General features: G+C 40.4%; 5 protein-coding genes and 2 long non-coding RNA genes across 10 annotated transcripts; 3 read left to right on the forward strand and 4 right to left on the reverse strand.

Annotated features, from left to right (window-relative positions):
* Positions 1 to 9,818: 9,818 nt before the first annotated feature.
* Positions 9,819 to 13,483, reverse strand: LOC101482047 (microfibril associated protein 3). 2 transcript variants are annotated; one of them, XM_076889428.1, is made up of 3 exons: positions 13,394 to 13,483; positions 12,119 to 12,286; positions 9,819 to 10,761 (listed from the first exon to the last, which is right to left on the reverse strand). In XM_076889428.1, exons 2-3 carry the CDS (start codon positions 12,249 to 12,251, stop codon positions 10,034 to 10,036), a joined length of 861 nt encoding a protein of 286 aa, XP_076745543.1. In that variant the 5' UTR covers positions 12,252 to 12,286; positions 13,394 to 13,483; the 3' UTR covers positions 9,819 to 10,033. The 2 variants fall into 2 exon arrangements, with proteins under 2 accessions (XP_076745543.1, XP_024659624.2); XM_024803856.2 differs by having other exon boundaries at positions 12,119 to 12,404.
* A 611-nt stretch (positions 13,484 to 14,094) lies between these two features.
* fam114a2 (family with sequence similarity 114 member A2) lies at positions 14,095 to 22,531 on the forward strand. Of its 2 annotated transcripts, none has more exons than XM_004556822.3 (14): positions 14,095 to 14,363; positions 15,879 to 16,121; positions 16,619 to 16,718; positions 16,889 to 16,990; positions 17,524 to 17,639; positions 17,763 to 17,897; positions 18,073 to 18,237; positions 18,361 to 18,484; positions 18,567 to 18,652; positions 18,897 to 18,992; positions 19,127 to 19,251; positions 19,351 to 19,423; positions 19,873 to 19,926; positions 20,848 to 22,531. In XM_004556822.3, exons 2-14 carry the CDS (start codon positions 15,903 to 15,905, stop codon positions 20,947 to 20,949), a joined length of 1,497 nt encoding a protein of 498 aa, XP_004556879.3. In that variant the 5' UTR covers positions 14,095 to 14,363; positions 15,879 to 15,902; the 3' UTR covers positions 20,950 to 22,531. The 2 variants fall into 2 exon arrangements, with proteins under 2 accessions (XP_004556879.3, XP_004556880.3); XM_004556823.3 differs by having other exon boundaries at positions 17,539 to 17,639.
* A 570-nt stretch (positions 22,532 to 23,101) lies between these two features.
* Positions 23,102 to 31,607, forward strand: cnot8 (CCR4-NOT transcription complex, subunit 8). Of its 2 annotated transcripts, none has more exons than XM_004556826.5 (7): positions 23,102 to 23,214; positions 28,054 to 28,279; positions 28,679 to 28,872; positions 29,460 to 29,621; positions 30,229 to 30,373; positions 30,521 to 30,631; positions 31,000 to 31,607. In XM_004556826.5, the coding sequence occupies exons 2-7, from the start codon at positions 28,163 to 28,165 to the stop codon at positions 31,126 to 31,128; spliced, it is 858 nt and encodes a 285-aa protein (XP_004556883.1). In that variant the 5' UTR covers positions 23,102 to 23,214; positions 28,054 to 28,162; the 3' UTR covers positions 31,129 to 31,607. The 2 variants fall into 2 exon arrangements, with proteins under 2 accessions (XP_004556883.1, XP_004556884.1); XM_004556827.4 differs by having other exon boundaries at positions 23,108 to 23,193.
* Positions 31,608 to 32,051: 444 nt separating this feature from the next.
* On the reverse strand, positions 32,052 to 50,859 carry gemin5 (gem (nuclear organelle) associated protein 5). Its single transcript, XM_012920701.5, has 28 exons — positions 50,568 to 50,859; positions 48,907 to 49,061; positions 48,048 to 48,229; positions 47,442 to 47,593; positions 47,154 to 47,246; positions 46,688 to 46,820; positions 45,783 to 45,948; positions 45,127 to 45,339; positions 44,612 to 44,697; positions 43,294 to 43,376; positions 42,199 to 42,335; positions 40,930 to 41,003; positions 39,979 to 40,160; positions 39,669 to 39,808; positions 39,340 to 39,511; positions 39,045 to 39,263; positions 38,904 to 38,960; positions 38,704 to 38,829; positions 38,424 to 38,519; positions 38,141 to 38,278; positions 36,470 to 36,617; positions 36,239 to 36,358; positions 35,922 to 36,132; positions 35,592 to 35,846; positions 35,218 to 35,380; positions 34,025 to 34,529; positions 33,696 to 33,783; positions 32,052 to 33,141 (listed from the first exon to the last, which is right to left on the reverse strand). Exons 1-28 carry the CDS (start codon positions 50,707 to 50,709, stop codon positions 32,977 to 32,979), a joined length of 4,401 nt encoding a protein of 1,466 aa, XP_012776155.3. The 5' UTR covers positions 50,710 to 50,859; the 3' UTR covers positions 32,052 to 32,976.
* A 146-nt stretch (positions 50,860 to 51,005) lies between these two features.
* On the forward strand, positions 51,006 to 57,072 carry mrpl22 (mitochondrial ribosomal protein L22). The gene is made up of 7 exons (XM_004556828.2): positions 51,006 to 51,115; positions 51,218 to 51,260; positions 55,112 to 55,244; positions 55,325 to 55,390; positions 55,856 to 55,933; positions 56,149 to 56,218; positions 56,766 to 57,072. The coding sequence occupies exons 1-7, from the start codon at positions 51,091 to 51,093 to the stop codon at positions 56,972 to 56,974; spliced, it is 624 nt and encodes a 207-aa protein (XP_004556885.1). The 5' UTR covers positions 51,006 to 51,090; the 3' UTR covers positions 56,975 to 57,072.
* Positions 57,073 to 61,935: 4,863 nt separating this feature from the next.
* LOC101484259 (uncharacterized) lies at positions 61,936 to 63,114 on the reverse strand. The gene is made up of 3 exons (XR_191338.5): positions 62,753 to 63,114; positions 62,550 to 62,590; positions 61,936 to 62,430 (listed from the first exon to the last, which is right to left on the reverse strand). It is a non-coding gene; the product is annotated as an uncharacterized LOC101484259 (long non-coding RNA).
* Positions 63,115 to 72,116: 9,002 nt separating this feature from the next.
* Positions 72,117 to 74,680, reverse strand: LOC106676641 (uncharacterized). Its single transcript, XR_001342379.4, has 3 exons — positions 74,464 to 74,680; positions 73,285 to 73,377; positions 72,117 to 73,149 (listed from the first exon to the last, which is right to left on the reverse strand). It is a non-coding gene; the product is annotated as an uncharacterized LOC106676641 (long non-coding RNA).
* Positions 74,681 to 144,179: the final 69,499 nt, after the last annotated feature.

Consider the following 144,179-nt stretch of genomic DNA (forward strand, 5'->3'; position numbering starts at 1 on the left):
CATGAAACACGTGATGCGATTACGATCATGTGACTTATTTGGCCAGGAAACCAACAGACTAGACTATTTGCCTAGTCTGTATGTTTAGGATATTTTTAGGATATTTTTTAATCACAGTTTATCTAAATCAAAGCAAACTAAAACACAAAATCAGCCCCTTAAATCTCAAAGCTATTGTTTATTTTAAACTGTAATATGCTGCAGTACTGTGGAGCACTGAAACTACAAGAAAAATACAATTTATTTAAAAAATAAATAAAATAAAGGGAGAAATGAATTAATTCAAATCAGTTTGCCTTTGTCTTTATCCACATTAATTTCACCCTGACACACTGTGAATGACAGACTGCATAGAATAGAAATGCATAAAGAAAAGTTTAGTGAAAGATCATAGTGGGGAAATGCAAAGTTTAAAAAGAATACAGGGAGAAAGTAACTAAAGAGAATAAAAGAGAAAGAGTAACTATAATATATAATGTAACTAAAATAAAGGCAAATGAAATCAAAGCATAAATGCATTTGTTTTTTTCATTGTTTTGGTCAGTTTAAATTGTGTAATAATATATGATAGACTTCTCTACATTACAGAAAGGAAACAAAACACATTACTGTTCAAAAACTTTACTGACTTTACTTCTCCATCACTCCCTTAGAGCCTACTGAAATCATGAAACATCACACCGTATATTGTAATAGTAATGTGTGATGTCTTTGAAGACTGAGCACAGGCTGTATAATTGACTTGCCATTTATTATGACCTAAATATGACAGAACGATATTGCCATGCAGCTCATATGGAGCCCATGTTGGCAAGCCCTGAATGAACACTCTGCAGCCTGAGACTGCCTCTGAAGGCTTGGTTTAGGCTGATTTATGCTAATATAACCCAAGCTAAAACCCTCCATTTGAACAGTGGCTTGAATAGTAACTTGCAGTCATTACAGTAATGTTATCCAGTAGATTCCAGAGTCTTATTTCACAGAGGAGCATATCCCACCTGTCTGACAAAAAGATGGTCAATAAATATTTCATAAGTTTCATTATTGCATATTTATAGAGTGTGTGGCACTCAGTAAATCTGCCTGAGTCTGTGCCGAGGAACGATCTTTAGCCCATCAGCCACATAGTCGAGACGTGCGGAGCGAGGAAGGCCGAGTCATCTAATTTACCTGCCCTGCCAAGTGAAGCCCAGAGAGTCGTCACTGCAGGCCTGATAACTACAAGGCCAGAATGTTGTTAGCTGAGCTAGTGTGGTGTGAAGTTTGTATGTGAGAGCACAATATGTGCAAAAGCAACAACAAAAGCTGCAACACAAAACCGACTGTCTAAATTCCAAATTACACGCCAGAGGTTGTTTGCTAAATGAAACTAAAATAAAAATCTATCCATTAACATCACAGCTGTCACTTGAAGGACAATAGTTCGTCTCAGTCGGCTACACATGTCAGTTATCAGTACAAAGTTATTCAAAACTAGAATTTACTACTAAAGAATTTTAAAAAGCTATGTAATGTCTGTGTGAAAATGTCAAAATGTCTTGTGAAATTCAGTTTATGTGTCAGACACCGTTCACACATATATATATTTGTGTGTGTGATGATAAAAGCATGAAAAACAACATAGAAGCCCATTTGGTGGGTGATTTTCCAGGAAATGAAGGACTGGTATGTGACAGACTAAACCTAATCCAGGTCTTTTTTGTTTTGGGTCAAGAGTACTCAAAAAGAAAAAAATACATAACAAACATGTGTTCTCCAACAGTGACAGCTCACTGATGGCTAACTCTACAACCACTGTACTACAATAAAATGTATTTGTGCTGAAACAACGTCTTTGCATTTCTAAACAATCTGGAATTTTATTGGGATTTTTTTCATTCAAAAAAGAAAAATAATGTCGACGTGAATGGAAGCAAAGATCGAATAAGTATGAAATATGAATACACTTAAAACTGCAACTTTGTGGACGTGAAGCCTGTTGATTTTTGCCTGCTGGATGAATGCAAAAATAGCCACATGACGCATAAAGTATCGCCGTTGGCTGCTTTTAGGCTTTAAATTGTAGGCTTGAACAGACGTTACAAAAATTACTAAAATTACCTTTGCTGATTTGAAGAATGATAATGGAAAGGAACGGGCCTCTGTGGTGATTTCTCTACACCAGAGCTGTGATTTAATGCTCTTAAGTATTGACTTGGTAAAACTCACATAATGCAAGAAATTATAGCCTGCAAGCAGCCATGTTTGCTACTTTTGGGAATCAAATTGCTCTCGGTGCAAAAGGAGCGGAAAAAAACAAGCAAATTTCTTGGCTTTTGTTCTGTTTAGTTTTTTTCATTGCTCTTTTTCAAGTTACAGTATGTGTCATTATTAATACCTAAAAAGCACAAGTGAGGTCAGAATATATGTTTGGTTTTCTTTTTGCATCATTTCCTTATGCACCAACCATTTGATAAAGTTTTGTACTTCAAACAGAGAAAATGGATACAATGTTTAGCAAGTGTACTTATATACAACCCCTCATTACGAAAGTGGGTGATTGTATTTGTTTCTTTCATTCTTTTTGCAAGTTTCTAGAAAATGCTTTGGAAATTATAGCTCAAATAAAGGTGCGCTACTTTCTATCCATTCCTTGGGACATTTAGTTTTGGATCAAGGAAGGAAAAATATCAGAGAAATGACCTCTCGGACAAGCCCAGAAGTTTCTACTGTGACAGTCTTAAGGCGCAGTGTGTGTAGCCCAGACTGACCTACAACTCCCTAAAAGTTTCATGCGCACACAATCACTCCCACTGACTTCTCTCAGCGTGACCTTCATTTGGCCAACGTCATCACTCGCCACTTTCATGTTTTCCCTCGAGATGTTTTCACTTTCTGCAGATTGTATCTGTCAAAGAATACAAGGAGACATTGGAAGACGTGACCCCAATACCTTCACCCCAGTCCCCATTGAGCTGCTATGATGTTGCTTCTGCCATTATTTCCCATTAGCCCTTGACAGCTGTGTGGTTTGTTGCAGTGAGACCCTGCAGAGATTCGGGTCAGATATCAGTTCCCCTTCACTTTGTTACCACGTTTGCTTGGCTCCATTGCCAGGCTTCGACACGCTGGCTTTTTTTTTATTATTATTATCTGAAAATAAGGATGTCTAACCTGCATTTGGGATGCTTTGTGTAAATGCAAAAACAGAAATACAGTTTAAAAGTAGCCTAAGTATAAAAGCTTCCTTTATGCAGCCCTTTGTTAAAATAAATAAATAAAAAAGCAGGACTGACAGAAAGCACAAGAAATAGCTTTCTCCATGGTGCAAAACAGTCTGAGTGTGGAGTGATGCACACTTCTCACCCTCATTGGTCATGCAAGGTGCCACCAAAGCAATGGTAGGAGGTAAATGGACTGGAATTGGAATAGTGTTTCAATAATAATCTTATGGCATGTTTGGTTATTTGGAAACTCACCAAATAACCAAACTTAAATGTCTTTCTCCCTATAACATCATCATGCAGCTAACATTGGTATTGGAAATGATGATGTTATAGGGAGAAAGACATTTAAGTTTAGCTGACAGTGTTGTTTGTTTGTTTGATTGATTGATTTAGGCATTGACATGATATGTTGGGGTCTTATTTAATTTTGTTGCCATTCATGTCTGTTGAATGATCTTGAATCACTGTGGTCAGAAATTCAATAAAATGCAAATGTTCATAAATTGTTAGCAACCTTTGTTGTTCAAAATTTACACAGTAAAACTTTATACATGTAGTTGCACCCGTTCAAATATCTAATCAGCCAATCCGACTGGCAGGGGTTTGTTGGATTTAGTCATTTAGAAAAGGTCAGGATGACCTGCTGAAGTTCAAGCCGAGCATCAGAAAGGGGGACAAAGGTGATTTTAGTGACTTTTAACATGTTGTGTTTTTTTAGCAGTAGGCTATTCTGGGTATTATAAACTGCTGGTCTACTGGGAATTTCCCACACATCTCTAGGGTTTACAAAGGATGGGACAAAAAAGAAAAAGAAAAACATCCAATGAGCAGCTGTTCCCTGGGAGAAAAGGCTTTGTTGATGCCAGAGGTCAGCAGAGAATAGCCAGACTTCTTCGAGCTGATAGGAATTCAACTGTAACTGAAAAAAACACTCAATACAACCAAGGTATGCACAAGAGCATCTCTAAACACACAACAGGTCAAGGCTTGAAGCAGATGGGCATCAGAATACTACACATGCTGCCACTCCAGACAGCTAAAATTGGGAAATAGAAGACTAGAAAAACGTTGCCTAGGACTTGGTGTAAACAACATGAAAACATGGATCCATCCTGCCTTGTGTCAATAGTTGGTGGGGGTGTGATCATGTAGGGGATGCTTCTTGGCACACTTTGGACTCCTTTAGTACCAACTGGGCATCGTTCAAACACCACAGCCTGCTCTAGTTCTCTTAATGAGAACAGCATTAAGAGATCTCAAAGCTGGTTTCTTCAACATGGCAAGGAGTTCACTTTTGGGATGTGATAGAACAAGTGAGTTAAATCATAGATGTGCAGCCAGTAAATCTACAACTGTGTGATACTGTCATGCCAATACACACCAAAAACTGTGAGGAATGTTTCCAGCACCTTATTGAATCTCTGCCGCATGAATTAATTACAAATACCGTGGTAGCATCACCTTAGTAACAATAGAGAAGCCACATTTATTTCCACAAATGTGCAGTATTTACCAAATGTGCAAACTGGAGAGAGACTCCTACAGTGTTCCTGGCTTACATTTCTCTGTCTTTCCAGCCCAGCATCCTGCTGTGTTCATTATCCATCCATTCATTGGAAAAACTGTTTCTGTCTTACATTCAGAACACTCTGAAGCCACATCTTTGCTACACAAGGATCACTTTTTCATATGTTTACCTCATCATTTAAAACTTTGACTATGTTTATTAGAACCACCCAACAGTGTGCCACTATACTGCAGATAATCTACAAAGATCATCTGCTCATGTTTAATAAAACTTTAAAAAGAAATCTCTGGATTTTGCTTTACGCTCTCATTTTCAGGTCAATGAGGTCACATTTTTTATAATAATATACAGATATATAATAGATCATTTATACCAGCTACTATAAATTAGCACCACATGGCCAAAAACGATGCTATAGACCACACAAATGTGGTTAATATTTTGCTTTTAAAGGTCTGTTCTACTCCATCTAATCTGCTGAAAAACACAAATGCAAAAGCACACGGTGACATTTTAGAGAACAGAGCTTTTAAACACGGCGATATCCTCACAGCATGAAGCATTACAAATATTTTTTTTATCCATGTTGGTAACAATTAACTTGACTGGGATCCACAGAACCCTTACCTCACCAGCCATTAATATTAACGGGTGTAATGCAGGTAGTGAAGCTTTGATTGAGGCAGATCTGGAATGGCAGATATCCTTAACATGCTGTTATAAAAGTACAGCAGAGCAAAAAAGTTTTATGTATCCTTTGTCCTTCAGTGTACAATCAGCTCAAATCTGAGAGGATGCAAGATGAAGGGAAAGCACACATACACAGAGCAAATAGTAGAGATAATCATGCCTGCTGCATCTAATGAACAGATATAACAAGCACTTCTCTCATTGTGTCATCTAATTTATCAGCTATTGTCCTGCGCTCCTTTTTTCTGTCAAGCTCCTTCAGGCTGATTGCAAATAAAATAGAATTAGCAATCATTTTCTTCTAACCCGATTTAATGAGCAATTTAATTTCAAGAGACCCAGATTTACTGCATGCACCGGCTTCATTCGTTTAAGTATGTATACATAATCAAACACACATGCTCAAGTATGTGGAGGAATTTTTTTTTCTTTTGTATTTCCCTCACACACACGCGCACACGCAGAAAGTGCCATCCTTTTTGGTCCAATCGATTCATTTAGTTTACCTCAATGACACCGGAGCCTGCTGGAAATATCCTGTCCTTAAAATCTTCCTTCCCCCCTCCTTAAACGTCTGCTTTGGCCCGACATGATGAATGATCGCTCGGGCCAATCAATTCTATTTAGATAAGCTCGCCTCCAGATAGGACAGGAAAAGGAAGAAGGATGGATTTTTTTGAGTTATTCAACACGGAGGCCCAAGGTTATTGTTATTTGGGATGTCCGCCAAACTGATATTTCACGGGTAGGGCGGACTTGGTAACTGTACGAGCTTGAGGAGTCTCACAAAGATGATCGAGGTGCAGAAAAATGGCGTTTGCTTTTCTGTGATAACCGGACGGCGGATCTAAAAGAATAGACTTGGTGTTGTCTTTGTCTTAACAATCTTTAATTTTCACAACTGTCCACTCTGATGTTGGCTTTCCAAAACCTTTAACCACTTTTCCAAAGTTACTGCAAAAAGTTAGGTTTTCCTGCAAATTGTTTTCCTGAGCCATTCATCGGTAGATATGCTTCATCATCATCATCATCATTTTACTATTGAAAACACAAACCTATGGTTCAAATGCAACCTTTGGACAGATGGCCTCACATTTCCTTCAATCAGGTTTTTTGATATGAGACAGAACTCATAGCTGAATCAGTGACTGCAAGCTGCCCAGTCCCTCAGGCAGCATTTCCCCTGTCATGCTTCATGGCCGGTGTGAGGTTCATTTCCCGAAAAGCTGTCTTTGGTAGGTGCCAAATATGCCTGCTGTTATTGTGGTCAAACAACTGTCACGAAACTGGCCAACCTTAGTTTTCTTTAAATGTTCTTTCTGGAATTCTAAAGCTTTTTCCTGGACCTGCAGCTCATGCAGGTCAAATGTATGTCAGATCTCTTTGTACCTGAAGAATCTGCAGATCCTCTGATGGCTTTTTTGTTTTCAGGCCACTCTCTGAATTCAGTGGCCTGTCTGTCCTAGAAAAGTTGTCATTACCAGACCCATTCTAATTATGTGTTTGTGAGGATTTGATTAACGTAGGGGTGTCATTGTGTTTTTATGTGACCTGAGAACACCCACACCTTTATCTTTATACACATTTGTTCTTAAAAGAATAAAAAGTTTATTCAAATAATTTGCAAAAGTACTTTATATGGCAAAAAAACATATTTCTTTACTTCCCCTTTACCCACATATATGTTAGTCTTTTATATAAGCTGTGATAATTGCTTTAAAACTGTACTTGACTGTGCACCTCCACAAAATATAGAGTTCAATGCAAAAGTTTTGAGCCATCCATTATTTCTTTATATGTTGCTAGGAACATGAAACATGGAAATACAGCATATGAAGCAAAAACAGAGTTTGTGTAGTTCTAGTGAGCTTGAAAGTCAGTACTCTGTAACAATACTCCCACATCGCCTCAGTAATGTTGAGGTGTGGGCTCTGGAGAGGCCAGTCCACGGCTGATAGCACTTCCATTCTGGCATTATTTTACTGCATTGGGAGTGTGTTCGGGATCATTGTGATGCTGAAAAATGAAGCTGTTGCCAATCAGATGCTTTCCAGATGGTTCATAAAAAAGTTATGGTACTTTTTCTGTATTCAAAATTATTACAATTTTGAAAGATCCCAAGACCACTGGCTGAAATCCAGCTGATGACAGGGCCTCCACCATGTTTTACAGATCCATTCATCTGTCCATGATGTATCTGGGTGGATTTCAAAAACGAGCATGGATAAATGTTCATACGTCTTCCCTTGTTAACCTGCACACCTCTGTACAGTCTCATTTATTTCAAAGTCTGAGGATATTCCAGTTATCCTAAAGATTTTAAAATAGTGAGATTAAAGTAGGCATCACTGCCTGGGGAACATTTGAATTCAAGGCCTTAAGTCAAGCTAACACACCAGATCAGCTCCATTTAAATAAAAATGGATAACAATCCAGCCTTATTAATTTACATGTGTCTGGATGATTTTACCAGATCTTCCAGCTTCACCCAGATGTAAAGACTTTCACCTAAAGTTCCTGCAAGATGACAGCGTCTGCAACAAGAACAACAGCTTTCTAAACTGGATCCGGTGTTTAATCCAAGCAAGACACTGACATATGGGCCTCAAATCAACACTTTGCCCATGAGATGTGACAGTTCAGCTACCAGCACTAAATCTCTCTCTGCTGGTATCAAGTCTTCATTGACATCTGTTAGCAAGCACAAGCTTCCTTCAGGAGTGTTACAGCTTGTGAAAGTAGCAGGGTTGGAGATGCTTAACCCAACAGCTCCACTGTGTGGCTCATTTGGAGCATTGCCTGTAAATAACTACCAGACATTTACACATTTTAATTGTGAATTACAGGCTTTTGCTTTCCCTTTATGAACTGCAGTAGAATTATGTGCAAACACAATTCAGGTTCTGCCACTGACTCAGTGCTGATTCATACTATATAATACAGGCTTTTATTTCCTTTTTTTTTTAACATGCGCAGTAAAGAAGCCTGCAAAGCTGTAAATATTTTCACAGATACCATGGAAACAAATACCAATACTGGTGTTGGAGGCACACTGCCAAACACATTTCTGTGCTGTTAATAAAGTTTTAATGAAAACAATGAATTGTGCCAGGAGTCATTATTTACCTTTTGTACTTCATTAATCTGTCAACATGTCACACTCCTTAAATCAGTATGGGTGCCACTATGACTCACTATTTACTCACACGACACAGACGTGTGTTACAGACATGTAAGAAGCTCTATGTGAAGGGTTTTCAACATTTTCTTAACAGCTGATTTAGTTTCAGGGTGTGAAATCTCAGAACTATAAAACAGATTCTATGGAAAAGGCTAAAATACTGAAAACATCCTTAAGTTAAATTGTTTTTCAAATGGAAAAAATATATACATATTTCTACATACACGGGCTATGTATGTCAGTGAACATCTTGTACCAGACATATCAGTGCTTCCCTTCTATACTTGATTAATCTGAAGTTTCACAATGAAATAAATGACTCTGCAGATGCTGAATGTCACTATGCCACAGAAAGTTATAATAAATATAAACTGACTTCATAATAAAAATGTTTTTGCTGGCATAGAGAGATCGGGAAATGATTTATATATATGACCATTAAACAATCAGGAATTTTTCATCACAGCCACGATGATTGCATCCTAGATTTGCAGCTTATTCTAAAAAAAAAAAAAAAAAAAAAAATTTAAAGAATCACATTTATGCTACTTTCCCTTTAATGCTTCATATTACTTATTCAATTTTGAAAAAAACCCAACCTGCAATTAGCCGCTATCCTTACTCACAAATGACTACACAAACACATATGTGACACAGGAATAAGTCTTGGGATGATTATTTCTCCGGCTTTTACATCTGCCTTCGAGTTTCAAGTGAGTGACAGGAAGCGCTGACATGAAAACAATCGACACGGCGATACGAGAACATTTCATTGCAGCATTTTGCTCTGTGGAAGCTCACTGACTGTCAAAGCGAACGCAAGTGAAGAGTAGCAAATGATATCTGAAAGAGGATAATGAGCGCTTGCTGCTTCATCGGCTGTGTGCAGAAAAACTCAAAGAAGGCAAAGTTAAAGGTGAGCCAACACGCAGGGTTGAAAAAAAAAAAAATAGGAATACAATATATTCAAGAGGGTAAAGGAGGAAAAAAAATTACTATTCTCTGCTGTATCAAACTGAGGCAAAATGAGACCGAGGAACTGTTAGGGAACAGCTTTTGATTCTTGAGAACAAAGCTGGACCTTTTGCACTTTCCTCATCATCACTAATTAAACAAACGTTAGTGTGTGTTTGTGTGTGTTGCATTATGTGCAAAAAGGGAGATTACTGCAAGCATAACGTAGGAATAGATGTGCAAAATGAAGGAAATTCAGTTTTAAGCAGGAAGGAAAACAATATTTTAATGTCCACAGATGAATTCATAACTTATCATAAACAAGATGTTTCAATACAAGACTTGGTGACACAATTAAATAAGAAAGGGAGGAGATAAGAATGTTATCTAATAATCAGCTGCACAATTTAACAATTTCTTGATCACTAATTTGCAATCAGAAATTAGTTTTTGATGGGATTCACATTACTTATATCACACAGATGTTCGTGTGCCTGGTGGGAGCACATGAGCGGGTCCTCTATCCTCACTGACGGTCTTCTCAGAAGTTGTATGGACAGACACTTTGACGTAGTCACCACCTCCATCATTCCTTTGCCCTTTGCTTGAAAGCAGTGCCTGCTCCTCTGCATCCTTGTCGGGGTTGGGGGGGGCAGTAATCTGTCTGTTCCCTCTCGCCACAGTCGACTCTATGTGTTCTGACGCAGGGTTCCCGGTCTCCCCCGTCTCCTCTACCACCGCCCGGCAGTTTAGGATGAGTGGCGGCAAAGGCACGCTGCGGGCCAGCTCCTCGATGTGACGGGCAAACTCCATAGTTTTGAACTGCGTGACCTTGGCGAGCTCCACCGTCTTGGCTGAAGTGACAATGGGGATGCTCTTGGCAACCTCGAATGCCTTCTGCAGCTTCTCTGTGCCCTCTGTCCGGAAGAACTCATTGATGACCCTCTCCATCTCCTTGAGGTGGCTGCTGACCATGCACAGGCGGGCCACGTTGAGGATCATGGTGATGGTGAAGGCCACCAGGCACACAACGACGAAATGCAGCCCCAAGCCACTGTCAGAGTAGGCAACGCGAAGAGTCACCGTGTAGTTTTGGGTGCCGCCGCTGGCGCTCGAGGCAACGCAGGTGTAGCTGCCGCGGTCCTCAAACAAGACCTCGGTGATGTTCAGGATGCCTTCCTCTTGAATCTTCCACCTTCCACCTGCGGCAATAACGCACAACATATTTTTACTTTTACCACAAAGTTTCTCATTAAAACGTTCAAATCTCCTTCATCTCCTTAATCAGCAGCATTACCTAAGGCAATTTGTCAAAGACAAGAAATAGAAGGCAGTCATTCTTTTTCTCCAAACTCTAATCAGTACACATCTCTGTCACCTGCTGACAAATAGTTCAGCAAGTCAACCAGAATGACAATTTCTGGATTTCTTTAGTATTTGAAAATTAAAATACCTACAGAGACCTTTTGGTGACATGGTAACAAGTGTACAAATACAGAAGGTGGTTTTATTCAATGCCAGTGTCCTGGGTCTACAATTATTTAAATACAACATCGTGTAACACATTATAGCACATCGGGATGTTATGTTAAAATTCATGGAAGTCCAATTATTAAAATGGCAGCATGAGTTAGGTTTGCAAAGTTACATCTGAACAGACTCAAAGACTTCGGGAACAATGTCCTTTAGACAGACAAGGCCAACGTGGATGTGTTTGGCAATAATACCCAGCATCATGTTTGTGCTGATAAGCTGTATTTGATTTTTGTTAAACACCTCACACTAACTGTTTGCTAAAGGCCAACTGTTTGACAGCTAAAACTAGGCCAAAACTGGCTCATGCAACAGGACAATGATCCTAAGCACAGCAGCAAATCCACAAGTTGCACAGGCCCAGCCAAAGTCCGGACCTCAACCGGACTAAACTGCTATGAACGGACCTTCAATTTATTTCTGTTAAAGGTGGTTCAGCAAACTACTGAATCATGAGATGTACTTAATTCATCACACACTGCTTCTGCAGTTTGTGTTAGATAAATAATGATGCAGTATGTCACATAGTGTAGGCCAGCAGGGGGTTTTCTACGGAAGAGGATTAGGGCCACTAAGTGGGTATGTCTTTTTTTTTTTCTTCTTTTCCTGAATTCTGAGAAAAAAGTCAGAATTCTGACTTTAATCTCAGATTTTTTTTCCAGTGGCCCTAATCCTCTTCCGTAGTTTTCAGTGTCTGAACACACAAAATTTTATATATGAAATGAAGCATACTTCCTTTTTCCACATACTGTTTGTGACTAAAGTATTATTCATGGTAAAAACAGTAACAATGATTGACTAAGTGATTGATATGCTGGTTGAAAGGCAGTGCTTATGTGTCTTACTTTACATAAAACCTTTTTGTCACTTTCAGAATTAAATGCCACTGAAATATCAGCACGAGCACTAACTCTGAAAGTATGTTTTTCAGTTCATTTGATTGCTTTCAGATAAAAAAAAAAGCCATGCAGGACGAAAAGAACTCGAAGCTGATCAAAATCTCGCTGCTTCATTTCCTCGTCCTACCTGCGTCGTCACCCTGCAGGGGTCCTTTAGAGTTGTACCAGCTGATGTTATCATGGGTCCCGGTCACGTTACACGTAATCAGCATGCTCGACCCCTCCTTCACCACGATGGGTGGGATGCTAGCCCGCTGCATTGAGGTCACCACCTCTGACCCATTGTGAGCTCCACCTGCTTTCCAGCAATTGAGCAGTAAGAATGTGGCGAGCCAGTGAGAGAGGTGAGGATTATGAGGCAAAAACATGTTGAAAAGAGCCACAGGTTCAGCTCACATTGGGACGAGACAAACCTGCAAAACAGGAAAAGTCAACGGTCAAATCTGATGTAGCGTCATATGACAACAGGCCCTTAGCTCTTTAGTGTCTTTATAATATGTACGTCTGCATTTCACAAATTTGAATGTTTAGTATATTAGTATTTTATGCAGTAATCATCAGGACATAAAACCTTTACAGGACAATTTTAATTAAAAGGAAATCACTTGAGTTTAAATGTTGTGTTTAAGCTCTTCTTCCAGTGAGGTTTTTTTTTTTTTTTGCTTGTTTGTTTGTTTTTTAATCTTTTTTTTTTCAGAGCACTTTGTTGAATTCTTGATCTCATTTTTCTCCATGTCCCAACATTTAAGTTACAAAATCATCACCCTTTTATTTGAATAACATTACAATTTTGCTCTGAAGTCACTTTTAGCTCATTTTTTTAATCTATCTTTTCTGAACCCTGTGTAAGTGTACTGAAAAGAAATCTCGGTTATAACATTAAGTATACGGCGAACGGGACAGGCGTGAGGCACATTTACAGTGATGCTTAATGAGTGCGCTAAACTAACAATTCAGAATAAATTATCGGAAAAGTGGGCAATTCCTTAATTCGTTTACAGACTGAAAGTATCAGTAAAAGGTACTGTGGTGCTATAATACACCGAGTTTTAAACAGAAATATAACATAGGTCAGACACAGCTTGATTAAATAACAAACTGGTTCTTGTTACCGCACTAGCGTCCCAGGCACGATAATGGTTTTCGAACTAAAACCATTCAAATTCCCACCTGTTGCCCACAGAAACCAAGGCAGCCAAATCCACCATCAGCAAGTGGCAAAAAACATCAGATATGTATAGGATTCAGTACCACGTACGAAAGTGACCCAGTTCGGATGTCGGATTTGTGCTGTTCACACCGTCATACCATGATCGGATATGGGTCGCATAGGGTCAAAAAAGTCGGATTTGATGCGCTTTCGCCTGCAGTGTGAAGTTTTACAATTATTTTAGTAATTTACCTTGAGTGTGCCAGCCAAGGAAGCACAATCCATCCGATCCATTCACTTCCTAGTACAGGTATGAGTGAATGGGCGTGGTTTTCTGTCAACTCTTCCATGCAGGTAGGTGAGATCACGTCACTGTCGCCTATTTATTTATTTTACATTTTTACACGATTTATAAGAAATAATCTAAGTCAAACAGTTTATGTACTGAACGTTTTGTTATTTATTCAATGATTCATTAGCAGTTTTTATCTTTAATCGTGTTTCTCTATTTTTTTTCAATAAGTAATAACAAGGGATATAATAGTCATTTGTATTTGTATATTGTTGTTAGAATTAAACATTATTATTATTATTATTATTATTATTATTATTATTATTATTATTATTATTATTATTATTATTATTATTAAAGTAGCAATACATTAACTAAGCGCATTTTATTTTGACGTTTCCGGAAGTCTTGTTTTCTTTTTTTAATCCAGGACGACAGACCCCCCTAATGGGACTGATTCATTTCAAAATAATATTGCAAAAACTGAACCCTAAACTACTAACCTAACTTTTCGGTTCGAGTTTGTACTTTTTGTAAATTAAACTTTGAGCACATTTGTTTTTTTCTCTTCTATAAAGATTAATACGTTTGACGTTACAGTCAATTTGTGAGCATCAATGTGCTACATACTTTTATTTTGAAGAGAATAACAGGAATTCGTGTTTTTCATTGTGACTAACAGCTAGACTTTGAAAACAAAATATGACGTGGCTAATCCGGGTGGAAAAACCACAGCACGAAAATCTGAGCCATTAAAGTGTTTGTCAGAAAACTAGAAGTTGCTAAAGGTGTAGATACTAAAGTGCAAACCGAAACAATAAAAGGCGGATCTTATTTTTAATTTGGAAGCGGAAACTACTACAACTATTAGCTGATTGAGCTAACGTCACCTGCTAACATTACGACTTTGACAGCTGAGCAGGAGAAAAGGTGAGTTAATAGCAAGGAACTTAAGTTAGCTTGTTTTTTCTCATTAAATTATTAGTTTATTATAGTTGAACCAGCAGTCGATGCTAGAAAAACAGCTGACGCTCGTGTAAAGGATACTTGCAAGACACGAACTCGATGTTCTCCTAAACTGTTAGCAAGCGTTTTGAAAGGGAGAACTTAACAGTAAATCCAGTAAACATCCAGTACGTATTGATCCCAGCGCTAAACTATTACCACGGACTACAAGAAAACGTGACACACACATTTTTATGGATTATCTTTATACTTGTACAAACTCCTACTTTTTCTTCTGTGTGATGATTGTTTTCTTTGTCACTTTGGACTTTCTATGTACTTATATATGATTCAGCATCACTACCTCCAGCTCCCATGGATAGCTAAAAGCAATGCAAAGTCGGATTAATGCATTAATCTCATATTGTAAGAATAATTAGATTTGTCCTGACAGCTCCACGATTTAACGCTTGGAGATGTGAAAAGCTTCTGCTTCAAACCCATAAGAAAATACATCTCCTCAGAGTTGGTTAAAGCCTTGGTTAAAGGCCAAGCTAAAGAAACATTTAGTGCACCTCGTTTTTATGAGTAGAACAGCTTATGAACAGAGCAGTATGTAGTGTTTCTTCCTCTTGTGAAGCCCCGGTCAAAATATTTCTGTTTTTATGAAAAGACGCAGAGATTCCCTCACAAGTTTGATTTACTGGAGTCACTGTTTCAAGACTAAGTCTTTTGAAATTAGTGATTATCTCCCTGACATTAGAATGTATCACCCCCCCCCCCCCCCCCCCCCCCTTAAAACAGTTAATTTCATATAAAAGGTCTCTTTTTTTTCTACCTTTCTTTTCTTTTTTCATTTCTTTTGTACGTACATTTTGATAAAATCCTGATTTTGAAGCTGTGATTTTGTTGAAATGTTTCGATTGCAGATCTTATCCAAGTTTAAGTGTCGTTGGGTTTTTTGTTTGTTTTTTTTTTCTTTTTAACTGTAAAAACTTATAAAGTTATAAATGTACTTATAAAGTTATGAAGGTTTAAAAATTCTGAAAAAGTAACACAAATTGAAATCCTAGCCCATGTACATCAAGGGACTTTTAATTTGAAAATATTCATAATATGAAGGTAAAATTTTCAGTACTTTTTTAATGTGTGTTAGTGTGGAAAAAAAAAAAAGGAACCCGGACTCCTCTGGGAGGTGAACTGAATTTACTCATGATTGAAACTGAATACTACTACTGCTATCACTACTACTACTATTAATAATGATGATAATAATAATAATAATAATAATAATAATTAAACAAAAAAATTAAACTCACAAGTGAAGTTGACTGACTCAGTTGAAAGGTCGACTGACACGTGATGAGGTGAGAAGTGCACAAGAGAGTTAACTACAAACCAGTACCTGGCATTTCCGCTACTATCCAAAGCAACAAGCAAATCATTTTGTTTATTGCCAGAGTTTATGCAGTGCCTTTTTTTCCTCCTCTTTCTTTCCAGGTATGCACTGAGACATTTGGTAACATGTCAGACAGTGAAGCTTCTTGTGCAGCAGCCAAGGGTGCAGAGGCAGCGCCGGAAAAGCAGAATGTCTCTCCCGCTCGAACCCCTGACAGCTCCTCTCCATCCACACCTGACATCTCCACTGATGTAGCTCCGACGAGAAAAGCCAGGAGGAGGCCAGAAACCCAGCCTGCGGCCAAAGTTCAGGAGACTCCAAAAGAGGATGAGCAGCCAGCAGAGGTAGTAGAAATTGAAGTACTGCTCATACTCGAAGAACTAAAGATGATTGCAAAAAGAGAAGAGCTGAAGCCATAATTTCCATCATGACTTCTTTTTCATCCTGCAACATATCATGTCACATAAACATCTTCAAAAGAAGCTTGTGTGTTTGGTCGTTGACACTGTAAAGCTATCTCACAGGGAAGTGTGATACCTGATGAGCGTGGGTGCAATAACACTTTCACATGAGATTCTTAATGACCCTGCTGATGTGCGATGTCATCTAATTATCTATTGGATGATTTAACAACCTAATGGGCTTAGACTAAATGGTCTGATGTGTTGGATAGTTATTCTTGTGTGAAATGTGAGTTTTAAACAAGCTGCGTTTGTCATAATCTTTAATGGTTTTCTGTGAAACCACTAAAAGGCACTTGTTGAAGTCATCTTTCTGTTTTACTCATTCACAACATCTGTTTTGTGTCTTTTCTTCTTTCTCCTTCTGTCCTCATTCTCAGACATCCAATCAGTCGACCGTGTCTCAGGGTGGCTGGGGTTACTGGGGCAGCTGGGGCAAATCCATCTTATCCACAGCAACAGCTACTGTGACCACTGTGGGTGAGTATCCAACACATCACTCAGTCTTTACAAGTACACAGTTGGCTCCTCTGAAAAATAGTACAACACCAAGTCATTTGTTGTTTAAACGTAGTCTTGCTTTGGCCTTTTTCATTCTGTTACTGTTAAAGCTTCTCTGCTATATGTACTGATGTCTTCTGTCTGTTTAGGCCAAGGTATCACTCAGGTGATCGAGAAGGCTGAGACATCACTGGGAATCCCCAGTCCAACCGAACTGTCAGCTCAGGTGGAGGAAGAAGAGAAACAGAAGGGTAAGGCCGCATTATTGTGAATATGAAAAATGTTTGTTAGAACCTGGAGGATCAATAAAGCCAGGCTCTCCAGTCAAGATGATCAAGATGTATCAAAACACTTTAATGGGCACATTTGATTTGACTTTTCATCTGCTGCTAATGAACCAATCAGATGTTGATCACTTCAGTCAGAGAGGACTGGCTGATGGAGATCTGCCAAGAATTCAAAATTAATATAAAAGCAAAATGCAACACCGGTACTTCAGATAAGACGGGAGCTGGCAGAGTGTGGCAGAAAATTGTTGATCCTGTAGATTGCTAAGTGGATATATTTGCTTTAGTACTCCGTTTCTGATGTTACAGCAGCAAATTAATAGAGTTTTACTTTCATTTTGATTTAAACATCTTTAGGCTACTGAGTTCCTTCAAGTCCCATAGCTTTGTGAAGGAAAGATTTGTCCAAATGAAAATGAAATTAATTGAATTGACCCATTTAAATTATTATTTTTTTCTCTCGTGTAATCCTTGGACATTGATTTTTATGTCGTTAGTGTCTTCTCCTGTAGATGGCACCAGCATGGAGCCCGACAAAGCAGTAGATGAATCGTCAGCAGTGGGAAGTGCGATGGGAATGTTGTCGTCACTCAGTAGCGTCGTCCAGAGCACGGTAAGCTGATGCTTAAAACTAGAGAGCACTTGTGTGTTGGTGCGACTGTTCTCACTTGACAAAAGTTAGGAATTTATTTTAGCTCATATTTTAAAGAAAAGTTTAAACTGGGCTTCCTCACAGGGTAAGACCGTGATAACAGGAGGTCTAGATGCTCTTGAGTTCATTGGGAAGAAGACGATGGACGTGATAGCAGAAGGTGATCCTGGCTTTAAAAAGACCAAAGGACTGATGAGACGGAACGCCACTCTCTCTCAGGTAGGTAGTAAATACAAAACCAAGCTAAAATCCTAAAATCTCACTCAAACTTAATGGACAAGAGGGAACATATATATATGAAGACTTTAAAGCTTAGTGGATGACATAGATTTCTGGAGCCGTGTCCCTTATCATGTGTCACACTCTCTCAACTCTGTCACTCTTTGTTTCTCAGGTGCTGAGGGAGGCGAAGGAGCGAGAGGAGCTGCAGTCAGCAGACAAAGACTCGGCAAATTCAGACAAGAAGGTGGTTGCTCACTACGGGATGCTGTTTGATGAATTTCAGGGTCTGTCACACCTTGAAGCTCTGGAGATTCTATCTCGAGAGAGTGAGTCAAAGGTACAATGAAAGTCTCTGCCAAAATATCACTTCTGCTGTAGCTAAAAACATACAAAGACACTGTTTCTATGCTTTACATTTCTGGGGAATCTAGTAAAGTATTTTCTCTTGTGTGTGCTGTAGGTGAAGTCGGTGCTCTTGACTCTATCAGGAGACGAGCTGGTTGAGCTCAGAGATGAGCTCGACCAAATCAAAAGCTCCTTCTCCCTGGTGGAGTTCGATGATGAGGAAGTTGATGAGAGTAAAGGTAATGTCTTTTAAATCAGCTATAAAAGTTTCACAGCTGCAAGAAGAACCTGAAATAAATGATGGTGCATTTCTAATTGCAGATGAAGACGGATTAGAGTTTGAGAGGGAGTTAAAGGAGGCCATGGAGGGCCTCAGTGTTTCTGCAACTGCAGACAAACTGAGCAAGGTACAGCTCAAACAATTCACTGTGCAGAATCATATTCCTGCCAGTTTCTGACTCATTATTCGAAATGTTACAAGGACCTTAACTTGTCTCCCTTGTCGTTAATTTGATGGGAAAAGTAACAGAAATATGTCAGATACACTCATAGCTTTTAAATCTATTAGACTGGTCTCTTTCTGATTTACAGTAACTGCTAATTCTCAACTCGCCAATTTCCTGTTAAAGTATGATTGCTAACATCCAACAGGCCTGTAAGAGCTCCGCCAGCCTGATTAGTGAGCTGACCAAACAGCATGTGGAAACAGATGTAAATGAGGAGGATGTGAAGAAGCATAGTGTGGAGGTATGTCTTACTGACATCATCAACATATATATATTTTTTCAGTGTCCAACATTGCAAGTATTGGATGTTTGAGGGTAATACTTGACTGCAGGATTTGACCAAGTAGCAATGGTGTGTGTGTTGAATCTTGTCAGGAGGTTCATGCTGCAGCTATCAGGAGTCTGGCCGAGCTGACGGCCAGATCCATCGAGCTTTTCCACAAACTGGCTGAGATGATCCTTTTCTCCAATGGCAGTGCAGAGGCCAGCGTCCTGTCACAGTAAGACAGCATGAGCGGGGGACTCAGGGGTGGGGATATTTCACTTTTTCTGTGCACTTTAATTAACTGTATACCTTTTGTCATGCTGTCTGTTCTCAGGTTAACTGTTGTCCTGTGTAAAGAAATCTCACTGCTGTCCAAGAAGTTTACTTCCTGCCTGACAGCAGCAGGGGTAAGTTTCAAGATCCTATCCATCTGTTTTAACGTCAGGGCGTCACTGATACCTGATGCTTGTAAAGCATTTGTCCCACCACACTTAGATTTTCATATTTACTATGTAAATTTAAAGTCTTAAAAGTAACAGATGTTTTATTTTCCACTGATGTCATTTATTGTTAATCTGACCTCCACGTGTTTATTATTTCTTCATATTATCACACTGTTGATAAGGAATCATAGTAAGCAGTTCAGCTGATGTCTCACAGTTATTATATTATAAATATCATTTTAGAAGGAGATCTGCATTAGCCACAAACTTCATCATTTTGTTTCCATCCACATTTTTCTGTTTTTATGTCAAACCCTAATTTATGCTTCTCTTTGCAGTGTTTTCTCTTCCAAACCACTAATTCTTTGTTCCACAGAGAGATCATTTTAATTTAATTTTTTTCTGTTTTACAGTCAAACCAGAAGGGAGAAGTCCTCAACCCCCTGATAACAGGAGTATTTTTAGAGGTTTGTCATATTACTGCAGCCAACATATGTTCATTAATGAATTGTCCAAAATGTTTTTGTTTTTCGAATACATACAACACCCCAGGGGTTCTGGCACTGTCTACTTTATAGAGATCCTCATCTTTTGGGATTCTTCGCAGTTCAGTATGTCAGTTAAAGGTCCGTTCGTGTAAAACAAGAAGCGTTCTCGTCTTTCCTTTTAAATTTGATTTGGTGTCCCACAGGGGTCAATTCTCGAACCTTCTTCATTTAGTCTGTATTTCCTTAGTTGTGTTGTCTGTAAAATTCCTGATGACTTACTTTAGATGTCAGATTTTTCCAGCCAGTAGGGTTCTGGAGAAACCTCAATATAATCATTTCCTGTAATTTAAAACTAAGAAGTCGTATCAGCTCATTGCTTCAGCAGAAGAACAGAACAGAATCAGTTATCTGACTGTCGTTGTTACTTAATTGCAAGAAAAGTATATCAAAAATATTTACTATAGCTAAAATAAACAAAACAATTTATTTATCTGCTGCTCAGAGCACTTTAACTTTTGGTTGTCTTGACAAGGACTGTGCTACAATGATATTAGAGTAAATTAAGACTTTTGTCAAAGAAATATTATTTCAGCTCATGACTGAAACATGACTAGATGTCAGGAGAAGATTTACAGCTATTCAACACGAAAGCTACGTTCTAATAGTCAGAGAAAACTGTGCTGAGACTTGATTTTATGGTGTTTTATACAAAGTGTGACCAAAAGCTGATTTAAAATTGGTTGGCTAGTTCCTCCACACCACTTCATCCTGCTTCATCAGGATCTCTGCTTGTAGAAGTTTGAGTTTTAAAACCCCATATAGATTAACAGACATTAGTATGGACATTTGGAGATTGATATTTCATACTAACGTGTTCTTTGTTTTTTAAATCCCACACAGGCATCCAACAGTGCATCTTACATCCAGGATGCCTTCCAGCTCCTTATGCCAATACTGGAGATATCTCACATCGAGAGGAGAGTTCAGCTTACGCAGCAGTGACCCGCTAACCTGACCTCTGCACTCCACTACAGCCACTAAGCTGGGGCTCAGAGTCTCAGCAGAGAACTGACATATCTTTAAAATGTTTAAGTTGTCTGGTTTTTCAGCTCAAGACAAAATCTACTTTGAGATTAGGAGAGAAAATGTTTTCTTGTCAAACAGTGTTACCTTTCTGCGCATTGCTGGTTTATTTGGACTGTATGTTATATGAAGTCATTGGTGTACAGAAGAAGAAGAACAGTGTGGATTTATAATGAACGCAGAACAATTTTTACTTTCATTGCACAAAATACACTACCTTTTCTTGGGTGTTATTCATTCACTTAGTTCAGGCATCTCATACAGGATACCAACCAGTGATAACTTGTTTCCAAAAGAACATCTTAACAAAATAAATGGTAAGATGTAGACATGAGGCTTCACTCTTACTGCAAAGCAAATCATTGCTGGTCCTGGAGCAGCTGGACGCTAAGTGTGTTTGCTAAAATCTTCAAGACACAATAATTTTAGTTTTTGGCAACTTGTCCTTAAATCAGGGGCAGACTGAATGTGATAAGCCTACAGTTCTGTTGCTTTTTGGCTAACTGAAGGATGATATTTGGAGTTTTCTTTCCCTTTGTTTTAAACCCACATCCTTCTAGGTTTACATCCAATATCAATTTTAAATTTTGCACCATCGCATGTCAGCACTCGTTCTAGCCAACGTCTCTTTTTCTCTATAGACAGCCTCAGATTTAAAGAAGACTTTGAGCCAACATTTCTTTTACGACTGCACCACTTTTACTAGATTTGATAGAAAAGTCGTGGAGCATTTAAAAAAAAAAAAAGACCAACAAGCTGGTCACATAGCTTCAATAGTTTACATTAATGCCCTTGCATTCTGTAAGAGCATTTTAAATAAACCTTTAAGAAATCGTCTAAATGTTTAAGCGATGCTGAGTTGAGATTCAGAGTTGCAGTTTGTTTAGGAGAAATAGAATAATAAATCTTGAAAGGGACGTATTATTTTCATTTCCTGCTCTATACTTTTGGTCTCTTTTTAAGCAGCTTTGTTCACAAATTCAAAATGAACCTCATTTTTCTTATACTGTACAGTTTATCATTTAACTTAAAACTCCCGTTGAACCAACTTTATATTGATTGGTTACCTCTTGTACAAAAATGTACAAGCTCAAATGTTGACAATCAAAAAAGTTTGAACATCCTGTCCTGCCACAGCTTATAATTTACTCCATGTCTGCTTTGTCCTTACTGTCCATCCCCAAAGCCTGTAGGTACCATGTAGAAAACCATTGTTTCATCAATTTTTCCATCAATGAAATAAAAAAGCAGTGCACAGCAAAATAAAACTCATTAGTGAGGTATACAAACATGATGATTGTAAGTGTCAGTGTTATAAGCCTGCTTTCCCCTTTTGTCATCTATCCAACATGAAAACTTCTGTCTGCCAAGAAGATAGAGGACTGCTAACAGCTGAGTGTTGTGGGCATGTAAATTTATGGTTTCGGAGTAATATGGAGCAATATACTGTACGCTATGGCATATTACTGAGATGAGATTCAAATAAATGTGCTTCCTTCAAGCTTTTTGTGTTTAAATTGCAGGGTTACATGTTGTCAGTGGTTTTTGACTTTTTGTGTGCGCACATACTTTCTTTGGCTTCTCGTGACTAAATTAATCTCGTGACAGAATCCTTGGTCTGATGAGAAACCAGACATGTTTTTTGTTAATCCTTTATAGAAATTATCATTTCAATTTTTCAGTCTGGCTAATTGACTGTTTTCACTGTGGTTGTGTCTTTGGTAGAAAATAGTTCTTATGGTGGAGGGATTATCCAGATCAATGTAAAAGCACCTCTTTCACAGTTTACAACATTACAATTAGATTACCAGTGAAATTTATTAATGTATATGTTATAAGAAGTAGATATATGAATATCTGAGTTAAAGCACAACAAAAAAATTTAAAGGTAATCCTGAAGTGTCTGAAGTGAAACCATCTAGACGTTAGGGAATTCAAAGTAAAAATATATTTGAAAGCAAAAAATAAATAAAGATGAAAATATCCAAAAATGGAAACAAATGTACCCCAGCATGTCATCTTATCACTTTATATTCTCCGGTTCGATGGGTGGCGCAGTGCCCATTTGAAGGTTCTCACCTAATAAACGCAAAGAGGAAGAAGCAGCAACAGCAGAAAGAAAGCGAAGAAGAAGATAGGGGTGCTATCACCTAGCTTGGAAGGGTACGTTGAAGAAATTTTCAGGTAAATTATTTTCTTTATTCTTCCACAGCAGCGCTGTGGTGTAGTTGAAGTGCGTTCAACTATAGTGAGACTATGAGATGTAGAAAAGCAGAGCTGCTTTTATGTAATCTCCGTTTCCGTGATGGTAGCTTTCCCGACAACGCGAGGCTTAGCTCGTAAACGTTAGCCATTCGTGCTAAACGCCGTGCTAGCTTCAATATTTTTTTTTTGCAGTGTCGTCAGTTTTATTAAAAAAAAATTAAGCTGCACGTTATTAAAAGCTCTCAAACTTTTAGCAACAATTTCCCCCAAAAAAGACCCTTGTGCTTTTTTCATTTTAGCATTTAGCATTTGGGTTAGCTAGTCTAGTATCGTAAACAAAAGCCAATGTGAGTTCTTCATGATGTCATGGTAACACAAAGGCGCTTTATACCTGTCACTGTAACAGCAGGCATCACTATAATGGGACACCTTTCAGTAACAGGTTAAAGTCCTTCAAGAACAAAGTGTCGCCGCTCGGTGGTCAGCACAGGGTACTTATATGGGTAGTTATTTTGGAGCATTGTCTAAGTTCATGAGCTCGATACTTCTAAAAACTGGATGTGTAGAATAACCCACACTTAAAACGGGTAGAAGGCTGAAAGAGCCTTCAATTAAAATACCTTTGATTTGTTCTTAGTGCTGCGTGTTTAAACGGCACATCCTCGGTTGTTTTTTCGTGTTTCACACCCATATGACTATAGTACTGATTACTGTTTTTAGTGGTTATATTAATTTTTTTTACGTTACGTTGTATACCGTAGTCTTTGTAGTAAAGTTCAGGATTTTATTTACGTACTTATCTATATATGTATGTATTTATTCTCTTTATGTCCACCAGTGAGATTTTGACCAGGAATTTGCTACAAACAAACAAACAAACAAAAAAAACCCACTGATTTTAAACATTTTTTTTTTAAAGTGGGTTTAATTTACTAACGTTTTACATATTTCAAAACGAAGTTTGTGATGACATATGACAAGCTGAAGCACCGTTTTATAGTATTTATTTCACTATTTAAATTGTAAGAGGAAGTATAACTGCTGAACAGTTTTTTACTAAAGTAAAGTAACCATATTTTTTCAGGAGTTGCACAATGTTTTTAGAGATCCACTTGCAACTTGAAAAATAGAGGAATAGGTGCCCCTCTGTCACCATGCAACCGTATCACTAATTTCCATCCACTGTTTGCTCTTCCTGTCATATGGATTGTTACTACGGAGAGCTCAAGCTGTGCTTGATGAAGAAGTCATTTGTTTACTTTTGGGTCACACATTTCCAGCTGCTAGTTTCTCTCATGTACCTTCATATCCTGGTTGTATACAACAGCGTATGTGCACTAAACGCATGGGATCATCCTGTGCTTGATGTCACAATGTTTTTATCACACAAAAATTTGTACTGGCTTCATCGGATATGGTATAACCATCGTACCCATTTTATCTCTTTTGTGTGGATTAATTTATCTAATATAAGCAATCTAACTACCGTATTTCCCGGACTACAAAGCGCACCTGAATATTAGCCGCACAAGCTAAAATCAGGGGAAAATCCTGTTTTGTACATACATTAGCCGCACCTGACTAAAGGCCGCAGGTGTTTCAATGTTGTCTTATCATATGTAAGAGAATATGCACAAAGGGAATTGTCAGGAAAGAGATGGCTGTTTGGAGACACCCCTTTTATTAATATTTTGAAAAACAAGTTATGAGTACATATTTGTATAACCTTTTAGGTATATGTACAAGTAGCAGTAATTACAAGTAGGAAACATGTACTGTGCTTCATAAATGAGTAACAAATGTAGTACATAACAATAACCTACAGCACACCAGAAAAATAGATTCAGACTACCTTTTAGGCTCAGGTGCAGTGACACGGCTTTAACAAGAAGAAAAGTCAGTCATTCACCACCATCTTCCTGCCCACTAAAACCACCAAAGTCCTCTTCTCCAGTGTTGGATATGAACAGGCTCAGGGTGGCTTCGTCATCTAGGGCTGAACGATTATGGAAAATAATCTAATTGCGATTTTTTGCCCCAATATTGCGATTGCGATGCGATATGCGATTATTTTTTAAGGTCTTTGTCTTCTGTATTATTAAACAAAGACAAGCAATACATCATATAGTATGGCCAATACTATATTACATTAATTTTAAACTGTTCTTTCCTGGAAGACAGACCTCTGTTATGATGACATGAGGTGATGCATGAATTGATGACTGACATTTTTATTTAACTTCTTCAATCACAACAGTATATTTGAACATACACAATAGTTTATTTTTAGCTTACAAACATCTGAGCATAAAGTGCTGACAAGGAACCCTGGTGTAAACATTAAAATGAAAGTCAGTACAATGTGCAGATTGCAGAAATATATATAAAAAAAATCAGTGGCTTTACCACACTCAGTTTTTCGACATCTGTGAACTACTAGACAGTCATTCAATTAAAAAATAATATTAAATAAATAAAACTAATAAATAAAAAATACACACATCTTACTGATCTCTGCAGTCAGTAACATTACACATAAAGTGCAAACATAATAGCAATTGTATAAACACACACACAAACACGCCTTTAAAATTTAAAGGCGTGAAATTGGACGGTCTAGTTCTGATTAGCGTCACCGCTGTCTCGGTGGAGTTTAATAAACTCGGCCGTCTGCTTCTTGCTATCTAAAATATAACCAGACACTGGCGTAAATTCTCGACTGTCTCATACTTCTGTTTAATAAGTTTTCTGTTTGACGTTTAGTCAGCTGTGTGAAAACCAAGGAGGAACCCACCCGGGGGATTAATAAAGTTTTATTTTATCTAATCTAATAACTTTAATCTCAGCCAAACCGATTTACTCACGAACAAACAAAACACTGAAAAAAGCCCAACAATAACATTTTTAGGTTGTCTAAGTGACTTATATATTACGTTTAACCCGAGCAGCGAAACTCCGCGGTGATCTGAAAATGATGTGCCGGGAGTTGTGCCGTTCTCGGCCGCATCAGTAACCCTCGAGCTCCCGGCTAGCTGTCGAGCTGGTGGGTAGCAGACGCCTCTGAAAACGTCGAAGCACTTTTGCAAATATGGGATATCTTGATAAACCGAGCAGATATTTGATGTTTACACAACTACTTTCTCGCCTGAAAATATGTTAAAAGTTTATTTTGTGACCCAGAAAGATTAGTATGAGTAATTTTAAAACTTAGTAGCGGCCGCCATTGCTGGAAACTGGAGTTTGGCTGGGCCGCGCTATGAATTCTGGGATATGGTAGTAATTTGGACAGCCTTCGGCACGTCGCTGTGACGTAATCGGTCTACAAATGCGGCCTCAGGAGGATGCAGCCCATGAATTTGGACATGTCCAGAGTATAATCGCAGCCTTTGCGGTTAGAAAATTGCACTTGATCATGTCGCGATATTATCGCAAATGCGATATATCGTTCAGCCCTATCGTCATCCACTCTCAGCTTCTTTCCTTCGTTGTCACTTTCAAAACCAAAGAAATCCTCGTTGTCAGTGTCAGAGTCGAACACCCTCAGAAGGGCCGTGGCGGTGTCCTCCTCTCCATCATGCAGCAGTCCAGCCCTTCGAAATCCGTTGGTGATCATTGATGTTTTCACACTTTTCCACGCTGTCAGAATCCACCGGTGGAGTTGAGCATAACTTGCTTTTCGCAAGTTTATCGCGCTACTTGTACGGCACTGTTGTCTGGCGGATGGACACGTGACCAACACACCACTCTTGAACCCCGATACTGTGTGTCTGATCACATGCCCTTCCGCCAGGCAACGTAGTGCCGTACAACAGCGGAACAAACAAAACAAATCGTCTTACGATATGACAAAAATCGTGGATAATCCATAGAAAAGCCGCACCTGACTAAAAGCCGCAGGGTTCAAAGCTTGTGCAAAAAGTAGCGGCTTATAGCCCGACAATTACGGTAAGTGGTCGGAGGTAGTTATCAACCCGACAAGTTTACCCAGGGTTTCTCTATCTAGTTAAAAGCATGTTTACATAAAAAAGCTGGTGGAGGCAGCATATAACCAATCATACTGATGAATAAGCAAGAGAACAACTAATTTTCCAGTGGAGGTCATAACTATACTATTAGAAAATGTGAACACCGTAAAAACTTACTACAAGCTGAAAGCGACAGTTTCATTGTTTCACTTCTGGTTTTTATAGGTAAATGATAATTATGAAAACAGAGTTCACACGTAGACTTAAACCTATGTGCAAATTTGTAATTTGCAATAAAGTTGTGTCAAAATTTTGCATAGCTGTCAAGGAAAAATCAAGAGAACCCAAATTTCTCATCACGGAAACACAAAAACTTGACTCTTCATGCACTGAGGTCTGGTGGATCTTTAAACCTTTTTTTTCTGTTTGTTTATTTTGGTTTTCCCAAAGATTTTTTCCAGAGAATTGATTGAATTGGTTGAACTGTCAGTAGGTGTGGATTTCATATCTCAAACATACCCTGTTGAACAAATTTGGCCGTGAGTTCTTTAGCACTGGACTAGCCTCATAACACTGGAAAGAGTTAACCCTGAAGTTGTGTTAATAAGACCCAATCCTGCTTTATAAGACCGACCTCAAGTGTCTGACTGTCTGGCAACCCTACGATCATGAACTGATGTACAAATTGATGAATAAAATTTACCAGAATACAGATAATTAAGTGACTTGACTGCAAACCTCTCTATTAATGTGAAAATGAAAAGTATTCCCATATGTGTGTGTTCTTTTCTCGTGTTACAAGCATTAATTGGCCTTCTCTTCTGATACCAGTTTTCTTTTCATCTTCCCCCAGAGTTGTGTTTTTTTTCTTTTTTCTTTTTTTTTTCCTTTTTCGGTGTACTGCCGCCCGCCGCCTCGGTAACGAGTGCTTTTGTTGGGCTTTTTTCACCTGACCTGCCAACATGCCAGCCGCACTTACAGATTCCAGTCAGATAATCTGTGAGGTCTGGGCGAGCAATGTTGAGGACGAAATGAGGAAGATTCGGCAGATTATTCAAAGCTACAATTACATTGCAATGGTGAGTCTCTGGCGTGATGGCCTAATTTCTTTGTCCAATGTTTTTACACAGTTGAATTTGAGGTGAATTTTGTGATATAGTCTTTTTTTAATTTAGTAGCTGTGGTTTTACAAATGACATTTGTCTCTAGATACCTGCCCTATTGGTATCTTTTTTTCCTGCTCCCATTTATTTATTTTTAAAATCTCTGTTTATTGATGTTTTCTGTGGGGGGGGGGCAGTTGATCTCAAATATTATTTTCATATTTAATCGTAAAATTTACCTAAATGTCCTTAAAAGACTCATGGCTACTCATTTCCTTAGCTTTCACTGCTCTCAGGCTCTTATTTCAGTGAGTAATGACAGATTTCTGAGTGAAGAAAAACTGTAAACAAACACTTGTTGATATTGTTCACCAGGACACAGAGTTCCCCGGAGTTGTTGTCAGACCGATTGGAGAGTTTCGGAGCACAGTGGATTACCAGTACCAGCTGCTGAGGTGCAATGTCGACCTCCTGAAGATCATCCAGCTTGGGCTCACGTTCATGAATGAGGAAGGAGATTATCCCCCTGGCACAACAACGTGGCAGTTTAACTTCAAGTTTAACCTTACGTGAGTGGACTCTCTTTAAATCCTCGTTCTTTTCATTGTGTTGCAACTATCTGAACGTTTTAGTGTACTGACTGTGACTGAATGTAGAGAAGAAGGGCTGACTTAATCACCTGTTGCATTATAACTTCATCTCCACCATATGTCTACATGTCTTTGGAACTAAGTTGAAATCATGTTAGAGCAATTGTAAATTGATTGTTGCACTCATAGACTGTATGTAAAAGATGGACACAGCTGGCTTTTACAGCACCTTCTGGTTAAAGTCCTGTAGTTAAGGGTCAAACTGCACACTGACAGTTTCAGACATACCCTGCTTTGCTGCCCTCTTTGACAATACAAAATGAGCATTATGTCATATTTGGTAAGTTTTGAAATAGTAACTGACAATTTGCTCTGTGACTTCCTGATGAGATCAAAAGAGCCAAAGGGTTGTTTTTTTCCCCGTAGATGTCTATACAACCGCAGGTCTTTTTGCAGCTGCGGGATTCGCCACCTGCTGGCTGTTTAAAAAGGCACATTTCAAAGCGTGAAGCTTTTTTAAACAGTGTGAATTTACTAAATGTGTTTTTCTCCGGTTCTCCTTCCAGAGAAGACATGTACTCGCAAGACTCCATAGACCTGCTTCAGAACTCTGGCCTCCAGTTTAAAAAACACGAAGAGGAGGGAATCGACACGCTCTACTTTGCTGAGCTCCTCATGACGTCCGGCCTGGTGCTGTGTGAAAACGTCAAGTGGCTCTCCTTCCACAGGTCAGTCGTGTGTTTGCACCCTACACCACCTTTTAGTTGTATACAATAAAAAAATGATTTTAACAATAAATAAATGGTGTAACGTTGCTCTCTGCAGACCTTTCTAAAACCATGAATGAAGCTCAGCATGTGTAGTGTTAAAGCAAACTGAACCGTTTTCTTAGAGGTATTTCTGTGATATTTCTGCATCTGTGAGGTGTTCAACGAGTTTCTGAATCTCTGTTTCTTTTAGCGTTGTTTCTATCCCAGGAACTTTAACCAAAGAGTAGGAGGTTTGAAGGAAATGGATTCCATGGCCACCGGGATCTAAATTAAACTCTGAGAAATAATTTTAGTGTCCCAAAGAAGCAATAAGCTGAAAGAAGGGAACATTTGACTTCCTTTAAAGCTCCTGGGACTAAAAGTTGTGGATACTGGTGGAAATGAAAAGGCTGAACCTGATCAGTTTAGACATCTGTTACATTCTCCAAGACACAGTCCACCTAATTTCTCAATTTCATTTCGGGAAATAATTTTAAATAAGTCTCGTTCCTGCAGAGAAGACTGTAAGTAATTCTTTAGACATCATCAGTGTAACCCAGCTGTCCTCTTGTCCTTTGGTCCTCAGTGGGTATGACTTTGGCTACTTGGTGAAGCTCCTGACGGATGCACGCCTTCCCGAGGAGGAGCACGACTTCTTTCAGATCCTCAACTTGTTTTTCCCAGCGATCTATGACGTCAAGTACTTGATGAAAAGCTGCAAGAACCTGAAGGTAAACCTGGATAATTGAGTCACTACATCTGAGTTGGTGCTTCGGCTAGACTTGAAGCTGTTAATGGCTTCGCTTTTAAATAGAAGACATCTGTCAGATCAGATCAGGATGAGTTTTGACAGATATCTGACCGTGGTGTGTTTGCAGGGAGGGCTACAGGAAGTGGCAGACCAACTGGAGCTGAAGAGGATTGGACGGCAACATCAGGCTGGGTCCGACTCACTGCTTACAGGCATGGCGTTCTTCAGGATGAAGGAGGTACGCTCTCACAGATACCGGTTTGATCTCTGGTAGAACTCACGATGGCATCTGCAGCATTATTAAATGCTCATGTTTGCTCTTTATCCGAACTTTGAGTTACTTTGGAGATCTGAGTCAAAAGATCAGATATTACAGTAGTTTAACGTAATTTACCACTTTAAATATTTAATGTTATTCACTAAACTCAAACTGGACTTATTTAGCATGTTTGTGAATCCAAACGTCCTTTCTTTGAAAATAAATATGAATTTAAACTAATGGAAATCAGATACAAATTAAGCAAGTTTTGATCAAACAACATTCCTGTTTGCACACCTGAGACAGTGTTTGAGTCATGTCAGTGAAACTTTATATTTTGTCTGCAGCTTTTCTTCGAAGACAACATCGACGACGCAAAGTATTGTGGGAGATTGTACGGCCTGGGCTCGGGCTCCACCCAACCCCAGAACGCCATCTCCAGCTCGGGCCAGGAGGAGACCAACAACAAGCACTGACTGAGCGCTCGACCCTCCAAGTGGAACATGCACTTGTTTTAAAACCCAACCAGCAGACCCCCCACCACATGCTCTCAGACGTCCCTCGGCAAGACTTTACTAAATGCATATTTGTTTGAGCGTCGCCCTGCCAAGTGACAGTGGCTCCTTCACCGCTTTCTTTTTAGTCACTTTTATGAGTATATGGCCATATATTCATAAGACTTTTTTAAAAAAGCTTTTTTTGTTTTCTTCTCTCTCACAGCATCAGTGACATCTTTCTTTACAGCATGGGACCAGCTGCTCGATCTTACTGTGATTTTTAGACCAAACATTGACACGAAAGGTCGGGTCTTTTTCATCAGCCGGACTCTTCTCTTGTTGCAGGGATTTTTTTTTCTTTCCTTCTTTCTTTTTAAGTTAATGCTGGAAGGGCCTGTAAATTAAAATGTATAATTTTGATGCAAATAAATGTTTTAGCTCTTTTCCACTTTGAGAAACTTTTAACAGTGGGAGTTGGAGTGTATAATTGTGCTTGGGTACTCACATGCTTCACTGGCCAAACTGCTGTCCTTCTGTACATTCACCCTCAGATCAAACTGTCCACGGTCACTTGTGCAGGTGTTGTGGTCACTTTTCTTTTTTTACATTCTTCATTGTTTTAAACAGTTGTACATTAAATTGTTTTGTATTTTCAATGCAAGCAAAAAGCATTTGCTCTTTTCTTAAGTAGATTTACAGAAACACAGTGTGTGTCTGTGTGTAGAAGGGTTAATGATATATAGATGCACTCCATCACAGTTTGTGCTCATAGAGAAAATTCTGATAATTTTGGAGAGAGAAGATGAGCATTTTGCACAAATGTACAGCTTTCTGAAAACAGGAAAATCATCTCCTCCTAAATTTTGCTTCAACTCCTAAACCATTTGGTGCTACAGAGAAAATTCTGATGGTTTTTGAAAGGTGAGCTTTAATTTTACAGGCAAAATTAAGAAATACGTCCAAGCAGCCTGTACGATACAACAAAGACTTCTGTGATGTTCTTTTGAAGATGTTCATTGAAAACGAAATTTGACATGTCAGTGTGTATATCAAAGGTGTGCTAAGACGACCATTAGTATGAGTTTTTCCAAGGGAAGCTGTGTAGTGAGAGACCACCTTCACTACCTTCTGATGCACACACAGTTCTAAAAGCTTTTCATGATCATTTTAAATCAGTTTCTTTTTTTAAGACTTCAGTCTCTAGAAGCGGCAGATATTTTATGCATCGGTTTTTACAGTTAGGACTAAATATGTAGAAACACCAGTGAAAACAGTGTTTGGTTATTTTTGCTCCAAAATAAGGCTTTAAAAACTTTCCACACAGTCACCTCTGCCATCATCTCTTTTGGTGAATTCTCCACTGGGTTTAAACTCAGGGCTCTTGTTCAGTCCGGCTGGACATTTATGTTCTTATGCTTTCAAAGGTAATAGATATTACTCCATCCAGCCCAGTTCTTATCAATATACAGTAGATCCATCAATCTGTGATTGTAACTATTATAGAAATAATTTGACCTTGTCCGGCTTCAGAATTGGTGAGACTCCTTCAGGCACTTTTAAATGTGGAATCAAGCTGACTCAGGACTTTTTATTAAGTTTGTTTTTATTGTAGAAAAAAACTGCAGAAATGCTGCTTTGAGTGTATCAGAAAACTCAAAGAAACATATCAGAGTGTGTAAAGTCTGCAGTTTGGAACCACGTGCTTTTTGAGGTGTCTGACTGAACACATCTGAGCATGCTTTGTGTGGATGCAGGTAAACAGTCAGTGTAGCAGCGGAGACATGAAGTCAGACCATCAGGCGGGTCCCCAAACTGCCAGCAAATGAATCAGATGAGGAATCGCTGCGAGGCTTTCAGGACAGAGGGACTTGTCCCATATTTACGAAGCAGATCTTTAGCTTCTTGTAGGAGCGAGTCCGAGAAAGACATTGAAGATTTGCTGAGATGCAGAAGAACCAGACAGCATTCCACAACATCTGGGTGAGGGTACACCTGAAAGACAAAAACATTCATTCTGTAGCCCTGGGGATCAGTGTTTCATCCTAATAATATATTAAATTGCAAATATAATAATACATCTAAAAACTGAAGAGCATCTTACATCACAATAAAGAGTTCCTGTGACATGTGAAGAGAAATCTGCAACATAGTGAACTATTTGTGCAACTTAAACTCTTCATACTAAGCACTTCTTGCTGTTAAGATGTCAAACTGTCTGGTTGTGCTAATCAGAAATGGAAAAAAAACAAGGAGCATGATGGGATAGCCAGCAGGTACCCTGAGGGTAGAGCTGTGAGCAGAGAAACAGGTCAAAACTGACACATGAAACTGCTCCCCTCTCTCTCTGTGATCTCTCTCTGTAGGTGGGAGATCATAGAGGGAGCACAAAGGTCCTTGGTATATCTTACTACTTGACTGTCATGTTGAAATGACAAATACTGCACGCACAGAATCAACATTAACATCCTCTCTGAAAGGTTTACTTCCACGACTGCCTTCAGGATACTTTGGGAGAGACGACTCTCTCTTGTAAGCTTTGGTTGTACCTTGAGTGTGTTTGGCAGCTCAGCCAGCTCTTTCTGATGCTTGGACATCTTCGAGGATAATGACAGCAGAGTCTCCGGGTCCTCAGAACTGGGGAGAAGAAACAGCCGCCTGATTCAGCAATCAAAGTTAATCACAAAGAAAAAAAGACCACGAGATGGCTGAGACTGATGGGAATGAGGTTAGTTTTAGACATGGCCCTGCCAGATTTCAAAGAAAAAGTGATGCGCAGTAAAACTAGTTTTATAATCATGGCTATAGTGCTATGATCATGGGTCTGATAATCACATATAAACAATAAAAACATAAGAAGCTGGCACAAAGCTCTCACCCCTGCTCAGCCTCAGCAGAGTCCTGACTGTCTGAGGATTCCCTGGTGGTGGAAATCACTGCAGGGCTGTCATCCCGTTTCTCCCCAGAGTCGAGCTGCCCTCCCTGGGTCTGGCTGTGCTGCTGCACCATGGCGGCGAGCTGCTGCTGGATCTGTCTCACAGCTCTCTGGGTGGCCTGGCAGGCAGCGTGAGGCTCACACAGAAGGAGTGATGGATCTAAGCCCAGTTTATGAAAACTCCCACTCACAGGACGGTGGGTCTCTGCCGACTCCAACAGCCCTCCGTTTGACACCTCATCCTTCATTTCATCTTCAGGAGACGAGTCAGCCAACGACAGGGAGAGGCCGTTCTGGATCTCCTGGCTGCCTCCCGAGGTCCTCCACCAGCATTCATACAGGCGGTGGTAAAGGACAAAAGCCTGAAGACTGCTGGCAGCAGCTTTGGCTGCTTCTTCCGTGTGATGAAGCACTTTGGGATGTTTCCGAAAACTAACACTGACATCGCCTGACCAACAGAGAGAAAAGCAATTTTCAGGAAATGTATTCATTATTAATGCAGATTAACCTGTTTATTCCTTTTATTTATTTATTTACTTAAAAGCAGAAAAGAGTACAACATACAAACTGCTCACAGGGGCTCGTCTGATTGTTTCTCTGTATTCTTTCAGGGTCTTTTAACATTACAATATTTAAGTGCCCTGAGGTGACTGCTACGATTTAGTGCTATATAAATAAAATTGAACTGGGTGGCTTTGCAGTATCTGCAACAGCTACAGAGCAATGCAAAAGGCTACCACTGCTACATGCCCAGAAAGGCCGCTGAGCTCAGTGTGGTCACCCTGTTCACATATATACAGAGGCTCCTCCCTCTGCTACCACCAAAAATACAGTCTACTCCTGTGAGAGACACTGCAAGGTAAAGCTGCTAATGCCTGTCAAACACAGTTATTTTACATTGTCCTAACATTTAAATTCATGCATAAAAGTCTCATGAATCTAAGCTCAGATGTTACAACACTTATCACCACAAGGTGTCGCCAAAACGACTGCGACAGAACTTAAGAAATGCTCATCTTCTGGCTAAAATGTCAGTTTGCCCTTATTCTGTCTCAGTAGTGCAGCCACCACATTTAGGATTGATATGATGTACCCTGATGGACAGATGACTTCACTGTTCTGTTAATAGGACGTACCATCTGGGAACAGCAGCCTGCAGAGCTCTGCAGAGACACAGAAGTGTCCGGCCTCTCTCGGCCAAGCCACTGCGTGCCACAGCTCTGTCACCAGCTGATCATCATCAGCCAGTAACCAGCTGAGCACAGCACAGGTCAGGTGGAGGGATGAATGCAGCAGGACCTGCAGATGGAAAGGCACATGGACAAGATTTTAGTCTAAATTCATTAAAAGACTTCCTTTAGTTTTCTTTCAGTTCTCTGCTTCAAATATGCTTCTACGTCATATTTAAGCTGTTTTTTATATCTTCTGTTGTGCATGCTTCAGTTCTTCTATACATAATACATTTGTTTCCAGCCGTATCATCAATTATGTACCTAGTTTGTGTCTGTACCTGTCTGAGAGGACTGTTAGCAGTGGGCATTGGGCTCTCTGCAGACTTGAGCTCCTGCAGAAGAGCCCCGACGCTCTGATGTGAAACAGCAAACTGCTCCTCCCACACATCTCTCACTCGATCCATGATGCTAATGTGACGCTCACCCGGTGACGCCCACGGGTGACGGGAGGCGCAGGATGCTGCAGGACTAACTTCAGAGTCTCCCAGCATCTCAGAGAGCAGCTCAGCCACACAGAGATGCAGCCTGTGGACCTGCAGAGGGTTGGAACAGGTTTCACAGACTTTCAGTTCATCTTCTAAACCCAAATTCACACTCCGACTACTAACCAGGAGGCTGTCTTGCAAACTCAGAACCTCCTGTGCTCCGACCCAGTCTCTAGCGGCTGCCAGATCTTTGGCACATCTCAGCGACAGAGACTGAGCCAGAGAGGAGTCTCCTGAGATTCTTGCTAGACTGGCCGCGGTCCTCAGTGACAAGACGTCATTCTTCCTGGCGATGACCTTGGCGGCGTCAAAGCTGGCATCGGCAGCGAGGTAGCTGGGAGATGATGTCAAACCAATGAGAGAGGACCCATTTAACAATGTTTGCAAAGCAATTTAAATAATCATTAAGAGCAACTTTAAACTTTCTAAACACTTCTCACCACTTAGCTGCTGCAGAAAAATGCCCATCTTTCTCCAGCACTGCAGCCCAACACGTGTACAGCTCCTTCAGGAGAGGTTCGTCTGCTGGCAGCCGGGCTTTAACCAGCGCTATGGCCTCCCTGATAATAACAAATGAACAAAACATATCACCAGAATGTGTAGCAAACAAACCTGGAACAGAACTTTTTTATTTAGAGGAACAAAACAAAGCAACAGTAAATAAAGCAAACCTGTAAAGCTTGTGGGAGCGCAGCAAGTCGACTGCCTCGTAGAGTTTGTTGATGGACAGCAGGTGGGACGCCGCTTTCAGGTACTGCTCCTGCAGACACAGCTGCTTGACGAAGGCCTCCACTGTCCGGCTCCACACCACGAACCCAGCTGGAGGAGCAAATAAAACACTTCCCATTACACCAAAAGCAGAGAAAGTGGATCAAGAGCTGAGTAAAGAAACCGAGCCGTTTATATTTTTAGCAAATATCGACCCCATTTGTTGACATGGCCATAAGATGACATTTACCCTGTCAGCAGCTGATATTTATCCCTTGGCTTACATACATTTTGCACTGACTAAATGTTCAAAAACGAACCCTTCAGCTGATCCAGAAAGCTGCAGCGAGTGCGTTAACAGGGACAACAAAGAGAAAGCATATTTCCCCCCACACTGGCTTCTCTTCCTCCCTCTGGAAGTCACAATCAAATTTATGTCAAATCAAATGCTTCTCCTCACATACAAAATCTTATAATCAAACCGTGTCATATGTAAAAGACCTCATAGTACCGTACGATCCTAACAGAACACTTCGCTCTCAGACTACGGGTTTACTTGTGGTTCCCAGAGTATTTAAAAGTAGAATGGGAGGCAGAGCCTTCAGCTTTCAGGCCCCTCGTCTGTGAAACCAGCTCCCAGCTGGGATTCAGGAGACAGACACCATCTCTACTTTTAAAATTAGGCTTAAAAACTTTCCTTTTTAATATAGTATACAGTTAGGGCTGGATCAGGTGACCCAGAATTCTCATTTAGTTATGCTGCAATAGGGTCTAGGCTGCTGGGGGCACTGTTTATTCTGCACTCACCCTTTTCACTCACTCTGTGTTTATACCCCGCTCTGCTTTTAATCTTTAGTTATTATTATATTTCTCTCCCGCTAAAAGGGAGTTTTTCCTTCCTATTGCCACCAAGTTCTTGCTCATAAAGAGTTATTGGATTGTTGGGTTTGCCCTGTATTACTGTATTATACTACATCGCCTTGAGGTGACTATTGTTGTGAACTGGCGCTATATAAATAAAACAGACTTGAAATGAATTTTTTTCTTAGTTTCTTCAGAAAAATAAAAACAAAAGAAAAATAAGACTGAAATAAATATTAGCATCAGTTGTATAACTGAGACTACATACGAGTCACTGAGCCTTCAGTAGGAAGGAGGAACCAGGGAACAACTACCAGAGTCAAGAAAGCAAACAAACGATGGTGGGAATGAAGAATGAAGACTTTCCTCAGAGTCTAAAATAAGAAAATTACTCCCCCCCCCCCAAATAAATAAATAAATAAATAAATAAAACACAGCACAGAGAGGGCCCAGCTGCAGGTGGCATGAAGAGGACACTCTCCATTTTTAACATTTTTCTTTTAGTGGGCTTCTGTTGATCAAAGTCACTGACACTGTGGAAGTGGTCACAGTTGAAAAGAATAGAGAAGGTTCAAAAATATATAAATGAACAAACATAAAATAATAAAATATGTTAGTCCTTTTGTTACGACGTTATGGGTCCCAGATATAGTATAAACACTTTGATGATACACCTGAGGACCAATACATTTTTTTCTCTGCCTACATCTGTGCCAGTGTCACACACTCTGCAAAGGCTCAGTCTCAGGTTAAGTCAATATTCTTGCATTTACCCATGGGAGCGATGGAGAGCAGGTGGTCGTTCAGCTCTCCTTTCTCTGTGGCGAGCTGCAGCGCCCCCTCCAGGTCGCCACTCCACAGCCGCAGGTACACTACGGAGTCGAAGTGACCCGCCTCCACGTGGCCCTCCTCTGAAGGGCAACATCAACGTCACAACGGATGAGTCATCCAACACATCATGTAAAAGAACTCCTCTCCATTTAAAGCTTGTTCCGAGAGCTGAACACGCATTCACCACTTTAACTTTAAAGACTCAGACGAAAAACTAAAGCGTACCTTCTGCATCAAACATGCGGTACAGAGCCTGTCTGTCAGCAAACAGGCCCAGATGGATATGATCTCCCTGGCCTGGGACACAGCCTGTGGGAGGTGCTGGAATATAAATGCACACGCTCATTGAACAGTCCAGATGATATTTGCTTATCAGCTTCATTTTGCTTTCATGCAAGCAGAAAAAAAAAGGTTAAAAGGGTTACATTTTTAAATAAAACGTTATTAAAAGTATAGTCTTTACAGTAATCACTGTCTAAAACGATAAACTGCATGGTGGTCTTACTGTTGTCGTGTCTGACAGAAGCCAGAGTGATGCAGTCCTGCAGCAGCTCGTCTTTGGGCCGGTGGTCCATGGATGTACTGAGAGGCAACATGGAGCGAGGCTTTTTCTTCTTCAGCCCAGTTAAGTCTTAAGATAGACACACGCACGGTTACATACAGAAATGTGCCAAACACCCGTTTCAAAAGGACATCTGTGCATACCTGGCTTGTCTTTACTCTTTACAGCAGCCGAGGATTTTCTCTGCATCTCAAATGTGGCTGAAAGACAGAAAATATTTGGAGCTTCAACGCAAAAGTAGCAGAAAATCTTGAAATGGCAACTGCTGTTTTCTGAACTGCTACCTGGTGAAGGTGCTGGGCTGCTTGTTGAGCTGGCTTCATCTTCATCATCTTCACCTGACACCCCTTGTCCCGTCACTGCCCTCTCTCCGATTGTCACCGGCGCTCCATTGACCTCTGGCTGTGCAGCTCCCTCAGCCCCCGATGGCCCAGCCTTCTTGTTCTTCTTCTTCTGCTTCGTATTGGCCTTCATCTTCTCTTTCAGGTCGACCATCTTTTTCCCTGAAAGCATATGCGTGTCACGGCCTGCTGGTCAGACAGAAAGGCCGTTTTGTGCTGGTTACGGTTCTGGCGTTACCTTTAGGCGGCTTTGTGAACTCTTGTTTGGAGACGCTCCACTCCTGCAAGGTGAAGTCCTTCCCTCCAGTCCAGATCACATCTGGATCCACAGGGGACCAGTCCACACACAGCAGATAACCAACGTGTCCTCTGTAGTTAGAGACAGCTGCTTCCTCCAGAACATCCCACACCTAAAGAACAAGAATATTCAACAATAAAACCCAAAGATGTGTCGACATGCTGAGAGCAACATAAAAACACGTCTACCAACTGAAAAGCCAACGTGTTGAGGTAGAGATTCTTATGCATCTACCACCATCATTTACAGGTTTACACCCATCCACTGACCTGCGCTGTGCCATCATATGAGACAGTGACGAGCCGAGCGTTGTGATGCGGACTCCAGGCCATGCTGGTGATTTTAGCCGTATGGCCACACAACCTCCGATAGGGCTCCGTCAGCACCACGGGGCTTTCTGGAGGATTTTCTGCACAACAAACAAAACACTGATGTAAATACAACCACAGCCATCAAAGCCTTAAATATGTCATTTACCTTTTTACTCGCTCTTTACTGACAGTTTAGATTCTTCCAAATTGACATAATGAGGATTGCAGTACAGTTCGGTTGACATACTACATGTTAAAGAGGACTCACCTATAACAGAGCAGAGATCGTGCACGTAAACGATGGCGTTGCTGGAGCCCGAGGCCAGGAGGCAGTGCAGCTCAAGTGCAGAGCTGTGGTCGTGATGCCACCGTAACGTGTTAATGATCTTGTGGTGCTGCTGGATGCTGCACAGCAACTTCAGACTGGGAGCCTGATATACGTCGATACACCTGCAGCACAGAGCAGCTGGTCAGCTGGTCGCAAAAAGCACAAAAACACTTCAAGCAGAAATGAAAAGCAACTGTAGTCCCGAGACGACAAGCAAACAAAGAAGGGAGTACGGGATGCAACGTATGAGATTACAGAAGAAATATCTGACTTTGTTCACCAACCAGCTACCAGCTGTGCTTTTCATCTATTGGCAGGTTGTGTACAGTGGGTTTACCAGCTGTTGATATGCTTTTTTAGACATCAGCTACTTCAACGTAGCCAAGATATCTGCAAAAAATTACATTTTTACAGCTGAATATTGACCATTATTAGTTACATTACAGCTATTGAAAAAATGCTAAAGTGCATCTCCTGACTTTTTTATGACCTCATCCTTTGGACTTTTTAATGACCTGTGAGAACTTTGCAGAGTTGTGCAATAACTCTGTAGGTTCATGAATCCAGTTGCTTGTGAAGACGTATGATGAGCCACAAAGTGAAACAAACAAGCTGCAAGCCATTTTCTATTGCATCTAATAAATCAAATGTGGTTTGCTTTGAACCTGGCTGGTTCAGGAAGTGTAGACATCTACATGTGTCAGTGTGGCACCCAATCATAATCCCTGAGAGCGACCTAGATAAGAGGGGGCAACAGTTCAAACAGAACAAAATTCATTATTCTGTAGCCTCGAGTCCAGACACTGTCAGCAGACAGTTGGACCCTCAGAGGACTCCCGCCGGCTGCTGATGGTGTGTTACAAAATGGGTCACGCCAGACCGTTCACTCACCCATCCTCGTTGCCGATGGCAACAACTTTCCCATCTGGCTTCCAGCTGAGGTCGGTGTGTGGAGACAGCTTGTGCTGTTGGGAAGCAAATTTTACCTTTGTAACTTATTCAAATCTCCTTTATTTACATTCAGCAGCAGACATGAAACAAACTGTTGCAGGCACGAAGGACCTGCAGAGTGAACTTGTGCTGTCAGCTTTCTTAGTGTGTCAGGTTTTATTTTGCCTGACATGTTGTTGGTTCACTGAGGGCTTAATGAAATCTCTGCACAGATAAAAGTCCTGCTAACAGACTACAAAGCAACAAAAACACGTCTCTATACATGTGACTGCTTTACTGTCCATCTTACCAACTGCACACAAAGCTCTCTTTGCTTGGTGCTGGAAGTGAGATGATGGTGAGGAGGGTGTCAGGCTGGGTTATTTGTGCCTTTATCTGCAATGTAGCCTATAACAGAGTCCTGTTTGATAACTGATCTTATTTCAGTACAAAGTTAGGTTGTTGGGAATTACATCAGGAATCAGTGACCACCAAAGTGATTAGCAATAGATTGCTGAAGATTTGCTTTATTATATTTTAATCTCAGCAGCACTTATTCACCATCCTCTCGAAACATGAAAAAAAAAAAAGAAAAAAAAAAGAAAGAGGGAAATTCTAGTTTTAAATCATCCTGATTTATCATCCTGATTTAAAACTAGAGGTTAAATTAACGGCGCTTTTGCAGAAAGGCTAGTTTTTGTTTCACAGGGCGTCCACGTTTGTCAGTGAAGGATTTCATCGTATTGGGAGCACACGACAAAGAGTGGAGGAGAGAGAGGTGAGCAATGTTGTGCATATAAAAACAGATTAAACAAGTTTGTAGAACCAGGAATGTGCTACGATCCTGCAATTAGCTCTAAGTGTGTCCAGTGTTAACCAGTGTTACAAGCTAGCATTATCTCAGGGAGGTGGCGAATGAGATGAGCCCTCATGTGCATAATATTTCCAGAATATTTTAATTTAATTAATAAAATATTGGTATTTGTCATCCCTGGATCCATACAATATCACCACATAATCCTATATCAATTTTTTTACCCCACCCCTTACAAATATGATCCGTTCATGTGCGTGACAGTGGTTTCCACCACTGCATTATGGGTAACTACGTGTTAAAGAAAGAATCGTTAGGATCAAAAAGGATCAGTGAGTAATACTTCTGAGTTATTTATCTGAGGATAAAGGGACTGCATAATTACATCATCATCATCACATCAAAGCCCCTCCCACCTTGATGTCGTTAGTATCTCTGATGAGCTTGTCGATGTCCGACGCCTCTCCGTTCAGCTTGTATGGATCGTGCTGGAGTATGACGCCCTCGCCGGCACAGCTGTACAGACTAAAGGAAGGTTTTCCTCCTGCTGTCCCTGAACGCCACACAGAACATAAAACTCAGTGTCTTCATGACGGAGGTCTACTGTGGACAAACTGTGGGTTTCAAGTGTTTTTTGATAGCGTTTACCGCTACATAACAGTGTGTTAAAGCCAATTACTTAAAGACATTTTACTGCATTACAGTAAATACTTTTAGTTTTTAACTAGAACTTAAATGATTAGTTAATTGGACACCTCATTAATTCGAGCAAATCGTAAATTTGTAATGGCATCTTTAACTTGAAATGACTTCACGACTGCAATCTTCACACAGGAGAGCTGAACTTAAACATTTTAAGGACCACAAGTCTCAAAGATATAAATGAATTAAAGACTTGGTTACTATAACTACCCATTCAATATATACACAGGCATTATTATAGGTAATATAGATAAGATAGACTAATCTGTGAACACCAGGTATGTAGAAGCCTTAATGTAAAGAGCAAAGGAAGCATGGCGGCTGACAGCCCTGAGAAGCAGCTGGTCCTGATCTACTCTGCACACCTATTGTAAGTCATCCTGACAATTTGAACCAATCACAAGTCCACGAATGGAGCTGAACTGGTGCCAATGCTGTGGGTAAACTAATTAGCAGCTACTTTTGTTTGTTTAGGAGCCATCAGCAGAATTTTTGGCAGTGCAACAATTACATTTATGGCTTTGAAGCCCAGTGACTGATACGCTAATCAAAATGTCATCTGCCGACAGCTGGTAAAATTAACTTCCTACGTCTTGATTTCCCCACATGCGGCTCAAGAGGAAGGAGGTGAGGAGTAAGTGTTTTCTCAGCTCACTCAATTACAGGGTCGATTACGAAAAGGCGTGCAGAGATGGTCGGGCTTTTTCGCTGACTCTCTGCTTATTTGGTGTCCCACTGCCAGGCTTTTTGCTGGGTCAGAGCGTTCAGAGCAAACAACAGCAGTTGCTAAGAGTTCATTAAGAACTTACCAAATGACATTGGGGGGACCGGGGGCCCCCAGGCCAACGTGTACACCGTTTTTCTGTGATAGGAGCTCGATATCTGAGGAGGCCTGGGAGGAGATGAAGCAGAACAAACGCTCGGTTAGGGATGTGTGATGTGTATAGCTGCAGGAAAACAGGCCTCAAGGGAGTATAAGAAGAAACCACAAGACTCGCACCAGAAAACAAGCAAAAGATGGACTTTGAAAAGTTTTCTGAAAGTCACAAAGTCAAACTCCAACTGAAATCACAACAGTTCTGACGTTTTGCATAAAAATAAATAAATAAGAAAGCAATTTTCTTACAAATTATTTAAAGTTCTGTTTGTTTCTTCAAGTTGATTTATTCTGCATTTCCTTTTTTTTCTGTCAAATGCTGGTATAATACTGGTGGATGAAAGTTAGCAACACCACAGATTCAAATAATGAGATCACCACAAACCTCTTTCACATTCATTTTTACAGGTGCTTTTTTCTAAGCATAGCATTCATGCACTTGCTCTTGGAGAGATGCATCACAGGAAACGTTTGGAGTTCGGCTTTTTGCCCGCAGACACTCTGAGATGCAGGTCGGAGGAGCCAGACCGACCTTCGGATCAGCAGACAACCTGCTGTACCTCCTGAACTACAGCTGCCACATTTTAAATAGGTGTTTTACTTATGCTTTGGGTCTTTTGGTTGATGGGATTTCACTGTATGGTCATTTCAGACACTGGTAAAGCCCTGTAATCCACTAAATGATGCCCCAAAGATTGGTACCAGTGCCAAAATCAAAACACTTCTGAAATTACTTCTTAGGAGTATAAGCTCTTTAATATGTGCAAATTTGATTAACAATTAGGCAAGTCTGATGCAGTTTGTAGATCACAGTATCAGTTTTATTTTGTTTTGCTTTCAAAGGAAAGGCTTGAAGTTTGTTTTGGGAATCTCGGAAAAGGGAAGGGGAGGTGGTGTTCCATACAAGCCCTCAGTTCCGGTTGTGGAAGCCAGACGAGGGGCAGCCAATTAAAAGAAAGTGAGATACATAATGATGTTTTGAAAAGGGAATCAAGCAAAGATCATATTTTACAAATGAACATAAATGATCCTCTGTGGAAAAACACAGCATGGATCACCAAAGTTTAACACATACGCTTCTTCATAAACAATGAAAGTGTTTTGAATACCACCGACACACACTGATATATGCTTCTGTACGTGCTGTCACCGATCGTCTATCAAGGCAACAGCATGAAACAAGCACAAGCAATAAACACGATAAGCATGGGGCGGGGTCAGACAGCTAATCTTAGAGAAATGAACCTTACTTGTTGGAGAAGACGTCATAGATACCAACTTTCCCATCATCTGTTCCAAAAGACAAAGATCCCTCTTTTGTCGGATGCCACGCCAGCTACAACAAATGAAACCCTTTTTTTATGCACTTCATCTTTTGTGTCAGCGAACAGCAACAAGCTTGTAATAATTTAGCCACTATCATGATGGAAGCTTGAAGAACAAAATAAAATTTAAAGGCTGCTTAAAGCCGATAACATAAGTCTGACTTTAATGTCCTCTCAAAGTCTCATCAGCAGCTCCGCTGGATCATTTTTTAAAGCAGACACTCGGACAGCCGACAAATTGTTTTTTCATCCGAGAAGTTGTTTCTTTACTGATCTGAGATCTCATCCTTTAACGTCTTTCAGAAAACTTCCTCACACACACAGACTTTAAAGTGAAGTAAACCATTTATATTCTTCCTGGGTATAAACTGATCATGTCTCTTATTGTCCCTAATAGTTAACCATAAATCAGCTGTGCTTTGCAAAAAGAAACTCCTTACCGCTGTGACTTTGGACTTGATCCCCTGCCAGAAGGACCTGACGTCGTACTTGTTCTGAGTGGTCAGCGTGTTCCACACCCGGATCATGTTGTCACCGACACCGAGCGCCAGACATCCAGTACCCACGGGGGAGAAGGTCAGGGCGTAGACGAAACCGCCCAGGGTGGGCAGAGTCCAGCAGCACTCCAGAGAGGCCAGGTCCCAGCACTTAACCTGGAAGAATGAACCAGCTTTCAATGAACTTCCCTCTTTAAAGGCAGTTTAATAATAAATGACAGAAATCCTTATTTGCTTTCATGCAAAATTCCCACTTTAAAAAACAGGCCAGATGAACGCTGGAACACAGCAGTGCACTCATGGCTAAAAAAGCTTCTTCGAGTGAATCTTAACTAGTGCTGGGAGATTAATCAGACCGTGGTGTCAGACGGTTGTTGCCTTTGGCTTTCGTTCTCCCTCTGGCCACCAAGGAGGTCTCCTGATTCGCGTGAGCCCACTGCCAATTGGGTTTTGTTGCTCGATTACTTTCCACAGAGGAGGATACGGGCTGGCAGCAACAGCTGTCCTCGCAAGAGCTTTACAGTTAAAAAACACCCACTGGCCTGTACTGAATTCCATACTGGCACAGGCCATGTACTGTAAGTTCAAAGGTCACTCACCTCTCTGTCCATGGAGGTGCTGATGAGCAGCTCTCTGCCATCCTGCAGGTGAACCGAACTCATGTTAAAGACGATCCTGCTGTGGTTCTGACCCTCTGAGGATGTGCCGAACAGGGTCCACCTCTGCTTCCCTGTCTTGGTTAAATCCCACATGACCAACTCACCACTGGGGAGACACCAAATTAAGCCTATCAACTCAATTATCAGCCAAGCTCTTGGATACAGCTAATGAAGAAGCCCAAAAAAAGGAAACTAAATCCAGCATTGACAAAGCACTTTACCGTTTTACATTTTAATGGGTCTGTTTTATGTTCTATTTTGCTTTGTTCCTGACATTTTGCCAAGAGACTTTCGACAAACACACCTCCAGACAATATCCTGAAAATTAGAGGCCAAATAAAAAGGTCTAAAAAGCAATTACAAGTGATTTTGCTCCCATTTGTTACAATCCTGAAATAACAATCTTCAATTTCTGCTGCTTGCAGCTACATCACAGTTTTGATTGATTGATTGATTGATTGATTGGTAATTTATTTCAACATGTGAACAATATACAAGTACATTTAGAAAAGAAATAAGAGAGAAAAAAAATACTATACAAATTACATACAAAAAAACATTCTGATTAATTTACATGTTGAAAGGGAGTGGGAAGAAGTATACACTTATTTAATCCCACCCCTTCATTGACACAGAGGGAAAAATGTCAGTTTTAAAGTCTGTGTTTTTTATACTGAAGGAAAAAATATTAAAGCAGGCAAGTTATGTAAATGTTAAAGTGATGAGGAAAAATTCAAAACGGGCCACAGTTTTACAATCACTTCTTGTCGTGATCATTTTGTTACTCAGTCAACAACCAAAAAAATCTTCTTTAAACCGTTTGACTGATTGCACACACACTGTACCTGAAGCAACTGGACACGAGCTGCGTCGGCCGTCCCTTCGGCCAATGAACGCTGAGCCAGAGACGCTCTTTCACCCCGGGGTCGACTGCGGTGCCTCTCCTCTTCAGGTAGGGCAGCTTCAGAGTCATGACACCTGCAAGGTGAAGGTGAAGATGCTAAAAGGATTACGTCTTACACCAGGTATGATCTAATCACCTGCGGTAAACCTTTGTCATATCATGGAGTTATCCAAAAAAAAAAAAAAAAAAAAAGCTTTTTTATGCTGCGTGTGGGGAGGGAAATAAAATCTAACACGAGCTTCAGAGGTGATCAGAATTTGTATACACTGTGCTTTTTTTCCTAAACTCTAACCCTCGTGTTTAAGTGAAATTTTAAACACTCATAGTGAATGAAACATTTTCTTCTTCAAGGCTGATTTCTGCAGCATCAATTAAAAAATAAATCTTAAAAATGAACATAAATCCACCTTTTCCCTTGGCTGTACTCCAGAGCCTTACAGTCTGGTCTTTGCTCCCAGATGCGAGATAGCAGCCACCTCCTCCAGACACTCCATTGGTTGCTATTACATGAGAGGAAAAAAAAAAGTCTCATATACTTGTGTTGAATTGGCTTCTTCATGCACAACGAACATATTTTAAAAAGAAAAATAAAGAGGATAATTTAAATACTGCCCAAATCACAACAGCGGTTGCCTCAGGGTGCTTTATATTGTAAGCTAAAGACCCGACAATAATACAAAGAAACACAACGTTACCTTCACCGTCTTCAGGTCTGGTGTAGAGGGCATCTTCATGGGCCAAAGGTGACCACGCCAGCGCATGGATCTCATCGTCGTGTCCACGGAGACGGTGAATCACCTCGCCTTTCTTACTCACATCAATCAGCACGATCATCCCATCTTTGTACCTACAGCAGCATTGTCACAGTTACCGACATCATGTTCACTGAATTTAAATTTTGATTCATTTACAATCAAGACTTCAAATGATCATGAAAACATGTTTATTGAGATTTTTGTCTGTTACCTACAGCTTTGTGAAAGACTTTAAAAGAACTGTAATCTAGATGCTCGACTGATCAAAAATGTTTCTTCAGACATTTTTTTCCTCAAACAAACCTGAGCTCAGAAAGTTGCCCTTCACACGAGTAAAATTTAAAGCGAGTTCTCTCTTTTATGGATAAAAACTACTTTGAAACACTTAGTAGTAGACCCACTTCACTCACTTTATAATGTTAATGTAACCTTTGACAGTCAGTTTGGTAAAATGCAGAAAAACTACCCTCGTTCATGCAAAGCGCTTTAATGTTCATGATCCAGCAGACTAATCTGTCCAGCGGTCGTCTTTCTTGGTATCCTTACCCAACAGCCACATAGTTCCAGGTATGAGGAGAGCAGGTGAGGCAGAAGATGGTTCTGGGCTCAGGGAAGAAGCTGGTCGTGTCACCCGTGTGGTACCAGTGACAGACCACCACGCCTTTCTCATCCCCGGACACCACCAGGTTTTTATCCACAGGGGACCAGTGCAGCGCTGATACGGAGCTCTGTGAACAAAAAGAGACCCGAGTGAGTGCGTGTCACAAGTTCTTCTTAGTCAGGTGTGTGCTGACGGGCAGTGAGCTGCTTCCAAAGACATTTATAGCAAATACTAAACACCAGATACTATTATCTAAATGTAAAACCCTTTGTTAACATTTTGGCATGATGAATCAATATACTAACGTTTTTTTATGCGTTTCATGATTTGTCAAATAAATATCCTTTCTGGGTTTAAACATCTTCCCAATGATATTTAACCAACATGTCATTACATGCAGTTTATTATTCAGATGAATCCACAGACAAAATACTGCTTTAAGGCATCTGCTCAAGCAAAGAATGGAAAATAAATATGCAATGCCCTCAGTAACCTTGACGACTGTTTTAAAAATGCCCTCGAGAGAGAATCACAGAGCTGCTGCAGACGATGTTTTTGCTGCGCATCCCACTGAGTCCTGTCGAGCTCTGATGCTTAACTTTCTTTCTCCAGACCTGGTCAGGGGTCCAGTCTCATCAAGGAGATTGGACCATTTCATATAAATGTGAAAAAAACAACGTGAGACGGCACAACACACATACAAGCTGCTTCCAAGTTGGTGTAGAGCACACAACATCCTGTAGGGGGCGCAAGCACGACACAAAACCTCTTTCTGTGTTAGTGGACACAGGACAGGACACTCACCTGATGAGCTGTGTGCTCCCTAATAAGAGTCTTGCTGCTGGAGTCCCAGAAACGGACACTGCCATCGCTGGAGGAGCTGACACAGATGTGACTCTGCCCTGCATGCTGACAAAACGAGAAGCCGGACACCAAGTCCTTATGGCCCACGAGCTCACCTGAAAAAACACACAGAAAAGGACACTGATTTCACTGCGACTGGAGGATTAATCTGTTTAATTTCAATTATGATTTTAGCTTCCAACAGTTATAAACCCAAGACAAACTGGAGAAAATATACTAATAATTATTACTTTTTTGCTTTCAGCTTCTAACTTAATCTATAATAGTAAATCATGAGGTTTTACTAGATACAAACTTTACATTAGAAATGTATAAAATAGAGTACAGCTACTAAAGCTCTGAACTTGATGCCCTCTGTGCCCCCTTTAGACTCACCCCTGCATGCTAAAAGTATCACTGCTAGAAAGAGAGCACAGACTTGTGCTGGATTTAAAGTGCCAATCTAAATAAACAGTCCATCTGCATACACGTGCCTTTATTTTTGGCTTCTTCTTAATTTAGTTGTGCAGGCACTTTCGTAAATCAGTGGTGAGTGGGAGAAGTGGAAAAGATTGATTTTCTTCACATTTAAGTGATCCAAATAGATGATTTGATGAAGGACTTTTACTGGTATTTCAATAAGAAAATAAAATATACAATAGGTCTATTTTAGTGAGGGCTTTGTGGTGAAAAACAGCCAGTATTCTGAGCCTGCCTGACCACCCTGTGTCCTTCATCATCCTGCACACCCTCATTTAACAACAACAAAAGGTGAGGCAACAATGAGACAAACTCAAAACAGGAGTGGTTGTACAAGTGGAGGCCAATTACATTTTTCCCGCTTCATCTTTTTTGACTGTTTTGGGTTTTTTTTTTTTTTTTACTAGCATTGCATTTGGCTGGGGTCAGTGTCAGTAGAAAACAGTGGACCCTATAGAACCTGGGCAAGTACTCCAACTTCTCCAGGATGGCACATCACTAATTTTCACTGCCAGGAGGTTTGTAGTGTCTCCCAGCACAGTCTCAAGAACGTGGAGGAGATTATAGGACACACAAAGATACTGTAGGAGAGCTGGACACAATGCTCGGCCTCTTGTGGTAAGAGTATACAGGCAGTTCCTGGAGAATGAAGAAACCACACTGACTGGCCCGCACCTAAATCCAATAAAACACATTTTTGCCATTGTGTTTTCTTCAACCTGACGCCACCTGGGTGTACAGACTAGCACCAGGACAAGCTCCTGGTACAGATCACAGAAAAGATCCCAAAGGATATCCATCGTCTCATTAGGAGCATGCCCTGACATTCTCAGAAATTAATACAAGCACATGAGGGCCATACAAACTACCACAATCGATTAGCCTGTCACTGCATTTTTTCACACTGACTTTTGTGGTGTTTTTGGTAAGTTCATCATTTTTATTTCCATCGAATGTTGTAAAATCCTTTCATTGGTCACTGCAGCCCATCAAAGCCCGAGATCCTCTAATCTCTCCGATTTGGTCAGGCAGATACGTTGTACCTGAGTTTAACGCGGTGTTTCTGGCTGCGGGGACTAAAACATGAATGCCACGATCAAGTCTGTGCTATGTGTGGTGTCCAGCGGTGACTGCTCACTCACCTGCCACTCTGCACGAAGATACAGACACATCTATCAAGTAGATGATGTTTTTGGCCCCGACGCCCAGCAAACCGCTGCTGCTGACATCACTGCAGCGCGAGCAGTACCAGTTGGGAGAGGCGGGAAGCGATCGTTCCCGCATGACGCCCTGGATACTTTAAAAATATTTTTTTTTCTTTAATAAAGTCCTAGAAACCTAATCCAAACTTCTCACATGTTACCTGCACTATCGTAGCTACAACACTTATGACCGTACACACAGCGTGGTGTCGTAAATCCTACCGGTGCTTACGACGGAAGTCTAGCTGGGACAATCTAAAATCCAAGGTTGTCGAGTTAAAAGCAATAATTTCCAAAATTTATTTTGAACAAAAACAAAAGCTATTTATTAATTTCCCTTTTAACACGACATTTAAATGACGATAAATAACTAAAGTAAAGGAATTACATGCGTTGTGAAAACGCAATAGACTAATATTGACACTGCCATAAAGCGAAGGCATGAATGTCGTAAAAAACCAACATGGCGGCTGCAATGACAGGACGTGGTGAGAGAAATGCAGATATATTAGCCAATAGTTGACCGTTTCGTTGTATTTATAATAAACCTCGTCTACAGTTTAAGTAAAGTGATGTCTTCTCGTTTTCAGGTGTCTCTTTTATTAGGAGTATACCTTCGGTGTTACTCTCACGGTAAGTGCATCAATACGAGTGGCAGGTTAGCTGTACCGCTAACGCTCTCTGCAGAAGGACAAATCCAGCTCAGATTGGCTTTTTATGTTACCCAGTCCTGCATCATTAGAGTGGGAATTCCGGGTATCAATTGAAGACAGTGTAGGAAGTTATCTTAATTTTACAGCCGCTATTTCTTCAAGTTTAGGTAACCAAGAAACTGAGCATAGTTAGTCTTGGGAGAAAAAGAAGGCTATTGGATTTCTTTAGGTTTGTAAAGACGTTTCATCTCTCATCCAAGATGTTGCTTCAGTTTATAAAAAAAAAAAAAAGAAAAGAAATGATGTATAGTCCCGCTTATTTAATTTTCTAGGTGGGTTTATATCCTTTGAAGGTAGTCCTGAGGGTCGTTGATCTATTTTTGATCACCCATCATGAGACCATGACTATTATGTGAACACTGGCATCACTGAAAGAGTGACCTTCATGCTTTTGGTGCACATGTACAGTTGGGTCTTGTCCTGTTGTGAACCGACTGTTGGGTTTCTCCTGTGTGCAGATCTGAGCACTCCTTGCTGTACTGCATGCACTATGTGGCTTAGCTTGTGTGACAGTTGAGATAAACCAGTTTTTGTCTCAGAGAAAGTCACAAATATTTTCTACAAATAGGACATCCCAGTGCTCTTCAGAACCAGCAACACCCTTACTATTTACTCCCCAGTCAACTCTAGCGTGCAATATAATGCAGTTAATGTGGAACAGGGTCATTAAACTGAAATGTCTGATTTATAGGATATGGAAAACAAATCTTAATAACCTTTAAACCTTTAATTAGCGTATTGAATTTATATGTTCAAAAATGTCAGCTTAATGATTTGGAAAAAAAAAATGTTTTTGTACATTTGCTTACAGACTGCATGTGCTGACTTAATAATAATAATAATAATAATAATGCAACAAATAAGGATCTTTTATTAGGATTCATTATGACGTATTATTTTCAGTCAGGTTTGTTGTAATTGTGATTGTATGATATTTGTGCCACAATTTATTTGCTTAACAGTTAAAATATTTGTTGGAAATTTGATGGATGTAAAATTATTAACAAGCTGAATATGGCAAACACACAGCAACACCATCGAGTTCAGCTAAAACCTTCATATGAAATTATGAAACAACAAAGAAGAATTCTGATGAATGAAGAGACTCTGTTCTTCTCACGAGCAATTCCTTATAGAACTGTAGGAAATTCTTACAGTGTAACACCAGTGACACAACTCCAGGGGTCCGTTACTTTCTCCTGATATTTTCTAATATTTTATATTTTATGTTGTTATGTTTATTGTATATTTGATAGTCATAGATAAATTATTGCATTTTTTTTTTGGAATTCCATAGTGGTAACCCCCCCCCCCCAACATGGTTCAGCTTCAGGGTTAAAGCAGCACCTCAGTTTCTTCTGTCCTGGCAGCAGCACATGGTAGCATCTCATCTCAAGTTTAGTGGACAGTCTTTTCGGGTCGCCGGGATCTGGTGAGATCCTATTGGCTCAGATCTGCAGCATTTGATGTATATGTCCCGTTGGGTGCACCTCCCTATCTTGGGAATGATTCTCTCTATTGAAGTTTTTCCTGGGTGGAAGTTTGAAGTTCTTTAATCATCTGAGTTGGTAGAGGCATTGATGGGCTTTCTTTACCAGTGGGGTGTCTAGGATGATGTGGGGTGGCTGTAGCTCAGGTGGCAGAGCAGGTCAGCCACTAATCAGAAGGTCGGTGGTTCGATCCCAGGCTGCATCCTGGCTGCATGCCAAATGTCCTTGGGCAAGATACTAACCCCGTGTTTGCCTACTGGTGGTGGTCAGAGGGCCCGGTGGCACCTGTGTCCGGCAGCCTCGCCTCTGTCAGTGCGCCCCAGGGCAGCTGTGGCTACAATGTAGCTTGCTATCGCCAGTGTGTGAATGTGTGTGTGAATGGGTGAATGACTGAATGTAGTGTAAAGCGCTTTGGGGTCCTATGGACTAGAAAAGCGCTATACAAATGCAGGCCATTTACCATGTAAACATCAAGGTATTTGAAGTTATCCAGTTATCCACCAGGGCTCCTTTAATGCTTAGAGGGTAGAAACTTTTCTGCTGTTTCATGTTAATGTCCACTGGGGCTGGGCCATATCATACCGTTCACGGTAATACCGGTATAATGTTGGGCAACGATAAGAAAATGAAATATTGCGATAGAATATGGGTAAAATGCGCATGCGCAGTGCCTTTGTTTTCATACACGCATGGCGGCGACAGAGAATGAGAAGGGCGAAAGTGGATCGTTGAATGAAACGGATGAACCAGTTTGTAAAAATGCTGCAACTTCAGTGGTGTGGAACTGGTTTAGCTTTCGTCCGTCAGACACACAACAAAGCACTATTTTTGGTAGAGCATGCTAGCGGGCCGTTGTCGTTACAGTGTTTTTTGGAAAATACGGCACACTTACAATCAATCCTTTGATTTTTCTGAAAATCAACAGTGCCCTGTATAATCCCGTGTGCCTTATGTATGAATTGTAGTTGTGTTTACTGACCTCGAAACTATTTTATGTACACGGTGCTCGAAAATCTGTCAAATATTTAGTACGACTTTGCTGAGCTACAAAGCTGAACCGCTTGATGGATTGTCGGAGCATTACGGCTATCGTAGTCAGGAGCCTGGCGGAGTGATACGTACTGTGCTTCAACATAATGTTACTGTATTGTGTGAGTATAACCTCTTTTTAAGTTTTGTGCATATTATACATGGTTATGCTGAGGATGTGTCGGCCAGTTTCCACTGGAAATGCCTTTTGGTTAAACTGTCAGCGAGGAATTTGCATTTGCACTGTTAAATTTTTATAGAACTTTGATGCACATAAAAAAAAAAGCTGCTTGTTTAAGTAAAAATAGATTGATGGGTTTGTTTTTTGGGGGTTTTTTGCACTAATAAAGTTGTTGAGTTGTAAAGTATTTTCAGATGTATATCGTGATAAATATTTTTGGTTATATCACCCTGCTCTAATGTCCACTATCATCTCATTGGTCTTACCGGCATTAATCTTGAGATTGTTCTCCTTACAGCAGTCAACAGGTGGTTAATCTCATCCTGGCAGTCAGATTTGTCATTCTTTGACATCAGATCTGCGCATATTTTAGAGGGTCCAGAGTGGCAGCCAGGGAAGAAGTGATGGAAGTTATGATCAGTTTCTCAGCACCTTTCATGACCACAGACATCAGTGCTATGGGGCAAAAGTCATTTAAGCAGCTGGGCTGGGGTTTCTTAGGAACAGGGACTATTATTGTCTTTCTGAAGCATGTCGGAATAATGCACTTAGACGGGGAGAGGTTAAAAAATTACTGTGAAGGCTAATGAACTGCAGGCTATTTTATTAAAAAAAAAAAAAATCCATTCTTAAGCCTCCCATAATTGTCTGACTGGGATTTGATCTGAGTGAAGTTGAGTGCAGTTACCAAAGGGAAGGAAGGGGGGGAGAAAAGTAAATAGCATACATAAGTTTAATAAAAGAAAACCCCAAAGCACCAAAGACAGGATCCATCTCTTACCGGCTCAATAGTGGAAACAATATTAACAACACCAGAAAGTCTTTATTACAAAGCATCACTTTCCAGTTCCTCCAGGGGAGTAAGTGATAAGTGGAGTGTTCCTTCCCCCTCTCCTATCCTCCTCATCTCTCTTCCTGGGGAGAATGATGTCAGGACTACCCTGCTTGGCCTGCTGCCACAATGACTTGACTTTAAATAAGTGGAAAATAACAGATGGACAGATGTGGTGTACACCTGCCTCACACTACTGGACTGAACCCACCTCAGAAACATTTTCTCCACGTTCCCAGGTTACAGATTCTAGGTGGCTCCCAGCAGATCTCATGTCTCCACACCAGCGCATCCCTGGAATCCAAAACCTGGGAGAGGAGGAACCTAAAAGTGTATCCACCTCAGCTGCCTGATGAGCCTCGCAGACCAGCAGTGAGTCTTTCTGCCAGTGTGTGATGCAGAGTGAAAAGATGTCCTGAACAGGAGCTGATAGAAGTCTTTTCTTCCCACAGGAGATTCACCACAGTAGGAGGCAGATTAAGTACAGCAAAGACAAAATGTGGTATTTGGCCAAAATGGTAAGACATACTATATATTCAAATCATTCAACAGCTCCATCCTGATCTGTAGTGTACAGCCATAAGTAATGACGTGAACTTAGAGTTAGCATCATATTTTAAAGTTGTCATCTGATCAGAAATGCTCAAGGAGCTATTTCAGCTTCTTTATTTAAAACACTGTAATTTTGAAAAATCACTTTTCTTGTGTCATGATCATCATATATTCAGTTTGTTCTTCATACTTCACATTAGTCCAAGACAATTGGATTCTTTTAAATATGTTCTATCTCAAAACGCTAGACTGTGTATGTGCACACATTCCACTGTGTTTGTGGCACATGTTCTCATAGACTTGCTCTGGTTTGTAGGCTTAAGCTCAATGCCAGAGTTAAAAAGCAGTCCAGCATCTTGCCGTCCTAACAGCTGTTCAGAAACTTTGATTTGATTATTTAGTCCAGCCTCTTTTTAATTTTTTTTTCCCAGATCAGAGGGATGAGCATCGATGAGGCCATTGCACAGCTGGAGTTTAATGACAAGAAAGGAGCAAAAATAATGAAAGAGGTTTGGAGCTGCATGGTCACCCTTTTAACTGGTTGTTACCGTGTGTTTGTGTGCACACAATCTCAGAGTGAAGATTAATCAAATTCCTGTTGGATTAAAGCGTTCCTGGTTTCACTGCTTATGCTACAGATGTTTGAGCTGTGTTCACACACCATTCTAACATCATCCTTTATGAGCTTGAAGTTTATGAATAAATGTTTGCCTGTGTGTTTCAGGTCCTTCTTGAAGCTCAGGAGATGGCAGTGAAGAATCACAATGTAGAGTACAAATCCAACCTGTTTGTAGGTGAGTGTGAACATCTGCACATTAGTACCAGAGCAAAGCCTCTAGGTAGATGGTCTGCTGTGTAAATGCAGTGTGCTAACCTCTATGAGGCTCTTGTGTCTTAACATAAAGTTGTCAAGAATAAAAACATGCACTAAATATGCATGCTTTTAAGTTAAAGATGCAATATTGTTTAAATATTTTATTATTATTTTTGGGACATTTTTCAAAGATTTTTTTTTTTTTTTTCCTGAAACTACTTGAAAATGTCAAATCAATTCACACACTCTCACCAAAGGCAAGAAGATGCCTTTAAAAGTGAGCAAATGACCTTTAGTAATGGAAAGCAGGTAGCTTGTTGCCTTGTTTAAGATGAGATGCTGTGCAGAGTAATTCATGTGGAGTTGCAAACAGCCTGAAGTCCACCGGCACAGCCTTCATTACTTTGGCCTGTTTTCGTCGCGGGGCACTCTTCCAAATTAAAACTTATCCCTTCTCTTTCTCTTCCTCCAAATCTTTTGCCCTCTTTCAACTTCACTCTGTTCCCATCCTTTCTTTGCTCCTGCAGCCGAGTCGTATTCTGGCAAAGGGAAGTACCTGAAACGGATCCGTTACCACGGCAGGGGTATGTTTGGCATAATGGACAAAGTTTATTGCCACTACTTCGTCAAGCTGGTGGAGGGCGCACCACCCAAAATTGAGAAGAAGACTAGCTTTGACCAGGCCAAAGAGTACGTCCAGTCCCTGAAGAACCGAACCATCATCCACAGTCTGTAGAGCAGACATCTGACACCATTTCAATCTCACTGTAACCATTTTTATGTGTATGTATCATTTTTTTCTGTAAATAAATACATGAGAATTTCTGAGCCTTATTTTTACAACAATATTTTTTATGAAAAATACAATTAGCGTGCAGAAATAAGAAAAGACTTAAATTATTTATTTTTTATTATGTTTCATAATCTGCCTAAAGTAATCAAGTGTATTATCAGGAAAAACAAGCTTTTATTTTGTAGAAAGAAAGGGCTGAATTTATACAAGTGTGTATTATATAACTGAAGGGGAGTACATTTCAGTTCCTGCCATTACACATTAAGAATTCCCACTTCTTCAACATCTGCTTATAAAGTCAAAGAGTTCAGTGAAATGTGGGCTGATACAGTCTGAAGTTTCAATATAACATCAAACATATTGATGATATATTCCAGTAGGGTTTAAATTACTAAAATACCTGATTAACCCCAAATATTTTATGTAAATAAAAGTATTTTTGTGTCTCGTTCTTATGACAAATATGCATCCCAAATAATATATTTTAATGTATATTCTGTATTAAAATGCTAATTCAAATCAACATCAGTTTGAGGGCTAGTACCAACTCCAGTGCTCGTATTGGTTTCGGCTGTAACTGTGCTGAGCTGAACACGCATTTCAAACTAAGTTTTGTGCGTTTTTGATTGACCTTCTTTTCGTCCACACCTGCAACCTCATAATAAATAAAAACTCTGTTTTAGAATTAAAGGTTTGCTGCTGGGAGACATACAAATGCAGTTTTGCAGGATGCCACAATAACATTTAAAAACAAAATATCAGAAGCTTGTCAGCGATGCACATATGATCATTTCTATAGAATTATTTTCTATTATTTTATAGAAATTGCCTTTCAGTGTGGGGTTTGCATGTTGTCTCTGGTCCTGAGTGGGTTCTCTTTGAGAAGTTTGGTTTCCTCCCACAGTCCAAAGACATGCATGTTACATTAACTGCTGACTCTAAATTTAAGTGTAAATGGGTGTGTGTGTGTGTGTGTGTGTGTTAACCCTGGGCTGGTCACCTGATCAGAGCGTACTTAGCTCTCACCAACCCCACAACCCTGAACAGGATAAATTAAATATTCTAATTATTACTTTATAATGAAGCAGTTAGCTCTACATCAAATATATTGCTTTAGATTTCACAGTGTTTGTTGGGGGCAGTGTTGTGCCACAGCATCTGTTAGAAATAATCTGTTGGTGCTGTAGCCATCTAGAGCTGAAAACCAGCTGTGCAGCCAATTTAAAAGTTGCACATTCCTGGAAGTTTGTGAGCAGATGTAAGAAAAAAAAAAAAGAGGATTTTTTACTTTTAACAGCTTTGCACACACCACAGCAACGTCTGACATGAACACTGCAATTTGCCTCTGACGTAGCAGTGACACTCCCTCAGCTGTGCCTTTCATCCCACTGCTGCCACAAAATGGCTGCATGTGTGGAAAAAGCATCCTACAGCACCTCAAGAAAACCTCATAGTTCCTGCAGTGCATGCCCAGGTGAAAACAGACCCCAAGTGTCACCCTGTCACAGCCTTCCTCCTCTGTATGTGGTAAGCATGTTTGGGTGACAGCAGTTGCTACGGCTCCTCCCCTGAAGCAAATCTGCCAGCATTGCTGGTTTTCATCCCTTCACTTCAATGCCAGCTCTGTGAGAGTCTGACTCGCAGACACTATCAGAGCTGCAGGAATCCATAAGCTGAAAGTGAGTTGCTTGGCTGGGAAGCCTCGTCTGAAGAATGGAGGAAAAATATTCAGTGTTTACAATGAGATTTCACAGGTAGCAACAGGTGTCTTTATAAAGCTCGGCCTCGTTAACTGTTCAACCTCAATTTGCTACTTGAATCCACTCCTCCGCTGCCTTTGCTTTCTTATCTAAAGCTCCCAAGGAATGCAATTATGTTTGCTTAATGCAGTGTCTTTCATGTGTTCATCTATTTATTGCTTGCCTTTTTCTTTTGGATTTCTCAGACACGCTCGTCATTAATGTCTGTTATTCTCCAAAATAAATTGAATTGAATGCGTTGGAAATGACGCTCAGGAGGAGACATCAAAGTGTTTCCTCATTGGGAATTTGTACTTTCGAAAGGTCGCAGTGTTTTGTCGAAGCCCAGAGCCTTGGTCTCTGCTGTTCCTAATTGGCTTTTATGTTCCTGTCCGTGATGTGAGTTTGTGTATTTGCCTGTCACCGTCCCTCCAAAGCCCACATCAGGTCTGAGCAGTTCTGAGTACATTTTCAAATAAAATGCCATTTGCTGGCCCCAATTTCAGCAGACAAGTGCCCTCAATCTCAGGTTGGAGGCTGTCTTGGTCCCACAGCACACATACACAAAAGCACTGACTTCAGCAAACAGCAACAGGCTTTATCTCCTTTTTTTTCTCTTCATTCTCTCTCAGCTGAGGTTACAACCTGAATGTTCTTTTTTTACAGTGTACACACACACACACACACACACACACACACACACACACACACACACACACACACACACACACACACACACACACACACACACACACACAAGAAATACATGTTTGGATTTTATTTACAGTTTAGAACAAGTAGGCATCTAGTTTAAGTCTATCAATATAGTCATACTGAGTTTTTGTGATGGAAACCAACATTCATCTTTGATTTTTTACAATATCAGACAATATTCATTTTTGACACTAATCAATGACATTATCCATCCATCAATAAACCTTACTGCTGATGCATCTTATGACAGGTTACAGGAGCCTATTCTAGGTGGTGGCAAACACCCAGACAGCATCAATGCATCTAAACATGTTATAATCAAATTTGCATTTCTTAGATAAGCTGATAAATACATTGTTTACCATTTACTGCCCCGCAAAGACCTTTCAGCACCTCCCAGTATCAGCAGCTCTCATTTTAGCTCTCAGGAATTCACCTGTCCATTTGCAAGTAGGAGGCCAGCGAGGTGTTCTACAGCCCAGGTCAGCAGTACATAAAAGAGGCTAAGCTGTTTCATTTGAGGAGGAGACGTGAGGGCTTTAATGACCCAGAAGGATGATGCAGAGCGTGGAGAGCAGATCACAGTCTCTGGAGAAGCTGGTCCTCTGAGCAGTGCATGAATGTAAAGAGTCAAAACAGAAGTACCATCTAAGCAAGGAGTTGTTTTAATGATTATGTTTTAAATACACTGAAGAAAGTTCGGTGAATTGAATTTATCCACACAGTCAGTTAATTAAGCAGCGATCATTAGAGTCGCTTCAGGAGTGCAAAATATTTGATAAGATTTCGTCTGGTGACCCGAAGAAGATCCTCTGGTTCTTCTGAGCTTTCTCAGTGTCCTGGTGCGGTAGTGCCTTGGCCAGATCTACATGCAGTAGCTGTTGGGTGTCAGGACTCTGGAGATTTGTTGAATTCCAACAATTCCTCTGTTTGCTTAGTCAAACAGACACAAACAGTAGACCATAAATCCCTCATTAGAGGTAACAGGTAACAACCGGTGACTTTCATTTGCATGACAAACAAGTGGATTTAGCAATATCATCACTTATAATTATTATATGAGTGGGAATGCTTGTCTGTTTCTGTGTGTTGGCCTTGCAGCAGACTGGTGACCTGTCTGGGGTCCCTGTGAACCAGAACTGAATCAGCTGATCCTGTTTCTGTTACTGTTAAACATTCTGGAAATGGATGCTGGGGACGATACTTCTTCCACTATGTCAAAGTCATAGTATATAAATGTAGATCTGTTTAAAAAAAAACATATAAAAAGCTACATTCTTTGCAGGGGTGGAGCTAAAAGTGCAGCTGGGGTGGCACCGCACCCCTCTCATGTACCTCACAGTGGTTTGGTCCACTGACTGTGTTTGCACCAATGGTTTGCACAGGCAGTGGACTTCTTTCAGGATTTGTGAGGCACTGCTATTTGCTTCTACCACTCAGTAAAACAAAACACATTTAACCAGGCCATTTAACCAGGCTCACTGTTAAATCTTGAGCTTCAATGTCCCCCCCCCCCCATATTGTTGGGGTGGATTTTAAAACACATGAGCCACACGTACAGTCTTACATTCATTCCAACATACACACTTCCATACATACATTAGATTTAGACTATGGGTAAATAAACCAACAGACAAAGACTTTTAATCCCACGCTGGGGAAATGCGCATGTTACTGCGAGGGTCATCAAAAAATACAAATAAAAAGTAAAAAATAAATGAAATAAAAAATTCATCTTACTGATGTCAATGTGCAAGTAGGATTGAGATTAAGGAAATGCTAAGATACAAAAATGAGCTTTTTTATTGAACCAGGAAGTTTGCCTTAGTTTGTCTTTCTTTTTGGGTTTTTTTTCCCCCCATTCCTGATAGAGTTTTCAGATTCCCCACGAGCATGACAGAATTTCTTCCCCTAGCTCCCAGAAATAAACTTCTAATCAGTATTTATGATCGTGAAGACTAACGTGTGGAAAGGTGGTGGTGCAGGATTACGCAGCATACCAGGCTCATCAGTAACAGCAGTGAGTGGACTCTGCTTGGTTTGGTGATTTAAATAATGTTTGAACTAAACTGCATGTGAATCAGTTCAGACTAGTCTCCAATAACCACAACAGCACGCAGGGTAAGTCAATGCAAAAGTTATGCACGGTTTCCAGAATCCTAATACCTTTTGTCCAAAGTGACTGATATGATGAAATATTTATGAGGGTTTTTTTGTGCGCTGTGGTTTTCACACGTCACATAAATAAATGATCAAAAATGAGGAACTATGATTCCATACAGCAACACCTCTCCCGTCACCCCTCCACAGGGATGCCATGTTGGAGTTCGGTGGTTACATGGGGTGAATTATGTATCATATCTTTCCAAGCATGAACTCATCCTGCAACAAGACAAGCAAACATGCTGCCAGCACTGGGAATTAAGTTGAGGAGAGATTTAAGTTGTCTGGAGTTCATTATTCATGACGGGTGAAATTGTGCATTGAAAACACTTCTGTACACAGGCGTATGCGCTACACAACCCAGACCACCTCACACACACACACACACACACACACACACACACACACACACACACACACACACACACACACACACACACACACACACACACACACACACACACACCCCTTGATGAAAGAATGAGATGCCATGATGCTTTCTTTCATTTGTTTTTAATGTCTGTTGTCGGTCAGTGTGCTGGGCGGCTCAGCAGAGGCTCGGATTGAGAAACAAATAGAAATCAGAAGCCAGTTGTGTGGGGAGTGCCTGAGGGTGTTATTCATTTCCTTTTAACTTTTCCATTTTATGTTTTTTTCCCAGCCTCTCTGCGGTGGCAGTGTGCAGAGAACGACAGCCGCAAAATAGTGTTAGCTCCCAAATGAAATCTTCGGCATAAAAGCGGCAGAGCAGGCTGCCTGCTGGCCGGCGCTGGATGCTTTGCCCTTGAGAAACAAATCCAGAAATGGAACACTTTGTTAGCTCTCTGGACAGCCTCCAATGAAATGACGTTCACCTCTTTTCCCCTAGAAGAAGAAGACAAAAACAGCAACAACATCCTTACCTTATAGTCTTTATCTTTGTGATTCTGTGACAGGGACGCATCTGTTCTTAGAGTAAAGAGAGGAAGCAGAAAGTGAAGTACTTAAGTCCTCATCTGTTCTGTTGTTACAGCTTATTTGTTTTTGGAATGAATAGGAAGCTACCAACACAGTCTCCTCACTCTTCAACATGAATGGTAAATAACATGAGGGATACTCTACTTACAATCTTATGATCTTTTGAACATTAAATATTCCCAGCAGGTTAGCAGCGGGCTGAAAAACTGCACCGTGAGTGTGGTCACCTTGAATCCTTGTCAGCTAGAGCGCACTCTGGTGTTTTCCACCGTTGAAAAAGTATACTGCCATCATTTTTTTCTAATTGTAGTTTTTTTTATGTTCCTGTAGACTTTTTTACTCTAAAAACACATGAAATACAATAAATCTGCATCCACAAAAATAATATTGGTGATGCCTCTGAGTTTGTCATTTCACAGCCATGTGGAAGATAAACGGTGAACAGATTTACTTAATAAGTACCACAGACTGTATGTAAATGATGGCAGTGAGAGACATCACAACCACATGGCAGGTGTGAAATAGTGAAAGGCTAGCATGCACAATCAAAGGCTAGCGACTTGTCAGTTGCACAGTAGAGCATATCCTGGTTTTATACATTTAAAATGTACCATGATTTACGAAATGAATATGTGTTATGTTCAATGTTACTTGAGACTAGCGAATAAGCTCATAATGTCAGCAGGAAAATTGCTAATTGCAATTAACACATTGCAGGGAAGGCATTTTAGTATACGTACAATCAGCTGTCCTGTTGCTGGTTATACAGATATCTGCGTCTTGTCCTACTGACCCTCATAGAGAATACAAGTTTAGCGCACTTATGCATCTGTGGTTGTAATGTCATACAGGCTAAACTGTATAAAACCATATCACACACCAACAGCAATCATGGTCTAAAGCAGGGGTGGGCAATCTCAGTCCACGAGGGCCGGTGTCCTGCAGGTTTTAGATCTCACCTTGGGTCAACACACCTGAATCACATGATTAGTTTGTTACCAGGCCTCTGGAGAACTTCAGGACATGTTGAGGAGCTAATTTAGCCATTTGAATCAGCTGTGTTGGTTCGAGGACACATCTAAAACCTGCAGGGACACCGGCCCTCGTGGACTGAGATTGGCCACCCCTGGGCTAAAGGCTCCATAACTAAAATAACCAGCATAACATTTCTCATCTTACACATTTATATTCAGTCTTTGCACTTGTCAGGGAAAATGTGCCTCACTTGAGTTCACAGTACTAAATAAAGTGATTTTGTGCTGATGAATTATGAGGTCATTGCAATACTTCAATACTTGTTGCTTTTGAGAAATGAAATATTAACAGTTTGGCAGTATAGTGCACTATATAGAATAGTTTAGTATATAATGCAGATGTGGGAGTACAGTGTGTTCCTGAGTCAGGGACAGTCAAAAACTTCATTCCCGTTCTATTCTATATCACTATTTCCTCCTTTATTCTCCCATTGAGCCAGCATGTGTATTTGGATTATTATGAGTCTGATCCCAGTTTAAATCATATTATATCTGCCTTCAGCATAAGCACTCTGGCTATTCAAAGGTATTTGTTTTTACACATGATGCAAAGGAACAGCAAATGAGAGCTATATTGCAGTCCTCTCTTTTCTTTAAGTGTTTTAGAAGTGATCACATCGATTTCTAACTTTGTCCACAGTGTCAGTGATCTACTGTTTGAATATCATTAAACACCTAGTCGGCCCAACATAAGTAACCCCTCTGCTAGCCGGCCCTTTAAAATAACCCTACAATGATTCATTATGGTGATAAAAGGTATGGCCCACTTTTTATTTTCATTATAAAATCTAGTCACCCCCCCTCATGCTTAAAGTGCTCAAGCATTGGATGTTTAAATTACTATATGATTTAAAACATGAGATAACTTTAACATTATCAATAATTTCCATAATCCACAATGATCAGTAAATACTTGATGTGTTTCCTTCAGTATTTTCCTTGCACTGGGTGTCACTGTTGCATCATGACTGACTTCACCTGCATATTGCAACTCAAGGCCTGAGAGTCACGCTTCACATGGGGCAGAGGACAGCTTCCCTCCGTGTGTTTTCAGGCTTCTTCGAGCGATCGCATCCCACATGACACACCCACCGAGCGACACACAGAAACCAATCTGACAGAATCCTACTGGGTGTACGCACCGCATGTCTTTCAATTCATCAAGATGAATTTCAATATTTCAATTTGTCACCCGTGCTGCAGCTCTCAGCACAAAGTGGTATAATACAGAGACGATGAGCATCAGGCAGAGACAGAGAACATACTATTAAAGACTGTTACAGTAAAATTGACTTGAGGTAATTCAAATAGTGTGCATGTGCATTGGAAGATTTCATTACAGCTCCACAATACTTAATCAAATGTCCACACAGATGCTCTACAGTTCATTGTTTTCTCCTTTACTGAACAGAAACTCGCATGTATTTCCACATGCAAGAACTTGGCATGCACGCACAGTGTTGTTGATTCATTTAATGCACGACAGTCAGTTTTTGTATCTTTTTCTATTGTACTTGTGAAACGTGTTAATTATCTGTCAAATGTTGGTGCAAAAATGTGATGAGAAGTCGTTCTGCTGGGTTTTTTTTGTAACATTTGACTTTCTCTACAGGAGAACAGTCAAAGTGTGCATCTGCTGTGTTTTCTGTCTTTCTGTGCTTTGATAGCTGATGGAAGGGAATGAAAACAAGTCATTTGCTTGAGGTCCCTGGGTGACAACAGGAATGCAGTGGTTTGATTATTTACAGACCCCCAGAACATGACAGTATTTATTTGAAATCTTGGTGATAGAGCTTTTGGAAACATGTCTCAGAAAATATAATTAATGCTTGTGGAAAATAATAACGCTATAAACGCGTGGTGGTGAGTCATAATGTGTTTACTTTTTCTTCCAATCTACCCTTGTCTAAGAAGGTATTTCCACAGCAACAGGCAATTCATCAACACTGTCACAAACAGAAGGAGAAATTTGCATGTCTGCTACTGGTTCTCATTTTTCCTCTTATTGGATAGATCCTGGTCTGGGAATATTGCAGATTCTTTACCCTCTTGAGGAGACTTCATGATATGTGGGAGTTTTCCCATCTACATGATGTGTTTTGTGTATTGGAATATTCATATGCAGTGTCCAATGGAAGATGCTTTCAGAGTATGGGGTATTTGGCATTGAGCCTTTTGTTAAATGCTATTCAGACCATGTACTATTCAGACTGTGCTCAGAGCATCTGGTAATAAGTCAGACTTGTTTTTGAACTTCACCAAAGCTGCACTTTGTCACCAGTTCTGCTCATAATTTTTATGAGGACAGAATTTGGAGACACAGCCAAAGATCAGAGGATGGTGCAAGGAAGTAGTCTGCACATTTCTGGCTTGATTGAGTGATATCCTCCAACTCATACCTCAATAGTGTGCAGCACAAGCTGAAGCGGCAGGAATCAGAATTAGCACCTTTAAGTCTGAGGCCAGGTTCTCAGCTGAAAAAGGGTGGAGTGCCCACTCTGGGCTATGGATGAGTTGCTGTCCCTCCAAAGTGTAGAAGGTGAAATATCTGTGGGTCTTGGGAACAAGAGTAACAAGAGTAATTCAGGAATTTGAAAGATGAACTGGTGCAGTAATGTGGACGCTGTGCTGATCTGCTCTGGCAAAGAGAAAGCTGAGCACCAAGGCAGAACTGTGGATTTACAAGCCCACCTACGTTCTTATTCTCTCACCTAAGCTTTAAACTGTTCCTAGTGAACAAAGAATTAAGACAGCAGATACAAGCAGTGCATCTTTGTTTCTTGTTCTTTGCTTCTTTTGAAATCACCTGCCACTTAACCCCCCAGAAGAAATAAAATTAAAATAAAGAAAAACATTACTGTGTTTAGGTCATGGTTCCCATGTTTACATTTTCTCTAACTTGCTCATTTTTATTTTGACATCTGTATTATGGTTCTGCATTCTGTGTTCTTGATATTTGTCTTTGTGTTATTTCTTAGGGTTTACATGTCTTGTCCCCCCCTTATCTTATACAAGTTCCCTCTGGTGTAATTTAATGCTGCTCTGTGCTCCTGCTCTGAAGTTCTTTAGGTTTAGTCTGTGCTTTTGGTTTTCAGATGGCCTGGTGTAATGGTTCTGTTCCTGTTATCTGTGCCTTTAGTTGCATGGATGTTTTATTTTTCTCTTTTGTATTCCTCTTCTGTCCTCCAACCTTGTCTCTGTGTTTGTTTATCTTTTGTCTCTGTGTCAAGTGCATATGTCCTCATCCTGGTCTCAGTGTTAGTAATTTGCTGTTTTATTTTGATAGTCTCTTGTGCTTTGTATTAAATTCCGCTTCCTCTGTCTCATTATCTGCGATTGGTTTCAACTGTCCTCCCACCTGTTGCCTGTTCGCTCGTTGTCTTGTGTGTGTGTGTGTGTGTGTGTGTGTGTGTGTGTGTGTGTGTGTGTGTGTGTGTGTGTGTGTGTGTGTATATTGTTGCATTCTCCCTCATGGCTGTGTCCATCCTCATATTATGTTTTCCTAAAAGACTCTCAGTTGTTCGATTATTTGCTCTTAACCGTCTTTTCTTTGTATTTTGTAAGAGCTCAGCAATAAAGCTACTTTTAATTTTTGTTTCTCATCTTTCTAGTTTTGCATTTTGGGGCCACACAGCCAACCCTAACAATGTACACTCTTCAGTAGTGCTAGCTGGATGCTTGACCTTGACCACAACCTACTGAGGTGCTGCACTGAAAACCTCCTTAGTATGGTTTTGTTTTTTAGCAGATTGTATTTTGCATAGAAAGTGCAAGTTTGCCTGCAAGCATTCACCTGCTTCTATACAACCTACAAACTAATAACTGAACTGTGGCAGTTTGCTATTTATCAAAGTAATCACAAGGAGATTTTTTTGCAGCAGCCTGTTTGGTGGATTGATTTCACCCAGCGACACTTGTCGACCAGTTGGAGAATACACAGTTTGACTTTGCACCTGGTGGTTGCCTCAGGGCTCACTGGCCAGTCTCTAGACCCACGTGACTAAAGATTCAGTTAACAAGACAATACTGTTGTCTAATTAAGACAGCAGATACAAGCAGTGAGATTCAGCTTCATCCAAAGTGGTAATTTGTGGTTATTGTGAAAGATACGCTGAGCAGCTCGGGTATTTGGGAGGAGCTCAGAGCAAAGCGGCTGCTCCTCCACGCTGAAAGAAGCCAGTTGAAGTGGTTCGGGCATTAGGATGCCTCATGGAACCTGCCTAAGTATGACGCCTCAGGAAGATAAAATTCAGAAGAGACCCCAGGGCAGACACAGGACACGCTGGAGAGATTATGACTCTCAGCTGACTTGGGAACACCTCTGTATCTCCCAGCAGAGCTGAAGGAAATGGCTGATGGAGCCAGAGACCCAGCCCTGACATTAGGCCTGATAAGAAGATGGGTGTATGGATCGTTCAGCAGATGTACATGGTGGATCAAGCATATCATCATATGACCTTAAACACACCTCAATAACATTTTTAAAAGCAGAAATTTAAAGACATAACCTGCAGTCAAATAGTTCATAAAGAAGCCAGTTTAAATGGGATTGACTTGCCAACTCGTACAGTTTCATTAAATCAGCAGTCAAATCATCAGGCACATTTTCCCTGTGCCTGCTTAGGTTTTCGCTGCATATTAGGTTAAACTGGTGATTCTAAATTGTCAGTAGGTGTGGGTGTTGGCATGAACTGTGGCCTGTCTCTCTGTGTTATCCTGGTAATGGACTTGCAGCCTGTGCTGGGTGTTTCTCGCCTCTCACCCACTGTCAGCTGGGACAGGCTTCAGCCCGACTGCAGCCCTGTTGTTGGTGGTTAAGAAAATGGATAGAAGGGTGAATCTGAATGCCGATGTAGCTATCACAGCGGTGTGTTTATGCGATGCAGCCCCTCTTACCAGTTAGAGATGATTATTAGCTGTGGTCATGAATCTGACTAAGTTTACCAAAATTCTAAGTACGCTAATGTAGTGCAATGAATGCAGTGTCTTAAGCTAATGCTGTTCTAAACGTAACTCTGTAGCTACAGTGTTGCATTTTCTCTGACAAGTAAATAGCTCATATTTGTTTTCTGACTTGCCACTAGGAAAGTCACCGGATGCCTGGCGATGCTGGACATCAGACACCAGTCATAAAAAGGCCCATAAGTGCAGAAACCATAAGAGGGAGGATGATGCATGTGTGAGACTGTGTACTGGAGGGGTAGCGAATATACTGAAAGTGTGGGAGGCCTGGTCGAACATCAGAAGCTACAGTGCCTCCTTCCTAAAATTCACTAAAGCTAAACATTAACTCTGTGCTGAGCCAAACCTTCTTTATTAACAAGGAACATTGCACCTCTATCCAGTTAATGAAATATTGATTTGGAAATTGTATTGTAAGACGATGGAAAGCTTTTAAAGGGCTTAGTGCCTTTGCTCTGAGCCAACTTCATCAATTATTATTTTTTAATGGTATTATTTGAAAAACGCTCCTAAAGACGAGAGCAGTTTTCCCCAGGCTTTGCGTGCACCGTGTCCATGATTAGCGTCATGTTTCCATACAGAGGGAACACGGGACCCTGAAAGGCTGCATGTTTTTTTAATGAAAGATGTTGGCGTCAAACTGAGTTTCATAACGATGACAGTGGGACATTGCTGATTTAATGATGTGTTTGTTCCTATTCCAGTCAAGCTGTTAAAAGAAAAAAAAGAAAAAAAGATGGGAATTAATCACATTTCCAAATGCTTTCCGCAATCAGCGACTCAGTTTAATGGGATTGTGTGTCCCTGGTGTCCGAGCTGGGCCAATTTTACGAACCTCGTGAATCAAAAAAATGGCAAAAATGTTGAATCCATCTGTACATTACAGATAACAAAATAATCCAAACCAAATGGAATCTACTTGGTGCCAGAATTTAGTTATTTTGGTATCTGTGTTGAGCAGCTGACTTTGGTGAACCTTACAATTCAAACTGTGCGATAAAAGCATCAGAGCATTGATTTTTTTATTTTTAAAGCTGGAAATACATAAAAATGTGCACATGAATACCAAACAACTCAAAACAAATGCTGGTTCAGTTTAGTCAGTAAAAACGTTCAGAGTACAAAATTGAGCATAACGGCAGTTGAGGCAAAAGTCCTGGCAGAGCAGGGACGTCTAACTCATTTTACACCGAGGGCCACATACAGCCCACTTTGACCTTGAGTGGGCCGGATGAGTGAAACTCCACTTTATATCAGTGAAAGGACATTTAATGACACATTTAATACTTGAGATGTGCTAATATAAGATAAAGAAGCTGAAATTTCAACAACACATCTGAGTTCTTCTACATGATAAAAGTGTAAAATTACAGAAAAAGTTCTGGTAGCTCTAAAAAACTTGTCCTGCTTTTGACTGAACGCAGATAATAATATCAAATCTCTTCCAAAAAATGACTTAACCAGATGAAAATATACGCCAGATCTCTCTGAATAGAAGTAAAAATACTAATGTTACATTGGGAAAAACAAATCATTTGTATTTATGTTTGTGATATTAGTGACCACAACATAAAATAACATTAACATAATTAATAAGAGCACACAGTCAGTTTCTGATATGATGATTATTAAATTTTTGAGAAAACCTGATCTTGACTTTAGTTTGGCCGACTGTTACAGTCAGGCTTTTCACTTTGAGCCTGACTAGAGGCCTGCAGCTGACAGCCTGGTCACTAGGCAACAATGTGTAGTCCCCCATCTGGCTGGGATGTGGTTGCACGTAACTTAAATAGAAGAAGTGCAGATTAAAAAGTATTCTGGTAAAAACAGAAATACAGAGTCAACTTCTTTAAGTAGGAAAGTGCAGATTCTGAAGACTCTATGTACCAAAAGTAAAAGCAGCTTTTTGGATGATTTTTACTACCAGTTATTTTTGTGCAAAGCTAACTGAACTGCACGCCATATTAACATAAGGAAAAAAAAAATTAAGCCTCTCTTTGATGCTTTATTTCCTCTCTCTGGGAGCAACTGCAGCTTCAACTTGCAGACACATGGTTGGTTTTCTGTTAAGCAATTTTCTTCGTTTCTTTTGAAATCACCTGCCACTTAACCCCCTCCAGAAGAAATAAAATTAAAATAAAGAAAAACATTACTATGTTTAGGTCATGGTTCCCATGGCTTTGAGTTTTGGGATGTTTACATTTTCTCTAACTTGGTAATTTTTATTTTGACATCTGTATTATGGTTCTGTGTTCTTGATATTTGTCTTTGTGTTATTTCTTAGGGTTTACATGTCTTGTCCCCCCCTTATCTTATACAAGTTCCCTCTGGTGTAATTTAATGCTGCTCTGTGCTCCTGCTCTGAAGTTCTTTAGGTTTAGTCTGTGCTTTTGGTTTTCAGATGGCCTGGTGTAATGGTTCTGTTCCTGTTATCTGTGCCTTTAGTTGCATGGATGTTTTATTTTTCTCTTTTGTATTCCTCTTCTGTCCTCCAACCTTGTCTCTGTGTTTGTTTATCTTTTGTCTCTGTGTCAAGTGCATATGTCCTCATCCTGGTCTCAGTGTTAGTAATTTGCTGTTTTATTTTGATAGTCTCTTGTGCTTTGTATTAAATTCCGCTTCCTCTGTCTCATTATCTGCGATTGGTTTCAACTGTCCTCCCACCTGTTGCCTGTTCGCTCGTTGTCTTGTGTGTGTGTGTGTGTGTGTGTGTGTGTGTGTGTGTGTGTGTATATATATTGTTGCATTCTCCCTCATGGCTGTGTCCATCCTCATAGTATGTTTTCCTAAAAGACTCTCAGTTGTTCGATTATTTGCTCTTAACCTTCTTTTCTTTGTATTTTGTAAGAGCTCAGCAATAAAGCTGCTTTTCATTTTTGTTTCTCATCTTTCTAGTTTTGCATTTTGGGGCCACACAGCCAACCCTAACAATGTACACTTTTCAGTAGTGCTAGCTGGATGCTTGACCTTGACCACAACCTACTGAGGTGCTGCACTGAAAACCTCCTTAGTATGGTTTTGTTTTTTAGCAGATTGTATTTTGCATAGAAAGTGCAAGTTTGCCTGCAAGCATTCACCTGCTTCTATACAACCTACAAACTACTAACTGAACTGTGGCAGTTTGCTATTTATCAAAGTAATCACAAGGAGATTTTTTGCAGCAGCCTGTTTGGTGGATTGATTTCACCCAGCGACACTTGTTGACCAGTTGGAGAATACAGTTTGACTTTGCACCTGGTGGTTGCCTCAGGGCTCACTGGCCAGTCTCTAGACCCACGTGACTAAAGATTCAGTTAACAAGACAATATATGTGTTTAACCTAGAGGGGTTAGAAGAGGCTCTATCTAGGAAGTCTTTGAATCTTTCATATCACAGACAGTGAACATGGCTAGGAAAAGCTGAGCTCCACTAACAGGATCACTTCCACTGTTTTGCTTACCCATCCATCCAGCCTGAGCTCCTCACTACACTCTAAGAAATAAAATGTTGCATTTACTCCACCCAGTTATGTCAACCGGTTCCACACAACTGGGTTAGTGAAATCTAAAATGTATGACACATTTAATTTGAACAACAAATTTTAAGTACATCTGATAAATTGACTAACCCTAAACGAGCTCTACTGAAACTATAGGATTAAATTACTTACTCTATTTAAAGTAAATTGAATAAATCAAACACAATTTTATTCAGTTAACCCAACTTTAATAACACTTGGTGTAAAATGTGCTGAAGCAAACTTTGAGCTGTTCAAAATTCTAGATCAATGCCTTTTTCCTAAACAAAAATATCTTCACATATATGCAAGTGCATATTAAGTACAGGAAGACATAATGCAGAATGTTAAAATCAAGTTATTAAAACTGGAAAGTGTTGTGATTCCAACATTTTTAACATTAACATGACTTAATTTAAACTTGCTTCGGGTACAATGGAAAACTCACAATACAGTCCTATAAACAACAAGTAGAAATGACTTTAGTGGCATTTTTGTCCATATTTAAAAAACCTTTTTTTCCCCAGAAACTTAAAATGAAGTCCAAACTTAGGAGCAATCTTGTTCAATGTAGCTGGATGGTGGTAAAAGTTCAACATGAACAAAGCATGCCAAAAAGTATGAGGCCTTGCAGAAGTTCTTGCGGAATTCAAACTGAACAGTTTATAAAGTGCAAGGAGATGGGTTTGAGAATCTTGTAACCAGTTCAGTGTCCTCTATAGTTCACTGCAGGCTGTTTCACTCAAGCAGTTTGTTTTTCAGAACTTGCACATTCATGGATAGGTTGTTCCCATCCAACTCCATCAGCACCTTCTGAAGAAATTCAAATATGTATTTCAGGTGCTTTGGGTACCTCAGATTTAGACTGTAGATTAGTCCAAGCAGGAGGGCACACCCCTTTGCCACATCACTAAGAGCTTTCAGCACAGTGTATCCTTCTATGATGACACCAATGTCCTCAGGTGTATCTGCAGAGTCTGCTCCTTCATGTCTGACAACACAGACTCCTAAAGTCAGCTGCTCCGTTTCTCTTCTTGCACTAAGATCCATATCCTTAAAATGAAAACAAAGGGGGGAAAAAGTTACTTGCATATAGATACATATGAACAAATGAGCCCACCTTCAATTTACTATCCCAAATTAAAAAAACCAAACAAACAAACTGATCTTTCCCCTTTTCTAACTTACCAAGAATTCCTTGAACAGGTCATCTGGCTTTTTATTTAAATAGACACAGATAGTTTTTAGGACGCATTCCCGTCGAACATCAATGCTGATATTCTGGTGGAGATAAGAACTCAATGTGAGACAAGATTTTGGTTCTTTTCCACCTCTTCCCAAACCAAAGTCAAAAATATTAACAGATGAGTGATTAGCGATGAGTAATTAAACAATGTTTGACAACTCACATTAGTGACATTCAGTGAGGTTAATGATTGGTTAGGCACTGATTCTTCTGAGTCAGATCAACAAATATATGAACACAAAACTAGAAGCTTTTCATTTTTGACAATACATGAAAGCTTTCACTTTTGCTTTAATCAATTCTAGACTGTTCAACAATATAATTATTAATTGTACCCCTAAAAATGTTAAAATGAAATAGAAGATTAGAACTCGGCAATATGGATTCAAAATCCTATCACAATATTTTCTGGTATTTATTACGATAACAAGAGTTACAATAAAAGATAACAGTAACCACAATCACATCTGAGCCACTTTTGTTGCATCTACTGACAGACAGAACTAGCTGACCAACATAAAATGAAGGGGGAACACACAAATTGTCACTTTGATAATCAATGGAACTGATACAAGGAGTTAAATGCATTACATATAGCTGTATTACACATAATGCTGCATTTTAATGACAAGATAAATGCATGTCTTACACTTTAATCACTGATATTAACACTAAACCAGATATCAACACGGGGTAGAATTCCTTCAAACAATGTAGCAACTTATTTGATGCATGTTTCTAAAATACATTATACATATATTTCATTCTTCAAACGGATCGGATCGCTGGCGCTCCTGGTGCTCATTACTGACACCAGGGAGCATGCGCGGTAGATGTTGGGAGTAATTTTAAAGCTGCAGTTCTTAGTAGGCAAGTTGCAGCTTAACATGAATCGTAAAACATTTTGGGAAATTACACCGAAGTGGGCCCAATAATATTTGTTAAATGCCTGACTAATAACACCTGTGAGAGGCATACAAGCTAGAATGCTAAAAAAAAAAAAAATTACCAGACATCATTTGTTTTAAAATAAAACATACAGAAGTACTCCCGAAAATGTCGGATGTTTATCATTTAGTACACATTAACCAAATTTGTCATCCTTAAATGGTTGTACTTACCAAATAATCCTCAAATGGCAATGGATTTTATCCAGGCTTCTGAGCATGATGCAAGTTTCGGTTGAAAATGGCAGTTGTTCAAACTTCCACACTGCACATGTGCAAACTGAGAGGTACGGAGAGCCTGTTAGGACAATCCTCTTCAAATTAAAGTGCTGTTCATTTTAAATGAACTTTTTACGTTGAATTTAATGTACTGCATTTTGTTGTATTGAAATATTGTGTTATTAATTAAAATCAAAACAATATCCTTGTGTTTAGAGTTAAAAATCAATTGTGACATTAATTTTAACATAAAACGTTTACATAATGCTAGCAACATCAATGTATCATTTCATAACATCATCTGAATTCCACTTTTGTCCTTCTCTATCACGTTAATAAAAAATTGATTTGGACGTTGTATCATAAGGTAGAAGCTTTTAAATTGCTTGGTGCATTTGCACAGAGCCAATTTCATCAATTTTTTTCTTTTAATGGTATGTTATTATTTAAAAATGCTCCTAAAGCAAAAAGCAGATTTCCCTGGGCTGACTGTGCATCGTGTCTGTGATTAGTGTCATATTTTTGTACCAAGGGAACGTGTTGTTTTAATGAAAGCTCTTGTCATCAGAGTTTTATAATGATGATGACATTTGTACACTGCTCGTTTAATGATGAATTTGTTCCTGTTCCAGTTGAGAATAAGTTAAAAGAGAAATTTTAAAAGCATAACGAATTAGTCACATTTCCAAATGTAGTTCACAATCAGTGATTCAGTATAATGAGATGGTGTGCCCCTGGTGTCAAAGCTGGGCCAGTTCTGAAGCGTGAATCAAAGAATGGCACAAAATTGAATGTGTCTGCACAGTTGAACCCAGCTGTACAGTACAGATAACAAACTAATCCCAACCAAATGGAATCCACTTGGTGTTTACATATGGTTATTTTGGTATCTGTGCTGAGCAGCAAATTTTGGTGAATTTCAAACACTCAAAGTATCATATAAAACTAACAACTACCAGTATGAATAAAAGCTGAAAACATTTACTGTATGTTCTGTTCATGAATAAGAAACAACCCAAAGCAAACACTATTTGAAGGATTTTATTGAACCAAACTACAAAATATCTATATGACTAAAATGCTTAAAAAATATATAATTGTAACTGGGTGATGATAAACCATTAAACTGACCTAACTGGTTTTTTACTTCACATTTCTGTACTTCATGTTTGCAAAGCAAACAGTGATATATCACACAAACAGTGCACAACTGGCACTAAGCAGACTTATAGCTACCTTGATGAGCACCTGCAAGCATGGATTAAGTATTTATGTTTTAATCCACCCAGATATTTGGTAGATTAAAACTGCCTCTAGCCTGGATTGATTTAAGAACCAGCGATGAACTCTATCCCTCTCCTGCCCGGTACACTGCTGAGAATATATGCCTGCTTCTACCGAGTACTCCGAGTGATCAAACTCTGTGCAGAACCTTAAAAAAATATGTTGATATGTACACCGCAATACAGCAGTACTTTTTAGTGAGCTTACCTGAATATTTGCCTTTGACTGCGCTTCAGCAGTATAAAACACTGCAACACAAATGACCCAAGTCACAAGAAGACAGGTTAGTCACTTTTGGGTTTATTTTGTTTGGTTTTTGAAATACTGCCTGATGCAAATGCATTTGAATTACAAACGTTAAAGAGCAAAATACCTTTTTGGCCGAACAGATTTTAGCGGACAATTTTTTTCTTTTTTGTAGGGCAATTAAATGGTATAAGTTGAAACTCATCTCACTTATAGCAAAACTCAGTCGAATTATATCAGAATAAAAGGCCACTAAGAAAGTGCATGCTTCATCAAGGCCAATGACCTCCTGTATGTAACAGTTTTAAAGAAAATGATTTGGATCACCTCCAAATTTTAATGGATTCACACTGAGCTCGTGCTCACTAAGTTTAATGAAATCTTCCATACAGGTAAGTGGAAATACAAACTGGCAGACTCTGGAAATGGCTATATTGATACATTAGTGCATTGGTCACATCTATACTGTATGTAAAACAATATGGGGGCGGGGGGTGAGGCTTCATGCAGTTTAACACTTTAGCCCAGCGGTCCCCAACCCCCGGGCCACAGACTGGTACTGGTCCGTGAGTCGTTTGGTACTGGTCCGTGAGAGTTGAGGCTCGGGTGTGAAATTTATGGTTTTCAGTGTTATTTTTATTTTTATTTTTTTATCGTTTTTATCGTTAACTCAGTTTCCCTGGGTCTTTTCCCCTGTGTTATGAATAAATCTTATATATTTTTTTGTACTGGTACTAGTTTTATTTTGTTGTATTTATCTGCGACACCTTTAAGGCCGGTCGGAATATTGTCGAACGTAAACCGGTCTGTGGCGCAAAAAAGGTTTGGGACCTGCTTTAGCCAACTATTGTCCAACCACTGTCCGACCTTAATAATGATTTTGGTGCTCAGAGTACATTAGAAGAAACCAATGTGTAAAGTCAAGATCAGGGTTTGCTTACTAAACAATAGATATTTACTACAAACCAGTTCTCGTAGAAATCAGCTTCACCATTCCTGGAAATCTTGTCCTGGAACCTGGTTGCAAAGTGGGAGTTAGATGATCATATGAAGATATACATTCACTGGCTACATTGTTAGCTACATCTGTTGAAATACTTGTTTATAGATATGTCTAATCAGCCAGTCACATCAATGACATGGGAGCAACTCAGTGCATTAAACGTGTTTACATGGTGAAGAAAATCTGCTGAAGTTCAAATTAGACATCACCATCAGAAAGACAGGTGAAGTGAAAATGGCAAATTGAACAACAGAAGATGGCCAGACTGCTTTGAGCTGCCAGGAAGGCAACAATAACTCAAACAACCAGTTGTTACAACCAAGGTATGCAGAAGAGCATCTCTGAATACATAACATGATAAACCTTGAAGCAGATGGGCCACAGCAGCAGAAGATCACACTTGGTACCACTCCTGTCAGCTAAGAACAGAAACTGAGGCTACAGTTCACATGGAGTCACCAAAACTGGACAATGGGAGATTAGAGAAATGTGTCTGGTCTGAAGAGTCTCAATTTCTGCTGTGACATTTAGATGGTAGAGTAAACATTTACTGTAAACACCACGCAATGGTTTTCTTGGCACACTTTGCACCCCTTAGCACTAATTGAACATCATTTAAATGACGCAGCCTACTTGAGTGTTGTTGCTAGCCATGTTCATCCCTCTATGACCACAGTGCACCCACCTTCTTATAGCTGCTTCCAGCATATCACAAAGCTCAAATCATCTCAGACTGGATTAGAAGAACATGTCTTGAACATGACAGTGTTTGCTTTACTTCAGTGGCCTCCACAGTTACCAGATCTCAATCCAGTTGATCACCTTTGGGATGCTGTGTTATACTATCATGTCAATATGGACCGAAATCTGTGGGGAATGTTTCAGCACCTTGTTGAATCAATACCATGAGAAATTAAAGCAGCTCTGAAGGTAAAGGGAGTCCAACCCTGAATTAGCCAGCTGCAACTAATAAAGTGTGTATATTGTTTATGAAGTGTGCATATTCCCTCTACAGGGAACTGCAATCCTCGATCTTTAAATATAATATAGCAATATATTACTAAAAGCGAGAATGATTAATGTACTAAAACCTTTTATTTGTTGAGCTCATATGATTTGCAAGAGAACCACCGACTGAATTAAACAATATTTTTAACTATATCTGTTGTGTCCTCGCTCCCAAGACCATTTAACAACAGAGTTGCAGCTGTGTGCAGCACAATTAAATTAAATACACAACTGCAGGCTAATTACAGCCACATTTACTTTCATAATTATTAGCCCTGTCAATATTCATATTCACACAGTGGACACATTTGTACCTTTTATCTCTTAGAATTGGTTGACAATGATAGTTTCTTTTGTTCATGCGAGAAATTTGGGCTATAAACCTGTTTACCTTTGCACATGTATGTTTAAGCATTTATGATTGTTGCAGTAGTTAAGATTTAGCGAAAATGAGGAACTTGACTCATAGTATACCCCGAAGGTGCGTTTAAACTGCATGTAAACCCAGTTTCTACTTTGTTCTGAATTTTATCACCAAAAATATGACTTCTATAAAAATAAGGATCTGTGTACTTTAAAAATCTACACCTTTAAGTCATTCCATTACCTATGACAAGAGGATTAACTGTCAAATGCACTGCAATAATTTGGGTGAGTGACTTTGACACAAAACGGATTTTCATTGTTCCATCCATTAGAAAAATCTTGAACTTCACATGTTCAAAGTAGGTAGAGAGTAGCTGCTGGACAGGATTTCATCTATTTCATTGGTGCTTTAGAGGGTCTGTGCTGCAGTGTGTGAATTAGCAGGAGGTCATCATGGTTTATTACACCGAGTCCATCAGAGCCATTTCCACTCAGCTGACTTGTAACACGCGTCCAGACTAATCAGCAGCGCGGACAGCACCTCTTACACTTTACTCTGCTGAACCGCCACTTCACACCATTAAAATGCACAGCAGCATTCACACTCCTGTGCTCTCAGCTCTGCCTTTGTTTTCACTCCGTGCTGCAGAAGCCATCCACCGTTTATTAACCATTGCAATATGAGCTTTAATCAGATTCGTACCACACAGACAAGTTTGTTTCTTTGCTGTCTTTGACCCTTTGAAATGCTGCGTGTTACTGCAGTCAGAAAACATTCACAGTTTTCAACAATGCTGTGTTTTAAGTACCAAAGAGAAGTCTTTACACACCCTGAGGTCAGCTACTGTAGAACCTATCATTGTGAAATCTGCGCTGCAGAGTAAGATTTTCTTTTAATATATTTAAACTTTCTATATTAAATGTTATGTTGAACTTTACACATGAGTTCCAATAATCCATTAGATGACATTTAGATATATAGATCACTCCCCTGCAGGATTAGCATTTTTTCAGTTGTGTTTTTTTTTTCCTCTGGAAAGATTTCTACATGTTCGTATGAGCAGTATAAGTTTAACATGTGAGTATTTTCCACAGCTCTGGACAGCGGCGGAAGCAGATTTACTTACATAATGTTATTATTAACCCGATTTTATTGTTCATATTCACACAGTTGACACTTTCTTTGGACCTTTATCTTCTAGATTGGGTTAAAGATGATGTTTTTTGTTCCTTTGAAAAATTTGGATTATAAACCAGATTTTATTTGTAAATGGCGATCTGGTGCAAACAACCCATTTTCAGATAAATACACCGATATCTACATTCACAAAAACTAAATACTAAATACATTAAATATTATTCTTTTTAAAACACATTATGGAAAAAGTAATTTGTAACTCTACTCATTACATTACTTTTTCTCCATATAATGACCTGAAATGAAGGGTAATAATTGCAACTGTAATGTAATTGCTACATTTAGTACAATAGTGGGTTACATTACAGCATTACCAAAAAGGTAATGTGATTTCTGTAGTACATTACTTTGAAAAGTAATGTTACAAAGTAACACTTTACACCAAACTCTTTTTAGCACTATGCTTAATTTAGGAAGCCAAGATGTCTAGAACAAGAGCTGTTACAAGCAGTTCTATTATATAAAACAAAATATGGCAATAAATTAGTGGATTAAAGGATCAAGTGGTTCTGCTAAGTAACAAGTTAGAAAAAGAACATCACCGAGTGAGCAACTGTTTAGAATTTAACACTTAGAGAGAGAATTTGATGGAGAGGGAGCTGTTGCTTAGGTAAACTGGGGGATGAATGGTTAACTGAGCCAGTGAAGGTTGGTCAAGAAGGGATAATCGTGCTTAACACAGCACATCTTTATTGAACACAGCCCACGACCACTACAACGCCAGGTGCCACCATAAACCACAGTCCTGAGTGTGGACTAGCACATTTTCTTAAGACATAAGACCCTCACCCCAACAAATTAGATAGTCAACCAACATTAGAAAAAAATAAAATTCAAGTGGAAAATAATTGGCACTTAAGTGGCAATGAACCATTAAACTCAAACATAACATAATCTAGAATGATTAAATCTGTATCTTGTTCATACTCAGTAAATTTTACAAACCCAGCAGTTGCAGATTTGTGTCTGAGAAAATGTTCTGTTACTAGTCTAATCAAGAAAAATTCAAAAACTGAAGTATAAATGAAGCACTGGCTGATTTACTAAATCGTATAACATACCTCTGGGGTAAACATCAAGCCCCGGGCTATCAGCTAATGAGCTAAACCAACTCATTTAGCCTGGAAGAAATACTGTTTGGTTTAGCATTCATATCAAACACCAGGACCTACTGTAGCTAGTGCCAAAGAACAATCTGGAATGATTAAAGCTCAGAATATGGCTACCTAATGGTACATATACTGCAAGCATGTTCCTTGGTGGCCTTAGTCTTGGTGGGTCTCTTGGTTAGGCCAGACAAAGCAGCCTACATCTAATGCATGACTACTGCCTTAAAAGTCCCAAGCACAAGAAAAAGTTTGCGTTTTATAGAAGGAGGATACGATTCATTGTCTATTATGTGCGTTAGACAGCTTTAGAGCGATTGTCTCTCTTTTGTTTGTTTTAATTCTGTTATAAAATCATCTCTCACACAGAGCCGTGTCGGAGTGTTGCAGTAAGCGCTGATGCATTTGAGTGTGCTGATCATCTAAAACTGCAGAGTCATTTGCTAAACAGAAAACCCTTTATTCTAAGAAATGATCGAGTATTTTCCCCACTCCCTTCGTACGGGACCACCACTGAGCCCAGAAGTACACGAGGTCTTGATACAAGACCACATGTTGTTGTGTTGCCTCTGCTGCAGAGTGACTAACATTTTCATTAATCACTATCTCAACACCTCCCCTCCTCTTAAACAATTGAGCATATGGGCTGCCTTGTCTGCCACAGAGGCCACAAAAAAAGCGGCACCCGCCCTGCGGTGCATCAAGGTCCCACATGATGAAGAAACACGAGCTGCTGATCTCCCTCTAATTTAATGATAACTATTACCTGTTCTCCTAGCGAGGCACCATACTCTCTCTGATTTCTGAGTAATTGGTCTGTGCCTTTTGCTTGATTAATTTGATTGCTACATTTTTCACTGTCCCCTCTCTTGTGATTGTCGTGGCACTACAGGTGCTGGGTTTCATTAATTATGCCCATAATTGGTTTGGAAATGCTGCATGCAAGTTTGTTTTGGGGGAAGGTTGCGGTTTGTTGTGAGCAGCGAAACCTCACAGAGCAATTTGTGTGTCTCTGTTACTTAAGATAAATGAACCTCATCTTTCAGCAGATTGCGGTGAAGATTCCAGGAGGATCGAAACTCAAGGACGACAAGTTGTTGGTGTGGCTGGAGAAGCAGTGGAAAAAGTGCACGCTCTTATTTCCTTTCCTTTTGCTCAAGGCTAAGTATAAGCAAGCATGACTGCCTATTAGTTATGAGCGTTAATGTACAATTAGCACCTGAACATGTTTTCCAGATGTAGGCTCTACTCCATCAAATTTCATCATCAATGAGATTGTCGTGGCTTGTTTGAACGGCCTACCATAATATGTTTAGAGCATAAACTGTACATAAAAATGGACATAGCCATGTCACATGACCCACTGAAGTATAAAGTCTTGTTCTTGATTCTACAACCTGAGTATTTTTGTCATCTTAGCTTTTTAAAAACCTGAGAAGAGGGTAGATCTGATTGCTTTATCAGCCTTTTTGAGGGCCACAATTTACAAAACGAATGTCCTATTTAACTCTGTAATGCTTCACACTACTGACTGAGACAATATCCTTAGTAGTATGTCTGGAAAAAGTATGGATAACAGGGAAAGTAGGAGCATTTCTGTACAATCAGGATTCAAAAAGTAAATAAATCCAGAATTGGCATTTACTGGCCATTACAAAGAAAGCATGTTTATGTCATTTCTGCTCCAGTTTCCCTTTTAAATGTTGTTGTCTTCACTGGTTTGCACTTGTGTTTTGGTCTCTCACTGAGGTCAAGAATTGGTTGGGCAGGCATGGTTCCACCTCTGGTTGGAGCTGTGATCTCCCACTCTGTACCTGTTGCCCAACCACTTCATCCTTCAACCCCTTAACACCCAGCTCCTACATCCAGTCTCTTCCAGATTGTCTGCACACCTTGTGTAATAATCAGGCTCCATGCTTTTCCTGCATCCCCTTGAGTTCGCTAGTTTAACATCTTTGTGTTGATGTATTTGAGTGTTCTCCACATGGCCGAGGAGCGTCCCCCTTTCATGGATCATATCACCTGCCAAAACCAAGGTGTAATTCAGTGCTGAAAACTCTCAACGGTACACTCTGCCTTCGTTACCTGCCCAGCCTCCCTCCTGTGACCTCCAGCACCCACTGTGAGCAAACCAATGCCCCTCCCTGCAGTCACTCTGTCTGTGAACACAAGCCAGCTCTCCCACCTCCTGAGCAATATTCGGAACTCTCCCCCGAATGTATCACCTGGACTAATCGCTCTCCCCCTCTTTCAGTGAACTCCTGTTAAAATCTCTGTGCGAGTAATTCCTTTGTGTACAATAAAGACTGAGCTGTCTCAGTCCACTCACTCTGCAGCATTCCTAGCCCTTGGCATTCACACAAAGAAGCTACATCCATTTCACTGTCTATACTGTCCATAGTTTGAGGCCTAGATGGCAACTACCCTGAGATCTCCTAAAATACATATGATGTATTTGCAAAATAGTGCAAAAATATATACATTTAGTGAACTTTTTTGTTATTGTATATAGAAGATTACATCAAAAGTGTCCTCTGGTGCATCTGTAGATGAATTGCAGGCAGTTTCTGTAGACTGTAGAGTAGGACTGATGGGGATAGCTCTCCTAGATCTGCTCTGAGGAAACTCTACACTATACAGCAACACAGAGGCATGACCAAGGGTGGGAAGTGGGATTGTTCCAGTGCTTCCCTGTAAAAAAACAACAACAACGAGAAAAAAAAACAACTATGCTTGTAAGTAATTGCAAATGAGTTTCATGTTTACATTTTGGCACTTGATATTCAAATTTGACATCAGCATTAAAAAGTTAAAGTTCCAGTGCAGAAACTTGCCACCACTAGTGCCAAGTCTGTGATAGTGCAAGACACTGAAGATACTGAACAAAATTAGGAAAATTTAAATATTCTTCTCAGCATATTTGTGTTTGGTACTGTTAGCCTTTTAGCTTTTTTTCATCAAGATCTTGTGAATATAATTTGCAATAAAATCCTTTGAACACTTTTGGTCTTTCAGTTACTAAAGGTGTTAAGAGAGCTCATAGTGAAACAAACAAAGGGAGGAAAAAAAAAAGAAAATGAGGCCAGACAACAATTAGGGTAAATTCAAAACGGGAAAAGTAGAACAACTGGAAGAAACACAGATGAAATTAGCAAATGCAGAGCAAACACTGAGCCATTACCAACATCCACACTCAGAGACTCACAGATGCTGAGGTGTGCTTCTGCTTATCAGCCCTTTTTGAGCCCTTTCTGCACAGTTTCCATTGACTTTGCCTGACAGAATTACTCAGAGCACAGTGACAGTGATTTTGATGTGGTCAGACCTTTAATCTACTGATTCAGGTTGCTGGACTTAAGTTCCTGAACACAACATTTATTTTGTACTTTTCATCAGTCCATCCTCATATGTAATCATTAAAAGGCCAGTAAAAGCATAGCATTTTAACTCATTCACTGCCATTGACGTCTATAGCCGTCAATTGCAGTGAATGAGTCAATGGGTTTAACTCATTCACTGCCAATGGCTGGCAGTGAATGAGTTAACACTGGATGAGTGCTACAGTAGAGAGCTACTTTACCTTTCATGCCCAAGTTGACTCAGTTCTTCACATGAATTTCAAATATGTTATTATTCACAAATGTGTTGCTTGCTTGCTTATATATATATATATATATATATATATATATATATATATATATATATATATATAGGTGCAAGATGCTAGCAGGCAAGGCATACATGGAACGCCATAACCAAGTGGCCGGCATAGTGTACAGGAACATCTGTGCCGAGTATAACCTAGAAGTCCCGAGGTCAAAATGGGAGATGCCCCCAAGGGTGGTGGAGAATGACCGAGCTAAGATCCTGTGGGACTTCCAGATACAGACGGACAAAATGGTGGTGGCTAACCAACCGGACATAGTGGTGGTAGACAAACAGAAGAAGACGGCCGTAGTGATCGATGTAGCGGTTCCGAATGACAGCAATATCAGGAAGAAGGAACACGAGAAGCTGGAGAAATACCAAGGGCTCAGAGAAGAGCTCGAGAGGATGTGGAGGGTGAAGGTAACGGTGGTCCCCGTGGTAATCGGAGCACTAGGTGCGGTGACTCCCAAGATAGGCGAGTGGCTCCAGCAGATCCCGGGAATAACATCGGAGATCTCTGTCCAGAAGAGCGCAGTCCTGGGAACAGCTAAGATACTGCGCAGGACCCTCAAGCTCCCAGGCCTCTGGTAGAGGACCCGAGCTTGAAGGATAAACCGCCCGCAGGGGCGTGCTGGGTGTTTTTTTTTTTATATATATATATATATATATATATATATATATATATATATATATATATATAATATACACACACAGTGGGGCAAAAAAGTATTTAGTCAGCCACCGATTGTGCAAGTTCCCCCACTTAAAATGATGACAGAGGTCAGTAATTTGCACCAGAGGTACTGTGAGAGACAGAATGTGAAAAAACAATCCATGAATCCACATGGTAGGATTTGTAAAGAATTTATTCGTAAATCAGGGTGGAAAATAAGTATTTGGTCACCTCAAACAAGGAAAATCTCTGGCTCTCACAGACCTGTAACGTCTTCTGTAAGAAGCTTTTCTGTCCCCCACTCGTTACCTGTATGAATGGCACCTGTTTGAACTCATCATCTGTATAAAAGACACCTGTCCACAGCCTCAAACAGTCAGACTCCAAACTCCGCCATGGCCAAGACCAAAGAGCTTTCGAAGGACACCAGGAAAAGTATTGTAGACCTGCACCAGACTGGGAAGAGTGAATCTACAATAGGCAAGCAGCTTGGTGTGAAAAAATCAACTGTGGGAGCAATCATCAGAAAATGGAAGACATACAAGACCACTGATAATCTCCCTCGATCTGGGGCTCCACGCAAGATCTCATCCCGTGGGGTCAAAATGATCATGAGAACGGTGAGCAAAGATCCCAGAACCACACGGGGGGACCTGGTGAATGACCTGCAGAGAGCTGGGACCAAAGTAACAAAGGTCACCATCAGTAACACACTACAACGGCAGGGAATCAAATCCCGCAGTGCCAGACGTGTTCCGCTGCTGAAGCCAGTGCATGTCCAGGCCCGTCTGAAGTTTGCCAGAGAGCACATGGATGATACAGCAGAGGATTGGGAGAATGTCATGTGGTCAGATGAAACCAAAGTAGAACTTTTTGGTATAAACTCAACTCGTCGTGTTTGGAGGAAGAAGAATACTGAGTTGCATCCCAAGAACACCATACCTACTGTGAAGCATGGGGGTGGAAACATCATGCTATGGGGCTGTTTTTCTGCCAAGGGGACAGGACGACTGATCCATGTTAAGGACAGAATGAATGGGGCCATGTATCGTGAGATTTTGAGCCAAAACCTCCTTCCATCAGTGAGAACTCTGAAGATGAAACGAGGCTGGGTCTTCTAACATGACAATGATCCACAACACACCGCCCGGGCAACAAAGGAGTGGCTCCGTAAGAAGCATTTGAAAGTCCTGGAGTGGCCTAGCCAGTCTCCAGACCTCAACCCCATAGAAAATCTGTGGCGGGAGTTGAAAGTCCGTGTTGCTCGGCGACAGCCCCAAAACATCACTGCTCTCGAGAAGATCTGCATGGAGGAATGGGCCAAAATACCAGCTACTGTGTGTGCAAACCTGGTAAAGACCTATAGTAAACGTTTGACCTCTGTAACATAACCTTTGTTGGCAATAACAAAGTATTGAGTTGTATTTTTGTTATTGGCCAAATACTTATTTTCCACCCTGATTTACGAATAAATTCTTTACAAATCCTACCATGTGGATTCATGGATTTTTTTTTTTTTTTCACATTCTGTCTCTCACAGTTGAAGTGTACCTCTGGTGCAAATTACTGACCTCTGTCACCATTTTAGGTGGGGGAACTTGCACAATCGGTGGCTGACTAAATACTTTTTTGCCCCACTGTATGTATGCATGTATGCATGTATGCATGTATGCATGTATGCATACATACATACATACATACATACATACATACATACATATGTTCTTCCTCTACACCCCCCCCAATTTTTGCACATGTCGAGGAGCGTGTCAGGCTACATTTCACTGTGTGTTATACTTGTATAACTATGCATGTGACAACTAAAGAACCTTGAACCTTGTTAAAATATAACAGTTGCCAACTTTGTTAAACTTTTAACTCCCTGTGCTTTTAAACATGAAAAAAAGACTTGTGAAAAGTTTGTGAAATAATCACGAAACCCTTTCAAAAACAGCCGTGAGACCGGGCTGGACGTTGGGTGGGGACTCGAAGAAGCATTATAAAAAAACAAACATCAAACAAACTAGCAAGTGAGGAGATGAAACCTGAAATTTCACAAAGTCTACATGAGTCGTACGTACAAGGATAAACAGGATCACCCCCCTTAACTATTTCTTATTATTGTAAAAATCATGTTAAGCTGTGTTATTAACATCATCTTTGATGTAAAAGCAAACATCCTGGAGTCAAACCAGTGATCACAAGGATACATGAGGGGACCCTCGTGTTGTAACTGGTAATTACATGATTGGTGTTTTATTTTCAATGCTGTGTTCTTTAGTAAATCTGAAAAAAGTCATTCCCAAAGGAGTGTTGTCCAAGGGTTATGAGATTAAAGGCCGATTTTGTTTTCTACATCACCCAAAAGTCTAAACACTGTTAGAGGAATTTATTCTTTTTAGTGGTTCAGCTGAAGGGACTCTTTCAGAAATCATTCTGTCTGGTGGGATAAACTACAAGTTGCTGCAATAACAGCAGAAGTGCTTAAATGTGACCTGGCAGAGTTCACACCATTCCTTCCTGCAGTTAGTCTAGTGGAACAAAAATCATCAGACAGACGATGGTCACTCAGGCTTGTTGTCATACACACGTAAAGCCACAGATGGACGTGATCGATGGACCTTTTGCTGGTGACTGTAAAATGGACCAATGACTTTGAGTAAATTCGGGTGACTTCAGAAGGCCCAGATTGAGATTGATTTTTTCAGACACAGTCTTGACAACGATGAGCATGTCAGATGCACAACAACCGACAGGCTCGTAAACGGAGGCTTGCTTATATTGGTTATACTCGTAAACAGAGCTTTGGCTGTATTGGTTATATGAGGGACTGTTTACTCTGAGGTGTTTTTAAATGTCAGAGCTTGAGAGTGATAAAGGTTTATGTGTGATTTCATAGCCAGGGAGAATTTTGATGTGCGTTATTTGTCTAGGCATGTGGAGCATCTCAACAAGGAAGGTTGGGTCATTCAAATCGGTTTACAGGTATCTGTATGTTCTCCTTTACTTCCCTTTGTCCTTCTGCTTCTCTCCCCTCTAAGTTTCCTCTAAATTTCATTGGTTTTACTTCTCTCTTCATGGTTGCATCTCATTTCTTCTTTAACCCATCATCCGAGTTGCCAAACAAGCATGTGACTACATTCTTAAAATGATTCATTGAGTGAAAATGTGATACGTATCACATCCAGTAAATCAAGCATGATCTTGTAATTGCCTGTGGGAGGGACCTTTTGGTGTTTAACAGAACATAAACAAATCCATTTAACTGTTATTGACCCTGGGACAGTAGCAGAAATCAGCAGACAAAACCATGATTATCTTCACAACTACAAAGCACAATAATGCAGATTCGTCATTCTCAATTTTCCAGTTAGTTGCAAAATAAAATGTACAAATAAAAAGATTGCAGCTACACTGGTTCTTGGTCATAAGCAGTGAAATTCAACCTTCAAGTCTGATAAATGTATGGTATCAAAAGTTGCTGTTCTTCAACTGGCCACTTGGGGTTGACTTGAAAAAGAGAGTCAATCCCTCCTATGTTAATTTGCCCAAATTTAGGGCTCAAATAAACATATGGTGTAGCCTGTGTTGGTCTCTAAAGCTAATTTCATTCATAAAAACTTAAGGGTAACAGTAATGTTTTAAAATTATTATAATTTTTAACAAACCACCTGCTTAAATTTTATTGAGCCTTAAAGTTTGCACTATTATGCAGGTAGTTGTGAAGGCTTGATTATGCTTTCTGCACCCATGAGGTCAACTAGCGCCTTAGCACTAGGGTTCATGTAGTGTTTAGATTATCCTCCTAGGACCTGGTGTCCTGACGGCCACTTACGAGGACATTGTACTGACACTGTTCTATCAACATTTAAAACGAATGTCCTCATATGTGGATCTCATTTTTCTCAGAAACAAAAATCAGGTTAAAAAAAAAATCTGGTAATTCTTTGCTATTTGGGCTGACTGGGACCTGATGAATTTAAAAACAAAGAGAAATTGTAATTGCATGCCATGAAAGAGTTTGGGTCTTGGATAGGGATGGGTATTGATAAGATTTTAACGATTCCGATTCCATTTTCGATTCTGTTTAACGATTCGATTCCTTATCGATTCTCTTATCGATTCTTTTTTTTTAAAAAGGAGAACACTAAAGTCGATTAGCTTAGAACTGTGTTTTATATCTTCTCTTTGAACAAGATAGAAATTTAGGAGTAACATGGCCTTACAAACCCAACAGTGAGATCTTAAGAGATCCACAGCCTACGGCTCTTCAATGGGGTGTCACAGGGTCCCCAGGAAAAAAAATGTATATGTAAAATAATAAAATAAATATTCTCCTGTAGCAATAACAAAGTTTAACATAAATTATTCTGTAGCAATTACACAAGAATATCCAGTAATGTCCCTGCCTACAATTAAACACATTCACTTACCAAAGTGAAATCGGGGGCATCTGCTGTGGCAAATGGGTGCAAGCCTTTGACCACAAACTTAGACACTGCTCGGTGACATTCATCTATCCTGGCCTGAAAGGAGACGCTACCGGTAGACTGCAGCGAGAACTGCCAGCATCTGAGCCAGCCAGACTCTGTCTCTCTCATCATGGTTATCTAAATGCAACGCACAGTAATAGCAGGTTTTGTAATAAGGTAAATCGCGCTAACATAATGTGCAATGCTAATTGATTAGTTACCTGCAGTATTAACGGGAGAGGACGTGGAAACACTACCGCTGCTGCTGGGTTGAGCTTCGCTAGTCCGGAGCGGATCAAAAACACGACATTCGTTGAAAGCAATCGCGTGTTTTTTGAGCAAATGCTTTTGCATGTTCGTAGTGTTTCCTCCCTTTGATGAAATCTCTACTTTGCAAGTATTGCACGTTGCCCTGTTGTCATCCTTTCTCATAAAGTGTAACCAAACTTTTGAGCGTTTGTGCCGCTCAGGCGCCGTGTTTCCTACTGGGTAAAAGACGCTACTCAACGTGATGACGTCATTCGGGGCGACTGGAATCGATAAGGGAATCGTTTATAAAAGTGGCAAACGATTCCAAGGAATTGAAACAGTGGGAACCGGTTCTCAACAAGAACCGGTTTTCGATACCCATCCCTAGTCTTGGAGGTTAAAATGCTCCAACTATCTGCACTGCACTCGCAGTGGAAAATGCTTCAGTTGTCCAGGATGGAAGATGAAAAGAAATATACAGTTGTGCAGAAGTTTGCATAATCCCATCATGACCATGAATCTCATAGTAAGTTTGAGCTTTTAGTGAATTCTTTGCACTATTCTTTTTCCGGGGGGTGGAATGATTGTACAACATGCATCCATAATTACTTTTTAAAAAAAGAACTAAGCCACAAGATTTACTTCATTTTGAACATTCTCTAATGCACACAGGGTCTAATTATACAGACAGGCTAAAATATTTACATGCATAAATACTAAAATTTGGTTAATTGTCCCCTAGAAAGTTGGAAAGACAAAGACGCGAGAAGCCAAATGCTAGCCTGCTTTATCTATTCCAAAACCAGTTTTGATGTGTATTTGGGATCACTGTCCTAGTTTTAACTATAAAGCTGTTTGAAGTGAAGTTGAAGAATTCGGAGGTACAATTATTATCAATTATTGCATTCACTTTGAAGCTAATCAGATTTCCTAGCATTTGCTGATTATTTAGCATGCTAGCTTCTGGCATCAACAGGCCCAGATCACTAGAGCCAAAATATGAAGTCATATCTTTTAAAACAATGGTTGTTGTTGGAGGCATTACTCCTTATGATACATTGGGAGTATATTTTTATTGCTGAAGGTTATCTTCTGCCATCTACCAGCCAAGACTTTTTATAGATATTGCCCTCTACTGGTCTAAACAGGTACATAGTAATTTCTTAGTCTCCCCAATACCTCATGAAAATGAGCTGCCTCAGGCTGAAATTAATTTGATTCACTTTAATATAAAAGTACATTTTATTTGAACTTGCATGGATTAATGTATTGAAATGTTCCATCTTCTATAGAGAAGAGCAAGCAAGCTTTATGTGTGCATGAGGAAGAGTTAAGACAAAACATATATAACTAAATAAATTGCACTTTGGTGTGCCATTTCTCGAAAAATTTCTCTCTCATTTCGTCTTGTCACTGTACATTCCTGCAGTGTAGTCATACAGCCTCAGGAAAAGTATTAATTTTTCACTAGAACTGAAATATTTCCATCTTGCACAGGTACATCTTTGCAGCAGACTGTGCAGCCTAGAGTCAATTTGTGCTTATTTGCTTCCACTTCTGTTTTTTCCCAGATTTAATAACCATGTAAGATTGTTTTATATATATATTTTGCATATGTAAAATATGCTGCAGTAGCTGTTGTCAGTCTTTTCGGAAACTACCTAAATTGGATGACCAGGGATTGGTCCAAAGAGAGCTCTATGCAGCTGGACAAAATTTAACTCCTCATCTTCGCCACACTCGCACAGTACACACAAACAGGTCTGCACATACACACTCGACCTGCGCGGCAGCTTAACTCCCCTTAATCATGTAATGCACTCTGTGTCTAGACACCTGGATCCTCTACAGGCTGATCTCGATAATGGACTCCAACACTTGACCCTGAGTGTAAGTCTCTGTGTATGTGAAAACGGTCGTTTGCCTAATGTGGCCTGCACTGTCAACTCAGCCATTCTTAGCAGGGGGGAATGCAAGGAGTCCCTGTACAGGGGCAGCCATTGTTAAAGTCTCACACTGAGCTGATTCACCTGCATATCTGCAGAGTACTAGTTGGAAACACTGACGCTATTAGTTCATTTGGACATATACTGTCTGGACTGCAAGCTTTTGTCTTTGCTAATGATTCACTGTGTGAGAGGAGTCCGCACAGGCGATGTGTTTTGCAGCATTAGTGCATGTTTGCTAGGTTGGGGTTATAGCAGGGCCACCCTATTTTCTCTACCTTATAAATTTCAAATTGCTATTTCCTATTTCCATTTCCTATTTCCATTTCAAGAAATCATCTATGCAAGTTATGTCTCAGTGCTCCCTTTGCAATCATGCATTGCAGACAGAATGAAACAGCTGTGCTAAATACAGTACACACATTAGTATCAGCACATTTGTGTTCTTCAGACCTAACATATACTCTACATGCTCTTCATTGTGAGCATGTTCAGTTAACTGTAAAGTTGTAAAAACAAGTGGACAGTTAGCAGATACTGATTTATGGGCAACGGTGTGTTCTTTCAACTTGACAGAAGAGCTCACGAGTATCTCATACTTTACTGATTTTTACCACGGTTCAAACTAAGGCAGTTAATGTGAGGTGTAAAGAAGTCTTTCATAGTTTCTTCAACGTTGGCTTCACTTTTAAATTGGCAGCATGCATCTTTAATATACTTTTTGTAGATTCTCCCATTGTCCAGCATTCATGTGATTAAAAAAAAAATGCTAAGAGTCATTAAAAGACAAAGCATTTAATCTTTTATTATGTTTTATTATTAAAACCTTTTTTTTTATGAAACAACAAAACTGGCTCATGTAAAGCTGTCAGCTCAAAACAAGCATCGTTAAGACAGAACAGAAAGGAAAAACTATGACAAGGCCCTTTTTATTTTAATATTTTTCTTTCATTTAATGTGGCCAAAGAATGTAAAATGTTGTGTGGCTTCACTTGGATACCTATAGAAATAATCAATGTCATTAGAGCTTAAAGAACCCAACAAAAAGGTCAAACAATTAAAGACTTATTGTTAACAGCTCTTTTCTCCCCGATTCTGTGAGGATACTTGTCCTTTCCATCTCTGTATGCCTTTAGCAGCCATTAACTTGTTTTCAGAGGGACTTTGTGTTGTAGCGAGCCATTATGTTCGCTCCATGCTGTGTGTTTACTGTTGTGTGCAGCTGTTTAGGTGGCTGTTTGTGGGTCTGCCATTCAAAAACCCAGATAGCCTTGTCTTCAGTGGTTGAAAAGGACGTTCTGGGGAGCTAGCTTTTATTCTCTCTCATGAATCCACAAGCAACAGTAATCAGATCAGCTCTCAGACTGCAGCAAACCTGCGGCCATTGATTTCTGGGGGTTTTGTTCATCCTTCTGTGAAGCTGCTCCTGTCACACGCAGTCTAAGTAGCGATGGCACCTCCGCCTCGCTGCAGCAGGAGCCTCCGTGGAGCCTGCTGGACTCCAGCCTGTCACAAGCTGTTTAGGAGGCGGCGGATGGCGCCAACCTTTAATCAGCTTCGGGGTCTCCATTGCCTCAGCCGCCAACACGCTGATACAGACAATCCAATCACCCATAATGCCCATCAAAAGACAAAGTGCTGGTGCCATCGTGGACTTTTCTGGTTTTCTTCTTTAGACGCACCCATAAATAAAGTTGTGGCGATGATAGCAGAACCAATGGACAATAAAAGTGAAGAAAACTAAAAGGTTTAAAGAGCATCATCTCTTTACATACATCTCTTTCAACTTCCTGTATAGAAATGCTTTAAAAAAAAAAAAAAAAAAAAGAGCTCTGTAATTCATCAAAACTCCCCATAGAAAGTCTCCACGTGGAACGCTCATGCCATTACAAGTGAAATCTGTCGTCTTACAAAAGGAGCTGAAGGAAATGTTTGACACATTTGTCTACATACATGTGTTGGGTATGAGTTGGATGTTTGAAGTTCCAACAGTGAGGCTGAAAGTCAGATCCCCCTGCCCCAGTTTGACTTTATAGAAGTTACAAAGTCATGATGGCTTTAATGGATGACCTGAAGAGTGCACTGAGAAGTTCAGCAATCAAGAGAAAAAGCTTAAAATCAATGAAAAAAAAGCAGCTTTAAATACCACATGGTCAAAACCAATTAAACCAAGCAACGGTTGGAAAAATTGGACAATTAAAGATATGAGAAAAAGTTTCACCAAAAAAGTTTAAAAGTGCAATAAATCTATACAAATCACAGTGCTACTGGAAAAAAGAAAAGCACAAAGAAAAATAGCCTTTTCCTCAAATACCACTTGGTAAAGTCAAGATTGTGAACATCAGGGCTGCATTTCATAGCATAATGCTGATGTAATAGAAGTTTGTTGTGCACTCAAACAATTAAGCATCTAGAGGACTACGGTAGTTTAAAAATGCAGTGATGAGAGTTAAACAAGTATGTTTTCGATGTCAGACAAGAACAGAAATCCCCACAAGCACAGAGGGAACCTTAGGGAACTCCCTATAGACCCAGCAGAACCATTATGTGGCATGTGTTTTTATTTTCATAACCAGATTTTTCATAACCTCTGTATTGGAAAATACTTTTGAAACCAAATTAGAGAAAATTTACCATCTTATTGATTTTCAAGGAAATTTTGTCTCATTCAAAAGTGATACTAAGACTCAAAACCAGTTGTACCCCTTCTTTGGTTTTCACTGAGCATTTTAAAACTACCAGCTTATCAAAATATATCAAAATTCTGTGCGTGCGGTTACCACCCTTTGTTTTAAACACATTTGGAGGAGAACGAGCCAAGTGCTGATGGGAAAAATGTTCAAATGTGCTTAGAGAAGGTGTGAGTGGGCAAATGTCAGTATGTGTTGGAGCCAAGGTTTTTACCCAGAGTTTTAATTAAGAGAAAAATATATACAGACTAACTTGCTTCCTGTCTCAAAGAAAATGAGGTATATACAGATTGAGCTGATGAAGTCAGCTACACTTCATCATCATGGATGGATTCATTTCGAAAACATCATTTTTTTTCTACGCAGGGTGTTAACAATTTGTGTGATGCATGAAATACAGAGCATTAAGTGCATCACAGGTCATTGTAACATGTGGAGCAGCAGCAGCCGCCATAGTGCAGTTTGTTGCTTTTAGTGCCACAGAAAATTGAGAAAAAAAACAAACCTCAACAAAACAAAAAACCTTGACCGTGCTACTTTTTGTGCCACTTTGTCATCCTTATCAAAATGCAAGCGCAAGTAATCTTACATAAGTTGATATGGTATCCCTTAGAGGCTAAAACTCCCAGATTTATAGCCCAGAAACCGTAAGGGCTGAGGTGTAGTTGAGTTAAATCTAAACTTATGTGCTGGAGGAAATACTACCAAATACTACAAATATGCAATGACCTAGGCGTTAGGGCAACACAGGCATGGGAAGGGGTGTTACTTTATTCTTATTCAAGTCTAACTTATTCAATTCTTGAATAAGAATCTCATTTGTTTTTCAGATACAGATAAAAAAAACGCACCAACACCACACAGAAGGTCCTGACCCTGAATTTAAACTACTGTAAGGTATGAGTTGAAACTTGCAGTTCACAAAAAAGTACAAAGTCCTGCTTTTGGGTAATTTGGCCAATATACAGTAAAAAAACCAACCTTTCATTAAGATTGTTTCAAAAGTCTAAAATATAAAGTCCAAATGGTGAAAGCAAATGTCTAAAAAGCCTCTTGAAAAAGGGAAGGAAACACAAAGGAAGCTAAACAAGATACTATGATAAAGACTAAGGAGTAGGCAGGACTATTTATACACATGAGGGTAACCAGAGAAAAACTGAAAGCTAACAAGACACAGCTGAATCCTATCGAGACAGCAAGACAGGTGGAGGAGGTAAATAGACACAGCTCTTAGGAGACCGTGAGAAATAATAAGCGGGAAGACAAGAAACAATGGGGAACAAACTTTAACACAAACATAAACTGGAAATACGATGAACATCAAACACAGACAATCACAAAGCTAAAACCAAACAAGGAAAAAAAGTCTAATAGAAACAAAAACCCAAGAACAGAATAGAGACCATGACAGAACTACCATGTTGTGCCATGCTTTGATGAATTTAATTAATAATAGCTAGTCTTGTAATGTTTCCAGTCACTTTTAAAAGTACAAAAAATTGCATGCATTTTTATTCATTTTAAATAAAGTTACAGCTGAAAACAAAAGGGCTTGTAAACAACATGTTGTTGGTTCGGGAATGAAATTGTTCTTCAGGTAGATATGGGACAAGTGGAGATGTTTGGCTATTAAACACAATGGCATATATGGAGGAAGCACAAACGGTTTGGGCACCTTACAGTCACTGAGTTGTCCATGTGAGGCCATCTGTCCAGCAGCTAGAGCTTGGCCAAAGTTCAATGCAAGAGGACAATGATCCCATGCACACCAGCAAATATCCAATGGAACAGCTGAAAAAGAAAAGAATCAAGATGTTGGGAAGATGCAGTTGACATCCAGACCTCAGTCAGACCTTAAGGCAGCTGTGCATAAACAAATACCTGCAAATCACAATATCGTGATATCACTCCACAGTGATGTATTGCTGCTAAATGCGGTTCAACAAGGTGTTTAGTCATAGGGCATACTTGCTTACTAGGTTTTAGTTTCTGATATTTCCACCTGTTATATCACTGTAGCTGTTTTTCTATGCCCGCTCTTTTAATTTATTCCCAGATTCCTGTCTCTCTCTCACATAATGTAAAAGTATATCCACATTTGGGTGGCATGGTGGTGCAGTGGTGAACACCTCACCAATAACAAGGTTAGCAATGGATGTGAGGCAATTAACATGTTTTAAGTTTATAGAGTTTGTAGAGTGTATGAATGAGTGAATGAATGGTAGCTTGTAATCTAAAGCACTTTTAGTAGTTTTTATAGTCAGTAAGACCATAAACGCACTATATTCTAGATCATTTCCATTTTGACCTTAAAGGAATGATTTCAATTGATCAATTTAATTGTGCAGGATACCACTGTTACGTTTGGCAAATGCATTCGCTCTTTTGTTTATCAATACACATAACAGTGGCCCTGTGCATATGCTTTCACATCATGCCTGCATAACACCAAACCAAGGACAAGAATTTAAAACAGGACCTTCAAAAACAACACGGAGACACTGCTAGATTATTAACATAAAACTTCATTAACAATTAATGTTCAACATTTCTTTTATTCTCCTTCTAGAATCCCTTTGGAAAAAAAACAGTTTTATTCAGTGTCTATTCCCCTCAAGGTTATGGTGGCATACAGGCCTGTTGTTTCATAAATCAGGGGATAATGTAATTGGCTGAGATCGAGTCAGGGAGGCGATTAATTCGCCCTTCTCCTCAAGCAGCACTTAAGGTGGCATTACTAACACTCCAAATGTATTATTTCAATCAGAGGACTCTATCCTAACTGGAAACTGGATGAACTAATAGAGGGGAGCTATCCTTTTTGTTCCTCCTCCCTCATTTTCTCCATTTATTCTTTTACTGATTTGCCCAAAACTCTGATGAAAGTCCTACATTTCTTCTTTCTTCCTCTCTTATTTCAGATTTCCATTTGCTGCCTTTATCTACTTATTACATTAACACTCACTTTCACAGGCCACAAAGAGGCCTGTGAAATATCATAACTCACGTTGTTATAAAGCCTGATTATACACTATTGCGCATGTAGCAAAACTCAACCCCTTCAACATCTTTTTGTTTCTCCTTCAGTGAGGCTGCTTGAATGATAAAAAATACAGTAAAAGTGCAGATTTTTATTCAAATGCTTGATGAGTTTAGAGAAACAGCTATAGTCGAGGGGAACAAAAACAACCTCCTTAATGCAGCTTTTTTGCAATAATGTACATTAATGGTTTTTATCCACTGAATCCCATGTATATTTCTAAATCAGCGTAGCAGCAAACAAATTCAATAAAATGATTTAATCATATGTAAACCAAGCAGCAACCTTCAGGATTAAGAAAACATTGAAGTGCCAAAACTACATTTTCTTAGATGGTTACTTGAGTCTGGCTTCAAACGTGTGTCAGCGCCCACATACCCTCGTGTTAAAAAGTTCAACTTGGGATCCTGGTTTAGTTCACTGAGTTGAGCAGGCGAGACAAATGCCACAATGTTAATGTAGAGCCCCAGGTTTGAGTCTGCCCTGGGGTCATGTACTGCATGGCTTTCCCTGCTATGTCTCCCAACATTCCTGACTTCTCTCCGCTGTATTACCAACATAATGCTAAAAAAAACTCAACCCTAAAATGTATTTTGAAAAGTTAAACTTGAGAGAAAATATATATATGTTTACAGTCGGGTAGAAGAAACGTATGCAACAGCCAGTTTCCTGTAACATCTGTCAGGAGAGTAGATTATAGAGTGGAGTAGATTACATTAGTGCAAATACAACAATGTTTGTGGTGGTACATTTCTGAGAATTTACAATACTAACAAATAATATGGCTGTTTTTTTTGGTTTTTGATTTTGATTTTTTTGGAAGTGTTTGATTTCCTGAACTAGAAGTGGAAAGAAAAAAAATCCAGTGTGCCAGTTTTCTGTAGCTCTTTCTGCCACAATCACCTGACCTCATGTAGAAGATGAGGAGAAAATGGAGCGCAATCAGTAACATTTGATATGGACATTAACACTATTTCATTTTGTAAGAAGTAATCAGCAAACTTTGCTCACACCAGGTAGCCTACATTTTCTGTTATCTCAATGGTAAATGGTACTTATACAGAATCTAATTGAGAGCTTAAGGTAACTCAAATATGCTAAATATTTAACACAAGATTTAAATCACCTTTCCATTTGCTATTTGGCTACCCAATTTCCTTCGGGGTCAACCTTCAGGATCAATAAAGTTTTATTGAATTTAATTGAATTGAAATTGTGCTTCGATTTTTAATATGAAATGGTAAAGATGCCTTCATATCAAACTTAGACAAAAGTGATGAGGATGATTTTTACTGCGGCATTTGCAGCGGGTCCCCCTTTTTTGCAAATCTCCATATAGTGTGGGAGCGACTCTGTAATTTCTGTAGGATGTTGCAGTCAGCAGCCTGGTTCATTGCCAGGGGGAAGAAAATTATTTAGCAGGAGGATGGTCTGATGTTCCCAGTGCTGCTAGTTAGCCTATATCTCCGTCTAGCATTAGGTGATATCACAGTCTCTCACAACAAATATGGGCACTTTTATTCCTAAACAAACAAACAAAAATAGCAGTATGTGCTAAATGCTAAATTCAAGACTTCAGAATGGAAGTTCAAAAGCCAGTAAATTTCATTTTGTTCTTCTTGTCTTTTCTCTATGTTTCTCCAGTTCATGGTACTCTAAGGAGCTTGGGAAGAAAAGTGACTGGATTTCTTTAAGTTTCTTGAAGACAGTTCACCTCTCATCTGAGAAGCTTTAGTTCTAGGACCTTGTTTAGTTCTTCACACATGTAAAGAAAGCTCTTAAAACATGTGGTCATCCCTACTGGGCTTTCATCAAATTTAGCAAAGACAGACAGTAAAGAAGATCTGACATCAACTAGGGAGAAACAGAAGGACAAATGGAACAACATTGTCATCCCCTATGTAGCAGGTATATCAGAGAAACTCAGGAGAGTCTCCTCCAAGCACGACATGCCAGTGTACTTCAGACCCAGCCATACACTCAGACAAACACTGGTTCATCCCAAAGACAAAACTCCCAAACACAAATTAAACAGCATAGTGCTGTGCAGTGCAGCGAGGAGTTTCTTCTTCACTGAAGAAACCAAATAGCCACTCCATAAACCCATGAAGACTCAGCTGTACATCTGCATCTAAAGGACAAAGGTCACTCTTTCGAAGATGCCAGTGTTTACATATTGGACAAAGAAGGGAAGGAAGAAGAAAGAAGCCATCTATGTGCACTGTGAACAACCATCCTCGAACAGAGGGGGTGGCTTACAACACCAACTGCTATTTACAATCCAGTTTTGAGATCCCTTCCCAGATACATTAACACCCTCTCACATCTTGCATCAGTTGATCTCAACAGGTCACAAGATAGGTTGAGACAAGGACTCACAATGGGTTCACCCGAAACCTCTGCTGATAATGACCCACGCACCTTGGCTCATGTCATGAGGCACATGATCAATAGTTAGTCAACGACCCTCTTAGGGACACTCCCAATAGGGTTTAAAGTCTGGGACTCTCCACCAATTGCTCTTAGAACTGAAGTAGCTTGTTGGATGAGAGGTGAAACGTCTTCAAGAAACTGAAAGAAGTCAAGACGCTTTTCTTTCCAAGCTCCTCAGACTGTTGCATACTGCATCATCGACAGAGGTTCTTTAGGAAATAACAGTCCCACTGACCTGGGCATGCACTACTGCTTTTTAAACGTAAAAACGTACCTTTGTGCTCGTTCGGGAAGCATATTACTGAACGCTTATTAAAATTACTGAAGGTGAGGTGGAAACAATTAATTGTAATTATAATAGCTGATTTTATGGCAGTTTCATAAATCACTCTGACACATTGCTCACAATGAAAAACAACATAATATGCAATATTAATTAATTGAATAGATGGATGCAAACAAAGTTAGAAGTGGTTAGGATAAAATAAATAAAACCTCTCGCTCTCTCGCCCCTTTACCCGTTTCTGCTCTCTCTCTGCCTGGAAATTGCAGCTCCCCACGGTTCTCCATTTCAATTAAGCAATTTAACTGATTGCAATTACACACTGTCAAGGGCTCTCATATCACTTTGAAGGAATAACAATTTTAATTCAATACCATCCCTTAACAAATTTCCCCCAAGTTTTATACAGTATGGCAGGAGCCAGTTGCAATTTTCCTAATCCAACTTTTGTGTTACTTATTTTCCCTCCTTTATGCGATGCTCATTTATTTGTCTTCCTGCAGGAAAATGAATCCACGGAAAGAATGCTTCCTCACAGTTAAGCCACGACAGATCATAATAAAGCTCACGATAATCCATCATTAAAGGGCAGTGGTCCCCTCCAGGATATCTGAGTGACATTTGCACCCTGTAGGCTCCCGGTTTGCTACCAGTTTCCAGCTCTCGCTAACAATGATCTTTATCATCATTTATTTAGACAGAATCGCTGAGGAAAGGAAATTAAATATGGCCCCTGCTATAGTATGTGCTTCTGTTTCTCACAATGGTAACCAAACCATGTTGACAGTTGAGACTGCCTCACAAATACTCTGCTATATCAGTCTTGGATTAATATTTGAGTCAGCTAACAAGGCATTTTTCCATAAAAGTGATAAAAAAAAAAAAAATTAAAAAAAAATTATATATATATATATATATATATATATATATATATATATATATATATATATATATATATATATATATATATAAAGTCCTGGGAACAGCTAAGATACTGCGCAGGACCCTTAAGCTTCCAGGCCTCTGGTAGAGGACCCGAGCTTGAAGGATAAACCTCCCGCAGGGGCGTGCTGGGTGTTTGGTATATGACTGGCAAAGAAACACTAACATGTTCTTTGTAAGGAAGTAAACATGGTGCACACACATCTGCACTGCAACTGCATACAGGGCTCGAAGCAAGAAAACTGTAGATTTTACTGTTTCTTTTTCTTGTGTAATTATGTATCACAGCAGCTCTTATGTATGAAGGAGTGTTACGGAGGTGTTAAGAAAAACAATGTCATGGAATTTTTAAATATATTTTTGCAAAGAAAAAGTCTCAACTCCTCCTGTCCATCAAATTTAAAAGCTGAACAGGCTTATAAAGTTATTTATTATTGATATTTATAGTGAGGATTCAGTTTGAAATTAATTTAGTGACCAAGCACTGGTTGTTGCTTAGTTGAAAGGAGACAAACATTTAAGCAATGGTTTATTCTAAAGGCCACAAGTTTTGAAAATAAACTTTTTTTGTTGTTGTTATCTAAACAGAACAAATTTGGGGTCTTAAAGTATTTTAAACACATTCAGTTCAATATGATTAAAAAAAACTGTTTGGCAAAAAAAGAGCTGAAGGAGAAACACATTTTCATGCATTCATCTTCTTTCGCGCTCATTCAAACTAAAAATGCGCATAACAGATAAAGGTCAGTCAGCAGAACCACTGACTCAGCTTACCCCATTTTCCCCTCTGATGAACGTCAGAACCAAACGAACACACTGAGTGGAACTTGAGTGCTAGTCTCTGGTTTTGGTCCCTAAGATGTTGGTTTCTGGCTTCTAATTCTTAATTAACATATTTGAATCTTAGTTACATTTTGTGTTATTTCCTGTTCTGATGTGAGTCTGAGTGAGTAACACAAGCATGTCTGGTTGTCAGATTGATGTGAAGTTGTAGGTTCCCCTAGGGGAACCTGTCTACTTTTTTTATACCAGGGGTCTCAAATTCACAGCCTGGGGGCCACTTGTGGCCCAAGTCACCCCCACGTATGTTGTAGTGAAGAAATATAATACAATTTGACCCTTGAAGCTACTTTTCTTGTTAGGGAGGATTTCTTTGTTGTTGAATGCAATGTTAAAATAAGTTCTTTAAAAGGCAAAAATGATTTAAAATGAAGGCAATATGAGCAGAGAGCACAAACATGTTAAGGGATTGGTTGTGTTAGTTCAGTCAGAGTCAAAAACTAATGTGTACACTTATGTCTGCATTTTTATTTTGTTAAATATGAACAAAATTGTAGCAGAAGTGCTGCCGCGTGTCTGGCCAGAAAAAGAGTACCAATGTGTTTATTTGGTAGATCAATGAAAGGTTCAGTTAGTTAAGAGTGAGAAAAACAAAATATGTGTTCACATTTGCAGCTTTGTCTTATTATACAATATTTGAAATGTAAAAAACAAACAAAACATTTTCAGAAATATTTGTCGTGTTTTCTTGTTTGTTTGTTTGGTTTTTTTGTACTACTTGAACTCTAAAGTGGCCCACACATGAGATGACAGTGCAAGCAGTGGCCCACAGCTCTTATTCATATGTTTACTGTTTGTGTTTAGTTCATGCCTGTCATTATTTTTGTTGCCATTTGTAACAGTGCCTTTGGTAACTGTTCGTACCTCCCTCTGGCTCACATCCATGTCTGGGTTGGCCTCTTTCATTTCCTGTTTTACTTTGAAGCTTAGTTTCCTTTTGATTCTGTGTTAATTTCACTTGATTTCCTGATTGTTTTCACTTGTTGTCTTGTTCTCCTCGTGTGTGCTTTGTCAAGAAAATTGTTATGTCAGCCATTATCAAATCCAAAGACTTTTATAGAAAGATAGAACAGGAGAAGCGTCAACGCCACATGACATTTCCTGCTAAGGTGCAGCACTGCTGCCAATCAAAATGTGTGAACACTTAACACTGGTTGATTAAATCACTACAACTACTGCCTCCCAGGGTATGGGCCGCCAAGGAGATCTCCAGAGATTTCTAGTCCCTGTTTTTTTTTTTTTTTTTTTTGGCGTTTCTGTAGCGGTTGAGGTTTTCTCAGGGTGGGAATGCTAACTCCACTCCCAACCCTCCTCCTCTTTCATCCGGGCTTGGCACCAGCAATGGCAGAGTGATTACATCCCTGTGAGCTAAATAGCTTTTTTTGTGTCATGTGTTTTTATGTCTTATAAACATTCAAATTCAAGGATCAGGTAACTTTCCTTCCTAAATATTATTTTACATTTCACCTGGAAAAAATAGGTGTGTGCTTAGCTCTTAAAACATTTTAAGAAATCCAATGAGAGAGAGAGAGAGAGAGAGAGAGAGAGAGAGAGAGAGAGAGAGAGAGAGAGAGAGAGAGAGAGATTTCTTAGCAATAAAAATTCACTTCATTGCTGAAACAAAATTCTAAAGATGAAAATGTTGCACTTTCTGTTTATGACCAGGAAAAAAAAAGTTTTTTATGCTTTATGAAATAGATATCAAATCACCATTACTTTAATTCTCTCCTGAAAATGGGGTCAGAAACAGCCATTATGTTTATAAATCAGTTTTAATTTGTCACTGAACGCAAATAATAAGAATATGAAAAGAAAGCAGCACAGAGGTGGTGGGAGCTATGCTTCACACATTAGTGAGTATCTATTTTAATCTATTTTAATTTTGTTTTCACAAAAGCAAAAACCAACAACAAAAGAAAAAAAAAAGAAGCTGCTTGGGAAAAAAAGCATGCATCTTTACAAAAGTGAATTAAAGATGAACCATTCTCAGGCATGAATCACATCCCAATAATAGCCTAATGTTGCACAACATGCTGAATATAAGGAAAACAGCAACGGATGTCAAAAATAGCATATTGTGAAAATTACACACGCCTCTGTATTTCACACAAAGCTATGGATGTTGCTTCTGAGCCAGAATCACAGACTTCTCCTTCCCTCAGCTGTCACTGACAAAAGGTCTAAGAACAAAATGTGTCCAGTCCAGGTTTGACAACACTGACCATTCCCTGAACTCAAACCTGAATTTCAGATGAGCTCATATATATTCAGCTGAATCTCATCACCCTCCTGGTACTCTGGAGACTGTGGGCTCATCTGGAGGCTGACCACTGAAATAACACTGAAAGTCTAATCCCTGCTGGTGACCCTTACAGACTGCAGTGTTTGTTATACAACAGTGTGACACTGGTGGATGGAATGAACTATGAATGGTTTTACTGCAAAGTCTAGCAGTAGTGTGACAAACGTAGACGCAGTGTACAGAAAAGGTGCAGTGCTTTGCATGCATCAGTTCAGATCATTGTGCATTATTTCCTGTCTATCTGTTGTCAGGAGGAAACAAAAAAAGATCCTTGTGTTCTTCTAACCCATCACACGTGCCAGGGAAACTTTATATTGTAAGGTAAAGGCTTTGGTGACAGTGGGAAGGAAAAACTCCCTTTTAACAGGAAGAAGATTATGGAACAACCAGGTTCAGGGAGTGGTGGCCATCTGCCATGATCAGTAGGGGGGGACAAAGACACGCTGTGGAAGAGAAGCAGAGATTAATAACAACCAATGATTAAATGCAGAGAGCTGTATAAACAGATAGTGAGTGAAAAGATGACTGAAGGAGAAGCACAGTGCATGATGGGAAGCCCTCAGCAGCTTAGACCAAAGGAATGATATAGGATCACTGGATCCAGCCTTTAACCCTAATCTTAAATGCAGAGAGGGTCTCTTTCTCCCAAATCCAAACTGGGAGCTGGTTCCACAGAAGAGGAGCCCGAAGGCTGAAGGCTCTGCAGTCTTAGAATGAAGACTTCATACTGTGCAATTTTATAGCAAATAATTTTTGCATGATGGTTGAAGACATTAAGATAGTCTGTGCTAATTAAGCTAGCAGAAAACTAGATTATATGTTTAGCTAAGTTGTGCATCATCTTAGTGATGTCAGATGCTTTTTTTCAGTGTACCTTTCTTGTCTGTATATATAACCCATAGATTAATTTCAAGTCTTCATAGTAGTGACCACAGCATTCCTTTGCACATTGTTTATTTCCAAAGTGCCCATAATAACTCATACTGCAGTGACCATAGGGCGAGAGTAATGTTTGTCCACAGCACACTTTACATGCACTATCACCTTATTGAACATATATTTCCTGCTTGTGTTGCAGAAACCAAATCCTGTATTCAAGCAAAATAAAATGTAGAACGGCACAGTCTGTGTCCATGTCATCGCTGGAGCACACAGGGTGAAAGCAGGTGTGCATTAGAACTGAGCCTGATCTCAGCAATTCATTTTACTTTGAAATTTGCCCAACAGGTGGTACCGAATAACATCACTACCACAGTATTACTGCAGGTGTGCTGCAAGTATCCTGAGAGATCATTCAGATCATTCTTAATGTTACGGGTCCTCTTATGTAACACAGATTACCACTAATGGAAGTTGTGGTTACACCAGCATGAAAGTACTTAATATTCAATATTTTATATATTCACACATAATTAACGTACTGCGATGAAACCGAACAAAGCTACCTTCTCTCTTTCTTCGGTTTTAAGGGAAGTTCAGGGAATCCTCTAATGACATCCACCAGGATTTCACATGAAAACCAATGAGTCAGATGAAATGGTTTAACCCCAGTGGATACTGGCAGTGAGGAACTGTGACCTCCTGGCCTCTGAGAGTCCACTCTTCATTAATAGTCAGGTAAATATCTACTCATGACCCAAGGCAGCCACTCACTTCCACCTCAGCTAGAAACCTGGCTTGCCTGTGGCAACAATGAGTCTGTTTGAGTTTGTTTGTTTGCAGTGATGAAGATTTAGACTCTTTTTTTCAGTTGGAAGTTCCTGTCCTGCGGATACTCCTCAGATTCCAAGCCTGCGTCCTTTTTTTGTTCAGCACGTCTGTCTTTCCATCTTTTCTCTTTGTGTTTCTTTTCCCTTTATGATTTGTTTGCTCCATTTTAGGAACAGACTGTTATCATGTAAACTCCTGGCTGTGAAGTTCGATGTGAGAACACATACTAATTCAGTTAGCGTCCTTGATTCAGGTCGTGTTTTCTGATTTAGAATTCTTTTAAGCTTCTGCATGTTTCAGCAGGTTGCTGCAGTGGGCTGTCCTGTCACTGAAAAAAGGTTCCTGGCTTGAATCCTGGCTCGAGTGTTTCTATGTAGAGTTCTCCATGTGCCTGTATGGGCCTCCTGACACAGTCTGTTTACATACATTGTAAATTGACCGTGGATGTGAGGTAGATGCAATGTAGAGAATAAACTGCTATGTGAATACAGACTATAGTTATAGGTCTAAAGTGCTTTTATGACTAGAAAAGTGCATACACTAGATTTCCTAGTGATGACTTTTCAGTTTTCTCTATCCTGCTATGCTCAACAGTGTCAGTACTCTTTGTAAGTCCAGATAGATACATCCTGGCATCCTTCACTTGGGTCCAAGCCTCTGGGAGTCTGGACCCAAATGGAGTTTTAGGAAGTGTCTTACAACTTAGTTTTTGAGGAAAAAAAACATCCTTTGTTTCCCTCCTGGCTTGTCCACAGCCTCCCTGCCTGCAGGTAAGGACGAGATGCTGTGACGCTGCTGGCCTGAGAACACAACACTGTGTGTGTGTGTGTGTGTGTGTGTGTGTGTGTGTGTGTGTGTGCGCTTGTGCAGCGGGATCATTTTAAGGAGGTCTCATAAGTCTACCACAAAAGATTTATGGTGTTATGAAACCATAATTCCTGTTTATATTTTGGGAGTAAGAAAAAAAAAAAGACCCCACGAAGACGAACTGCTGCCTGGCTAACTAATGTTATAGCTGTGTTATTTATTTATTTATCTAAACAATCACTTTGCTTCTTTAATGTTTGTTATTTGCATGCCCTCTAAGTACTGTGTTTGTTTGTCTGTGTGCAGTGATGTAGATTGTCCTTTTGAAATAGACAAACTGTGATAGGCTCTGTTGAAAAATGGAGACAGAGATTGACACTTTTTAATACAGACCACAAATATGGGCATTATTCCCATGTAATTAAGTGTAATTTCATTTTAAATTATTTTGCAATTATATCTATCTATAAATACTTAAAGTAGAGTACACTAGAACAAGTCTGGGTTTTACACAAAACAAAGAATTAGTTCTACTATAAGTACATTAAATTCATGCATGAGTAATTTTACATCATGTGTGAGTAAAGTCCTGCACAGCTATAAATTTTACATTAAAGCAGACTAATAATCCTATAAGTAATATAAAAAATTGAATTATTTCATTGTAATTTCCTTAATTAAGATACACTGCACTTTTTACATCTTTATTTATTCTATTTTATTTATTTTTACTTACATTAAAATTCCATTGAATTACAGGGGAGTTACAGTACGCTCTCAGCCATGGACCGTACTAACCTGTCCGAGAGCACAAAAAGGAGATTTTTGCAGAACCTTGCATGTGTTGATGATGAATGAACAGAAACAAATCCAACATTATTTACGGACAAGTGAAGAGAACAGCTGTGACAGTGCAGGTGGAGATATTGAAGTTGTCCTGCAGTACAGAACCTGGTGAATGTGCTGTTCTCATTGCTTCACCTCACATAATTGGCTTGCCCTTCCCGACTGTCACGCGACGATCAACGACCTTAATGCTGTTTGATGACACGCTAATCCGGATGACAGTACGAAGCTGCTATATAGGCATCGTCTCCTCACCATGAAGCCATTGGATGCTCGCCCTTTTTCCAGTGAGGAAGGAGACAGTCATGAATTTGATGCAGTGCCAACTTCTGACCTCTCCTATCCGACCAGGGAGACAGGAGAGAACGTGTTACTTTTTTGTGTGCATTAGTGATAACAGTGTGATAAGCTGTGTATTTGTGTGAGTGATATTGGTCATGAATGTGGTTCCAGGCTTAATAGTGAACTCTCGGTGCCTGGATCACGACTCAATCCACTGACTGTAAATCACATTTAGACTCTGAATGCACACATACTAATTCAGTTAACATCACCAGCAAGAGTTCTCTACAGTTTCTGCACAGTTTAACCAAGTAAACAGATGCAGCCACCCAGATTATGTGAGTAAGCAGGTACCAAGCGCCTGAAAAAATTAAAAACAGACGATTCTGAAGAGATTATTGTGACCCATCCATTGCTGATATAAAGAGATTTGGTCTTCTGATATTAACAAAATAAAGGAGTTACTTCAACTCACTAGAGATTTCATTTTAACATCATCATCATTATTATTATTATTATTATTATTATTATTATTATTATTTCAGTAAATATTTTTATGGAAAAAAACAAACAAACCCTCAAATGGCAAATCTGGTTACTTGGACACCAGAAAGCAATCAGTTCTGGGCCAATTCTGGATTTCATCCACCAGTGTCATCTGGCAGTTGCACCGATAATCTGTGTGTGTGTTTGTGTGTGTTTGTTTGTGCGTGTCAAAGCTGGTCCACATGTGGAAGTAGTATTCTTATTCATTTGACTCTCTATTGGCTGTTCTCAGGCTGAGGCTGTATATGCTGTGCTGTGCTTTGTTATTTGGGATCAGTTATATCAGGTTCCTAATGCACTGTGTGTAAAATTCAGAAGCTACAGCGTAACTATGGTGTTAATTGTGAGTCATTGTTCAATTACGTTTTCAAGTTTTGTGTTTCCTTTTAGCTCTTTGGTTTCTACCAACTTGTGAACGAACCAGACAGTTTTAGAAATATACTATTGATTATACTTCATATTTTAAAACAATGCCATGTTGTACCTGTAAGAGTACAGCAGCGGCACCCTCTGAAGTACTGCATACCCGTGAAAGGGAACTTGTTTGTACCATTGTGGTTTGTGGATACAGCTCTTACAGCTCTTCTGACAAATCTGTTCCTCAGTATAATGATGCAAATGTGTTAATCTTTTTCTTTTATTATTCATTTACAACACTTAATCAGAACTCAAAGATTTATTTATCTCAAATCTTAATTACAAGCCAATGACCAAGACGCACGAACTGTTTAAATCCAGAGCCTTCTTATTGTTAAATGACATTGCTAACTTCTGCAACCTCTGCTAACCTTGTCACATTTAAATAAATGCTAATTTGTTAGTATGAATTTAACATTTGATATGATTCCTGCACATAGACTTTCTCCTCTTACTGCACTTAAAATATATAAAATTGTCTAATAATTAGTCCTGGGGGTAGATTTGTGTAACCTGTATACAAAAGTGGATTTTTAATATATTTTTGTCTGTAGCTGTTTTAATAATAATAATAATAATAATAATAATAATAATAATAATAATAATAAAGTAAAACAGTAGTACGTTAGTAGTATTAGTATCACCACCCTTTCAATAACACGACGAGCCTTTTAATCAATGTGTTGTGTTTTCTGCTGTAAAGTATTTCCAATCAACAGATTAAGACTATCAAGGCAGTGCTTTTCACACAAGGTTGCCTCTGTTGTACGAGATCAGTGCCTCAGGACCTGCTCGTTACTTCTCATTAAATGTTTGTATGTGTGCGTTTGTGTGAGTGCCTCTTAGTTTGTTACTCCACCGGAGCCCAAAGGCACATATCTGGCCAGGTGTGTTTTATATAAGTTTATATTATAAGCTTAGGTTTGTGTGTGTGTGTGTGTGTGTGTGTGTGTGTGTGTGTGTGTGTGTGTGTGTGTGTGTGTGTGTGTGTGTGTGTGTGTGCGCGTGCGTGTGTGTGTGTGTCACCTTCTTCAACTGTACTGGCTGTAAGCAGGTGCTCAGGTGTCCTTGGTTTGTACTTGACACTCGCCTCATGAATCAGTCTACACTCCAGGGTTATCTGGCAGTAGTGTGGGCAATAATGTGTGTGTGTGTGTGTGTGCGTGTGTGCGCGCGCGCGCGTGTGTGTGTGTGTGTCAGAAACACGGTTAGGACTAGCCAGGAAGGTATTAACTTCTGATTGATTCATTTGGCTCTAATCCACCTTGCAGTGAAAGGTGCAGCTCACCTTTGTCCATTTTGAGACATTATTTTCTTGATACTGTCAAACACCTCTGGGGTGGATGTAGAGGTGCTCATAAAAAAAAACATCTCTGCAGTTTTAGTTTTAATTTCAGCCCCTTTCCATGTAACACAGTTGGTTTGTACGGCCTGTCATTTTGGTTTCCAAACATTTCCCTTCTGAAGTTTTCCAAAGTAACGACTGAAAAGCGAAGCTGAGAGTGTAGGTTTATATTTCCTCCTGACTTGCTCTTACTTAGAGCAATTAGTGAGCAGAAAAGTGAAAGTAATGGGCAGAAAAAGGGAGCAGCAATTATGATTAATTATCTGGTGTTCACATGCACACACAACATCTAATAATACTATTTACAGACGTCCTCATCATAACTGCTTTTGCCCTAATGACTCAGGCTACTGCAGTTTTCAAGTAAATACAGTATTTTTGTCTTTAGAGATATCAATATATCCTGATAGGCTCTGCAGGAGCTTCCGCCTACAGATTCATCAACAGTTGCTTCTTGGACGTAAGGAGTTGACTAACTCTTTGATTATCAATGAAGGGGATCTGTTTTGGTCATTTCCACCTCAACATTTTCAATATCAATTACTCTTAGAGCTGAGTAGCTTTGCGTCAAAAGTCAAAATAATCCATATTTATTTTATTGTTGTCCCTTATCTGACGTTCTGCTAGCTCAGCGGTACTATGACTTGAAAAAGTGTGATGCAAATACAACTTTTACTCAAAGGAAAAGCTGCACACAGCATGTTCTAAAAGGCATATTTTTCACTTTAAACCTTCTTCCTGTTTTTCTGCTGGAACCTTATTAATGTCCAAAATGTTGGACAAATTAGCGTCAAGTTAGTGGTCATGTGTCTGCAAAACCTCAGTGCTGGGCTTTCATTAAGCCACTCAGTTCATGTTGTCTAAAGCAAACATTTGCATTTTTCATCTTCTAGCTTCCAGTTCCATCCCTTTAACCAACCTTCTTCTGATTGGCTGCCCCTCAGCAGATGAGTGGGGCTTCTGTGGTAACAGCCAGAGTTTTGTGCCTGAGCCATGTTAAAGATATGCCTTCTCACTGACAGAGCGCTAAACTTTTGACTTCTGAGAGATTGGCTTTCGAGGTGCCATCATCAGCTGATACATCATTTAAAATGAGAGTCCAGCTATTGCATAGATTGCATTCTTTTTTTTTTTTTTTTTTTTTTCCGCCTGTCCCATTTGGTTCTTTAGCCATCAGAATTGTTGTCTGAAGACCAACAAGGATACCCAATGGATTTACTTTGCCAAATGGATCATCGTGGCATTGCCGTATTGGTCCATTTGGTCGATCTTTGTTTTTATTATTTATTATATTTTATTTTCAGATGTTACAGACGGGACAGACATGAGTGAGAGATAGGAAAGGGAGAAAGAAAGAGGAAGGAAAGGAAAAACAGAAGGGGAGAGGGACAGTGAGAAAGGGGGGGAGAAAAAAAATAAAAATCTCCTGGATCACCTGTTGAGAGAAGAATAGAAAACAAGCAAAAAAAGACAAAAAAAAAAAGAAACAAAGCAACATACTAAACACAACACCATCGCATTAATCTAGCTAAGTGTAAACAGCAGTAAATACTAAATATTCAATGTTGTTGTGCAGCACGCAGGACAGATGTGCTTCGAAGTAGCAGCCAAGAAAGGTGTAATTTGGGTCTACGAGCAGTGAACACCCGTGTGCATACCTGTGTGGATCAGCGCGCTTGTATTCCAAAGGTTTCTCCATGTAACGATCTGCTAGGGAGTGTGGGGGGGCCACAGCCCCGTCCTCCAGGGTGTGAAGCAGGTATGGAGGAGATCAAAACTCCAGACATCCAGAGGCCCCCAGAACACAAGAGACCAAGGAAGACCAACAGAGGGGCAGCCGCGCCACTGTTCCAGTAAGAGCTGAGGAGAGTCCCAGATGAGGGGTCACTCAGCAGCCGCGGAGCAGAAGCCAGGGGGAGTTGCAGTGACGCGCCCGTGAGCTCCGCCGGCCGCCAGCTGTGCCTGAGTGACCGAGCCCCAGGCCGAGAGGCCGGGGGCACCCCACCCCCGAAGGGGCCCGAGCGAGCCCCAGGCTCCAGGCCCCGATAAGCGGCCGCCAAGGAGTGAGCCGGTGTGTACCTGGACGCCCACCCCCAGACACAAAGAACCACCAACGCACCGATGTCTGAGGGAGTCCGCCACCGGCAGGGGAAGTGGTGGTAGGGGGAGATAGGCCTCCAAACCTTGGAGGGCCTGAGGTGTCCCCAGAGAGGTGGCGTCTGATACCCAACCTGACATATAGACACAGACATACAGGCACACACAGACACAAACATCCATTCCCCCCCTCATGCTCTCATATGCACTTACTCCACACTCAACCAACGTGGAGACAGACATAAAGAGACGCTGTACACACGATCACACTCCCCAAGCGTACTCTACAAACCGGGTCTAGGTACCCTTGCCCCTGGAGGGGGGAACTGCACCCAGACCCAGGTGGTGTTACCCTTTTCCCTGCGGTGGGGAGAGGCAGACCACCCCGACTCCGTAGCAGCAGGGAGGCCCCACACTCCAGACCCCAGTCGGACGGCCAACTCCACCTAGCCCTCCCGCTCCAGCAGGCCTCAGAGAATGGGGGTGGGAGAAGACTCCAAACCTCCCTCCACCCGCTCATTGTAATGTTGATGCATGTGTGTTCTAAGGTGCAATTAAAACCCAGGAGGGCATGGAGCTACCTGCCAAGGAGCAGCAGGTAAGCGCATGGTCCCTCCTGATAGCCCTCAATGTCTAAGTGTATTTAAAATTGAGAGGTGGGCAACGACGCCAGGGGTGAGGTGTACACCCTGATGGTAATTTGGACTCCGTGATTGTGCCCACCCCCAAGATCCTATATGTATGTGTAATGAGAGTGTGAATAATGTGAATGTATAAGTTGTGGGATAAAATTGAGGCAGAGGCAGCCAGAAGGGGACAGAGGGGGGGGGGGGGGTAGCCTCCTCTGCACCCTGGTGACATACCCCTACTCCAAGGCCCTGCATGTGTGGGTGGTTGTGGTGGAGCGGGAAGAGAGAGGCAGCTGGAGATGGGGAGGGAAGGAAGGGAGGGGCAGGTAACCCCTCCCTGGGGCCAGCTCCCCCGCTGACCCCAGTAGGCACTCCCACACTCCGCGACCCGCCAGGGAAAGGGGGCCCAGGCCCATCCAGACCGGGGCCCAGTGCAGCAGCGCCTCCCGGCCCCACAGAGCCCGGGACAGTCCACCCAACCCCACCACAGAGAAAACTGCACCCACCCCACCATCCACTCATCTTCCAGACTACATAAGACAGTAAACGCCCAGGCTGAGATCTTCCTCCACCTCTCCTGTATCTCCCCCTCCTGCAGAGAGAGTTCCTGAAGAGAGGAAAGCTCCTGCAAGATGTGACCATCTCCCCCACCAGTTGAAGAGCCCCCCAGGCGGTTCGACGCACCGGCGGCACCCTGCTCCAGGGCCGGGCCCCCATGCACCCACCCGCCCACAACCCCGGCAACACACCAACCAGGACCCAAGCCCCCGAGGCCCGGCCCGGGCCCCAGCCCAGAGACGGAGCGCCCCCAGAACCTCACGCCCATCACGGACCCACCCAGGGCCAGCCAGGCTACCAGGTCAGTAACCCACGTCCGTCAGCACAGACCCTCCCCTAGCCCCGCTGCACGCAGCCGCGAGGAAACAGTCACCTGAGAGCCAACAGAGCCCCCAACCGGACATGACCGCTACCCCGGGTTGAGCCCCCCAAGGAAGATGCCTCTGGGGAACCCCCCGACGCCCTAAGCCTGTCCCTACCCCCACACCAATCACAACAGTGAAGGTGGGACCAAATTATGACCCCCCACCCCCACTAGGTGATGGAGCTGATAAAAGGAGTCCAGAGCAATTGATCTGATGTGGTGGCAGAGGCTGTATCAAGACTAATGTAATCTAATAGATAATTTCTATATTGGTTAGAATTAAGATTATTTTTATTTTTCCAGTTCATGAGGACTGTTTTCTTGGCTATGCATAGGGCAGTGAAAATCATATGGGCTATATTCTTTTCTGAAGTGACATTATCTAAGCTGCCCAGTAAACACACTAAGGGGGAGGTTGGAATGTTACATTTCAGACACTTTGATAAGTCTTCACATATCTCGCGCCAAAACTTTTGCACTGGTGGACAGAACCAAAGAGCGTGGATGTAATTGTCTGGTGTATTGCCTTGACAGTGTGAGCAGTTGTTGGAAGATGTAAAGCCCATCTTGAACATCCGATGACCTGTATAGTGCACTCTATGTAGTATTTTGTATTGTATTAATTGCAGACTGGGATTTTTAATTAATTTAAAGGTTTTTAAGCAAATCTGAGACCAGAAGTTTTGGTCTAAGCTGACTGATAAATCCGCTTCCCATTTTGCAATAGGAAGGGATATTGATTCATCTAATTTAGAAAGTGTTCTGTATATTTTAGATAATAATTTGGGGGATTTAAGAGTAAGAAAATGTGCCGCACTTAGTGGTGTTTGTAATTCAACTTGACTGAGGTTAAATTTCTTTTTTACTATGCATAGATTGCATTCTTGATCCAGATATTTCAGTAGCTTTTCTGTTACGCATCACCGTTGTTTCCTTTTAATATAAAATGTAAAGCTGTCATGTAGAATATAATAATCTGTAGATATCCTTGTTTTGGCACATTTAAACCATAACAAAGTTTGTAGAAATGCAGAATAATTTTTTCAGTAATTATAGAAATACAGAGTTTGGTGTAAAGAAGAGAAACTCTGGACAGCCATAAATAGCTGGTGTACTGGGGGGCTGTGTTTCTATTTGCAACTACCATATATCTGCTCAATTAATGTTTCTCCCATAAATTTTCCCGTGATTAGCCATAATGTGAGTGAAATGAGATCTTTTCTCATTCTTTTTCAAATGAAAGTTAGTAATTACTCATTAACCTCCTGATAAGTGTTCCCGAACGTGCGTCATTAACATTTCTCCCAGTTCTTTTCCCGCAGTTTGACTGGCAGTATTATATGAAACGTACCCCACTCGCTGCTCTCCAGGATGTGAGGCAATTAAAGAACAGTATTTCTCCTTCTCATAAAGTAGGTCGCGGCTAATTGCATTTGACGATGAAGAGCGGGAACATAGTGAGGCAGAAATTACATGCAAGGCTTGTCACAACAGCTGGATTAATAAACATGAAGACAAAAGGCCTGTGGAGTTTGTCTTCGCATGTCTGTTTGGCAGCACAGATTGCATGAACAAGTTAAAAATTAATAACAAAGTTAATAACACAGTTTTCTGTGTGCACAGTAAAGTATTAGCGGATTTTAGTATATTTTTAAATTTTGTATGTTTAAGAAAATACTACTAAAACTGTAGCACAGCAGCATAGCATCAGTAAAACATTACATTGCATCAGGTAACTGTCTGACTGACAGGAAAGAAATTTATTATGGAATATTCTAAATATCAATGCTTTCCCTCTAACTTTTGCTACTTGCTATTACTTTGGTTTATTTTGGTTTATTTTTCTTGCTATGGTTGCCTTTTAATCTTGGTCTTAGTTCCTTTATTTAACTTCCTTATATAAAAGTCTCACTAAAAGATCTAATTTTAAAAAAAAAAAAGCATGAAAAACGTATTAAAGTACTGAGTACAAATAACAAATATATAATACAACTTTAGCATGCTTCAGAAAGCACAAATAATTGTCATTAAAATGCAAATACTGGCTTTGAGTTTGAAAAACAATATCCTTATAAGCAAAAGCAATAAGTTTGAAGCAAAAGCCATGACCAAATGTGTTATTAACAGAAAATATTACACTTGGGGAATTAAATTTTAATGACGCTGTGACTTTTACCCATCCTGCTCTATTTTCAAATATTCTATCACAGTATTAGGTGCATGCCTGATTTAAAATTGGTTCATTTCCACTTCAAAATCATGTTTTTTGTGCAGCTCTCCGCTGCCTACGTTTTTGGTCCTCATTATGACCCCTCACACTTGTAAATTTGAGATCTCATAACAGACTGCAAAGTTGTGCAGAGTGCAGATATTAACTTTTGTGTCAAACTGACCTGACCTTTGCGGAGCTTCACTGGTTATGAAAGCTGAGTTTTCAGCTACAACACAGACACCAACCACACATTTTCAGTGAATGCGTCTAAACTTCAAGCACAACGGGAGCGATGACTGTGCCATACTTCCTATTTTATTTTGATATTATTTTGGTTCTGTTGTGCACGATGAAGTCATCCCCAGTGCTAAATGGAAAGGTGTCAACACTGAGTTCAAATGTCAAGCAAAATGTGAGAACAGGCAAGGAAAATGAACACAACAGATTTATTGATTCTCACTTAGAGTTTTTGCCAGGACATTTATTATTTGTTGATCTTCTTCCCTGGAACTAAATTCAGGTTAAAGGGTGACTGTTCTGACAGACTGGAGGAGATGCAGTACACACTGCACTACACAGCTGCATCGTCCAGTGGTGCATAGGAAGATAACCTTGAAGGGGAAATTGTGTCACGGTCCTGGGTTCTGTTTTATATTTCTAGCTCTTTAGCTCTTCTTTGTTTTGTGATTTCTAGTTCTTAGGTTTGGGTTCCTGTCGCCCTCATGTTTAGTGTAGGGTTAGTTCTGTCATGTTTCCACGTCTTAGTGTCTAGTCTGCATCTTTGTGAACTGTCTCATGTTTCCTGTTTTACTTTGGTAGTCCTTGTCCTTTGTTAATGTTTTCAGTTTTCCTTCCTCTTCATCTGGTCATGTTTGATTACTCCCAGCTGTGCTCTCCTCCTGTGTCTCATACCCTCATTATTTTCCTCTGTGTTTCTAGCCAGAGCCAAGTTTACAGTTTCTGGTTTGTTTTCTAGTTGAGTTTTGTATTTATTTTTTTCCAGCAATAAAAGCTGCCGTTTTGAGTTTATTCCTCCGTCTTGAGTCCTACATTAGGGTCTTTCATCCTGCCTGTCGCGCAGCACACAACATGACAAGTTGGTCAAATTAATATCAGGTTTTATGGCTTTGTGGATCTTTATGGTTCCAATAAAGAAATTCAAAAGTATTGGAAGATGATTAACAGTATACATTTAATGAAAACAATTTGTATGAAAAAAATCATTGATATGTTAAAAACACACATGACAGCTGTGACAAAAGTTCAAAATTAAACATTACTAAGCCTAATTTTAAAATTTTCTCATTTTTAGATGCATTAAACTGTGCTCTCGTGAAGCTTAAATGTAAGTAGTTGTGGTGAGAAACTGAATTTATTTACTACGGAGCCCCGCAGGGGACATGGGAGAAAAAAAAAAATTAGGGAGAAAAAAAAAATTAAGACGGACTTTTGCGAGATCTCGCAAAACAAACTCGGGATCTCGCAAAACTAACTCGGGATCTCGCAAAACTTTCTCGCGAAAGTTGAATTCCAACAATGGCGGCAGCTACTTAGTTGTAATATTACTCTTTCTGGGTCACAAAATACACTTTTAAGATATTTTGAGGCGTGAATGTAGTTGTGTAAACGTCAGATACCTGCTCGGTTTACAAGACATCACATATTTGCAAAAGTGCTCCGACGTTTTTGGAGATCTGACACCCACTAGCTCGAAGCTAACGGGAGGTCGAGACCTACTACAGCCGGGAGGAACACCGCTTTCCCGGCACATCGTGCCTCGACCTCCCGGTCGGCTTCGAGCTGGCGGCCTCCGAAGAATGCGGCTAAAACTTTTGCGAGATCTCGCAATACTTTTGCGAGATCCCGAGTTTGTTTTGCGAGATCTCGCAAAAGTCCGTCTTAATTGTTTTTTTTCCTCCCTAATTTTTTTTTTCTCCCTAATTTTTTTTTTCTCCCATGTCCCCTGCGGGGCTCCGTAATTTACAGATACTATTTGCAATGTTACTGACATATATAATACTGAGGCCAGACCCTAAATCCCTGTTATGGTAGTATCACAGAAACACATTGTAACAGACACTAATCTATCAGGTCCATATCAAGCAGCTGATATTATAAACTTCAGGGTTTTAAATTGATACTAAAAACTTTCCTGACATTGCATTTAATTAGTATAATGGGAAAACAATAATAGCATCAATCAGTCGTGAAAATAAGAATCAGCTGCGCTAATTGTTAATGTGTCGTAATGTAATTAACTTCGTTTCTCTTTGTCACATTAATGCTGTGTGTTGTGTCTGTCACCTATCAACCTCTCAGCCTGTTTACAGACATTTTTAAGATAAATGGCTTTGTCCTTTGACTGTCCTGCTGTTATTGTACAACGTGATGGACGGAAAGCACCGGCGAGCAGCAGGTGGCTACATGGCTCCATTATTGGCTCTTTGACCCAGAGAACAAAATAACGGCACAAAGACTGTTGGCTTGCAGGGAGCCTCTCTGCAGAGCACCAAACGAGGCACTTTGAATTGCTTGCTCACCTCTGATGACTCATGACTCATTGTCTCAGTTGGTTGTGAGCTGGAAAATCACAGAGAAATCCACAATGGCACAGCCAGTGCCCAAGAACACCTTTTCATCAGCCTAAAACACAAACAGCCGTGCCAGTTTTTGGTGTCATTCCCTTAAAACTGAAGAGCAGCCAAGGTTATTTGTTGTGAAAAAAAATACTTTAAAGTGATATTCAGCTATTATCTTGGGGCAAAAAACTCATATTTTGTAGCAGCAGAAAAAAGAGCCAAAAAAGCCATGATTAGGTTAGTTTGCTTCTTAAAATACTTTTCCTTCAGGATAAAATCATATTACTACAAAACTTACTTGAGTTAAATTAACAACAAAATGAAACAACTGTCTGATAAGAAGAGCAGTTCATAGATCACACAATTTTAATTAGTTAACACAAAACAATCTAATAAGTATTGAAATTGTTTTCTGGGCTGCATCATACATCTAGGAGCATAGATACCAATTTGTAGCCTGATTTTATAAAACCAAGTGCTGTTGTTCAATAAATCGTAAAATGTTCGTTTTAACGTTATCACTCAAAGCACCACTGGGAAGGAAAGATACTGGGAGGTTGGGCCTCAAACCTCTGATGTTGCAAGGACAAAACACAGCACACAGTGAGCACAAGAAATCCATGGTCACACTGTGTACCACTAACATCGTTTTGACTCTGCTGTCAAAGAGCCAAGCAGAGAAACACAGGAGTCAGTCGTGTAGCTGTAAGGATGCTTGAGGACAGATGAGAGTCACAAAAATTCTGACTTTTGTTTCAGGCATGTCTTCTCATTTTGTACAGGTGAGCATGCCATCTGTTCATTGTGCTGGTGGAATGAGCCACTCTGGAGTGAACTATTGAATCCAGTCTTTTTGAGTGTTTTTGACTGGTGATCCTGTGCATGCAGTCCCAGTGAATACTGAAATCTAGACACAGATCTCTCTCCTTCCCCTTAGACAGGAAATTTAAAGGTACCTAAATTACTGCTGAGAGGTTTTGCAACGACGGCTGTCAAGTGACTTGACTGAAACACCGACCTTCCACAGGATGAGTGATGTGGTCGAGCTCCTGAGCTTCAGCCACTCTGGAAAAGAAACTTTGCATTGTTTCTTTTTTTTTTTGTTAAGCGTTGTACATCTCCAGTGCACCAATTTACCACAACTCCAGATGTGAGTCCAAGAAGTAATCTTGAGGGCTTTATTCATTAGTCCACCGGGGCTGATAGATAATGAAAGCAGAGAAGACTTTCTTCTGTTGTTGCAATTCTATATCAGCTTGGATAAATATTTATTACAGTACATGTGTGGGAATACAGAAAGATAGAAGCCTTTATTTGATAAGAACAGACTCAAAATTTATTGGATGCTCAAGAACTATTTCACTAAAACCAGGATTATTCTGATACCTCAACCTTAGGTCTTTGTCCAAATGTTGACCTTGGAAGATCTTTAGCTCTGTCCACCCTCCAACCAACCCAAACATCCTGACGAAGCCAGTGTGTAGATTATAAACCCAAGATTTGTTTACTAGAAAATTCTGCAGCTCAACACAGTGGAGAATTTTTTTGGCAGTGCTGAGCTGGACTACAGTCAACATGTCTCAGAAAAAACTAAGCAGAAGCTTAAATCTACTGTTTTCTACATCAGGATACTTTGCTGTATGGCATTATAAACCTAGCATTACCATTTACCAGATGAAAACAAGGCCACATTTAAACAAGCATTGTTTAAACTTAATGATGCTGTTTTACCATTCATTTTTTTACATTTGTACTTTAAAATTATCTGCTCTTGAAGGATTTAAACATATCACAAAATAATATTTAGAAACAGTAATTTATTCGTAACCATGAATCCAAAGTCCTTCTTTCGGCTGTTCTCCTGGTTATTTGATCCCAATCTATACCTAAAATTGTTTTACATAAATTTTAGATGATTGCTTGTGCTTCAAACTTGAAACAATTGATTCCCGTTGGGCTGATATTTAAAGTTTATAGACTCTAAAGGAAGAAAAGACAAAAAAGGACAGATATTTCAAACAGGAACATAAGAAATCCACCTCAGCCAACCTTCCAGTGTTTTTCTGTGATTTTCAGAATGACTTCAGAAATCACTTTGAATGTCTGTCTGATCTTCATCACTCTCCCTCGTTCACCAAAGATGGTCCTGCACGGTCATCTGGGTTGTTCCGACTCCCCGTCACTCACTCACTTTATATCTTATTTTTTTCATCAGATTATCTGAATGTCTTTCTTAGTTTGTGTTATATTATCTAAAGGAAAGTTTATGTCATATAGAAAATGTTTCCCTTCAGTATATCAGACAGCAATGCAACAAAACGTTATATCTTTTACAATTATATGCTTTGGTGAAATGTCAGGAATAAAAGTCTTTCCACACAAAACAATAAGAAATAAAAACAAGAATTAAACTCACATAAATCAGAATAAAGGACATAACAAATAAACCACAGCTCTGCTGTGTGCAACGTATGCACTGTACAGAGATGATAATAGATGATGATGTGTTGAATAAAAAGCTCAGTAGCGAGAAGACCTGTACAGGAAATTACAAAATTGTCCAGTGGGGATAAGAAAAAAGAAATCTTGTCTGGCAATATGATTTCACAGGGTAACGGAAGCCTTTAATTGTGACCACAAACATTTGAGTGAGATTAATTACTGCACTTGTGGTTTTGATAAAATGCAAAGCTGAACCTTAATAAGGTTGAAGGTCAGTCAAGGTTAAGTAAGGTTTGCTTTTTTTCCCCTTGGATCTCAACCTATTATTCTCTTCTTCAGCCCCGGCTGTTCTTCCACTCCGTCTGTCTTCCCTTCAGCCTTTTTGTTCTCCTTTTGTTATTCCTCATTGGATCGCTCGTCCACTTCAAGTACATCTTTACTTTACTCCACTGTCTTGGACTACATCTGTTTCTGTGTGGACAATGTAACAACTTGGAAACGATTCCGTGTGTTCCCTAATAATCCACCCTGGATGACACACGGAGTTCAACAACTTATTCGAATAATCCGGGGACCAGGAGGCATACAGTGCTGCCAGGGCCAACCTGAGAAGAGGCATCAAGACTGCCAAGCAGCAGCACAGGAGGCGTATCGAGGCCAGGTTTGAGAACAACACAAACCCAAGGCAGGTCTGGGAGGGCATCAGGGCTATCACGGACTACAAAAGAAGAACACCATCACCCTCAGCCGACAGTTCTACTCTGGCTGAGGATCTAAATCTCTTTTATGCCCGTTTTGACAGGGAGAACACCGACCCTGTCCTGTCCCCTCTCCCCTCAACCGACCCTGCTCCGGTCCTGAGCACTCATGAGCTGAGGCGTGTGTTCCGGAGCATTAACACCAGGAAGGCGGCCGGGCCGGATGGAGTGCTGGGCCGGGTGCTAAAAGACTGTGCTGCGGACCTGGCGGACGTCTTCACCTCTATATATAACACCTCGTTGTCCTGTTCACTGGTACCATCCTGTTTCAAAGCAGCAACCATCGTTCCCATCCCAAAACAGTCAAATGTCACATGTCTGAACGATTTCAGACCTGTGGCACTCACCCCCATTCCCGCCAAATGCCTGGAGAGACTGGTCATTAAACACATCAGAGCTGCTTTTCCACCATCCCTGGACTCGCACCAGTTTGCATACAGGGAGAACCGGTCAACCGAGGATGCGATCGCCACAGTGCTGCACACATTACTGAAGCACTTGGAACACAGGAACACCTATGCACGGCTCCTCTTTGTAGACTACAGCTCGGCTTTTAATACCATCCGGCCATACAAACTCCGTCCCAAACTCCACCAACTGGGACTTAACTCCTCTCTGTGCAACTGGATTGTGGACTTCCTCACTAACCGTAGACAGAGTGTCAGAGTGGGTAAGAACACCTCTTCCACCCTTGTGGTCAACACCGGTGCCCCTCAGGGGTGTGTTCTGAGCCCTCTGCTATACACTCTCTTCACCCATGACTGTATTTCCTCCTGCGCGTCCAATCTCATTGTTAAGTTTGCAGATGACACTACAGTGCTCGGACTTATATCCAACAACGATGAGACAAACTATAGGACAGAGGTGCAACAACTAGAGTCATGGTGCCACGACAATAACTTGGTCTTAAACACCAAAAAGACCAAGGAGATCATTGTAGATTTCCGGAAGAGGGGTCATAACAACCATCTGCCTCTCTTCATTGGCAGTGAGGCGGTGGAGAGGGTGAGCAGTTTTAAATTCTTGGGGGTAACTGTGACCGAGGACCTGTCCTGGGGCAACCATATCACCTCAGTTGTACGGAAGGCCCAACAGCGCCTCTACTACCTGAGGAGACTGCGGAGCGCACACATTCCCAGATCTCTGATGTTGAACTTCTACAACTGTGCCATCAGCAGCGTTCTGACGTATGGATTTCTAGTGTGGTTCCCCAGCTGCACCAAGGCCGATCAGCAAGCACTCCAGCGGGTGGTGAAAGAAGCTGGCAGAATTATTGGAACAAGTCTGCCAGAGATCAGTAATATCTTCCCCACTCGCTGTCTGAGGAGGGTGCACAGTATCCTGCGGGACCAACATCACCCTGCGCGCCACCTTTTCCATCTGCTGCCCTCAGGGAGAAGGTACAGGTCTATACAGGCCAGAACATCCAGACTGGCCAACAGCCTGTATCCACAGGCTGTGAGGCTCCTGAACTCTCTGCCCCCCTCTCACGGACAATAACCATATCCAACTTCTTAATAGCAATGAACTGGTCTGCATTGGTGCATCATATCTTTATTCTCTTCCCCCTCCTGCCCCCCCCCCCCCCCCCCTCTTTCTTAAATAGATAACTATCATATCTGATATCATATCTCACAGTACAATAATATTGAATGGGCGCATTGTTGTATTTTGTCATGTTTCTCAGGTCTTTGTCTGAATTTCTACGAACATTATTGCTAAGGATTGTCTTATTGCATTGGAGTCACACTGGGTTAAATATGTACACTTGGGTTTTAAGGGGTATTTATTATTTTCTTCTTTTTTTTGGGTTGTATGGAAGCCCCAAACGCAATTTCATTGTTCTTGACAATGACAATAAATAAATAAATACTAAATACTAAATACTTCAAACCCATCTGTTAATTAGCTGACCTGAATATATCTCCATCGCTCTCTCTAGAAAAACACAGCTGCATTTCTACTGCCCGCTGCCTTATCCACCAGACCGCCTCGGCCGCAACGTATGACACGACATGTTTAGTTTTCTGATTGATAAGTGTAATTTTAGAAGACCTCAGGAAGGACGATTGATTTGAAATCATGAAAATGTAAAAATGTGTCTGAGCTTCAATAATGTTCTGTTTATCACAGCTGCCTCAATCTGCTCTGCATTCATGTAGTGATGAATGTGCTAATTAATTACCCATTATACACATCAAGTTGCTTCATTATTAATTGAAGGAAAACCATGAGCCATTTAGTAGAGTTCATTGCTTGTGTATTGAATAAGCATATCTGCATTTTGATCAGTGTGTTTTAATATAGAAGGGTTTTGTTAAGTAGCTTTAACATGCAGGATTCTTAATCAATCTGCTTCCTGTGTGGAGTTTGCACCAGGAAATTATACTGACTCTTTGAACCCACCCACTAAGGATTAGTTTTGCCTCCAGCACTTTTTATCAATCCTAACAATTCAGCTTGTTTGTGACGAGTTGCATACACAAAGTAACCCTTATGTTGCTTGTAAGTGTGTGTGTATTTGCTGCCGGTAGTGGTGGGTCCTACCTATTGCTCCACACAAAGTGCAGGACTCACAGCTTCTCAGTGTTTGCTCTGACTGCTGCTCTTGCTGATTCCTCGTCTCTCCATTTGACCTTAAGCACAGATCGCACCAACCCCGGCAGCACCTCTCAAAGAAACTGCATTTTCCTTCCACCATCGAGTTTCAACATCCTGAAATATAGCTTTAAGACTTTGCATGTTAAATGTATTAATGCCCACAATCCTTCCTCAAAACATGACACATGTAGAACTGGAGTGTTTTTCAACCTCAGCTGTGCATTTATATATGAACTGTGAAACAGGAAGCAGCACAGCTTTCACCTCAGCGTGACCCACAGGACTTCTCGATTTAAAAGGTAAAGTCATTTTTTAAGTGTATTTAATAGAAAAACTAAATGTTGTGTTCATAAATATACCTTAAGTGTGTAATTACGTCTTCCAACAACTTGATGCATTCTCATTAACTTAGAATTAATCCAGTAAAAATACATGGGAGTCGGTTTGTGGAAGTGGCCATATTGTCCCACCATCTTGAATACAGTGGCCGAGATGGACATCACCATTGCTCCTAACTGCATTTCATGTATGTGGCTGCAGAGCAACCACATGTGTAGTACGCCAAAGTCGGAGGACAAAGAACACGAGTTCATCCACATGTCATGGAGGTAAATCTCAATTTGTGTCTGCATCTTCAGACGTCTTCTGTTTTATCATCTGAGAAGGGGTCCCCTCAACAGGGAAGTGAAAACAACACGACCGGCATCTAAATAAAATGTCATACTTTCTCTTCACCTTAGCAGCATCATTAAACTGAAGTCTGGGCTCTAATACAGAAAAACATGCAAAAAATGTTTATTTGTTACAATATTGTTGCATGTACTTATTGTTAGCAGATTAGACATGCAACACTCTCGTCTCTAGACAGCTCACAAGAGCTGACCAAACAACTACAGCAGCTGATTATGAGCTAACATTATAGCAGCTAATGTTACGCTCGAATGTTCTACACGTCACATTTTTTCTCTTATAAATAGCTTGATTACATTCTCACTGGCTTGTGATTTAAGACAATACAATACTATTAAAGGCTGGCCTGCTGTCTCATTTCATGTCTGTTATCCAACCATCAGGATGTGAAATGTGTGTAGTTGATGACAGACACCAGATACTTTTTAGCCTAGATATCATACATGCTTCATATGGTTTGAAAGAAGAATACAGTTACAGATCAAGTGTTGATGTTCTATCCTGAGGGCATTAAATGTAAACATAACAGGGTTTCAAATAGAGAGGATAAAAACGTCTCACAGTGCAAATAGAAACATTCTGGCTGAACCAGACTAACAATGACCGACCAAATGAGACCAGAGCAGATGATCATTGAAAACAATAAATAATTGGCAGGTTGATGTTGCCAGTCACTGTAACAAGCTAAAAGAGAAAGAAAACAAAAATATAATGACATACTTCACTGTAACTCCAAAACAAAGAAACAAAAAAACACTGAAATATTTCCTTCCTTTATCTCATTCCAACTCGGCTGTAAATCATGGTCTCACTGCTCCTTGCTACTCTCTTCCTTTCTATCTGTAAGTGCAGAACAGATGAAGGTGGATCAGGCACCAGAGAGCTCAGCAGAAACTAACACTGGGGCTTCTCGCAGACAGACCCCTCATTCGTCCTGACAGACCTGGCAGTCTGAGAGGCAGCGCAAACAGCCTGTTCACATGCCTTCTGTATTCCACTCATCACCAGCACTGCAAACACAATGTATCACACAATGTCAAGGATGCACACACACTTTTTATCAACACGAGAAGCTGCAGAAATAACAAGGGCTCAGAGAACAGTTCGAGAAGATAGAGAGTGAAGGTAACAGTGGTCCCAGTGGTAATCAGAGCACTCAGTGACCCCTAAGCTAGCCAAGTGGCTCCAGCAGAACCCGGGAACAACATCGGAGATCTCTGTCCAGAAGAGTGGTTGCCCAGTACAAAATTACTAAGGATGTTTTTAAATACTGTGTAAGGCAAAGTAATTCTAATAAAGTTCAAGAATAATTATGCTGGAAACGAGCGTAATTGTTTCCCTTCAATTATCCAAAGCCTTCTCTTCTCTTTGGCTTTTCCCTCTAACTTCTTCCATTAAGTGGATGTGTTTGTGGCTGTGGTGCCACAGGTTCATGGCAGGTCTTTGGTCTGTGGTGACTTGACTCAGTCGTGTTATTCTGCTTGCCCTCTTGGTCAACACATTTTCAAAGGAGAACGAGGCTAAAACAAGAGTTAGCCATGCATGAATTGATTCATCTCTAACCTTAACCTAACAGTTTTTGTTGATGCCAGACTGGATAATTGCCTACTTGCTGGTCCCTGCTTGGTCATGTATGATGGCTTCCTGTTGTTTACTGTGGAGAAAATACCAGCAATTGATTTCCAGGAAAATAATGAATGATACTGCCGTCTTGTCCTTCATCTGGTTAAAAGGATTTTTTTTATTGAGACAAAAAATGCATATTCAATGGAGGTATATATTTTCTTTTTACACACAAGGCCATAACATGAATTCAGTATTAACGGGCTTGCGGAAACAAATTGTCATTTTGACATTGTCTTTATTTTTTAAGTAGTTACATTTGATCGCTGCTGTATGTTTGATTAGCTGGCAAGAAGGGGGTTGAAGTCAGGATTTACAGTAAAGTGAAGGAAAATTGTCTGTGGGAGAAAACACTCACCTGCCAGTGTTAATCCCCCTGCTAAAAATAAACGTGGTCATACGACTACACATGGCATATGACAATTAGATTTGCTAAAGGTCAAAACAGATAACTATGAAACTGTGAATGTGTCTTTATGCACACACACACACACACACACACACACACACACACACACACACACACACACACACACACACACACACACCTGTCAGTTGGCTTCTGAGCCTCGGTTTCATCTGTCTCTTTGCTGGAGGGCCTCTGGAAACCCACTGTGTTTCTGTTCACTGTCTGAATTCAATAACTCAGTGACCTTGTGCAGAGGCATTATGGGAAATAGGGGCAGTGCCGTTGCCAGCTAAAAGCCTTGTAACGTCAAAGTAAAAACAGTCCAGGGGCGTATTATACACAATTTGTTCTCTTCACATATGATCAAGGACGCAGAGAGCTGGCAGTTGTTGGGCGTACCTGGAAAACTTTTTGCAGTTTGATGCTGAGTTTGTCACAAAGTAACAAACGCTGACAAATGTGCATTTTGCTCCCTTTAATTTTGAAGCCAGGTCACTTAATTCTAAAAGATAAATGGTCTTATGAACTTTTGGGGGAGAATTGTGAGGGGAAAAAAATAATAATTACACACAACACGATGATAATAAAGCATTTTTTAAGATAAGGCATTTAAAAGTGCATTAATCCAGCTCTTGTTTAATATAAATAATGGAGAAGCTCTTTGGATTCACTTGTACTCGATAATTGGCACTGTCAGGTAAACATGAATAATGCATTTCATCGCTGCATTTAAAAGATTCAAAATAATGGTGACTGATCGCCGAGCGGCTGCATAATCTCCGTCATTGTCTGTCTGCAGACGAGAGGGATTTTTTTTTTTTACATTCAGTGTCTTCTAACTGATGCAGATCATTTGTGACAAGTACATCCAGTTCTGTTCTGAAAAAGAAAGAGATGGATTTGGAACCTGAAAAGTTGTTTTCCACTGGGAGCTGTGAAGGATGTTTTTGAGTGGCTCCCTCTATTTGGTAAAACCTTCATTTGGTAAAAAGGCCCGAAAGGGTGAAGCTCAGAGGCGCCCTTTTCGATCATGATGATCTGATCTTCTCTTTACTATCTTCTGTTTTGCCTCTATGGAGGCCCCAGGGACGGCCTGCCAGCTTGTAAAATTCAGGATGGAGCATAATTTAACTGTGTTCCCTTTTCAGAAGAAAGGAGTAGATTTGGAAGAGTGTATAAAGGAAACTCTGAAAGGATAAAGCCTAGAATAGAGAATGATAAACCGCTGTGTCCTCATCTCTCTTCTCCTTGACATCAACTATTTTCACGATAAATGTATTTCAAAAAAACAGTTTCTACAAGAAACCAAACAACAGCAAATATTTAAAAGGTCTGAGTGGAGTACCCTATCCTGTCATCTGTGTCGGAAAATTAAACTTTCAGGAAAAACATAATTAGGTGTGTGATTGCTCGATTGTATTTTTAACAGATTGCCAAGAACTGGGGGAATAATTTTCATATTGTTACTTTAGTCTGCTGTTAGTGACAAAACTGGTACCAGAACTAAAAGATTTCTGAACTCATCTTTGAAGGTTAATACGTTTAATTTTCTTAGTTTTTTGCATGACTGCTACAAAGGCAAAACACACAGTTTACTTGTATCAAAGAGGATTTTAACGGGTGCAAAATAAGGAAGGCAGGCACGACAAAAGGATCAGACGAAAATCAAACTACAAGATTCAGGCACCTTGAAAGCTGGCAAAAAACAAACAGACTACAGAACGCTGGAATGCCTGGGAAAAGTGCCAGAAATGTTTGTTCACACAAACATTTTGATTCTTTTTTTGTTTGGGGCTTTGATCATACCGATGGATAAGGACGGCATGCTCATCAGAATCAGAATCAGAATCAGAATACTTTATTGATCCCTGGGGGAAATTATTTTTTGTTACAGTGCTCCATTTTAAACCAACATTAAGACAAGACAGACAATACGCTAACTAAGAATAGTACAATATATACATATATATATACCTACATACATACATAAGTCACTTATAAATAAATATTTGGAAAAGAAACATGTGTAGTTGTAGCAGCAAACAGTGTGTTAAGTGGATGCGTTGTACAGGGAGATGGCCACAGGCAGGAATGATTTCCTGTGTCGTTCAGTGGTGCTTTTCGGTAATCTCAGTCTCTCACTGAACGAGCTCCTGTGACTGACCAGCATGTCATGGAGTGGGTGGGAGGTGTTATCCAACATTGTCTTTATCTTGGACAGCATCCGCCTCTCCGACACCACCTTGAGGGAGTCCAGCTCCATCCCCACAACATTGCTGGCCTTACGGATCAGTTTATTAAGTCTGTTGGCATCTGCGACCCTCAGCCTGCTCCCCCAGCATGCAACAGCATAGAGGATCGCACTGGCCACCACAGACTCATAGAAAATCCTCAGCATTTTCTGGCAGATGTTGAAGGACCTCAGTCGCCTCAAAAAATAGAGACGACTCTGGCCCTTCCTGTAAAGTGCTGTGGTGTTTTTAGCCCAGTCCAGTTTATTGTCAATGTGTACTCCAAGGTATTTATAGTCCTCCACAATGTCAACACTGACCCCCTGGATTGAAACAGGGGTCAAGTGTTTCCTGGTCTTCCTGAAGTCCACGATCAGTTCCTTGGTCTTTGCCACGTTGAGCTGCAGATGATTCTGCTCACACCACGTGACAAAGGAGTCGACCACAGCCCGGTACTCTGTCTCATCATCCCTGCTGCTGCATCCAACCACCACAGAGTCATCAGAAAACTTCTGAAGATGGCAGGTCTCTGTGCAGTGGCTGAAGTCTGTGGTGTAGAGGGTGAAGAGGAAGGGGGAGAGGACAGTCCCCTGTGGTGCCCCTGTGTTGCTAATCACCTTGTCAGACACACACTGTGGGAGACGTACATATTGTGGTCTTCCTGTCAGGTAATCAACAATCCAGGACACCAGAGAAGCATCCACCTGCATCGCTGCTAACTTATCACCCAGGAGGGTCGGCCTGATGGTGTTGAAAGCACTGGAAAAGTCAAAAAACATGACCCTCACAGTGCTCGCCGGCTGGTCCAGATGGGTGTAGACACGATTGAGCAGGTAGATGATGGCGTCCTCTGTTCCGAGACGAGGCTGATAAGCGAAGTGAAGGGGATCCAGATGTGGTCTTACTATGGGTCGCAGCTGGTCCAGGATGAGCCTTTCCAGGGTCTTCATGATGTGGGAGGTCAGTGCCACGGGCCTGTAATCCTGGGGGCCACTGGGACGAGGCGTCTTTGGTACAGGGACGAGGCATGATGTCTTCTACATCACCGGGACCCTCTGCAGACTCAGACTCAGCATAAACAGTTTATGAAAGACTCCACACAGCTGGGGGGCACAGGCCTTGAGGACAAGGGGACTCACTCCGTCTGGTCCAGCAGACTTGCCTGAGTGAAGTCTCCTCATTTGCATCTCAACCTGGTATTGAGTGAAGGTGATGGGTGGGGGAGGGGTGTCAGGAATCTCACAGGAGGCAACATGTGAAGAGAGAGGCTGGCACAGTGGTGTGGCTCTGGATTCCAGGCTGACTGCAGGTGAGGTTGTGGGGGTGGGAGCAGACACTGTGGTGTCGAATCTATTGAAAAACAGATTCAACTCGTCGGCTCTATTCTCACCTCCCTCAGCTCCCCTGCTGTTGGTTGGCCTGAATCCAGTGATGGTCTTCATGCCCCTCCACACCTCTCTCATGCTGTTCTGCTGGAGTTTCCACTCCAGCTTCCTCCTGTAATTGTCCTTAGCCTCTCTGATCTTGTCCTTTAGTAACACCTGGATCTTCCTCACCTCCTCTTTGTTGCCCCCTCTGAAAGCCCTCTTCTTGTTGTTGAGGAGGGCTTTGATGTCCTTAGTCACCCACGGCTTGTTATTTGGGTAACAATGAACAGTCTGAGCTGGAACAATGGAGTCGGTGCAGAAAGTTATGTAGTCTGTGATACACTCAGTAAGCCCATTGATGTCCTCGGCGTGAGGCTCACAGAGTGTTTCCCAGTCGGTCACCTCGAAACAGCCCTGTAGTTCCGCTATTGCCTCCTCTGACCACCTCCTAACAGTCCTGGTGGTCACAGGTTCCCTCCTCACAATTGGCACATAGCGGGGGGTGAGGTGAATCAGGTTATGATCTGACCTACCAAGTGGGGGGAGGGAGGAGGAGCTGTATGCATCCTTGACGTTAGCATACAGTAAGTCTAAAGTTTTCTCTCCCCTGGTGGGACAGTCCACATATTGTTTGAATGTTGGTAGTGTATTGTCCAGTGATACATGGTTGAAGTCACCCGAGATCACAATAAAGGCACTCGGGTGCTGAGTCTGTAGCCGAGCTATGGCAGAGTGGATAGTGTCACATGCAGCTGTGGGGTTAGCAGAGGGGGGTACATAAACAGCCACCAAGATGACGTGAGAGAATTCCCTGGGTAAATAATACGGCCTGAGTCCAACAGCACACAGTTCAGTGTCCGGGCAACAAATCCTTTCTTTGATTGTTATGTTGGCAGGGTTACACCACCGGTTGTTAACTAAAACAGCAAGCCCACCTCCTTTACGCTTACCGCTAGCGATGCTGTCCCTGTCCGCCCGAACAGTGTGGAAGCCTTCCACGGAAGCATTCTCATCGGGAATGACCTGGTGCAGCCATGATTCGGTGAAACACATCAGGCTACACTCTCGGTATTCCCTCTGACTCCGTACCAGTGCTGAGAGCTCGTCGATTTTACTTGCCAACGATCGCACATTTCCCATCACGATAGATGGCAGACACGGTTTAAACCTCCTCCTCGCTTCGAGCCTCCGCTGTCTCACCGTCACCTTTTTTCTTCTCTTCTGTCCTTGACCTCTGCATCCCCGATGTGTTTTCCTCCAAATTTCAGCTGGTACTTCTGCGGGCACTTCTGCGGGCCTGGCCAGCGAGCCGGCCGGCATCAGGGCGATCAGCTGATCTCTGGAGTAAACAGTCCGTGCGTGTAGGAGATGTGCCGCGGTCCCGTTCCATGATAAAAGTAACAGTTCCACGGCCACCAGAAGAACAAAAACTCTCTCAATCCACATGATTGAGTAAGAGATAGAAAACGGAGGAAAATACAAGTCAGAAAAAAAAAAGAATACGTAAGAAAAAAGAGCTAAACTAAGAGAAAAGCAGGAGCGACTGTAACAGGCTGCACGCTGGTTGGCGCATGCGCACTTAACATGAACAATCTGTCATCAGACATTAATAACGGTAACATGGCAGTGATGGTCTGAAGGCTTTAAAAGAGGCTCTCTTTCTAGTGAATTCATCGATATTTTAGCAGAAGTCCATCCATCCATTCGCTTCCGCTTCTCCTTTTCAGAGTCGCGGGGGGCGCCGGAGCCAATCCCAGCTGTCATAGGGCGAGAGGCAGGGTACACCCTGGACAGGTCGCCAGTCTGTTGCAGGGCCAACACACAGGGACAGACAACCATTCGCAATCACATTCATTCGAACATTCACACCTAGTGACAATTTGGATTATCCAATTAACCTATCCCCACAAGCTGCATGTCTTTGGACAGTGGGAGGAAGCCGGAGTACCCGGAGAGAACCCACGCAAACACGGGGAGAACATGCAAACTCCACACAGAAAGACCCCGGCCTGGTGTTGGAATTGAACTCAGGACCTTCTTGCTGTGCGGCAACAGTGCTAACCACCGTGCCACCGTGCTTTTTAGCAGAAGCTATTTCCATAATCACATGAAAAGCTGATGAAAATCAGTGATTTCCTTCAGTGCTGCTGAATAAAGAAGCAATAATGGTAAATTAAAATTAAGTAAAATGAAAGGGAAGGCAGATCTGACAAAAGATTGCAGAATAAAAAACTGCAAAAGTTAAAAACAAACAAAAAAAAATCAAACAAAGGGGAACATTTTATCCCAATTTCCATATTTATAAATGTATTTCATGCTGTGCTTTGAAATAGCCTCTCAGCTTAAAAACACAGAAGGAAGCTTGTTTTAAAAAGTCTGATGTCTGACTGCCTATCATTTGCAAACAACAGATTTGAACAGATGCACAGAGCTCTGTATGCTTTGTGCATCTGTGGTTTTCCCCCTCTTTGACATCATAATGAGTGTTTATGGCAGTGCTAACCTTGAGCTTTTGGCTCACAGGGTTTAGCTGTAGATACATTGTTTCAGGACACACACACAGCACTTGTAATGTCAAAACACAGATCGTGTGTCATCTCAACTAAGCCATTATGTTTGATGTGTTAATACACAAATGCAGTTACTCCCTTCAGTATTGTTACTCTCCTCTTCTATCTCCTCTAACTACGTCTACTACAACTACAGTTGTGACTCAGTCCTGTTTATGGGGACTTTGCAACACTAAACCTTGCTTCCTGTATCCCCTTCTCCTTGGCACACCTATCTTTAGTGATGGTAACATCAGCAAAAATAGATGTGGATAAAATAGATAGCAAAATCAGTGCTCAAACTCTGATGTCAGCACAAAGACACAGATGCCTTCAGTTAGTCGTTAGATTTAACTACTGTCAGCACGATTTATTCAGTTAGAAAGTTTGAAAGATTTGAATTCTCTGACATATAATAAACTATCATCCACTTTGACATTCTTGGTTACTGTGCGCCACAGGGATCTTATCGTAGGCCAAAAAAACCTTTTTTCGGGTTCCCTTGACAAAAAGCCATTTTTACAAAGCTTTCAGATTATAGCAGAAAAGAAGCTTTAGAAAGTTTGATGCCATTTTGAAGCATAAATACAATCAAAAGAAATAAAAACTAATAATGCCTCCACCACTCAGCTTCTAGGTTCTGCATGATTATATTGAATATTTCCAACAAATTCTGTAGTGACACTTAGCCACTGTTTTAGTAAACGCCTTCTCTTAGGCGCATGAGAGCTTCAATATTGTCAAATTGACTATCTGTGAAAATGGAAGCTATTAACCTACATTTAGGCTTGCATTAATTAAAGATGACGTCCACGTGCTGGTCTTTGTTAACAAAAATGTTGATGAAGGTAAAACTCTCGCTCTTTCTAGAACAATAAAAGACATGAAAGTCTTGCAAAAAGTGAAAACAATCTTCTGTCCCGTCCTTTGATGAAGATGCTAAAGGAAAGGCGCTGATTTCCTTTGCCTTAAAACTTTCAGTTAAAAATTCTTTCCTTCAAAAGAAAGCCAAGTATCGGCTAGCTGCTAGTTAGCCTGGTTGATACTGCAGCATCTAACATTGCCTACTAATCCATGAAAGGGCTCAAAGGCAGGGTGTCAGTCTTCTTTTTTACCTATCTGTTATATTATATTGTTATGATCCAATGTTGTCAGTGTTTTGTTTTATGCGTGACTCCTCCCACCAGAGGATGGCTGTGGGTTTTTTCCCCTTTCTCTTTCTCTTTTAGGAGTTGGACACCTGGGCGTGCCTGCCGAGTAGTTGGGTGGAGTCTCTTCCTGTCTTTGGATTTGATAATTGGCTATCACCTCCAGTATTTAGCTACCAGATGACAGCCACCTGGCCCTCTCTACTAGCCTCCACCATCCAACAAATAGCATGAGCTTTTGATTCGTTTTTTTTTGATAGAGTTTCTGTGCCCAGTGATTTGCAAGTATAACCGTGTGTGTGTGTATGTGTCTGGTGTTGTTATTTTAATTTTGGAAAGTAGCAATTGAGTATTTTGTAGTGATGGGCAGATGAAGCCCCATGAAGCACTGAAGCTTTTCATCCAATTGGTTCACCCCAACGCGAAGCTTCATGAAGCTTCATTTGCTCTAGCAGGACACCTACTGGACATAAAAATAATAGCTGGCATGAATTTGAAGAGTGTGGCATTTTGCACACAGCCTGTAAATGTCAACAACAAAAGGAGTGTGTAAAACATGTATATTGTAGTGATGGCAGTATACTGTGTATATTTATAGTGGCAGTATGGGAAATGATTATTTGGAAATGCTTGAAATGGAAATGATCATTTACTGTGAGGTGAGGTGAGGTGTGGTTGGGGTGTGGACAGTAGTTGTACTTTTGTAACGTTGAGGTATGGACAGCTACACACTGAGGCTTTGAGGCTCAGTCCTGCCTGTTCACATTTTATTCTGTAAAAACTAAATTTTCACTGCTTTTATGACCTTTTTAGTGGGGAGAACATAGCTGGGATTTAACGATTTAACAAATCTTTTGAATCCTTTGTCCTCCACAATGCTAACTGGCTGTGAGTCCTCAATCACCATGCTGACCAGGTCTTCATCTATTTGAGATTGTTCTCCTGAGGAAAGACAATAAAGATAAAGCACAAATATAAATATCACACACGTAACTTATAACAGTTGTATAATATTGTTATATCATTTAGTAACATTACTGCATCCTATATTATCATTGCATTTGATGGCTCACCTGGTCTTGCTCCACAATCGGTGTCCCCCTTATTCTCATGCAAAGCTCTGTAGTGCCTAAGCATGGATGAGGTGTTGTTGTTGTTATATCCCAGCTCCCTGGCACATAGCAAACACTTCACCTTGTACAAAAGTCAAGACAGCTCAACATAAATTGTATTGCACCATCAGTATCATGAAAATACATCTTCTGTAGAAATTTACATACCTTGTTGGGAGGAATAAGATCAAAATGTTCCCACACAGGGGAGGACATCCTCCTCTTCTTAGCTGGCTCCATTCTCTCCTGACTTTCTCTCCTCACTCTCATAAACCTCCAAACGGTCTCCAAACTCTCTCTAACCGCAACTCTCCATCAAACACCCACATTTTGATTGAAGTCTGAGGGGTTTATATCGCTGTCATATCTCGCGGCAAAGTTCGAACCACTTCATGAACCAGTCACGTGGTACAGCCGGGCAGTGAGGCTTCGGACGTCATCATTTTCAGCTCCTCCCATAAATGAAGCAAGCCTCGATACGCGCTTCGCGGAAACGCCCCCTCCATTACTCGACACACGCTCCGAAGCCTCGATACAGAACGTCCCATCACTAGTATTTTGTTCACCTTGTATATATTGTTCACTGCAGCAGCCTAGTAGGCGTGAGAAGCCATTTTTGTTGATTAAGTTTTCTCCTGTTTTTCATGTAGAAAGTTAGGTAAGTGAATTGTCTTTTGTTTGGTTTTCATTTTGTGTAGGAAAGCATAGGGACCATTAGGGAGTTTTGTTTGTTATTTTTGGCACTGCTCACTGCTGAAGCAAATAAATGGCTGCTTAGCATTTTAGAAGATACTATTGTTTGGGTTCTTGCTTTGGTGGAGCGGGAGTGGGCCAATTTCTTGTTGCGTTCAATACACGTCTAGACAAAGAATGTAACAATATGAAGACTAACTACACATGACCAAGCACACATCTTTATCCTAATAAAGAACTGCACCTTCTCACTGGTGGAAATTGACCACTGGAACTTTCATACGATCACTCTCCAAGTTGAAGTGAGTGTGATGAACAGTTGTCAATTACCACACTTGAATTGAATGCAAACATTTGAAATTGAATTTGGCACAATGCATCTCAGTGGTTTCCCTATTTCATTATTCTAGTGAAATCAGTGAAAGCTGATTTTAAAAAAAGATGAAAAATCCCCAGATAAATACTCAATCCATGAATGTAAGAAATTACCAGTATTTGGCTTCTGGCACTCCTTCATTTTCCAACCTGGGTTTAAAAAAGTTATTCAGTATTCATGCCTTGGATATTTGGGAAATATCTTGCATCACCAGTGAATCTGGTGGCTTTGAATATAAAACCAGTTAGTGCAACATAATTGTGTCATTTTACAGAGTCTATGTGTCCAATTTGCAAACAGTTACTCATATGTTTAATTTTGCCATCTCAACTTTTTGTTCTTTTTGTTTTGGATTGAGGAGACTGTCCACTTAGATTTCACAACGCTGAACTTCACTTCACAGTCAGAATTCTTGAAGAACCAAAAAAACAAAAGAAATAAAAGACAAAAAAATATTTGAAAATAGAGAGTCCTCCTTTTGTAGGTCTTCCATCCCTCTGTCTGTCTGTCTGCCTAGCTTTCTACCTCATTTGTCTTAGCTAATCACACCATGTTCTGTTTCCTCCTCTCTGGACTCTTTGACTCTTTGCAGACCAGACGTTGGAGACTCGCCTCTCGAGTTATTGCATTCACAAACTTGGCTGTCCACACTGCCCCGTGGGGCGATGACAATACTGCATACTCCAGCTATAATATGAATGTCTTCATGCAGAAACAAACACACAGAAATCGGACATACTGCACATGTTCACAAAATCAAATCAAATCAAATCAAATCACTTTTATTGTCACATCACATGTGCAGGCACACTGGCACAGCACATGCGAGTGAAATTCTTGTGTGCGAGCCCCACAAGCAACAGAGATGTGCAAACACAACAACACAAACGAGCAAAATACAAGAATGGTCAACCTGAAACTAATAAATATATGTACAATATATAATAGTGTATGCATTTCTGGATGTGTATACTAAATATTTTCCTACGTGTGTGTGTGTGTGTGTGTGTGTGTGTGTGTGTGTGTGTGTGTGTGTATACACATTTTTACAAATTAAATAGTAAAAAAAAAAAATAAATAATAATAATAATAATAATAATAAAATATATAAAATATACAGAGTTGAATATGTGCAAAACAAGTGGCATTTATATACAGTATGGAGTGCATAATGTTAAAGTTCCAGTAGTGAAGCTGAGGTGTCTATGACGTGTTCAGCAGTCTGATGGCCTGATGGAAGAAGCTGTCTCTCAGTCTGCTGGTACGGGACCGGATGCTGCAGAACCTCCTTCCTGATGGAAGCAGTCTGAACAGTTTATGGCTGGGGTGACTGGAGTCCTTGATGATCCTCCCCGCTTTCCTCAGGCAGCGCTTCCTGTAGATGTCTTGGAGGGAGGGAAGCTCACCTCCAATTATCCGTTCAGAGCACCGCACTACTCGCTGGAGAGCTTTGCAGTTGTAGGCGGTGCTGTTGCCATACCAGGTGGTGATGCATCCAGTGAGGATGCTCTCAATGGCACAGTGATAGAAGGTCCTGAGGATGCGGGGGCTCATGCCGAATCTTTTCAGTCTCCTGAGAAAGAAGAGGCGCTGCTGGGCCTTCTTCACTGTTTTGTTTGTGTGTACTGACCACGTAAGATCCTCAGCCAGATGTACTCCAAGGAACCGGAAGCTGCTCACTCTCTCCACAGCAGCGCCGTTGATGGTGATGGGGGTGTGTACTTCTCTGCACCTCCGGAAGTCCACTATCAACTCCTTTGTCTTTGCGACGTTGAGGGTGAGATGGTTGTCTTGACACCAGTGGGTCAGGGCGCTGACCTCCTCCCTGTAAGCTGTCTCATCACCGTTGGTGATAAGACCCACCACTGTAGTGTTGTCCGCAAACTTCACAATGATGTTGGAGCTGTTAGTGGCTGTGCAGTCGTAGGTGTAGAGTGAGTACAGGAGAGGGCTCAGTACACACCCCTGTGGAGCACCAGTGTTCAGTGTGATGGGGGATGAGGTGATGCTGCCCAGTCTGACCACTTGGCGTCTGTCAGACAGGAAGCTAAGGATCCAGCTGCAGAGGGAGCTGCTCAGTCCTAGATCCTGCAGTTTCCTGTCCAGCTTCGAGGGAACGATGGTATTGAATGCTGAGCTGTAATCTACAAACAGCATCCTCACATACGTGTCTCTCTTCTCCAGGTGTGACAGGGCAGTGTGTAGTGTCAGGGCTATGGCATCATCAGTGGACCTGTTGTGGCGGTATGCAAACTGTAGAGGGTCCAGTGAGTCGGGTAGTGCAGAGCAGATGAAGTCCCTGACCAGCTTCTCGAAGCATTTGCTTACGATGGGGGTCAGGGCTACAGGTCGCCAGTCGTTCAATGAGGAGATGGTGGAGGATTTGGGTACAGGGACGACGGTGGCCATTTTGAAGCAGGCTGGGACTACAGACAGAGAGAGGGAAAGGTTGAAGATGTGCGTGAACACTCCAGCCAGCTGAGCCGCGCATGACCTGAGGACGCGGCCGGGAATCCCGTCCGGACCAGTAGCTTTGTTCATGTTCACTGATGAGGAAAAGTTCAAGTTATTTTTAGTTCCACATATTTAAGTTTCATTATTTGTTTTTAGCCAAAGTAATACGTAGTATTAGATGAGAAGGCTACTCATATAGCTAATTTAACTAATATTATGTGGCAAATACAATCACATCAAAAAAACAGAAAACTTTCACGAGTGTGTTGAATGTTAGAACTTTAACATGACTGTGTGTATTGCCTTGATTGCTGGCAAAACTGAAAATGCACCAGTACACTAAATGCAGATTTCTTTGTATCTTCATTTAGTTTCATGAACAAATGTAGTTTTACGTAGTTCACAAATGGAAAATGACTGACAAATACATGGAAAAAAAAGAAACGCACACAATGAGACTGACGGTGGATGAGTTGAAAGACGAAACTATAAGTGTATTATACCACAGCAGTCTTGTTCTTTTTACACACTTTCATCCTGGATCGTTATATAACGCAGGTTATTGCTGAGACTCACTCTGGAAGACATTACCTTGGAGTAATTTTTACCCAGGCTATATCCTGAGCAACTAAACCAAGAATGTCAAAATCATTTTACATCATGGGCCACATACAGGCCACTCTGGTCTCAAGTGTCCCAGACGGGTGAAACGTCTCTTTCTGTGAGTATAAAGACGTTTGACTACACATTTAAAATCCCCGAGACACATTTAATATAAGAAAAACAATTTTAACAGAATTTCTCAGTTTTCCTGCACGACAGAGAAACGTTTCTCCACTAAATAAAAGAAATCTGTCAGCACAAAAAAAAAATGTGTATAGTTACAGATTGCCCAGACTGTCTTGTAATTCCAAACTGATTTTTTTTGCTAATTGATCAAAAATTTTCTCTTTTCATTTCTTCTTTTTTATTTTTTTTTTACTGTGGACACATTTTGAAAGCCAAAAACACATCTAGCAGAAAAATGTTTCTGTCATATAATTGTTTATCTATTACTTAGGTAAATGGACTGGTTCCAAAATCATTGTCCTCTTTCATGTCTCAGTGGCCCGAATTCGAGTCTGCCAGGCCGATTCTGGCCTCATGTTTGACATCTATGAATTAAACAAATTGGTAGGACAGCTTTATTTTATCTCCAACAATGTAAACTGTTTCAAAATGAACAAAAAAAATCTAGTTCACGCATTTATTACTTCTAAGCTGTACTACAGTTTACTTAGACAATGCTGCATATCATTAAATATTTGGCTTCTCTCTCCCACAGTATGTTTTGTTGCTCTCTTTTCATTTGTCTTACCTTTCTCCTAAACTGGCAGAAACAGATGATTATAGTCTGATTATACCGAAGGTTTCTACCTGTTTACAGGAACTTTTTCCTTCTTACTTACGCTTAGTGTTTGCTCATAGGAGGTTTACCTGATTGTTGGGGATTCTTCCCTAATACTTTAACCTTACAATATCAAGTGCCTTGATGTGACTGTTGTTATGACATGGCACAACATGTATAAATAAATAAATTCAAATAGAATTTAAGTTAACCCCAAAAAAGGAAGAAAAGGCTCTTAATTGTTCGTAAAAAGACACTCCAAAGCCCAATAGGAGAACTTATTTTATGTTATTCTGTAGCCTGTTCAGCTGTTTAATAAAACTGTATGGTTTTGGATTTCCAACTATTTCATTAAATCTAATCTTTGAAATGAAAAATGTGAAAAAGAGTAAAGTGAATTATCATCCCTTACTGGAAAACTATTACCAGCCATTTACATACATTAATGCACTCATTCACATTTCATATTAAAAAATGAAAAAAAGAGGCTGAATGTTTTGAAATGTTGACAGATACTGCGCATAACTCGATCAAAACCTTGTCAAATGTTTTCCTGGACATGGACAAAGCAGAGAATACCAAACAGAAGTGCAGAATTTATTTGGAGATAATATTTTATTGCATGTGGAAGACAAATTGTGTCAATACAGCAGTTAGTTCCTAAATTTGTGTGGGCAGTTTGCAGCTGCAGAGAAACGGTGTATTTGATGCTTGAAGAGAGCAGCAAGAATAAACTGAAAAGGGATGAAAGATGTTAAGTTTGTTTAAAAACATGAGAATTATGCGTGCAATTGTCACAACTGCTTAACCGATTTACAGGAACACTCAGATACCTGAAGTTTAAATGGCTTGTGTGTTATTCTCTGATGACCGAAACTATTGCTAATCCATTATATGTGCTCTGGTGTAAATGAACGGTTTTGTGGGTGGTGGCCATAGACCACTGTACTCCCTGTATCCCTTCTAGGTATATTTTTCTCTGAATTTGCTTCTTGTTAGTGTCCTTGGTACTACTGTTAGCATGAGATGGTACTTTGAGCTCATCAAGGTTGCACAGGTAGTCCACCTCCTCCAGGAGAGCGTGTCCAGATGAGGTGTAGCAAGAAGGTTTGCTGTTTCTCCTGGCACAGTCTCAAGAGTTTGGAGGACATAAACGAATACACCATTACACAAGAGGAGCTCAACAGAGCAGCAGAAAGGCATCAACCCAGCAGCAATTCTAGTATCTACTCCTTTGTGAGATGAGGAGCAGTAGGAACACTATTAGAGCCCTAGAAAATGACCTCCAGTAGACCACTCTTGTGCATTTTTCTGATCAGACTGTCAGAAACAGATTTAGTAGGAGCAGAATTGGGTTCCAGCAGTTGTAGCATGACTGATATATGCCAGAGAACACCAGAAATGGCCAGTCCACTAATGTTATCCCATTCTCTTCACAGATGAGAGCAGGTTCACACCAAGCAAATGTGGGTGAAATATCATCCACACTGATCGGTTTGGTAATCGGTCAGTGAATGTCTGGGAAGGCTTAACCTTGGAGGGTCACACAGACCCGGGTTTGTCCTCGTGGAGATCAGTTCCAGCATCATGTGGTCAGAGTATGTAGGTAGTTCCACTGTGACAAACGCATTGATACCACTGACTGGCCTTCAGATCCCCCACACTGCAATCCAGCTGAGGACCTCTGGCAGGCTATTAATCAGTTCACAAAAAGCCACCAAATAGAACCACAGACTGGCCAGGAGCTCACTGATGCCCTGATCCAGGTCTTGGAGGAGATTCTGAAAGGCAAATTGATTTTTATCCCTTCCAACTCCTGGAGTCCAGGCTTTTTTCCCCATTTAAAAGTATTTCAAGTGCATGTTCATGAGTTCATATGAGACTAGAGAGATGAAAAATCTGTTTCAGATTCACAACAAAGCAAAAAATGTGTCTCCAGGAACACCAGTCCATGGATTTGAGGTTGTGACTGTTGCACAAACTGCATGTTTCATGTGTATTTTGAATGCATGGTGTTCACCTGTTGAATTATTCTCAGTAAAAGTCACATCCGATCATCATTCAGGCAGCATTTTAGCTTCTCCAAAAGCATTTGAGCAGTTCTGCTTTGCTCCACAGCACGAGCACCTTTTTTCACCAATGACACTTTTATAATGACAAGTTCAAGATTACATTTTTATGTCCCCCCACTTTACCTGAATAAATTAGCGTGATCTTTGTGTCTTGGAGGTATTTGACACTTCACTTTATGCATCTCTCATTTAATACCAACAGTCAAACTGTCCACTCAACAGGCTCTGCCATGAACTTTAAAAAAAAGACAGAACACATTCATTTCAGCAGGAGCGAGAGACCAAAGAAGAGGTGAGAGATAGAGACTCTCAGCGTGTTAAACCCAAATACTATTATACTTGTTATAATTCATTATTATTTCAATGACAGAGGTCTTGGTCTGAAGGTGACTTCATTACATTACAGGTTATTGCCTCATATATCAAACTCGGGTTGCCCTAATTTTTAGGCAGCAGAAGTGTCTGACTGACTGTGAAATTGACTGCTTTCCATCACAGAGTAATTAGATTAGCCTGCTGGTTATGTATAAAACAAGAGCAGACAGTGCTAGCTGCTCTCCTGAGGTTTCTGTCGGGGACGAGGACAGTGCTCCCATGATTAGGACACACAGGTGTACCAAATAGGATGATATTTTATGTTTGTGGGACTGCGCTATAAACTGGGGACTGAGTTCAGACTTATGTCACTTTGACAGTGAGGTGATTTAAAGCTCTTGGACACTGTCAGTCTCTTCACCTTTTTATTTATTTATTTTTAATTAGATTGAATGTACTATGGTCGTGTCTGGATATTGCATCAACCTAACCTCGAGAACAAACATGCACCTGAGCTGAAGTGGCATATCTACAGTAGGTGGCACAAAAAGATGGAAGTTGTCCATGACTTAATGAAAACAAGCAGCTTGAAGCAACTGTGAGCACCTTGGGACAACATTTGTTGTGATTTGGCACTATATAAATACAACTGAATTCAGCTGAATTGATCGAATCAAATGTTGATGAAAATGTGCAAAAGCAACTCTCTGTGTTTATAATTTGCCCTCTCCCTCTGGCTTGCTCACAGAGGTTCATCTGACTGTTGGGGTTTTCTCTCTGTTATTGTAGGGTCTTTGTCTTACAATATAAAGCGCCTTGTTTTGATTAACTGCAGCAAAGTTACAGTTCATCTAATGTCCACTTGAATCTGGTTCCAACAGCAAGTCAACCTCATGTTTGCCTTAAATTGCTGGTTGTCCAAAAATAATGTGGGCTTTTTAGAGAATTGGGAAACTCTGGAGAAAACCCTGTCTTATTTGGAGAGTTAGTATCCATGCTACTTTGGATGGAGGAGCTGTCTTTTCTAGAAATCTGGCCAAATTTATTAAACACCTCAACTGAGTTGCAGCCTCTCTTAAACTTCTCTTCTCCTGTTTTCCCCCCAAACCCCAAAGTCTAAGCAAGAAAGAAAGAAAGAAATGAAACATAAAAATAACAAAGAAAGAACATTATTTATTTATAAGAACGTTATAGTATCCAAAACTGCACCAAAGAATAAAATGGTAAAAAGTGGATTATTAAACATTATATCTCTCTCAGTGTTATTACTTGAGTTAATAAGTGATTAACAAATAGATTTACTCTGCCTTACAGAAGCTTAGC

The sequence above is a fragment of the Maylandia zebra genome, linkage group LG10, assembly GCF_041146795.1.
Source record: "Maylandia zebra isolate NMK-2024a linkage group LG10, Mzebra_GT3a, whole genome shotgun sequence".
NCBI lineage: Eukaryota > Metazoa > Chordata > Actinopteri > Cichliformes > Cichlidae > Maylandia > Maylandia zebra.

Bases quoted from the DNA above. Each gene is read 5' to 3' on its own strand.
- LOC101482047 (XM_024803856.2), bottom strand. From the start codon at position 12,359: ATGTTTTTGCCTCATAATCCTCACCTCTCTCACTGGCTCGCCACATTC. The intron at 10,762-12,118 runs GTAGGACGAGGA...TTATTGCCGCAG, and splicing joins CCTGCAGGGTGACGACGCAG to GTGGAAGGTGGAAGATTCAA.
- fam114a2 (XM_004556822.3), top strand. From the start codon at position 15,903: ATGTCAGACAGTGAAGCTTCTTGTGCAGCAGCCAAGGGTGCAGAGGCA. The intron at 16,719-16,888 runs GTGAGTATCCAA...CTGTCTGTTTAG, and splicing joins AGCTACTGTGACCACTGTGG to GCCAAGGTATCACTCAGGTG. The intron at 17,898-18,072 runs GTAGGTAGTAAA...TTTGTTTCTCAG, and splicing joins GGAACGCCACTCTCTCTCAG to GTGCTGAGGGAGGCGAAGGA.
- cnot8 (XM_004556826.5), top strand. From the start codon at position 28,163: ATGCCAGCCGCACTTACAGATTCCAGTCAGATAATCTGTGAGGTCTGG. The intron at 28,280-28,678 runs GTGAGTCTCTGG...ATTGTTCACCAG, and splicing joins GCTACAATTACATTGCAATG to GACACAGAGTTCCCCGGAGT. The intron at 29,622-30,228 runs GTCAGTCGTGTG...TTTGGTCCTCAG, and splicing joins AAGTGGCTCTCCTTCCACAG to TGGGTATGACTTTGGCTACT.
- gemin5 (XM_012920701.5), bottom strand. From the start codon at position 50,709: ATGCGGGAACGATCGCTTCCCGCCTCTCCCAACTGGTACTGCTCGCGC. The intron at 39,264-39,339 runs GTAACGCCAGAA...ATATGCTTTCAG, and splicing joins GTTCACAAAGCCGCCTAAAG to GGAAAAAGATGGTCGACCTG. The intron at 35,847-35,921 runs GTTAGTAGTCGG...AACCCTCTGCAG, and splicing joins GTTTGCAAGACAGCCTCCTG to GTCCACAGGCTGCATCTCTG.
- mrpl22 (XM_004556828.2), top strand. From the start codon at position 51,091: ATGGCGGCTGCAATGACAGGACGTG. The intron at 51,116-51,217 runs GTGAGAGAAATG...TCTCGTTTTCAG, and splicing joins GGCTGCAATGACAGGACGTG to GTGTCTCTTTTATTAGGAGT. The intron at 51,261-55,111 runs GTAAGTGCATCA...CCACGTTCCCAG, and splicing joins CCTTCGGTGTTACTCTCACG to GTTACAGATTCTAGGTGGCT.